We start from the raw sequence: 118,322 nt of genomic DNA, 5'->3' as shown, positions 1-118,322 counted from the left end.
AACTTTCCAATATTATGTGTATACGTATATTGTATATTCACAAATCTCACGAACTAGAATGAAATATGAAACCCATCAAACGACTTTGTAGTCGTTTGATGGGTTTTATATTGAGTTATTAATGAGAGTTTTTGAGATAGTATTTTTTATTGGTTTTATTTTGAAAGGCCGTTAGCAACTTGTGTTGCTAACGGCCTTTCATGAACCAGATAAACCCTGATTGTCCAGCACTAAGCAGGCTGACACTCTCGATCATGTCAGCTTTTAAACAAAAGAACTAGATCAAAATCGGTCCACCTGTTTTTTTTTTTATGAAATAAGGGGGCAAACGAGCAAACGGGTCACCTGATGGAAAGCAACATCCGTCGCCCATGGACACTCGCAGCATCAGAAGAGCTGCAAGTGCGTTGCCAGCCTTTTAAGAGGGAATAGGGTAATAGGAGAGGGAAGGGAAGGGAATAGGGGAGGACAGGGAAGGGAATAGGGTAGGGGATTGGGCCTCCGGTAAACTCACTCACTCGGCGAAATACAGCGTTTGGATGCTACGATGCCACGGACAGATACACACACAGACAAACAGACAGACACGTCAAACTTATAACACCCCTCTTTTTTGTCGGGGGTTAAAAACAAAATAAAGTTACTATTTAAGGGGGGCTCCCATACAACAAACATGATTTTTTTTGGCTTTTTTTGCTCGTAATCTATAATGGCAACAGGTAGGTAAGTACTTGAAATATTCACAAAATCCTTAATTATAAATGTAATTTACCGACTCGTATATTTTAAAAAATCGGCAGAATTATAAGTATTAAATTAAGTATTTTATTACAGTATTTTATATATGTCTGTATGAATGTACTTATATATAAGTATAATAATACTAGATGTCCCGCGCGGCTTCGCCCGCGTAAATTAGAAATTTTACAGAATCCGTAGGTACATTTTCCCATAAAAAATATTTCCCCCGTTTTTCCCACATTTTCCTGAGTTTCTTCTGTCGTATTAGTCTTAGAGTAATAATATAATATAACCTTCTCGATAAATGATGAGTCTTACTCGATAAATGATCTATCTAACACTGAGATAAGTTTTTAAATCGGACCTGTAGTTTCTGAGATTGACGCGTTCAAGCAAACATACTCTTCAGGTTTATAATATTAGGTAGATATAGATTTTTTTTAATTATCGCTTGACAAACTCGAGTCTCGATCTAAAAGACTATGAAATGGTATAATATGGTAGTGATGATGATGATGATGATGATGATGAAGAATGTAATTTGCATAGTAGCATATGCTTTCTGTTCTTAAAACAACGCCGAAACTCCCAAACTTGTATCTATAAAGAATCAGGAATTCTCTCAGCACCTTCCGAACCACGGTATACCAGGTATATCTCGGTGCAAAATCTTACTTGTTGGTAGCATATGCTTAGAATACTTCTCACGAAACCGAAGTCACCATATGTTTCCCTATAAGTTTTGAGGAGTTCCCTCGATTACTTATGGATCCTTCATCAGATCACCACTTTTCTGAATATAATACCAAATTGGGATGATACCCTATATACCAAAAGAAAAATTTTGAAAATCGGTTAACAAACGGCGAAGTAATCGTTGAATATAAGAAAACGAACATAACACCTCCCCCATTTTGAAAGTCGGTTAAAATTGTAGCCTATGTGTTATTTATTTAATATTTTAATCAGCACATGAATTGAATAACAAATTTTTTTTCAAATTAATCGTAGCACCATCTGTCAGGACAAACTAAAATTGAAATAGAATAATATTGAATGCGATGATAGCGCCGTCCGCCGGATCTAATGTAAAACATTCCAAAATCAACAACTCCTTATAAATAAGAAATTAATTGAAAAAACATTTTCCAGTAGACCAAACTGTAAATCTAAACCATTCTCGAATCTCCACGAACACACACAAAAAATTTCATCAAAATTGGTCCAGTCGTTTAGGAGGAGTTCAGTCACATACACACGCACACAAGAAATATATATATTAAGATTATTATGTATATGTATAAGTTATATATTATATTATGACAATATATATTGTACAATTATAGTATATGTAAGGTCTAGTATTTATTATTTTATTTATAAGTGTATAAAGTATATTTTATCATGTTTTATCTGAATGTTTTCATTTTTTTTCTACACAGAAAGCACCTGTGATGTTAGTTTTGTCTCTGTTACCACCCAATGGTTGACTGGTAGAAAATGCCATATGGCATTAAGTCCGCCATTGTACAATGTGCAAGAAGTGTAATAAATAAATAAATAAATAATTTAATATGTAATAATAAAATCCCACCAAAAACATGAAATGTAAAAGGAGCCAAGCAAAATATTGCATAGCTTGAATAGCTAGGCAATAATTTGCTTTTCCTTACTTTCCTTTCCTTTATTTTATAAATACTAGATATTTGACGATAAAACACGAATAAAATGACATTTTCTAAAAATGATTCCTAGCTAGATCGATTTACCGCCCACGAAACCCATAGGGGGTTTCGGCCCATAGGGGGTTTCGGGGGCGATAAATCGATCTAGCTAGCGACACTAAATTTTATGAAAATCGTTGGAGCCGATTCCGAGATTACAATTATATCCGTCATGATGATGATTTTATCGAAACCGGTCGTGTAAAACATAATTGTTTAATAATAAAAGTGGAAAAAGTACATGAAATATTATTACTGTTATTTTTTTGGCCTTTTTTGCTCGATATCAATAATGGCAACCGGTAGGCACGTTGATATTTTCGCAAATGACTTGATTATATTATGTTAACTTCAATAATTAGGTAATAATAATAATAAAAAATAATTTAAAAGGGGCTTCCATACAAAAACACAATTTTAGGTCTAATTTTGTTCTATAACGGTACGGAACCCTCCATGTCCGACTCACACTTGGCCAACTATTTTGTTAATAATATGCTTACATGTTTTGTCAATCGTAGTGATTTATTTAGACAGATATATCGCATTAATTTGCTCACAAGGATTTGGTGATCATTTACTATAATATTTGGTGATCATTTACTATATTTAGTGATCATTTACTTTATTTGGTGATCATTTACTTTATTTGGTGGTCATTTACTATATTTGGTGATCATTTACTTTATTTGGTGATCATTTACTATATTTGGTGTTCGATTACAATTTGAAGTCTTGTCATGACTAAAATAGCTGGTAGTATTGCAATTTTAGACTTTATTTTTTTGGTGTTAATTATCTTTTTTTGGTAAACAAGTGTAGGGTATCAGTGCATTTTTTGGTGGTCATTATATTTGTTCCCTTTTTTCTTTGAGGCTTTGTTAGTTCTAAAGGTGGACAACGTAACGTAAATACTTCTGAGTTCTGAGTCAATTATTATGCACCCTTACCGTAAGATAAAGGGGGTGTGAAATAGCCGCTAACCGCTTCGCGAAAAGTATGGTACGGCCGTGCCTTTGCTAAAAAGCTTGGCTGGGGCATTGCCGTGCCCCCAGATTAAAATAAATTAAATAATTAAAGGGGGATGTCGTACAAAAAAACACTATTTTGTCGCTTTATAACGGTACGGAACCTTACGTGCGCGAGTCCGACTCGCACTTGACCTATTTTTTGTCTACTTTCGCTCTATACCGGTACGGAACCCTTCGTACGCGAGTCCGACTCGCACTTGGCCAATTTTTTGTTACACCCTGTATATCTCTTTTATGGTTGTGATTTTATGTGTCAAGGTCATACTAATACCTAGAGAGTAGTGGTGTTAGTTACTTCTATATCACTGATGTGGTGTTACTTTATTGTTGTGAGGTTTATTCAAGCGTAACGCTGAGTATAAAGGTTGTCCATAGTCTACAATATAATATCTTTTTAACCCCCGACAAAAAAGAGGGGTGTTACAAGTTTGACGTGTCTGTCTGTCGGTCTGTCTGTCTGTCTGTCTGTCTGTCTGTCTGTCTGTCTGTCTGTCTGTCTGTCTGTGGCATCGACGGGTGGACCGATTTCGATCTAGTTTTTTTTGTTTGAAAGCTGACTTCATTGAGAGTGTTCTTAGCTATCGTTCATCATCATCAGCCTGCTCCGTGCTGAAAAATCGCGGTTCATCTGGTTCGTGAAGGGCCGATTAGCAACTTGCAGTCGTTTGATGGGCTTTATTGCATTCTAGTTCGTGAATTTATGTGTAAATATTTATGAATATTCACACATTAATGGAAAGTTGACATGGTGCTGCAGCATCACCTGGTAATCAATAGGACTCCTCCCCAACTTAGAGCAACGGTTTCGTGTTTGGCTCATTTGAATTGCGACAGCTAATAAGACGTAGATAACCAATAAATTTTTGCATGTTGCTGCTGCAGCATCATCTGGATTCTATAGGAGCCGAGCTCCATATGAACCCAAAGTGTGGAGGTTTCATGTTTGGACTCATATTGACGGCCTCATCCAAAAGGACATTCCTAGATGGTATTCATTGGGATATAATATGATCCTGTTGATAGGAATTATTCTGCACTACACCAACACAAGTTTAAAAAGCATGAAATAAAATTAAATTAAGAAATTTAAAAAACCCCCGTCAAACAACTTTAAAAAGTAATGAAATAATATATTTTACTGACTTTAAGTTTAAATAATTCCTAAGTGTAAAGTGATATTTTAGTCCATAATCGTTGTCACCGTGTGTCGGGGGACCGCTAATGTAGAGGTTTGATTTCACATAACATTATAGTTTAAGGGTCAGTTCACAGCGAACCGAATCGAGACAATTAGTGACATGGCGATACAAAATGCTAAATAATGAAAATGCAAAACTGTTGGCGGTCCCCCGACACACCGTGACAACAATTATGGACTAAAATATCACTTTACACTTAGGAATTATTTAAACTTAAAGTCAGTAAAATATATTATTTCATTGCTTTTTAAAGTTGTTTGACGGGGGTTTTTTAAATTTCTTAATTTAATTTTATTAGTAGTGGTTTTATAATATTTTTGACTAAAGGGAATGGGTTAAAAAATGATGAAAGAAAATAAACAAAGCATGTTAAATTTTTTTCCAAAAAACTTTCTATTGACAGGTAAACATACTGTCAGCAAAAATAAGAACAGAATTATTCAGCTTCTTAACTTTAACCTGTATATGTATATCCCACCAAAACATAAAATGTAAATGTAGCCAAGCAAAATATTGCATAGCTATTCAATACTTCTGTCGTAAAAAGTATTCAGATCACATTCAAGCCAAGCCTTCCACTTATTTTGTAATTTAAATCAATATACAGTAACTGTATCAATAGATTACTTTATTTTATAATTATTACAGTGGCTTGGCAATGAGCACAAGAGAAACAAATATAAAACTTTTGAGGAGTTCATACTTACACAGACGGCAAGCGTAAAGTGTTTTAGCATGCAACGACGCATGTGGCCGATGGTACCCAATAAATCCAATTAGTCGCTGGTTATTTCTCTAGTGCTCATTGCCAAGCCACTATAATAATTATAAAATTAAGAAATAATTATATTGATACAGTACAAAAAATTAAAACCGACTTCCAAGGTAAAAACAAGAATATCATCCTTATAATATGAACTAAAATGTATTAAATAATTTTTCTTATGTAATAGTGCCTTTTTCCGAACTCGGCTAAACCTCAACTATTTCTGTACTCAATCTTCATCATTTTGAAGTCGGTACCAAATTGCTGAATCTTCAGTTCTATGACAGAATATTTGAAACTTTTGGAAATGGCACCGACTTCAAAATTATGAAGATTGAGTACAGAAATAGTTGAGGTTTAGCCGATTTCGGAAAAAGGTAGTGCCTTTTTCCGTATATGTAATATTCTACGAATTTGTTAAGAGTCACACGTGCTCACAAATATCAGGTAGATAATTTTAAAGAATTTAGAATACATAAAAAAAAATCGAAGTGAACAGTAAACACGTGCGAGCCGCTAGGCAATTATTGTACCTATAAACTTGCATAGGAATTCGATCTGTATATTTATGTATCAAAATCGTGTAAATATAAACCGTATAAACGAAGTATTTTTTTATACTAATTGCGATTGTGTTTCTTATTCCTATTACGATGTAGATTAGCTATGTATGTCCACACTGTGCACTTTCATTTTCAATTTTCGTCATCTTCTTTCATTCAACTTTCCTATTGGCGCATTCAATAATTGAATGCGTCAAAGAACGCAACGCCAACATTGTAATTTTTTTGTTCAGTTGAAAAGTCTGTCATTTGTCAGCTTTAATTGTAACATGTGCGACAAGAACATTTTACATTTTTTAATGTCAAATGTGTGCCTTACGCTCTGGAGTTAAGGTTGAATTTGTTACTTATGTTCAATTTTGTGGTAAGTACTTGAAATATGTATTTTAAAACAACATTAAGTATATATTTTTTTCATTAAAATCGCTATGAAATGTACCAAATAAATAAGGACATAACGTGATGACTGATGCTATAATTATGGTGTTGTGTGTATATTGTATCCATATACAACCATGTGAGTTGTGACATTGGTGACCCTGACATGGTAGTGATGATGATGATGATGCTGAATGTAATTTGCATAGTAGCATATGCTTTCAGTTCTTAAAACAACGCCTAAGCCCCCAAACTTGTATCTATAAGGAATACGGAGTTCTCTTAGTATCTTCGGAACCATAATATACCTCGGTGCAAAATCTTGCGTTTTGGTAGCATATGCTTAGGATGCTTCTCATAAAACCAAAATCACCATATGTTTCCATATAAATTTTGAGGAGTTCCCTCGATTACTCATAGATCCCATCATCAGATCACCACTTTTGTGAAAATGGGACCAAATTGGAGTAAAACTTAATATAACAAAATAAAAATGTTGAAAATCGGTTCACAAACGGCGGAGTAGTGGTCAAACATACAAAAAAAAAAATATCCACATCTGAAAAAAAACGAGGAGGTTATATACCTCCTCGTTTTTTGGGTCGGTTAAAAAATGGCGTATTTTTAAAAATGCAAATACGATTATTAGATAACAATTACGATGCCTAATTTATTCATTGACGTTATAATCTAATTACAGTACCCCGATTCTAATATTTCAGTGTAACATTGATGCAGCGTCGTCGTTGTTCGACACAGTAGATTTTCCATCGAAGTATAAAAATATGTTTTTCTCATGAAATGTCAAACATACATTACATATTTTGTTTTAATTATATTTGGAATTTCATAAGAATAACGTATTTTGTTTGGGTAACCATACGGACATTTAAAGTCTTATCCCTCGTACTACAGTACTTGAAATATTTAATATTATATTTCAAGTAAGTATTATCTACACTACTATTATAAAGAGGAAAGATTTGATTTTTTGTTTGTTTGTTTGTTTGAGTCGAATAGGCTCCGAAACTACTGGACCGATTTGAAAAATTCTTTTACCATTGGAATCCTGCATTATTTCTGCTGAACATAGGCTAATTTTTATTTTGGAAAAATATAAGGTTCCGTAAGATATTTGGGATTTTCGGACGCAAGGTTTAAAAAATCAACCAGAAAAGTTACTTATTTTGCGTACGCTGCCTAAACTATAAAAGATAGAGGCATAAAATATTCTAAGTAATTATAGATCTTTTAAATATCTACAAAAAAGTCCGCGACACACTATACCTATCTATGTTGAGTGAGGCACAATAACCATTTTTTTATTAAAAAATCTAGAATTTTTTTTGGACTATATTTAAATGCGTTTATTTAAATCATGCTATTGACCCTTATCAAAATAAATTATTTCATCACTAAGTACATTTAATGTAGATAATATTTGGTCTTTGAATGATTAAAATTGGACGTTTGGTTTTAATGTTATGGCGAAATTAAAATATTACGATTTCTGCTGCACGTTGCGAATTGGGCGTCAAGGCGCGATGCGCGGGTGTGCGTGCGGTAGGGGAGAGATTTAATTATCAGTGCCACAGACTCGCCCGGAGAGTCCACGTAAATATTACCTCGATCGTGGGAATCGCAGACACAATAGATTTTCAATAATTATGCGACAGCCGGGTGCTGCTTTATTGATTTGATATAGACTATCGTGCTTCATTATTATAATCCTAATTTCAAAAAAGCTTTAAAAGTTATGACTACGAAAGTAATATTTTTAGAACTTTTTAAAATAAGTTTTGAATGACTATTATTTTTGATTGCTATTATAATTCATTAATTTCTTTAACTATAAATCTCCAATAGCGGCAGCCGGCTGCCAGCATAACAATTGAAGATCTATTGTGTCTGCGATACCCACGATGCCGATGCACGATGGAAGTATTAATGCATATTTTTTAATCCACACTATTTCTGCTGAATATAGGCTATATTTAATGAGAGAAAAAAGGGAACCGTATTAAGTGTTAATAATTGTGTGAAAAATCTACCAAAATATTCCTTCTTGCTTATGCTTTATAAATTATAGACTATACTTACTTATCGCAAAGTGATGTACTATAGTCTTATAGAGGACATTAATATCAACGTAAAAGTCCGCGATATCGTATGTCTGACTACTACAATTATTATTATCTTACAATAACTACTTTTTAATCTAAAAATATGCAATAGTAACGTTGCGCTGGTACAAACCATGCCAAACTACTTATCAGCAGGTATTAGTACTTACCAGATTTAATAATCTATACTAATATTATAAATGCGAAAGTATCTCTGTCTGTCTGTCTGTCTGTCTCGCTTTCACGCCAAAACTACCGAACCGATTGTAATGAAATTTTGTATACAGATAGTCTAAAGCCTGAGAAAGGACATAGGCTACTTTTTTACTGGAAAAAAAGGTTGTAAGGGGGTGAAAATACGAAAATTTGTTCAAATTAAGTTAGTTCCAAAAATTCATACTAGATGGCGCCGTGCGTCTTTTACATCGCGCTAACGCTTGACTAACATCTTTCTATAAGAGGTGGTATCATCATACCTTCGAGTCCCGATTTTTTTTCGATTGTTATTTCTTTTCTACGTTATTTAATAAGTCAGTACTTAATATTATAATATACATTATACAGTGACGTAACCTTAAACCTATCAATGATAAATAGTTTATGGGTAAAGTTAAGGGGGCTAAATAAGCTTTAAAATTTGGCATAATATATAAAGTTTAATTTAAAAAAAATGAAATATTATGTGCACACTGCACAGCTGTTTTGATTTAAGGGGTACCAGGGTTTTTTTTTATAAAAGCTTTTGACACAAATTTTGTTGACATCGCGCGCTATAAACTGAAGTCCACGCGGACGAAGTCGCGGGCAACAGCTAGTTTCAAGTAAGTACATACTGTGGTGTATAATAAAATTTAAACAGTATAAAGAATACTGTTTAAATTTTATTATGTAAAATTTGAATCATAGATCTCTACGTCTGGAAACCATCATCGAAATGCATTTGATCGTAATAGTTATCTCGAAGGCTTCTATCTATCGAACAAACTTCGGCACGAATGTGCCGGCTCGACCGGAGAAATACCACGTTCTCACAGAAAACCGGCGTGAAACAGTGCTTGCGCTGTGTTTTGCCGAGTGAGTGAGTTTACCGGAGGTCCAATCCCCTTCCCTATTCCCTTTCCTACCCTCCCCTATTCCCTTCCCTTCCCATCCCTACCCTCCCCTATTATCTTATTCCCTCTTAAAAGGCCGGCAACGCACCTGCAGCTCTTCTGATACTGCGAGTGTCCATGGGCGACGGAAGTTGCTTTCCATCAGGTGATCCGTTTGCTCGTTTGCCCCCTTATTTCATAAAAGAAAATCATTATTCAAGTGTGAGGGTGGCGGCGCGTAGGGTTATTAGTACGAGTACAATGAATAGTGCAGAGCCGTGTCGTAACCCGAGCCCGGTTGGTCGGGTCTACCAATAATTGTTCTGGATCGTAATATTTGGACTTGGATGTAACCACTGCATAATTGAAGATGTTCGCGGATGAAGTGGATAACTAACATTTTATAACATAATAATTACAATTTTTTTAGGGTTCCGTACCCAAAGGGTAAAAAGGGGAATACTATTACTGAGACTTCGTTGTCTGTCCGTCTGTTTATCTGTCTGTCTCCAGGCTGTGTCTCAAAAACTGTGTATATCTGCTGCCGCTATAACAACCAATACTAAAAACAAAATAAGGTAATATTTAAGGGGGCTTCCACACAACAAACGTGATTTTTTTACCTAGGCTCGTAATCCATAATAACAACAGGTAGGTACTTGAAATATTCACAGAATATTTAATTATATTTGTACTTTAATATTTGTATCTAATAATAAAATTAAAATAAAATAAATAATTAAGGGGGACTCCCATACAAAACATATTAATTTTCTCTAAAACGGTACAGAACGCTTCGTGCGCGAGTCCGACTCGCACTGCCGCTAATATCAAATCTAATCATCTTAATTTCTGGTACCATAGGCCAATAATATATCGGGGTAAGTATACGTAAAATCCACATTTTTTGGATTTCAAATAATTTTTCCCGATCCTAAAGCCTGCATTTATGCAAAAAAAAAACAAAAATATTCAAATAATTAGTTACCCACTTCACGTCTTCAATTGTGTATTACGTGGCAACTAATCGGATGGAAATTTTAATTTTACTAAGAAACTAGTTATTATCATGTTAATGGAGAAAAATTGGAGCGCGGAAAGTGAAATGGGTATTAACGATCGTGTGTAGTACGTGTATTATTACCTTACATAACTATTGATCATTTACATAAACACTTCATTTCGCCTTAAGGCCGTCCCCCAAGCAAACGACCTTGACCATAAATTTGCCGCATTGCCGAGATCGTACCAAAACCCTATTTTTTTTTCTTCTTTAGTTCAAAATTGATCTAAAAACGTGGAATATGTAGTTTATGATATTGACGATATATTGGCGTAAGTTTCAAATAAAAGTATGTTTGAATTTTAATAAATTGTTTTGACTTTGGAAGCTGATATCATGAGTATAATAAACAAAAATAGAAAATTTAAAACGTGGAAAGGAATGTTGATAATTGATATCACCTGCACTGCGGCAAGTAAAATCTTAAACCGTCGTCTGGTGCGGCAGCGGGCCAAAGTGTGCCCCCAATAATTTTTCCGCCAGTGCGTGGTAGGCCTTTCTCGACCCACCAGCAAAAGGTTAGATTAAATTGCTATAACTTTGCGAAAACGTAATGTAGGTGTAGGGGAAGAGGGGCGCGAGGTAAGACGGGGTCACGCAAAATACAAGAAACTAGATTTTTGCGACCAGAAAGCAATAAGCCAATAGGTAGCCATACTCGATCAACTGTCAGCGCGACAGAAACAGGGAGTGGGAGTTCACGCGTTTTTGTTTAAGTACAAACGAAAATCACGTTGAGTGCCTCGTCGATCTAATTCTACGCAGTCAAAAACGTCCTTACTGTTATACCTAACAGTAAGGACGTTTTAAAAAAATAAGTCTTAATTACCATTAAGACTACCCAATTTATGTCTTTTCTCGTATATAAGGGTTGTTAATTTTGTTTACTTTGTTGTGGTATAGTTGGATAAAAGTTCAGTTAATATTTTTTTTTGAGAAATTATTTTTTCCTAAGTCAGCCTTTGGGGTAAGTACCCCTTGTATTTTTTCTGATATCATCCGAAGGTTTAGTAGGCTGTCAGCTTTGTGGACGTTGGGCTCACAATGGTTGTGCTGGTGTGGATGATGAAAACAACCAAGAAATCCATATTTGTATTTATTGTGATTAGATTAGCTTACCCCATCTTGCCCCATTTTCATTACCCCATCTTACCCAATGGTAAGGGGCAAGTTCCTAGTATTTTTTTATATATTTTTTTTTATATCTATGGACGCTTCACACCACGTAAGTCTGGCCCCGTGGTAAGTACCTAAAAGACTTGTGTTACAGGTACCAGACAACGGAAATATATTTAATACTTTTATACTATACATATATTTAAGATTTTTATTATATCATACACATATTTAATACACATCCAGACCCGGGAACTTTGAAAACTCTTTGTTCCGTCGGCGGGATTCGAACCCGCGATTATACTGTATTTTTGGTATGTTCCTTAGATACCCCATCATTCCTTCCCCTACAGTTTTTGAACTGTTGGAATAACTTTGAACCGAATTTTTTTTAGATATGATTCGCCTCGGGATCTGCCAAACAGGAAATGAGAAATAAACCAAGGAAAGTGGCGGGTCGATATCGACCTGAACCGCACTAGAAAGTATTTTTACTAGTGACGGGAAAAAGAAAAATGAAGGGATATCGAAAATATATTTTTATTTATATTAAATTTAAATGCCTGTCTTTAAAACACAAAGCACATAAATTTTGTTTACAAATTCTGCAGTATGTTTCTTTTTTTAATTCTTTTTTGCTTTGACACCCATGAGGTGTCAAAGCAAAAAAAAAGTTTCCCACAGTTTTTCATAGCACCCTGCACAATTTCGCCGTTTAACGCTCATCTCAAGGACATGATCTTTTGTTTCCTGCTATCGTGCGTTGTTAATTTTATGAAATAATAATTATTATATTTTAAATTATTATTTTTAACAAAAAAATTTAACCGACTTCCAGGGTAAAAACAATAATTTATAATGAACAAAAAACTATTAAATAATATTTTTTACTCTTTGAAGTGCCTTAGGCATAATTCTCCTAAACCTCAACTTCTGTACACAATATCTTCATTATTCAAAATAATTTTTTGTTAAAAATAATAATTTTACTCTTTTAGTCATTTATAAGGTTTCCTGTACAGACTAATGTGTTATGCTTAGTGACTTTGGATCCAGGCTACACTTTCATGATGTGAGAACTCATTGTATGAGATCACTACCACTTCAGAATTAACTCCAAGCATATAACCACTGTATAATATGCTTGGCGTTAGTCAAGCAATGATAAAATTAATGTTCATACGCCTATCTTTAAAGGCTCTAAAGTTCTGTTCAGTGACTTTCTTTCTATCATTACACTAATGAAAACTCATCAGCTCTACATAATATAATTATGATCAAATATAACTATTATCGTCCGTATAAATTTTAAGGAGATTAGCATACCTCAAAGATCTCTTGATCAAATTGCTAACTTGGTAATCCAAACACCAAGGTTGAATCATTTACATTGAAATAAAATTATAATTTTTTAAATCGTTCGACAAATTCGGGTTTCGATCTTAAAGACGATTAAAAGTACCAATAATAGGGTTATAATTAGATAATTCATGGTCTGGTGACTGGTGTTAGTGATGATGATGATGATGATGATGAATGTAACTTGCATAGTAGCATATGCTTTCAGTTCTTAAACCAACTCCAAAAGCCGCAAACTTGTATTTATAAGGAATCCGGAGTTCTCTTTGCACCTTCGGAACCATGGTATATTATCTAATTGCAAAATCTTGCTTTTTGGTAGCATATGCTTAGGATACTTCTCATATAATCAAATTCACTATATGTGTCCATATAAATTTTGAGGAGTTCCCTCGATTACTCATGGATGTATGGTGAAATGGTGGTGATGATGATGATGATTAATTAAATTTGCATAGTAGTATATGCTTTCAGTTCTTAAGACAACGCCGAAACCCCCAAATATGTATCTATAAGGAGTAAGGAGTTCTGTTCACCACCTTCGAACCATGGTGTATCCTGGTGCAAAATATTACTTTTTGGTAACATATTATTCCTCAAATACTTCATATGAAACAAAAAAAAACATATGTTTCCATTTGAATTTTGAGTAGTTTCCTCGATTACTCATGGATCCCATCATCAGGTCACAACTTTTGTAAAAATGGGACCAAATTGGAGTGAAACCTAATACAACAAAATAAAAATTTTGAAAATCGGTTCACAAACGGCGGAGTAATCGTTGAACATACGTAAAAAAAATATCCACAGCCGAACGTATAACCTCCTCGTTTTTGGAAGTCGGTTAAAAAATAAAACCGACGTCAAAATTGTACGTAATTGAGAATTAAAATTCCCTATCTTAAACACTACTGAACCGATTTTGATAAAACTTGCTTATACATTCACTTTAGTGACACATTTGTTCAGATGCTGATCTAGATCAGCGTCTGAACAAATTTCTTAAAAAAAAAAGGATATTATCAATTCGACCTGTATGTATGTATTATTTCTAGAACTACCCAGTTTTAGTATATACTAAAACATACCAAAACTGGGCAGTTCTGGAAATAATACATACATACAGGTCGAATTGATAACCTCCTTTTTTTGAAGTCGGTAAAAAAATGCGACGTACGTCAGTTACGATGACCCGAAACCACACTGAGCGGCGAGGCGGGCGCTCGCTGCTCAGTGCGGTATCGGGTCGCTGATTAGCGACCCCCGCCTGCTTGGACGGCGGGCCGCAATAGGCCCACTGCCGTTGATATTTGACACCGTCAGTGCGTGGTAGGCCGATAAAGACCTGCCGTGATATTTCTATAAGGAAGACCTATAATTTTGAACACAATCGCAAATATAAATACTGTGGTACCTTTACAAACACCTGAGATAATCGTTCCGCACTGAGTGAGAGAACAAAGTTTTCTTCGTCCGCACCAGCTGTTTGACCGAGCTTTGCTCGGTATTCGATAAAACACAAATAAAATGACATTTTCTAAAAATTATTCCTAGCTAGATCGATTTATCGCCCCCGAAACCCCCTATATACTAAATTTGATATATATATATATATATATATATATATATATATATATATTATTCTTTAAAATATAAATATATATATATATATATATATATATATATATATATATATATATATATATATATATAAATTAATATTTACAAGAATTGCTCGTTTAAAGATATAAGATAACTTTGTAGCTGTCAAATTATGAGTTTATAAGGCTCTAAATACGGTAAATTACGGAATCTCCGTAGGGGAATGGCCTTAAGGTTTAGTGGGAATTGTAATTGCGTGAGAAAAGTTTTATGGGACCTCCGTGGTCTAGTGGCTTAGAGATCTGATTCGGGGGTCGTGGGTTCGATTCCCGCGTTGGACACATCTTATTTCCAAGTTTGGTTAAGACTATGCAGGCTGATCACCCGATTGTCTGACAAGTAAGATGATCGGAGGGGCATGTGTCGTGTGCGGTATGACGTGTCGGTCTTCCGTCCCGCTTAGTCGGGTTATTAGAGTTTATGAATAGACATTGCTATTATGTACTGCGCGCACACTTGGGCACTATAAAATTACTCCTGTGTAACTGGCATGGTTACAATGAAACCGGCCACCGTCACCGAAAACCGGTGTGGGAGTTATTATTATGGGACATAATATCGAAGTTACTTGATTTGAACTTGGCGTTTTCTTTAATTTTAGATTTGTACAAGTTACAGCAATACAAAAGTATCTCATATATATTATGTTCTGAAAAGAGTCACAGCACAAAAGCTGAAATAAAATAAATTATATTGTTGCAATATACATATTTTATTGCTGTAGGTTCTTTATATTTACTACAGCTGGTGTCAGGAACAAAAAAACTATTGTAGGCTTTCATGGACATTCCGTAATCCCTATCTCAAACATACCTTGGGCCTCCTAAAATTTCGATGAATGAAATGAAAAATGATTCTCGAGGCTATTTACCTATTCGTGATGAAGCATGACTTTTGTATGTTCAAATTATTGTAACTAGAGATTGCCTAATGGTCGAAATTCGACTTGAAAAATTATCTTCTTCTTTTATCTTCGCGTAAAGTATTGACTATTTCAAAATTAATAAAATAATAGTGCCAGTGCGAGTCGGACTCGCGCACGAAGGGTTCCGTACTGTTATAGACGAAAAATAGGCCAAAATTGTGTTTTAGTATGTGGGCCCCCTGAAATTTTTATTTTATTTAAATATTAATTTTTAAAGTTAACATATAATTAAGGTCTTATTGACAATTTCAAGTGCCTAGCTGTGGCAACAGAAATACACATCTTTGAAAATTTCAGAAGTCTAGCTATAGCGGTTATTGAGTTACAGGCTACAGCCTGGAGACAGACAGACGGACAGACAGACGGACAAACATCGAAGTCTCAGTAATAGGGTCCCGTTTTTACCCTTTGGGTACGAAACGCTAAAACAACAATCCATTTTTAATTTGACAACAGACTTCAACCATAAACAAAAGAGTATGTATAGGTTTGTCATTCAAAAAGATGGTAGTGTGCACATTGTAGTCTGTATAATGTTTTATTTGTTAAAAAAAATATGATAAAAGCATAATTTCAAAATAATATTAGCTCGATGCACTCCTTCACCATATAAACTATAAAATAAAAGTTCACGACAATATTATGTAAAATGCTCGGTCAGTGATCATAAAATTATATCAGGTTTTTAATTTTTATCAATACATAATAATATGTGAACAGGCAGTTTGCATATTCATAAAAGCCTTAATAATTCCAGAAGATTCTGTCACAGATTAATCTATTTTTGCAAGCTGAAGATCGTTAATTTATCTCGGTTATCTTAATAATTAATTAACTGTCTCATAGAATGCATAATTTCATCCATTAACTGATTAGGATGCTACGAATTATACAATATTTAGATGATATAAATTTGCATCCAATGGAAACTGTTAATCACGACTTTCACTAGAAATTAAACATTCGGGAGTACCTAGGCAGGACGGGATCCTAGCGGGCGGTGAAAACTCAAATGTAATTAATATAATAACAGTTTGGGGGGGCGAGTATATAACCCGTCCACGGCGGCCGCGACCATTCGCCGCGCGACTACCGCGCATGACACGTCTCGCGAGTGACAAGTGACACTTGACCTACAAAATGTCCGCCAAAATTTACGTAAGTGTCGAAACGCGTAGGATTGTGGTTTCAGAACGCACCGAGGATTTTTCGGATTTTTGCTGTGATGTGATAATGTGTTCTGTCAATCTGACGTGGTTCCGTAGGTGGTTCTAAACTGCATTTCTATGTTTGCATGATATTAGCATTAAGCTCCGAGCTCTATTTAATCTAATGAGACATCTGTATGTAGGTATGAGAATGACGCGAACTTTGAAGCTAAATTAATTTTAATTTTTAAGTCGTTAAAGCTTTACGTGAAAACCTTTAAGTAACGCAAACTGTAAAAGCTTGACCTTTCAAAAAGCTCAATATGAACTCGATTTTATTAATTCTATGTTCCCTTCATCCTAAATTCTTTTTAAGCTTTTAATTTAAAGTTTTCAAGTCCTGATTCAGAGCAGAGCATAATGAGGTAGTTAAGAGTTAACAAAATCAATAATTAGGAAAGTATAATGTAGGATAGAGACCTTTTGGTTGATCCGCGGGTCAAGTAAAGCAAGTTTGTGCTATTGAAACTGTGGGAACGCATGACTACACGATTATTTTTAAAAGATTGTTTCCAACGTGAGCTGTTGCAAAACTTGTGCTTTGTTTATATAAACATGACAATGCAGTGTTATATAAATCATTGCTAATTAGCTCATTACTTGAATTAAGTTTTTCGGATGAAGGACAAACATTTTAAAAATTGTTGTTACACGTACATTGTATAAAGTATAATACTCATAATATTAAAACTTTTCTAACTTACTCTAACAGCTAACTTACAGTACTTGAATATTAAGAATAATTTTCAGATTTTTAGGCCTGTGAAAAAATTAATTAATACTTTTTTATTTAAATTTCCGGGTGGTTTTGAACTAGCGTTATCTTTCGATTTAGTCCTTGGTATTGTATAACTGTGAACGTAACAATGAATCATGAGTCCATGCAAAGAACTTTAGCTATATTTAGCAACACTAAATGTCTATCTCGTGAACGCGAAAGGCCTATGACCAATAGGCCTTTCGTCCACTGAGTCATTGAACTTTAATTCAAACGAGCTTATTAATTATTAAATGTCTTAAACGGCATTGAACGGGTTAATTTTGTCTGTATATAAACGTATTTAAAATAAATGACTATCGAGGCTAAATACTAATTCAAATGAATGTCCCTACTCATGGGTTTGTTTGGCGCAGCTTTGTTTGAAATAACGTGACGTAGATATTTTCTTACAATTTTCTTCTTTTAGATATATTTAGGTACGTTGTGCCGTATCCTGCGTTTTAAAATGTTTTCTTATATTATTATCAGATATTCCTTCATACTTCGGAACTTTACACAGATTGCCCAAAATCTATAATGCAAAGTTTTTAAATATATTTATTGCCAAATTGCGTGGAATCTTTAAATAGGTCGTTCGTTATGTTATGTTAACTACAGACAGTACATGTTTAGTAAACATTAAGAACATTTAGTGCGTACGTTTCCTCGGAAACAGTTTTCACTTTTGTTACCGCGACGGTTTGAAAGTGAAACTTATCGTGTGATAAACCAGTTCACGTCATTTAAATTATTACGAAATTGACATAATATTTGATATCCTTTCCGTATGCCACTTGTTTTCACTGTCGTGTTATTTATAAACAAACGATTACTTGCACTTTTTGGAATAAAATATATTACTGCAATGTTTCTAGGCTAGATGGAAGCACCAGCAAAGATAGAAAACAAAAGTTTTGTTCGACGTTGGACCACGTTTCTGTCAATATTCTGATGTGACGCTTACAACATGACGGATTTTCCCGGGTTACTTATTGTATGTGCTTGTAGCGCGCTCTGCTCCAATGTTTGCGTAATTTAATTTTATATATATAAAGTTTAGGCTCTGAAAAAACAATTAAAACCTCTTTTTGTCTCGAAAAAGGATTGCTCCTATTTTAGCCTTTGGTAAAGCTAGGAGTATACAAAAAATTTGCAATGTAGTAAAAAGCTTACCCTACAAGTTACAACAATTACAAAGCAAGATTATACACATTAAAGAGAAATTCGTCAACCTCCACTGCTCTTCAATAGATGGACTACGACTTTCCAATGACTAGTTTATTCTAAATATGTACCTAGACAGCCTAGACTCTATTACAAACACTTGACCACATGTCAATAGGTATATTATAATCAATTCTAGATTTAGATTTAATAGTAATAAGTGATGATGATCAGACAGACAGTTCTTTAAAATATATTACACAAGTTCATAAAATATAAACACCTATTCGCTTTTACATTGAAATAGACAGAAAAACTTGAGAGGTGTCAAGAGACACCCGAATGGAACGAAGCCATAGAATCGAAATATACAGGTTTTTTGCACAATTTCTTATGTGCAAAAAACCTGTATACATATACACTCAAAAAATATTTAAAAAACGACGCCCAGGAATACTAACAACGCGTCGCTGTATATTAAAAAAAAACGCCATATAGATGACGCACAGGAATACTTACTAATAACGCCCTCTGCCCCTAACATGCAGGTACTAATAAAAAAGTATCGAGGTCAACTCAAGGTCCAATATCGTTCTGTCTAGCCTTCAGATTTACGCCGAACGCGTGATAGGGAACTTCATTCCAAAAGGAGCTTTGGATTGCAATTTGCGAAATAACTTTTGTATTCAATGTCAATGCCTTCTCTCATATTCAACTGTTAATATGGGATTGATTTGTTTTTCTGGATTATTAATACTACATTCGTTCTTTCTACATTTTGCTCATTGAGCGTTATAAAAATATCCTCAAAATAGAGATACTGAGTCTTGAGTCAAAGTCTCTTAATCGGTTTAGTTTTGTAGTTTTACAGAATTGACTTTCCTACGATTTTATTATATATAGATGTTCCGCGCGGCTTCGCTTGCGTAATTTAGGAATTTCACGCAACCGTACATTTTGCAGCAAAAAATAGCATATGTCCCTTCACGTGGTCTATTCTTCATGTTTGCCAAATAACATAAAAATTGCTCCAGTACTTCATAATATAATAAGCAATTTTCCATATAATTTCCCCCGTTTTTTCCACATTTTCATCTATTTTTTCGCTCCTATAAGTTTTGGCGTGATAAAATATAGCCTATAGCCTATCTCGATGAATGGGCTATCTAACATTGAAAGACTTTTTCAAATCGGAGTTCCTGACATTAACGCGTTCAAATAGGCCCTTCCATATAATTTCCGCCGTTTTTTCCACATTTTCCTCTATTTCTTCGCTCCCATTATACTGACATTAGCTCATAACCTTCTATGATCAATGAGATATCTAACACTGAAAGAATTTTTCAAATCGCCTATAGCCTATCTCGATGAATGGGCTATCTAACATTGAAAGACTTTTTCAAATCGGAGTTCCTGACATTAGCGCGTTCAAATAGGCCCTTCCATATAATTTCCGCCGTTTTTTCCACATTTTCCTCTATTTCTTCGCTCCCATTATACTGACATTAGCTCATAACCTTCTATGATCAATGAGATATCTAACACTGAAAGAATTTTTCAAATCGCCTATAGCCTATCTCGATGAATGGGCTATCTAACATTGAAAGACTTTTTCAAATCGGAGTTCCTAAGATTAGCGCGTTCAAATAAGCCCTTTCAAATAATTTTCCCCCGTTTTTTTCCACATTTTCCTCTATTTCTTCGCTCTCATTATACTTAGCGTGATAAAATATAGCCTATAGCCTTCCTCGATAAATGGGCTATCCAAAAGTAAAAGAATTTTTCAAATCGGACCAGTACTTCCTGAGATTAGCGCGTTCAAACAAACAAACTCTTCCCAATTATAATACTCGTATTAGTATAGAAGAGTAAGAATTATTTAATACTTTTTTGTTTATTATAAATTATTATTGTTATTTCCCTGGAAGTCGGTTTTAATTTTTTGTTAAAAATAATATGGACGTAGTTGTGTGTGTTTAGTGTAAGCGTGTGTGCATTAAAGATGGGTCCGTGCAATTCATGTTAGTGCACCCATAACATAACATGTTATCGCTAGATTGTCTCACACTATGTTGGCATTATAGTTCGTGATGTTCGTCACGACATGTCGCGTCGTGTGCCAACTTCCTCATCCCCTGTGAAGTAGGTCACTGTGCAGACTCTAACTTTGACTCACATGTGCACTAGACTCAGACTTTGATTCACTGTAGATACCCTAGAACCTCAGTGAGTAATTTGTATTCTGTGCCGAGAACAGTCTTTCCCAAAGTGGGCGATAACGTCCCTTTGTGGGCACTGAAGGTCTAAAGGGGGTGATGTGGGACCCAGAAAAAAATAGGTGCGTTGTGTAGTGGCTTAGGGGGTGATTTATTTCATCAGATTGCATTTTAAATTAAAACAATGGGGGCGCTAAAACATAATTTGTTCTAAAAGTGGGCAGTAGACAAAATAAGTTTGGGAACCCCTGCCCTAGAATCTTACTTTGACTTGCTGTGCATAAAACTTAAACTTTGACTTACAATTTGGCTGTGAGTGTGCTGTGCTTAATACTCAGGATACAGCACGCCTATTTAATAGATTTTTAATACAATCTTAATTCTAAGTAAATGGGTGAATTGCAACAAATGACCATTTTTAATCATGTCGGTGAACTTTTTTATTTATACATATTTTATATACTTTTCAGGTTGTATGTATTCTTTAGGATACAAAATGTTCCCAAATTTAATATCATTAACGTATCGTTTAAGACTAAGGAGAAAATTCAGTTTGAATTCTGGTTTCCACTGATATGATAATTTATTTCTGTGCACCGATATGATAAGCTTAACCACCGAAATGGCATACTATTCCAGCGATATGATAATATTATCTTTATAATATTATATTTATGTATTTATTTTGATCAAGAATAGAGTACATAAAATTAAAATATTTTAAAAATGTTTTACAATATTTGAGTGGATTTCAACAACTTGCATTTTTATACAATTTTCGTGGAAATTTTTGTTTCCACCAAAATTGAAGATTAGGTGTTTACGGATAACTGGTACAACAACCACCACCTAGACGAGTTAGCTTATGACAGAATGAAGTGCATGTATTTTTTATGCTTCAAGAATCAATGGTATTTTGTAAAAATAATGTTTTACACACCCTCTTACCCACCGAAATTGGAATTTGCGAGAAAAATAATCATTAAAAGAAACTACGTGCACTAAAGTTACATCACATTAACTTAACTATAAACAAACCAAAACTCTACCGATATTCAAAATTACAACATGATATTATTGCCACAAGTAGGAAAATTTAAGTACACCAAAATTGCATAAAATCAGGGGTTTTGTGATAAAACGGTTTTCTTTCATTTCTGGCTGAAAACTGGTACGACCCAGCCCACAACCACCTCCTAAACGGGTTAGCGTGTGGCTGAATGAAGCAAATGGCGTATTTTTTATGCTTAAGGGATCAATGGTATTTTTTAGAAACAACGTTTCGTAAATCCCACCAAAATTTAAAAATTCTCCGTGACAGACCTAAAATGTGTCATAAAAACTCAACTACAGAAGTTAGCACAATAAAATTGATATAATATTATGAAGAGTCAACTATATAAAATGACTAAATAAAAATAAAAATCTAATCCAGTATCAAGTTTTCTGTTAATCGGTGTAGATATTGAGTAAAATAGTTCGGCAACAAGCCACCAAAATTGGAAATCGCCTATTTATGTTTATTTTCTTGGAAAATAATAATTATTTTTAAAAAATAAAGATAGGCCTAAATTATAAGCGTTATGTTTTACTTTTAAAATCAAAAATGAAAACGATATCTTGAAAAAATAAGATAGTTTTCAGCCTTGCCGCGCAAAAAAGCGGTTTGGGAAATCCAGTTATTTGATGTAGGGATATAGAATAAAAAAAATATAAAATTTATCATCGTTGTCTTTATTAAAATGAACTAGATGTGAAAAGAAAAATAAAGTAAAATCTTTAAATGACCCATACATCCTTACATCCATTCGTTTTTACTATCATGCGCATTTGTAATTTCTTTGTATACTTAACGAAATGCCAGTAGATCAACCGATATGATAAAACAATTCACCGATATGGTAAAATTATCAACCGATATGATAAAGCAATCCACCGATGGGACAAAACTGTGCGTTGGTCATGATTCCAAACACCGATATTAGATTTAAGACACCGATTCGTTTTTTGTTATAATTTCGGTGTAAATTATCATATCGGTAGTTAAAATGACCACCGATTACACCGATATGAGAGCAGCGACGTGAGAAAAAACGCACTTTTTAGGAAATTATAAAAATGTATTATATCTAAGATAAATTTGGTTACAGATAATGAAGCTTAATCACTTAATACATCCATTAGAACCAAACACCAATTTTAAAACTATTAATTACATTAAAAAATTCAATCACCGATATTATTAAGTAATTGCCCGAGAGCATTTTAATGGCATACTTATATTGTTGGCACGAATATGCAGTGGTTTGATGCAGATCTGTCTTGATTGCGTGGAAGCACACACTAAGGAGTAAATTAAAATTGGGGTGGTGAGACTGTCCGACTCGTCGATGAAAAGTAATGCTCAAATTTCTTTTATCCAGCGACATGAGGAAAATTCTCAGGACAAGTACATTTGTGCCTCTAAGTAACTATAATCGTTAATTATAAAATAAAATATGGTATATAATAATAGATTAACTAATATTCTACGAAATATTTAATATAAGTTTTACCCTTAAATTATTCATATTTTCTAGTATGAAAGCGTTTTTGTTTGTAAAAAAAGTAGAGGCACAGCACCGATTTGATAAAAATAGATCTTTAAGTTATTTATTTCTACCTTTGTAATAGTTCTAGGCATATTATATTTTTGCCACAATCCTATAGCTACCTATTGAATAGTAAAACAAATTATTTACAACAATATTCCCTTTTTTTAATAGTAATTTCAACGAAGACAAAAAAAAAAGCCGTTTGGGAAATTCACCCAAATGTCAGAGCTGAAGTGCGAAATGTTTTACCTCGATATCCATTGAAAAAAAACCTCACATTATCATAAATTACTTACATGAAGTTTTTGCGATTCTCACACCAATCTTATACAAGTCAATTGTTGCACATGGCCTTCTAGGTCCTTGTATCAAATGCAAATGATTTATAGCGTTCTACAGCAGTGTTTTTCAACCTGTGGGTCGAAGCTTCTGCAGCTCTACCATGAGTTTAAAGCTATATTATTTATCGATACTCGATACCGACTACGTAAATATTTAGTATAGCAAATTTTACAGCACCTCTAGCGGTCACTTGCGGAATTAAAATCGCCATATTAAATATTTACGTAGTCGGTATCGAGTATCGATAAATACTATAGCTTTAAACTCATGGTAGAGCTACTGTAGTGGGGTTGTCAGACGTCGAGAGAACTATTTTAATAAAAAAAAAGATTAAAAATATTGATAATATATTAAGTGGCAGTATTTTAGCATAATATAAGGATATAATATTCATGAGCATACATATACAGGGTGTAACAAAACAAAGTGATAATACCATATGGTTGTGTCTTTTAAATATAGAGTTCACTGCATTGAAATGCCGTCTTTTATTAGCATTTTTTTACTTTTGTATGGGGAAAATCATAGTATAATACTTTGTTTTGTTACAACCTGTATAAAAATGCAAAGAATGGGGGAGGGTCGCCAAATTTTTTCATTACAAAGGTCACATCATAAAAAAGGTTGAAAAACACTGTTCTATAGTATCGAGTAAAGTGACTACAATTTTTGAAAGGTAACTTAGAAATCGTGATCTGTGGACCCTTCGTTAGTGACTTGAGCAAGACAAAAAGTTTTTAAGAGGTACTTTTAGTTCAGAAACAATTCCTCAACTAAACTGTCTGATGAGGTAACTAATATAATTGGCTATCTGATGTTGTACAATATCGTACAATGATCGATATTCTTATGCAAGTTTCGATAATGTAAAGCCTGTTACGTTTTTAAATATGTTATTACCAACCAATATTCAATAATACCCTTGTGTTGTACATTTTAGCAATTGTCGGTAAAGATCAGCGGGGCTAAAATGGTCGCTTTGGACAATCATGATATGAATCATAATATGATTCATTTTGTTTTAAATCGCAAATTGCAACTCTGCTTGCAATTCATGTTTAGTAATTCGTACTAATTTGACATTTGTCAGTTTGACAGTTTTGACAATTCATTTACTGAATTGATTGAGAGGAATTGCTAAATGTGACCATTTTAGCCCCGCTGGTCACTTTTGAACCTGTCGTACGATGTCGTGTCGTAGTTTTTTACGAAGCGCGTCGTAGATTACCACGACATGACGTCGCATCGTGAAACGACGTCGCGTCGTGGTACGACACGACCAGGGGCGTAGCTACCGCCGTATCAGCCGTATCAATTATACGGGGCCCCCCGCCTATGGGGGCCCCCAAGGTGCGTAAAATATTGTGCGTATTAAAACTGATAGAACTTTTATGGGACAGAAACGCCTGTCAGACCTGTCACTATTGTCCATAGAGGTAGAAAATTTAGAAAAACTAAAGTCATCAATCATCAGCTATCAATGATTTAATTAATTAGTTTGCAGAAAAAAGGCAAGGAGAGTTAATAATATTTAATTTGAATTGTTTTTTAAAAAGTGACAGATAAGTAAATATTTCTTATAATTTTAAGCAAACATTTTTTTCTTTTTTGAGAAATCTTTACCCTTCCTAAGGCCCCCAAACAAATTTTATATGGGGCCCCGCCAAGGTACGCTACGACCCTGGACACGACATCATATCGTGTTTTTGTGTCCCGGCCCTAAGGAAATGTTCTTGGTAATACTCTCAGCACTTTACACCTTTTTATAAGATTCTTGTGGTCAGATGACACAGGACTAAGTAAGGCATGATTGGACTTTAAACTATATCGAATTTAGAAAGTAAACAAAAAAACATCAATGCATTGTGCTTTGTCTCATGAATCCTCGTTGCAGTATAAAACGACCCTCATTGTACATTAGGAATATTATAAAGTTACTAAACCTAAATATCAAATCGGCAAAAGTGACCTATGAAACGTGGGCGGTACATACATCATAATAAATTGTAGAAATAGGAGTAGACAGCAATAGATTACACTCATTTACACAACAGTGTAGGTGTAGTACAGTACAGTAATGTACAGTAACTAGTACAACTAGGAATACAAGAGCAATGCCATAGGTTCCCACGCCGGTATCTTGTAATCAAATGAACTATTGTGAATCATTCGACCTTAGCGTATTGCCAACTATCGGCCATTACTGATTAGTGATTAAGTTGAAGCGAGTAAATTGATAATAGCTTAACCAGTAGAGCAACATAGTCATAACCTACGAGCTACGGCCGCACTCAGCGATGATTACTTAAGAAGTTACTTAAGTTTAAAAGCTCATTCTGTTTCAGTGTTCACTAAACAACAACTTAAGTAGGTAGTACTACAGTTAGTCTACTAGTGCTCATCTTATATCTTTAAACGAGCAATTCTTGTATGAATATAATATATAATTGGAATCTCGGAATCGGCTCCAACGATTTTCATGAAATTTAGTATATAGGGGGTTTCGGGGGCTATAAATCGATCTAGCTAGGAATCATTTTTAGAAAATGTCTTTTTATTCGGGTTTATCGATAACCAATAAACTGAAAAATATGACTCTTCCTGACATCTATTGGCGAATAATAATACTATTTTGTGAGCATCTAATTGCTTTAACGACACAACAACAGCTAAAGCTATTCCAGCAGATGGCGTTGTTAAGTAACACGAAGTCAATGAGTGTTTGCTATACCGACCAAAGCTCGGTAATCCAGGTACTTAAAATTAAATGGCCGAATTTTGTCATGATACGTCTAAACTAATTATCACAGACCTATGAAGATGTTTGGACATGCGACTAACATTGTCAATTGTCAAGGGGGCGCGGACGCAAAACAGCTGTCACTCAAAATGGCACTAGATATAACGTTCTCAATAATTATTAAAGCAATACTTGGATGATTTTGTTATAGGAGAGGGAAGCAGATGTTTTTCATTTTCAAAGATGGCGTTGATTAACTAAAATTTCGGTTACGCGGCACCCTAATAGGATTGTCAATTGTGATTTTATTCTTCTTTTGAGTTACTTCTCCCTTTATTTAAATATATTCTCCAAATTTTTTTTTCGATAAGGTATTAAAATAGACACAAAATTAAAGTAAACAGCAGGCGAAAGTCCCTAAGTAATACTAGTATTATGGCAATCAGAAAGTGAACGAATGCACACTGAACTTAAACCATACTACATTACCTACTAAAACACGTTTTGGTTCTTTGTATCATCAAGGAAATTTATTCATAAACAGTTGACGGTTGGTCAGCTGTCAATTAAGAGCCAATTCAGAACGCAATGCGACGCGTAGATGCATTTCTAAATTAGTATGGATTTGACAGATTCGCAAGACGTCTGACGCAATTGAAATCTGTCAAATCCATACAAATTTAGAAATGCATCTACGCGTCGCGTTGCGGTCTGAATCAACCCTTAATGTTGGCTGTGATCGGTCGGATGCTACGTCGGATGGCTTTGACTTAACACAACTTAGGCTGCGTTTCCACCAGAGTTGAGCGGAGCTGTGTTGCGAGGAACGTGTTTTTGAGAACCAATAGCATCGCCGCGCTGAGCGATGTCATGGCAAAGTCGTGTCAATGAAGCGATTATATTGTTTTAAAAAAAAACACATTACTCGCAACACAGCTCCGCTCAGCTCTGGTGGAAAGGCAGCCTTACTAAGGTCCGCCATCTGCCTAGGAATCAACTTCTCTGATAGTACATGCCCATTATTTTCGGTATGCCCACCTGGCTCCCGGAAATCATAAGCATAATACGCGTAAAGCTAAAACAAAGGTGTTTCCCGTCACGCTGAATGTGCATCTTGTTCCTCATCACCAAGGCCCCGGAACCGCTTGTCTAGTTTCCTCATTTTAAGCGTAAAAGGTTAATTCATTCTGCCATTTTAATGATTTTTAGTTAATTATCTATATTCAAAAAACTAGTATTTTTAATTTATTATGATTAATAATTCATACAATAGTTAAAAAGCTTTGGTATTCAAGTTCATTTTGAAGAATATAAAGTTCTATACTGACATATTTTATGTTAATGTACTTTCAGAAAATTGATTTATAGGCAAATGGAGGTAGGTACCTTCGTAATTTGGGTTTTGTCAAGCTTTGCCGATAGAATATCTCGACTGTACTTGACATAGCCCGACGAAATAATCTAGATTCGTCATCAGTACGTAGAGTTGCATTCTAACTACATTTGCTAATTTATTGGGTACATTGTCTTTTGTCGAAGTACTAGAAAAAGCTTTATATGATACAGACCCTAGATTTATTTCTGTTATTGTTTGTTCCACCTTACAATCACAAGGTAAGATAAGGCCAACAAAGACCGCGGGCAGACAATGGCTCTTATCTGGCCTTTTTCACTAAGAGCTTGTATCTTTGTCTCCTTAGGACATAACTCAGCACTTACAACTCTTGCGCCGAGACCTTAAAAGGTATTTTGGATTCAGTTTGTTAATCATGATTCATAGAAGACAATTTGAGCTGTTTATTATTTCAAAATGTACAGCGAGCCTCTTCCTCGGCCGTCCGTGCGTAGACAAATGATTTTCTTCTCACTAAAAAGAGGAAGCTGTAGTAGTGCAGATAGAGAGATTTTTATTTTTAACAGCTTCTTGACATTAGGTCCATCAACGTCTGTTATTGTAAACAGCTCGTTAAAATGTCATGCCTTCTATTTCATTCTTATGAAAAACGAAAGAGGTAACGTGATACTAATTCGAATATTGAATTTAACAGTCGTTGGTGAAATTGGAACGACTCGCTTGATGACTACAGTATGTGTTCCAGACAAGTAGCATTGTCGTGCCACTGCGTAACGTCCCGTAGATGGTCGTACCCTATTTGTGTGTATACGTGACGACCACGTAACGTGTCCACGACGTAACTCGCGTGACTTAACAGAGCGATCAGATTAATTAATTACTCGTTACAATTATACACCAATGTTATCGGCTCGTAACGATTGTTCTATATTCGATTGTTAGCGATTGTCCGGCACGAGACAAGAAGTTGCCTATACTGAAAACTTGCCTTTATATATAAATAGCACAATAAAGCCCGGCACAGACTTAGCTATAATATATATTATTATAGTAGCTACCAGTATTATATTATAGCTGAGTGTGCGGTCACGCAAAAATTAGTATAGAAAATATATAGTAATATGCCTAGCTATAAAAATATTAATATATACTTATTATAGCTAAGTCTGTGACGGGTTTAATAGCTACTTTTGTTGTAGATATGACAAAAGTATGAGGTCAAATAAAATTACTAATTTTGGTGCTTCAATATTATATTAATAGCATTACTTTACTACTTACCAGAAATTGGAAAGACTTTTCGTGCATAAGAACATTTAACTTGACTGAAGTGACTTGAAGGCATATAGCCTTCAAGTACGCACTTGGTAATGATTTGTATCTGGGAGCTTTTAGATCATAAATTCTACCTTCTTTTACTCTAAACTATAATCTTCATTTACTCTAAACATTTTGAAATAATCCTAACAGATTGGCACTCTCCCATCCAAAGCAATTAGACCACACCAGTCTAGATCGATAATCGTGCCATCAATCATCACCGTGCCATCGCCCATCGCCGATGACTGATCGTCGCTATTTGCAGGCTATCCACTAAAAGACAGCCTCTTATCAAGAACGATTAAGACGTCGCTTCGTCTTCATTCATCATACATTTCAGTAAGATTGATGCTTCGAGTACGGACGATTTATCTCGAGAATAGACGATTTATATCTTAGAATTCGAAGCCGTGGATTCCAATCGTCAGATTATTATCGGTGTCTTATTGAGATAATGTTTCCTCGTTGCGGAATGCTTTGTAGTCCACACAATCATATATAACGCAATGGTCGTCTGTAACTCGGTAATAACAATCATGCTCCAATCTGCGTCAACGAGAAAAGATTTCAAAACCCAAATAGCGAGGCGTTTAAGCGAAAAAATTTTCGTACAATAAAAACTAACGCACTGCAGGTCAATGTCAAATATGTATCCCAACGTGGGACGACGTTTTGCCTGGGCGAATGTAGAGAATGAGAAATGTGTAGAATAACTGTTGATAAATAATAACTCCCACACCGGTTTCGGTGACGGTGGCCGGTTTCATTGAAACCAGGCCAGTTACGCAGGAGTAATTTTATAGTGCCCGAGTGTGTGCGCAGTACACAAGAGCACTCTCTATTCCTTTACTCTCATAACCCAGTGGGACGGTAGACCGACACGACCGGCGAGAGATCAGGCGCAGGACCGACTTTTTACATGCCCATCCATGGATCATCTTACTTGTCAGACAATCAGGTGATCAGCCTGTATTGTCCTAACCAAACTTGGAAATAACATGTTTCCAACGCAGGAATCAAACCCACGACCTCCGAGTCAAGAGCCGCGCTCTATACCACTAGACCACGGAGGCGTTTTGACTGTTGATAAGTACAGGCATGGTCAACATTAAATTAAAACTACAAACATATTTTAATAAATCGTTTGTAACGTACAAAGTACGAGTATAGTTGCTTTTAGTTGGAGAGTTCACACTTGTTCTTATATAGTAGTAGAAATTAATGTGGGAAAAACTTCATCATTGGAATCGGTGAAAACATATTATAACGTAAATTTTAATTTCATTGAAATTAATTTTCTTATTGTACCCAATAATCTATAATTAATACGTTAGCCAAAAACTTTGTATCCCTTTTGACGAAAAATGGGGAAACGTAGGTGAATGAAATTTTGCACAGTAATAGTTTATATGGTGAAGGAGTGCATCGAGCTAATATTATTTTGAAATTATGCTTTTATCATACATTTTTTTAACAAATAAAATATGACACACACTACAACACACACACAAGGAAAATGACAGATTTTTGAGTGACAAGCCTATACATACGAATTAAACTCTTTTATTTATGGTTGAAGTCTGTTGACAACATTGACAACAAGGTGACAAATTGAAAATGGATTATAGTTTTTTTTTTATTGAATCTATAAGACTATAAGACAATGCCTACAGGGCCAGTCTGAGATCAGCTGAGTCCCAGAGACAAGAGTTGAAAAAAATATGATAAAGTCAAATGTTTTTTTACAAAATATAGGTAGTAGTCCTAATGTCGTTGAAATTAAGGTCGAATTTCGACCATTGGGCGATCTCTAGTAATAATTAATAGCTGTAATTGATATTTTGCCTCTGAGAAAAATGGCCTTAATTTTAATTTAATATTTCTAGTCCAAAAATATATAATTTTATAGGTTAGTGATTTTTTTATATATAAATTCGAATCAAACTAATTATTATTCCTACCAATAGATTTATTTAAATCATTTTCCTGTAAATAATACGGACATTACAGTGATAGTAACTTTGTTGACACGATGGCTTGTCGGTAAGTACTTAACACACTATCTACTCTCTTTAATAGATGTTTACAAAACAGTCAATTAATTCTTACTACAACTCACATTAAGACATAGTTTTAACTATGAGCTACTTATTAAATGAAAATTAGAAGTTTCTGTTTCACATTCTTAGCTAACAGCTAACAAGCAATAGTTGGAAAAATCTGCTAATTTTCTTCTAATATATAATAAAATAATAATCTTAGTATTCCTATTACCCAAAAAAATTCACCTACGCGTTCAATTACCACTAAAATAATTGAACGTGTTGGTAAAATTTTCATTCTGGGGAGGCCCGTGTCCCCATTACACCGAGGATGCGCAAGACATGGGGAAATCCCTATGTAAAGAAGGATGAAAATTTACATCGCTTTATCCACACTAATATTATAAAGCGGAAAGTGTGTTTGTATGTATGTCTGTTGTCTCTCCACGCCCAAACCGCTGAACCAATTTTGCTGAAATTTAGTATGGAGATACTTTGAATCCCGGGAAATCCCGGAAGAATGTACGGTGCCCGCGCGATTAACGAATTTTGGTGTAACGGAGTTGCGGGCGACATCTAGTATGTTAATCATAATTCTTGAACTTGCACGTTGGGGTCACCGAATATTAAGGTGACGCCTTGATAATTTGGCTGTATCGATATTGATTTTTCGCAGCAACGACTAAAGCTAAGAAATTAAAGTTCGTTGTCAGTATTCATCATGTCTTTGTCTTTGAATTATCCATAGCATAACACGATTGGTCAACTTTTATAACACAGAATCAATCAAAAATACCTCTGTAAAAGAGGGATGGGCTGACATGCCATATATGGCAAAAGCCCTTTATTTATATAAAGATATAAAAAAAGGGATTCTAATTTTGCCAACAGAGGAGAGTGATTTAAGCTTCCAAAATTTGTACATAGATTGGTTCAAGCATACACTTTAATTTGCCCACAGTTTATATGAAATATATTTATGGTTTTTAAATTACGCGACAAAAACTATTTTCCATTTCTTGTTTTCTATGAGAGGCCGGCCCTGCCTCTCATAGAAAACAAGCAATCTAAAACATATTCAACACAATTTTTTACTTTAACGCGGCGTCACCTTAAAAGCTGGTGTCCGAGGTCAACGGTCGCAGACGGTTGACACACATTGACACAAAGCAACCTGTGACGCGTCACGCGAGTCATGCTCTACATTCTGCCCTTCGGACCGGTTGCCGGTTGCTCTACCGTGGTTGCGTAACAGTCTCTGGTTTCTATTACACTATCGCGCCGAGAACCTGTTGTGATTAGAGAATTTTATAATTTCATAACATAACTATACCCCGGGTTTATGTTATTTATTGACACTCTAACTGTAATCGCTGAACGCTTATCTTACGAATGTACTGGGAAAATAGTTTAGATCCTTTAAATTGGGTTTTGTATGCGGCAAATATTCGTAGAGTTTCACAATTAAAAATAGTAAAAATATCTAGAGTAAATATTTTACAAGTAGTAGCAACGTACTACAAAGTACATTTTTTCTTTTCTTTCTGTTGGACTTATTCTGCGAAAAAAGTTACTTGAATTTTTTAATTAGCCTATGCTGTCCAACTGCTGGGCAAAGGTCTTCCCCAGGGTTTTCCATTTTTCACGCTCCTGCGCTCGTTGGCCAGCCGGACTGGTATGCCTCCAGCTCATCGCGCCATCTCTCTTGGCCGGCCACGGTTGCGTCGTCCGTCTTACTTGAATATTGATAATTTAACTTAATTTAAGTATTTTTTTAATTACATATTTATTTATAAAAGAAAGTTGACGCAATTAGGATCATAACATGTTAATTTATTGCATTCCTGCTGAGAAATTTGCATTTCCACTAGATAAAAGTGGATCAGTTAAGATGAGGGTTACGTAAGGGCTATTCATAATCCGCGTAATAGACTCATTAAAAACTAAGTACGTGAATAATAATAGTGTGTGGGTCTCCAAAATGGCCCGTTACATGTGCTCGAATTATTAGTTCCAACTTTCTAACCTTACTCTATCTATATATTAAAAACTTTGGATCCCTTTTGACGAAAAATGCGGAAACCTAGGTGATTGAAATTTTGCACAGTAATAGTTTATATTCACCACATAAACTATAACTGTGCAAATTTGGAGTGCATTGAGCTAATATTGTTTTGAAATTATGCTTTTATCATAATTTTTTTTAACAAATAAAACATTACACACACTGCAATGTGCACACTACGGTTTTTTAAATGACAATTGACAAGCCTATACATTTTATATTATTACTAGCTGTCCCGGCAAACGTTTCTTTGCCATATAAAGTATTTCGCCCGTATTATTTTATTGAAGTAACTAAATAAGTATGTCACCACGGCAACGTCCATACTCCATCGCTATCCCGTCGCACAAACAATGGTCGCCGTCAGTCTCGAGTTGTAATAATTTACTATTATTTATTCAACAAATGCACTTATCAATATACAAAGTACCCAGTAGCCGATTCTTAGACCTACTGAATATGCATATAAAATTTGGTTAAAATCAGCAAAGCCGTTTCGGAGGAGTACGCTATCTAACATTGTGACACGATAATTTTATATATATTATTAGAAGTACGAATAATATGAGTATGGAAGTATAGATATTGTGTATAATATTATTAAAATCGATTAACTAGTTTCACAGTCTGTACAATCTCAAAATACAAACAATAAATAAAATTTGTTTTCCATAATATTACTATTGACTATTTTAAATAAAGTAAAAAAAATTGGTAGCAAGAACCAGTGGCAGCAAATCTTTATGTAATTCAGCTTCTTACATCAATATGAATAAATATTTGTTGTTTTATTGTACATATATTATTCAATTAATGAATTATTGTGAAAGCTCGTGTAAAGGTCAAGCGCAAATAAAGAAAAAAATATTTCGTAGTAAACGTGACATGATTCATCGATTACCCATTCATAGTTCAAAGTTTTATTAAGGATATCCGTTAAAAATATTTACAGGATATAAGACAAGGTTACTTATGAATTAAATTAAATTATTATATGTAATATAAAAATATTATAATGGATTTTGCTATGATGAAAAATATAAAAACAAAGCTTTTAGCACAATTCATCAACATTGGTTTGTGCAGGTTGCTATTATAAGCAACCACTAACCAATGTTGATTGTTGATGAATTATGCTGTAAAGCATCAGTTTACCAATGAAATGTTAAATGGCGGTAGGCCTCATGTTCAGACGTTCAGACGTTCTAAAAGTGTTAAATTTGTTAACCTATTTTCAAAGAAGAAGAAAGAATAAGAATTTTCAAATGGCCTGTATGTTTTAAATAGGACTTAGCAATTGGATTTAGCGCCCGCGAGGTTATCAAGCGAAGTATAAGTCACAAGTGTCGTGCAAAAACAACCTTACCCTTTTAATCACTTCTATCCCGTTTATTTTACATCTGAATGTGAACCAAAAATTGACACTGGGCCAAACTAACGTGCCATAATAGCACTGTAGTTTACTTAATTTTAATTAGATCATTAATTTACTGAAATTAACAAAAAAATAATTTGTAGCGCAGCTAATATCATTTAAATTTGTAGCGTTATACCTACCTGGCATAAAATTTGTTTACATCAAGATGAAAAAGGAACTAAAACGTAGATAATCGGTATACCCGGAACGGAGCAAAATTTCTCATAATTAGTCATACATTTCCTTCCTATATTATGGTAACCGTTTTAGCAATGCGGAATCATAAGTCCAGTATTTAGATTATGTTCTCCGTTTGCCCTATAGGCTCGACCTTGCCTGTATCCTTTCTAAAGCCATTGCTACACAGTCGATATTCTGCGGTATATTGTCTCTGTGACTTTCATTTTTGTTGTTGACCGTTTGTAATCTGTTTTAAATTGGCGCTTAAGCTTCCTTTTCCTTATGTTTGTTATAAGTAAACGCAAGAACTCATTGCATAATGGACCGTAACGTAATTTAGTCCAATAATCTAATTGTATTAAGTGAGGATTTGGCATCAATAACATTTTAAATGCAAAAGTGTATCTGTAGTCTGTCTTCTTGTGAGTCCCAAGAAAGGACATAAACCAGTTTTGATCTTGAAAGGATTTGAACGCAGTTACGTTCAACATATCCTAGTCAATAATAAAGCTTATTATTTAATCTGAATAAAACGTACGAGAGAAATTACCGTCGGCATTATATCCATAACAGCGTAGGCGGTGTGCTTTAGCCCATAAACTAGAAGTGACATGAGTTATTAATGCTCGGTGTACCAACTTTTCTGTATAATAAAATCTTGAGCAACATCTCCCCGTGAGTAGAATTAATTGAATAATAGTATTAGCAGTCAGCTCGCGAAGGTTTTTTCAAAAGGTTGCCCACTGGGCCAGTGCCATATGCTAAAATAGAGGGTACCTACATTTAAATGCAGGCAACTTAAGTTGAGTGCAATGCAGGCTGATCACCTGATTTTCTGGCAATATGATCCATGCGTCGGATGGGCATGTAAAAGTCGGCCCTGTGCCATCTCTCGCCAGTCGTCTCGGTCATCTGTTCCATGGGTTGTGAGAGTAAAAAGAAGAGGGAGTGTTCTTGTGTACTGCGCATGCACTTGGACACTATACAACGACTCCTGCGTAACTGGCCTGGTCTCAATGATACCGGCCACGGGCCATCGTCACTGAAACCGGTGCAATAGCCATTATTATATATTGGTTGCACCTTGTAAATAAATACATGATGGTACTAATAGCAAAGGGTATCGTCCTCTAGACATAATTGACTTTCACCACACTTGACCCCGCCCGGTATAACCTGTTCTAGTGAATCCATGTTAATACTTCACATGAACTTGCTCACTTGTGAAATTGTTTTAATCGAGCACAGCTGAGGTTTCCTGCTAGTAATATTATACTTATTTTGATAATGATGATGATTAACGCCTCCGTGGTCTAGTGGTATAGAGCACGGCTCTTGACTCGGAGGTCGTGGGTTCGATTCCCGCGTTGGAAACATGTTATTTCCAAGTTTAGTTAGGACAATGCAGGCTGATCACCTGATTGTCAGACAAGTAAGATGATTTATGCGTCGGATGGGCATGTAAAAAGTCGGTCCTGCGCCTGATCTCTCGACGGTCTCAACCTCGGAGCTATTGGTATTACTGTTATCTAGCGATGTCTAGTTGTCTGTTTCTTAAACTTAGCGATCATTAACCGAGATAAGTGTAACTAAACTAATTAGATTTGTCTCACAATCTCTTGTCTTATATTTAATCAGCTGCAGGGACTATTATTAGAAACAATAAAGTTAACAACAATAGTAAATGGAAATCCAATTTCAATCATGCATCTGAAAATGGCCGCCTTAATTACAACAAAATGGCGGCCGTCTGTCAAGGTCATCTGTCAAGTGAAAGTACGGACAAGACGGATTTATTCATTCATAGATTTATGATAGCCAAAGGTCGAGGGCAATTATGTATTTTGATTAATCTCGATTGATTCCTATCGTTTTCGAATGATTGATACCGGTATCGTTAAATAGCTGTTGAGAAAGATCCATTATTGTACTTGTTTCAAAACACTTTTAATTCCGCTCCTAATTTCTAAACTGTAATCAATAATTTAAGTATGTTCTCCTACATACACAATACACACACGATCTAATACTAAGTGTGCTGTGTATGTAGGAGATCATACCTAATAGTAATTTATGTGCAAATATTTTAATGCGATAAAAACCGTTTGCGTTAAGACTGACAAATGTAGGGAACTTCCTCTATTGACAGGAGTGTTATTCAAATTTACTATTTCGTAAGTTTATCGCAAGTTTATCGTGAAAACTTTAGACATAGCCGATAAAATGTAAATTTTTAATTAGCACATCACATACATGCCAACGTTTACACTTGTTACGGTTACATGTTATAGTAGTATTGGAACCAGTAGTATGGTCATGTTTAGGACATTTTGCATGAGTTTTTGCGGAAATTCCTTTCATATCCAATTTGCAACGTCAAAAAAGCCAGCACGAAAGAAACAAAAACAAAACGCACCAGTAGGTCGGCGACATCATATATTGCACAGTGCCTTTTAAACTGCAAATTTAATACGAGTAAAATTGCTTCCAGTTTCCAAACCCCTGCATCGTTACCATATCGATTGTCACCACACGTTATGAAACGGTTGCAAAAGCGATAATGTAGATGTGCTGTGGGAGCCGTGGCGGATCGCTCGGGCCTCGGCGCAACAGACGCCTTGAACTTATTAGAAATTGCGAGAAAAACTCTCGCGCCATTGTATTGATGTGCACTTTTCATTTTGTGCCTACAGATTGAATCTGAGATTCGAAACAACGTGATATTATGTTTGTTTGCATGCTGTACATAAGTTTAATATCTGGTATTGGTCTTTTACTTTACTAAAGCTGATGTTCTTTGAATGTTATGATTCTGTTATACACCTCGCGTTCAGGCAAAACAAGAAGTGGATCAAATGCGGCCCGCACCATCTTTGTGTAGAAAGTTTTTTAGAATGATTTGCCAGCTAATGCATCCAACCAATTATTTAGACGAATCACTAGATCTGCCATTTGCTTATGAATTTCTTTAATAGTCAGTACAAATTCGCCAATCGCGATATGTTTGCCAAGTTTCGTGATAGTTTCTTGGTTCTGTACATTTCCTGGTAGTGGTCGTCCGGAGTCCACCTCATGGACAGAAATGCAACAAATCAATCAGCGGTCGTTCACTGGTGAAACGCCGGTTTCTAGAGCCGCACCGCGCATGCGTAATACGGACACAGCGAAAGTGATTCCGTTTCTATCAATCTCTATTAAATACTCATAAGTCATAAACAATAAATACTAAAAATCATCCGGAAAAGGAGGGTTTCCGCAAAATACTTTGAATGTTTTATTCTTTCTTAATCTATTACACATAAAGACGAAATATCACTCACTCCTGCACTCGACATTTAATGATGATTAAACACCACATCATCATTTAATGAAGAGTTTGACAAAATATAATATACGGGGCTAATGTCAAATTCTAATTAAACTAGCTGTTGCCCGCGACTTCGTCCGCGTTTGTATAGTAGATCACGTCCCAAGTATTATTTATTGTACAAAAATATTCAATGTACAGCATTGACTTTCCTACGATTTTATTATATATAGATGTTCCGCGCGGCTTCGCTTGCGTAATTTAGGAATTTCACGCGACCGTACATTTTTCCGCAAAAAATAGCCTATGTCCCTTAACGTGGTCTATTCTTCATGTTTGCCAAATAACATAAACATTGCTCCAGTAGTTCTTAAGAATCTTAAGATAATAAGCAATTTAATATAATTTCCCCCGTTTTTTTTTTACATTTTCCTCTATTTCTTTGCTCCTATTAGTTGTAGAATATTTAAATATAACCTATAGCCTTCCTCGATAAATAGGCTATCTAACACTGAAAGAATTTTAAAATCGGATCAGTAGTTCCTGAGATTAGCGCGTTCAAATAAGCCCTTTCAAATAATTTTCCCCGTTTTTTCCACACTTTCCTTTATTTCTTCGCTCTTATTAGTCTTAGCGTCATAAAATATAGCCTTTAACCTTCCTTGATCAATGGGCTATCTAACACTGAAAGAATTTTTCATATCGGACCAGTAATTCCTGAGATTAGCGCGTTCAAATAAGCCCTTTCAAATAGTTTCCCCCATTTTTTTCACATATTTCTGTATTTATTCGCTCCCATTAGTCTTAGCGTAATAAAATATAGCCTATAGCCTTTCTCGATCAATGGGCTATCTAACACTGAAAGAATTTTTCAAATCGGACCAGCAGTTCCTGAGATTAGCGCGTTCAAATAAGCCCTTTCAAATAATTTCCCCCCGTTTTCTCCACATTTTCCTCTATTTCTTCGTTTCTATTAGCCTTAGCGTGATAAAATATAGCTTTTAGCCTTCCTTGATAAATGGGCTATCTAACACTGAAAGAATTTTTCAAATCGGACCAGTAGTTCCTGAGATTAGCGCGTTCAAACAAACAAACTAACAAACTCTGCAGAATTATAATATTAGTATAGATTACAGTTAAGTAATAATTAATATTCGTATCTGAGTGATTTATCATGAAATCACGAAGCATTGAATTTTTAACCAGAAAATTCCAAGTTAGTAGGTGTACTAACTTGAAATTTGGTAAGGTTCGTTGTAACTTGTAAGTTGTAGGCACGCGCTATTGTAGTATATTATGTTAAATTACCAGTATTATTTTCTAAGCTCTTTATTTTAGGTCACAAGCATATTGATATATCATGACTGACCTGTCATCATATTTTGTAAAACAGAACACATGTATAGTTAATAGTTATTAAACAAATACATAATTTACAGAATTGTTATTATTTCCATAGTAATCTTTTAAAATTATTGTTAATTAAGCTGTTACTACAACAAACACATTTTTAATTATGAACAAAAATAATTCAACTCATGTTATGTTGTCACAACTCACAACACCTTTTACTCATTAGTGGTGTTATGTAAGAATGTCAGAATATACGTTGCTAAATTTTTTACCGTTACTAATAAAATTACCAATAAAATTATGCGGTACATTAACTCATTAAATACCTTAACTCATTAATGAAACATGAATGTACAGGGTGTAACAAAATAAATTGATAATACTTTAGGATTAACTCTGGAACGACCTTCAAGTAAAGCGTAGAGCAAGCAAGCAAGACGTAAACCTTCAAGAAGAGAGCGGCCGGCGCCGGCAACGCACCTGCAGCTCTTCTGATGTTGCGAGTGTCCATGGGCGACGATTGTTGTTTTCCATCAAGTTCACCGTTTGCTCGTTTGCCCCCTTATCTATAATATAAAAATGAGTCGCTGAATGTGTTGCTAAGCTCAAAACTCGAGAACGGCTGAACAAATTGGGCTAATTTTAGTCTTAAAATATTCGTAAAAGTCCAGGGAAGGTTTTTAAGTGACACGAAGTTCACCGGGACAGCTAGTTTTATATAAAAAAGGATGTAAGTATGAGTCCCCTGTATAGAGTACAATATAAAAGTAGCGGCTTTGAAAAAAAACATTTTTTTGTGATTTGTAAGGGTAAGCGCCCCAGCGTCATCAATTTGCCCATACATAAGTAAATAAATCGGCCAAGTGCGAGTCGTACTCACGCACAAAGGGTTCCGTACTGTTATAGAGCAAACATAGACCAAAAATTGTATTTTTGTATGGGAGCCCCCCTTAATTTTCTATTTAATTTTAATATTATTCTTAAATATTGAAGTAAACATATAATTAAGGCCTTTGTGAAAATATCAAGTGCCTACCTTTTGCCATTATTGATATCGAGCAAAAAAGGCCAAAAAAATCACCTTTGTTGTATGGGAGCCCCCTTTAAATATAAATTTTATTTTGTTTTTAGTATTTGTTGGTATAGCGGCAACAGATATACATAATCTGTGAAACATTCAGAACTCTAGCTATAGCGGTTCTTGAGATACAGCCTGGAGACAGACAGACGGACAGACAGACATCCGTCTCATGAATAGGGTCCCGTTTTCACCAAAGGGTGAAAACGGGACCCTAGTTCAATGTAGTAGTAGTTCAATGTGAATATAGCAGCGTACCCAAAGGGGTACGCTGCTATATTCACATTGAACTCTATATCAGAGACTTATACATACGTTATACACCCGCTAAAGTATCATCACTTTGTTTTGTCACATCCTGTATAGCTTCGTCCTTTGTTTGATACAGCCAGTTTCCTATAAGCCAAAAAATATATTTTTTATTTAGGCTTTTGATCAATCTGAGTGCCATTTGATATTTTATGAAAACACCATTTTGTAGGTTGATAGAAAACTTACTGGATCGAATAAGAAACGAGCCAGGGCCCGTATCACGAAACCGTTTTGAGACCGTACGAGAATGCCGCGTCCTACTCTAACAAACGAGAAATTACGTTGTTAGAGCGGGACGCGGCATTCTCAACCGATTATTTGAGTCTCAAAACGGTTTCGTAGTAGGCTTACTGCTGATGAGACATTAAAACATTTGAATCGAGTTTATTGTTTTAATGTGCAACTATTTTTAATTTACGTTTGACGATTATCTAATAGTTCGTTATCAGAGCGTTAAAGTTACGCTACTTTTTTCATAACATACATAATTAAACGGTTAAGACCCTGGTCTATACACGATTAAGACATACAAGTACTAATTAGTTTTTAATAATTAATTAATTACTTGTTTCACCAGTTACAGTCTTGATTTTGACGGATGCATTTCAAATCGGTGTAAGCTTCCACTAATATTTCAGTTAGTTATTACAAGGAATAATTGAAGACGTGAGTGGAAGAATCGAACAAGTAACATTTCGTAACATACGGACAATAACTCATTTTTTCCCTAATTATTTTAATAAAACTTGTGACGTATCTACTTCATAACCTAGCCAATATATCTGGCTACACATGTAATCCATGGTTTTTCTATTTCAAATAATTTTTCCGGTCCTAAAGCCTCCATTAAAACAAAAAAACGGGAAGTTTTTTCATGTTACTTACCCTATTCATCCACGCACGTCTTGAATTATGTTACGTAAAATATTGACTATTGTTTTAACATTAAACAGTTCTTTTTGGATGTAGAGAGTTGCTCAACGCGATGTTCTGCTCAGAAGTCAGAGTAATGTTAATATGAACGTTAACATAATGTGAAAAAGTGGTGGTACCACTTAGATCAACGCCTTAAACTTTGTAATAATGACCGTGAACTTAAAAGGCGTATTTCAGAGAAAGAAAATATTAATATATCTATGAGTCATTTCATATTTCTTATTATTAATTGAAGATGTGAGTGAAAGAATCGAACAAGTAACATTTCGTAGCATACGGATAATAACTAATTTTTTCCCTTATTATTTTTATTAAACTTGTAATTTATCTACTTTATAACCTAGCAAATATATCTGGCTACACATATAATCCACAGTTTTTGTATTTCAAATAATTTTTCCGGCTCTAAAGCCTCCATTTAAGCAAAAAAAAATGGAAAGTTTTTTCATGTTACTTACCTTATTCTTCCACTCGCGTCTTGAATTGAATCAATGATTTCTAAAACAACATAAGTAACTAAAAGTAAAATTTTCAGGAGACACAAAAACTTGGATAATTTTTGATAATGCAAGTAATATATAATTATGTATATTATATTTTATATTTCTGTATATATAGCTCCTAATAATGTTTTTTTATACGTCTTTTTATTTTATTTTAGTATAAATAAATGGATAATAAAGTTTTTCACTTATGTGCTTTTGACATTAAATCTGTTACTTGTGTTGTTTTGATACCCAAGAAACTACTGTAACATAAAATAATAACTCAAATACTCATATTTATTCAACTTTATTAATCTTAAAATCATAACATAATGTTATGATTTTATAGTTATGCATCATCTCCCACTTCATCTACAGTTTCTACTGTTGTGGTTGGCCACTCCAAAATTTCAGGTATAAAAAAGGTATCAGGACATAGGAAATTAACTTTTTGATATCTTAATTTTTTTTATATTTATCGGTAAGTATCAAAAGTTCGAAACGTAATGTTGGTCGAATTTATTGCTAATTTACGCCATTGAAGGTCAAACAAAGGTTAAACGTATTTGTTCAAATATATAAGTAACTAATGGGTATTTTTTTCGTTTAAATACAGAAAAACGATCACTGACCTTATTCCTCGAAATGTTTTTGTAATGAGCAAAATTAAAAAAAAAATGGACAATCCCCATTGTATGCACTTGTGTTGTTCTAACAATCACCGAAGAGAAATGTCAGTCAGTTATGTTGTTCTAACACTAAGCGGTATTTTCAGTAGTTCAATTTACATAGAAAACGCAAAGCAATTGTGTTGTTTTAATGCACAATTTATTAATGGCCATAGACTAAATCCAAAATCGCTATAAACTCGATTTCGGCAAAAATGTTAGTTATGTTGTTTTAGAAATCATCGATTCAATTATTATATTAAGTTATTCTCTAATATATAAAATTCTCGCGTCATTATGTTAGATAGCGTACTCCTCCGAAACGGCTTTACTGATTTTAACCAAATTTTATATGCATATTCAGTGGGTCTGAGAATCGGCTACTGGGTACTTTTCATATTGATAAGTGCATTTGTTAAAATAAATAATAGTAAATTATTACAACTCGAGACTGACGGCGATCATTGTTTATGCGACAGGATAGCGATGGACGTTGCCATGGTGACATACTTATTTAGTCACTTCAATAAAATAATACGGGCGAAATTTACTGCTAACACAACTTTGTATTGACAAAACGATAACATTGCCATTTCAGATACTTGTTTGTGACAACGTGACATGTTTGTATGATCTTGAATTTAAGTTAATGCAGTGACATTTCGAGGTCTAAATGTAGGACAAATAATTAATAGTTTAGTATATTATATTTTGTATATTGAATTAATAGTAGTGCACTTGAATATAATTAGTAGTCGTAATATTCAGATGCAGTGGTTATTTAAATAACTATATTTAAGCGTCTTAAGTTATAATAGTGATTAGTGATGCTTCGACACAATAATTATATTGTATGTTATATAAATAAATTTATTATTTAATTCCATAAAACTAAATTTTGAACAATCTAAAGAATATTTTCTTGTCAACGTGTATCAACTTGTAGTATGCACATTCTATCGAGAGTATTGTAATATTTTGCCCGCACACTTTTTGGTATAAATTATTTCCTCTCTCTAATTTTTTTTGTTGCTGATAGCACTATAATAGATTGAAAAATCTAGATGGTGGATCTAGAAATATGTCCTCATCAAATTCCTAACAGGGATCTAACGCGCAATATTAGTTACTCAACTCGGCGAAAGTGTACCGCGCGCGGGCAATACTAAGCAGCCCCACAGGCCACAGCAAGGCCACATACTCGAATTAGGGACATTTATTCTTTTAAGCGCCATTACACATTGCTTCAACACTACATCTTGACCTAGTGAATAAATAGAGCAACCGTAGAAATAGAGCCTACCTGAGGAGCACATGAGCGTTACCGAAATCAATTATAAAACACATTTAGAGCCTAAAGTTCTTTTAAAAGCATACAAGGGTGTCATTAAAAGATTTACTTGCTAATTTTTGGGGACTTAGAGATAACACTGCGTTAAAATTTATATCTCTTGTTCAATTTTTCGTTGAATGAATAAGATGACGAAGTGTTTAAGTCAGGGCTCATTGTAACACAGATGGGGCTTAAGGGGGCGACTAACCCAAAATTTACTTTTTTATAATTAATTTTTATACTTGAAAATAAGCCCCGAATTGTTTCATTTTCTAAAATTAGATACTGCATTATATTTTCAAGAATCTGATATGAGCAAAAACACGATATCTTAAAATTTTCTCGATAGAAAAAATCAAAAAGATGCATCTAATTTTCACGAATTTTTCATTTATTGCCATAACCGTGCATTGAACTAAGTTAATATTTTAACACATTGTATAAAATTATATCATCGAGAAAACGACCTAGCGGATTTTTAAAATGTTGTGCATTTATCGAGTTATTGAGAAAAAACTAATTTGGCGATGAATCCGCGTCGTCCTTTTTCACCGGGCATATGAAAGATAGTGAGTGTGAAGAGAGAAGGACGATGTTTTATTTTTTGGGTTAGTCGCCCTCTTAAGGAAGGTAAATTAATAATACTTATGTATGATTTTGTGCTATATCCAATCTGCAAAATACGGAAAGCTTTGGATCATCTTGTTATTTTTTTATTGTTTTTGAATTGACATTACTCTTCGCAAGCGAAATGTCATTTACTTGTGACTTAGGTCAAACCGCATAACGAATTTCGTCATCGTTTTTAACGAAAGATACTCTGTCTGAGGGGACAGAAGCAAACTTTTTAGGTTAGAAATTAGCTTTCTATACCTTTCAGTATTTTTTATGTATAGGTACCAACCAATTCCCTTATATCACCTCTTAAATAACTTACAAACAATGTAGTGCAACAATTAAACATATTATGACAACGACATTATCATACTCACTTGCCTCCAGTCACAGAGTATCCTTGCATAGTATAGCAAACATGGCTAAATTATTATGCACGTGGCAATTTACAGACTCGATGCCCAGTTTAATATTTCTTACCCTTATGTAACGGTTATCTCGGAAGTAACAATATAGAAACAATTGTTTTCTTTTTAAGGAAATCAATTGATTTTTAAACTTTCATTGTCTTTTTTCGAATAATATGATAAACGAAAATCGTTAGCTATTTGAAAGTAGCATAACAAGAGATAATTTATTTTATTTCAATTTTTTACTTAGCAACAATAAGGTTGGTTTTAAATACTTTTGTCCTAACCTTTAAACCTCAATACGAGAATCATAATATTAATACGCGAGTGAAAAACTTTGTAACCCTATTTTAATTTGAAACTTATAATTTACTTTTAGGGTTCCGTACCCGAAGGGTAAAAACGGGACCCTATTACTAAAACCTCGTTGTCTCACCGTCTGTCTGTTTCCAGGCTGTATCTCAAGAACCCGCTATAGCTATAGCTAGTCCGACTCGCACTTGGCCGATTTTTTTATCTGAGGTCGAATTTCGACCATTGGGCGATCTCTAGTTATTTTAATTGTGAATACAATAATATTTTGGCGAGTTTCTCTGTTGCACAACAAGACAATACACGTAATATACACATGAAATTATTGTCATAGAACCTCTAAAATTCGCGATAACCGAGATACGTAACACAATGAGACATTAAAAAACTTTCACGACTCAGACACGTGGTCCGTAGGCAATTGTTGACTTACTTCCGCTACACAAAACGACTAGAGATAACACGCTGGGCGAGAAATTAGGACAAACTCTTTACCTCTATAATGAGCGGCCATTTATAATGTAATTTGTAAAAAATCGGCCAAGTGCGAGTTGGACTCGCGCACGAACGGTTCCGTGCCACAATAGAGCAAAAATAGGCTGAAAATTGTATTTTTATACAAAAAATACAATTTTCAGCCTATTTTTAATCAAATAATTTAAATCAATTATATTTTTTAAAATAATTTTATAATCAAATACAAAATACAAATACAAATACAAATATTTATTGGCCAAAAAACAAAAATTAACATAATATGCGATAATGGATCCCCACACTAGGCGATGCCTGTCCTGTGGGGACGAGACGAAGTTACGATAATTACATAATTTTATGTTTTTAAAATAATTACTAATATAATTACACTAAATTAAAAGTTATATTATTGATGTTATTAGTGTGAGTGTGTGTATGCGCGAGTGCGTGTGCGTGTGTGTTGTGTGTGTGTATGTGTGTGCGTGGGTATGTGCGCGTGTGCGTGCGTGGGTGTGTGTGTGTGTGTGCGCGCGCGTGTGTGCGTGCTTGTGTGTGTGTGTGTGTGTGTGTGTGTGTGTGTGTGTGTGTGTGTGTGTGTGTGTGTGTGTGTGTGTGTGTGTGTGTGTGTGTGTGTGTGTGTGTGTGTGTTTATGTGAGCATGACTTTATTCGGTAATTTTGATCATATTTTCAGCTTCCTCATAAGAAATTCCAAGAAGAGCTTCAGAAACAACAGTCTTAGCTTTCATAAAAGATAACTTATCAATTTGGCATAATTTAATAAGGTTATTGTATGTGTAAGGCAGGAGAAACAAGCCAAATTTTTGAGCGAACGAAGTTTTGACAGCGACTGCGGGAACTCTAAAAGACCGTTGTTTCATTAGTGTTATGTAATGGGAGGAGCTAAGGATATGCTTGTGCATAGCCATTCCTGCTCTTAGTATGTAGAGTTTCCTAACACTTAATACACGAAATTCTTGATACAGAGCAGAGGTGGGATATCTTCTCCTCTTGTTCAGAGCAACTTTAAGTAAAGCACGCTGAGCTCTTTCGGCAGCGATAAGGGTGGTAGACGCTGCACCTCCCCACACAGGTATGCAGTAGTTTATGATAGACTGACAGAGTGCTAGGTATATGGTTCTTAGTAAGTGAGGGTCCGCTGCGTTGCGTAGATTTCTCAGAACTGGTATTAGTTTTCGAATACGGGAGGTTAGTAGGCAAATATGTTCCCTAAAGGACAGCTTCTCATCTAAAATTATGCCAAGATATTTCAAGTTTGGTACTCTTTGAATCTGGGGACAGTTACAGGACTCTCGCTCATTGGTAGAACAGCTATGTATACTCAAATAAAGTAAAGGTTTGCAATTTGATGCAGCTGTTTTATGAAAAAACACAAATTTTGTTTTCGAGGTATTTATTGTTAACAAATTGGTTATAAGCCAATTTGAGACAAGCGCTAATCCTTCTTCAGCAATTCGACGGACATCACTTACAGTTTTAGCGTGGAAAATGAGAGCAGTATCATCCGCGTAGCAGTAGATGTCTGCAGAGGCTAAGGGCAAGGAGGCAATTTCGTTTATGTAGAGTAAGAAAAGTGATGGGCCTAATATGCTGCCCTGAGGGACACCGTAAGTAATTGGTTTAGCATCACTTAAGTCATTACCTAGTTTAACTCGTTGAAGTCTGTCTGATAAATAGCTGGTAAACCATTTTAAGGCAATACCCCTAACGCCACAAGATTCTAGTTTTCCCAAGAGTATGGGTATTGAAACTGTGTCGAATGCCTTAGCCAGATCAAGAAATACACCAACACAGCACCGACCCTCGTCGAGGTGGGAAACTACTTTATTTACGAGAGAAGAAACAGCGTCTTCCGTGGATTTTTCCCTTTGAAATCCAAACTGTTGGCTGTTAATTATCTGATTTGAGTCTAGAAATGAAATTAATCTCCGGTGTATGATCCGTTCAAGAAGTTTGGACAGTGTACTTAAAAGAGAAATTGGTCGGTAGTTACTGGGGTCATCCCTAGGTCCGCCTTTGTGGATAGGAGTGACAACGGCGGTTTTCCAAGATTTGGGAAAAACTCCAGTTTCTATGCTCTCATTAATAATTAATGTGATTGGTGGAGCTATGATGTCCACTAAACTTTTTAATACTCTGTTATTTATGCCGTCAAGTCCATTATTATTTGATTTATTTAAAGATTATTAATTATTAAAGTACAAACACAACTGAGTATGTCGTAAATATTTGAAGTGCTTATGTATTGCTATTATTCATATCAAGCAAAAAATAGCAAAAAAATCACGTTTGTTGTATGGGAGCCCCCTTAAATATTTAATTTATTTCGTTTACAGTATTTGTATTGCTATAGCGGCAACAGATATACATAATCTGTGAAAATTTCAGAAGTCTAGCTATAGCGGTTCTTGAGTTACAGCCTGGAGACACACAGATAGACAGACGGACAGACATCGATTAAGTCTTAGTAATAGGTCCCGTTTTTACCATTTGGGTACTAAAGCCTATAAAAGATCACGACGTAGCTCTTTCTTCTGTCTTAAGGAATGTTTATTATTACCAACGACCATAATAATTTTGATTGAACTGTTTAATGTTGAAAATTGTTATTTAGAAGCACAGGGAATTCAAAATGTACAATGACAACATTTTTACGATTTCGAAACCTGAGATTTTAGGTTTCACAATAAAAATATTTGTATAAATACAATATGTACAAACGTAAACTAGGTCAAATTATAAAATCAAAAGTTATTAAACAAATACTGTTGGTACAAACATTATTGCAAGTGCAAGTGAATTACTTAATAATATGGTAATACCAGACATAAAATTGCAATATGTAAATGTTTGTTTAATTTTTCCACGTTCATTTGAAATTTCGGTTTTCATTCGAAAGACAAAAATAATGTAATTTATTGCCATTTTAAAAGATAATTAAAACATAGTTTTGATCACATTTTAATTGTAATTACAAAATAAACAGGCCATAAAACGTACAAATAGTGTGAAAAACGCAAAAATGTAATTCACACATTAGTATTTTATTTTGCAATGCAAAGTGGTTGAAATAAAAAAGGCCTGATAAGCATTTGAACGCGCTTGTATGGTATGGGCCCGGGCGTTTGCGTAAGGCGAGCTAGTTTTCGCGGGACTGTCTCACTTTTCCCTCAGGCATGGTCGCACTCGTTATGTCACAGAACAAGTAGGCCGGAATGCGTTTTGTAATTATTACACACGTAAATAATATAATTACGATCGATATAAATTGTATCGGTATATTTGTCAGCTGTTATAATGTTCGCGTTTACATAATAGCAATAATTTTGTAGCTAAAGTAAAGCAGTTAGTAAGTTGTTCAAGCGTTTATTTGTTTTCGTGAAATAATTATATAACAAGTTATTCTGCATGTATTGCATATTATATCGACAGAATTTTGTAACATTGACAACGAACCTATCGATAAGTAAAACGTATCTGGTTCAGGGGGTAAAATATTTAAAAAATCTGTTGCCTAATAAGTATGGACCACGTTTTATTTCTTCTGAGACATAAGATTCTTGAATACTCAACATAATTAATTTAACCTTTTATTCAAATTAAACGTAACATAAAACCACATCCGCCCATGAACTGTTCCCATATTTCATCAACATCGAGGACCGTGGGTAAACAATTCATCTTATATTATTTTGATAATCTTTGTAAAGTAATTCCGTTTAAATAATCACAGTTAATTGGCGTTTCTGAGCGTTAAGAATTACTCGCTTAACGCCTATGAGAAACGTTCCCATAATACTTTAATAGATTCATAAAAATAATTTCAATGTTCATTGTTTTATGATTTCATTTAGATTTTAGATACGCACTTATGCATCAGACGAGCTACTATTATTTCGATCGAAAAATATGCAAAGTAGATTATGCTACTACGAGTATAATTTTTTCAGCTCATGTAAAAAAAAAATTCATTTATATAGTTATTAATTATTATTGGTCTATTAATCATAGTAGGTGTATCTTAATATATAAAACTCAAAGGTGACTGACTGACATGGTGATCTATCAACGCACAGCCCAAACCACTAGACGGATTGGGCTGAAATTTGGCATGCAGGTAACTGTTATGACGTAGGCATCTGCTAAGAAAAGATTTTGATCAATTCTACCCCCAAGGGGTTAAAATAAGGGATGAAATTTTGTATATAATAATACTCCTTAACGCGAGCGAAGCCGCGGGCAGGAGCTCGTTTTAATATAATATTATGTTTAAGAAGAATTTCACGCCCTCGTTTAGTTTATCGATAATCTTTATCTAAAATCTTAAAGCCTTTCAAAGGTCATCTGCATTTCGTAATGTTTTGCCAAAATTGTTTTATATTTTATTTCTTTATTTTTTAATGGGCACCATTTCACACAACGAGAAGATAAGGGTGGAATAGGCTATCGCATTATTATCTTATTAAAATATAGGTTAAATTTCATCAAAACTTAATTATGTTGTTAGCTTGTGGGGTTAAATAACACCAACATTTTTAGGGGTATTCTTGAAAATTCCTAATTTAAAAATCTAGACGTTACATTTTTTTTTTGCAAACTGACAAACTTTAGCATATGTAATTTTTATCAAGCAATCAGGCTTTAGTTCTAAGCATCTACACGCGTAGGCTAATTCACAGAACACATAAGGTCAGCCCGTAAAGGTCAAGACCAGCCCAAGCGTGGTCAATCAATCTTGTATAATTACTAATGCTCCGTTTGAGCAACTCTCAAATATTAACGACTGATACCCGTCCGACAATTCAGACCTTCGTATTGTTTATGTTAGCTAATAATATGTTGTAGACAAAAATAATACCACAATTTGTAATGTTGGGCTGAAAATAACAGTTTGCAATATACACACGTTAACAACAACAGCTGTCTTCGTCACGTTACTTAATTTGTGAAAAAAATCTGTAACGTTTCCCCATGAAACGACGACTAATTTTTCAACATAATAAACCATTTCTTTTAAATTTTTCTTCATTTTAAACTTACGTGTATATTTTCAGTTTTTTACTCCCGAATAATATAATTTATCATCTATACTAGTTTTCTATAGAAAACTTTTTAATATTATAATTCTGCAGAGTTTGTTTGTTTGTTTGTTTGAACGCGCTAATCTCAGGAACTACTGGTCCGATTTGAAAAATTCTTTCAGTGTTAGGTAGCCCATTGATAAAGGAAGGCTATAGGCTATATTTTATCACGCTAAGACTAATAAGAGCTAAGAAATAGAGGAAAATGTGGAAAAAACGGGGGAAATTATTTGAAAGGGCTTATTTGAACGCGCTAATCTCAGGAACTACTGGTCCGATTTGAAAAATTCTTTCAGTGTTAGATAGCCTATTTATCGAGAAAGGCTATAGGCTATATTTTATCACGTAAGATAGAAGCTAAGAATAGAGGAAAATGTAAAAAACGGGGGAAATTATATGAAATTGCTTATTATCTTAAGAACTATTGGTGTAATTTTTATGTTATTTGGCAAACATGAAGAATAGACCACGTGATGGGACATAGGCTATTTTTTGCGGAAAATGTATGGTTGCGTGAAATCTCTAAATAACGCAAACGAAGTCGCGCGGAACATCTATATAAAAATAAAATCGTAGGAAAGTCAATTCTGTACATTGAATATTTTTGTACAATAAATAATACTTGGGATGTGATCGTCGATCGAAGTCGCGGGCAACAGCTAGTATATAAATACTTTTAATTTGCAGGTGCTATGTCTTCTGGTGGCGTCGTCGCTGGCGGCGCGCGGGCGGCCGCGACACCCGCAGCCCGCGCCCGACTACGACTATGAGCCGCAGGCGCAGGAGCCTAGGGGACAACAGGTTAGAAGCTTAAAAAATACATACCGTGAATTTGAGAAACCTCTTTTTTAGAGTCGGTTAATATTTTTTTGACCGGGTCATTTAATCGTAATGTGTTATCAACTATATTACTTTCAAATCTAGAAGTATAAAGATTGTCGAAAATCTCCAAAAAATGATCTTTGCTGTACTAATTTAAAAGAAGACGATTCGTAGCGTGCCGTAGCGTTTCGTAGCACTTCGTAGCAAAACGTAGCGCAATGAAAACCTACACCTATCTGCATTTTTCGCATTTTCTAATAATGTGCTTATTAATTTAATGACCTATTAAAACAAATTAAAAGGAAATTCGCAAAATTAAGATTTAGTAACTGAATTCCATAGTTTATTCGATATTGAATAACTTTTCCCTATTTATCTTTTCATTTGCCTTTTTGGTTGAAATAACATAATCTACTCTATTTTCAGGTGGTGCTCGTTTCGCCGGAGCAGTACGAGGGGCTCTACCGGGCGCAGGACAGGCTGGACGAGGAGTACGAGCCGCGCGCGATAGCGGCGCAGCGGGCGCCGGTCCGCAAGAACCAGATACACGAGACACCCAAACAGCCGCCCGTACAGACTATCAGGAACTACAATAAGGTGGGTACTGGGTTCAACGTGAAATGGGGTGTCTGGTAAAAGATTTCACAAAGATAAATACTTCTTTTAAAGTATACTAGCTATTTGACCGAGCTTTGCTATATATATATATATATATATATATATATATATATATATATATATATATATATATATATAAGAATTGCTCGTTTAAAGATATAAGAATTCTCCTCAATCAGCTATAGAGAAATATTATTTCACAACGATATACAAAAAATCCAATTTTTGCGTGTGCAGAAAACGAATTAAGAGTTACTAAAAAGATATTAACTATCGTTTTCAGGTCAATGATGATGGTAGCTTTACCTTCGGCTACGAAGCTGCTGATGGATCATTCAAAGAGGAAACGAGAGGCACCGACTGCGTCGTCCGCGGCAAGTACGGCTACGTCGACCCCGACGGCAACAAGAGGGAGTTCACGTATGTGTCGGGCAACCCCTGCGACCCCAACAAGCCCGACGACGAGGAGCAGGAGCCCGGCGCGCCCGACTCCTCCGAGCGGGATGACCCCGAACCCAACTACCCCGTCCGGCAGCCGCTGAGACCCACCACCACCCGACCCACCACCACCTACTTCCAGAACGACTTCAGGGACGCCGACGAGGAGGGACCCCAGGAGGAGCCCGTCCAGAACTACAGGCCCCGCATCGTTCAACGTCCTCAGCCCGCCAGACCGGCCCCGAGACAGCCCTACCAGGACCAGCAGGTCGCCATCACCCCCCGCCCGATCCCCGCCGTCCCCGCCACCACCGCCCGAGCTCTGCCTCCCGCGACCACGTTCCGGCCGCAGCTCAGCCTCCAGGCCGTCACCGCTAGGCCCCAGATTCAATACAGCCCCCAGCCCGACTACTCCCCCTCGCCCGCGCCCATCACGGCGTCGCGAACGAGTGCGGGCCAGATCGACTTCGCTGCGGAATTCGCCAAGTTCAACCGCGAAAACCAAATCGGCTCCTCGACTCCAGGTTCTCTCGGTTCGCCCACGAAGTCGGACCTCTCCGGCGCCTCCGAACCGAGCGGCAACCCCCTGTACTCGACGGAGCTGGTGTACGACCCGAGCAGCGGCCAGTACGACACGAACCTCTTCCAGTCGCTGCCTTCGACGAACGGAGAATTGAACCTCAACCAGAAACTCCAACCCTACGTCGCTCAACGGCAGCCCCAAGCCCGGCCGTTCGTTCCCTCGCCCCAGATCCCGGCCGACATCGGCTCCGGGTCTAGCCCCCTCTACAGGCAGCAGCTCCAGCAGATCCAGCCGATCAACCCGCAGGAGATATACCAGAGGCAGCAGTCCGAGAACCAATTCCAGAACTCGCAGCAGCTATTCGCCCAGCAGCAGCAGCTCCAGCAGAGCCAGCTGCAGAGGGACAGAGCGGCCGCCCGCGCCCAAGCCCAAAGACTGTCGCTGTCGCCGGCACAGAGCGCCCAAAGACCTCAACCTCAGTACTATTTCGTAGCGCCCAGGGAGCAGGGCACCGTCTCGACGGGGCAGATCGACGCGTTCCTGAGAGGCCACGGAATCCAGCTGTAAATTTTAGCATAATTAAACCCTGATATCGGTCGACTGAGTCCATAAAGCCATACTAATAAAGTTTAGTCGAATATCGATCGAGTTCTCGGTGGACTGTGGCCTAGCCGCCTGTGTATATATACTGTGTCGTATCAACATGTAAGGACTAGTTGTAAGGTTTAATATTATTTTAATACGAATAAGTCCGTGAAGATGGTCGGTGTGGACAGAATGTAATTGTAATACAATTTTATGATACGTTTTGTAATAAATTATATTTTCCAAAAACATCTTTATTCATTTTCCGCGCTGCTGAGGTGGCTTAAAGGCCAAAGAGGAAGAAAAATTCAAGGAAGTTAAAAATTTGCTTCTTAAAATTTAGCAAACTTTTTCAGAAATAAAGTACAAGCTATTTATTTCAATAAAATGCGTAGCTTAACGGGAAAGATATAATAATAAATAGAGGAGGTTTTATTATTCAATTCAATTTGACAATTAAATATTAGATAATAGGTTAGTTAAATAATATAAATCTTGCAAATAATAATATCTTTTCGGAATACGATTGCCTATAGAATACATTAATAAATTATAGTATGTTTAGAACAGTAACAGTAGCATTTGCGATTTCTTTCCGCATTGTATAGGTCAAGGTTACATTACTGGATTTTTTACATAATATATCTACTACGTGCGTCAACTTACAACTATCGAATAAATTAGTCTAATTAACACGCTATACTCCAACGTAATTAACCATTTTTTTATTGAAAATCAGAAATTTCGAGAAACTCGACCCAATGAAGTTAGAGGCAACTAGAAAATAATAATCATAAATCTTAAAATTTATTTTCTATTTACCTTGGGGTGGGTTGCACCAGAGGCGTGGTTAAAGTTATGGTCAAAGTTATGGTTATAGTTAAGGCTAACTTTAACTTTAACCTTAACTTTGACCACAGAATTTGACAGATGACAGCTGATCCGACAAGGCTTGAAATGAACGTGGGCGGGGGCGCTGCTGGTAAAAGAGAACTATCAAAAATGGCGTTTTTGTATGATGACAGCGTTAGTTCCTTTTTTCGCCACGTTCATTCAAAGCCTTGTCGAGCTCAAGGTTATGGTTAAAATGGCGTCCATTTTTGACTTTAACCAAAAATTTGACATTTTGCATTGTACTTAAAGTTATAGTTAATGTTACAGTTAAAGTAAGTTGGTGCAACCCACTCTTATTAATTATTATACATCATTTAATTTATCATGACATTATCAGTGTTACGTAAGCGGTAGAAAGTGATAGTAGGCCCAATTTTGGTTTAATGTGATTCAAGTTGAGTGTTTATAATATAGTATCATCATTTGTAAACAAAGTGGATATCTTTAATGTTATATTGACTGAACCTGATTGTAAGGTTTATGAAATAAGGGGGCAAACGAGCAAACGGGTCAATTGATGAAAAGCAACTTCCGTCGCCCATGGACACTCGCAACATCAGAAGAGCTGCAAAAGCGATGCCGGCCTTTTAAGAGGGAATAGGGTAATAGGGAAGGGAAGGGAAGGGAAGGGAATAGGGTAGGGGATTGGGCCTCCGGCAAACTCACTCACTCGGCGAAACACAGCGCAAGCGCTGTTTCACGCCAGTTTTCTCTGAGAACGATGTATTTCTCCCGTTGAGCCGGCACTTTCGTGCCGAAGCATGGCTCTCCCACGTCAATGTATTAAAGCCCTAAATAAAATGGAAAAAAAAACATTTGTAAACAAAGTGACTCAGTGGCGCCGAATTATTATAATTATAGTTGGGGATGGGAAGAGGGGATTTCGGGATAAGCTCGAGCGGCTCGATAGGCTTCCGACATGTGTCAAGTTATAATGGTATAGAAATCAGATTTCTCACATGGTGTTTTTTTTAATATTGAAATATCATCGGATCTGTCAGATTAAGATAAGGGATGTTTAGTATACCCTAAAGAAGCTTCTATATAAAGCACTGACGATTCAAAAGTTAGGTAAGCCTGTAGGGATATTTTAAAGTATAAAAAAATAAAGCTTCATATTTTCCTAACTAAGCTTCGCAGATATTTTATTTTGCACTAAACTAAACGATAAAGTCCTTGTTGTCTAAAATATATTTACTTATAATTAAACTAAATAAGCAATTTTCTGGATATATTTTCTTTTTCAAAACTTAAAATAGCTGCAGTTTCTGAACCCACCGCTAAAAGAAAAAAACGCTCTTATTATTTTTTTATCAGTTTTACCTAATGTGAAAAACCTACTAGGGGAGACCTAGTAGGTCTCGGTCATGACGCTCGAGTGACTACAAAATTAGCACCTTCCCCTCCCCTACTATAACTCCATTGAGCATTCCTTATATTCCTTATTCCTTGAGGCTTCACTTATCTTAACGATGATTCATCGTCATTCGAATTCCTATCTGCTTACTTGTAATAAGCCAATATATAATTAATACATATTATGATGGAAAAACAGCACGTAAATTGTGTTTTATAACTCGGAAGTACCTTATCGCGCGTTGCGAAAGGAGGCTAGACGGAAAAAATTAAGACCAAGAAACTTGAGAGGTGTCTAGGGACACACGAATGGAACGAAGTTTTTTTTAACATTAATTTCTACCAAGAACCTATGGTACAATCAATTACATAATAATTATGTTTAAGCCAACAATTTCATCGCCATGTAAGACAGGAATTCTATCCAGCACAGTAGAATAAGAAGCGACATCTTATCAAGAACAAGGTAAACTAGACGATAGTTAATACAGTTTGTTATACCAACTACGCATTCACTATTCACGTAAAACTTATTGTTATAGACTTACAATGTACGCACTTTACACGATAGATGGTGTTGTTGGCCACTAAAATATCACTTTACAATAAAAAAAAAACACTTTACAATAAGTAAGTGTAACGACTCTCTTGATGTTCCTGTTTCCTCCTTAACATAAATATTTGTTTTTTTTTATTTAGAAACCTTTTTTTCCTGAAAGTAGTTATGCCAATGGAGGTCTTTTACACAGATTTTAAGAATAACGTGGATCGCATTTGAGACTCTTCTGGTAAATGCCCCTAATAATACAAGGTAACCATTAAGCTATTTCTGTTGATTTTCTGTTCATGTTAAATATTCAAGTACCTATTTATTTAAGAATTAGACACGTCACTTTTATTATGCACCAGCATTTCTACATTTCGTAAAAATTTTTGGTCCAATCGGTTTAAAGTTATGATTTTAGATTAGTATTTACCTAAAATGGCTATACTCATTACAGTTTCTACGATTTAATTAACAGACGCTCATTTCTCACGTAAGTTGGTGTTTAGCACAACTAGAACATTTCAAATTTTGGTATTGCGGTAAAGTTTAATCGTGAGAAAATTGCAATTTTTGGAATATAAATTCGCTTCGTTTAATGAAACCACAAATGTAAATCAGGCAGGTTAAAAGCAAAATTATGACTAGCATGTTAACTAAATAAATTCGCGTAGTTTGGTAAAAATAATACAAGATTAAAAGAATACAGGATTAAACATACCTACTCGTAGATTTCAAGATTTTGGATATACAACTACGTTTTTTTAGCTGGAATAATTAAACAGTAGATTGTATTGAAAACACGTGTATTTTGTTGTAGAATAAAACTTATGTAAGTACAAGTTTGTTTATTGTGTCTTATGATACAAAATTATCTCAAATAAAGTATGTCAACAATGGATAATTAAACAATTGGGATCTTGCAGCACGAGTGAATACGATGAAAAAAGATTTTCCTTTTCAGATAATGAAGTGACAACAATGGCGGCGTTTGCGTAAAGTGTTCACACGGTAGGAACACTAGTGGGGCAATATTTTATATAGGGGAGTAGTGCCCGCGCTCAGCGCCGTAACATCGTCATGTGGCTGCCATTGCCTGACCGACATGTACCTCTACATACTCCTCGCATGCTTCGCCACCGCGACGGCATTGCCGACTGAAAAAACCGACAATATTACTAGTAGTACAACGACTACTACTACAGAATCTCCGAGCAACTCGACCAAAGAACTTTTGAAGGCCAGTGAGACGGGTGATCCTACGCAAGTGGAAATCGTCAAGCAGATAAGAAGATTGAACGAGGATGGATCCTACACGATCGGGTACGAAGCGACGGATGGCACCTTCAAGATCGAAAGCCGGGACGTTTTGGGCAACGTGAAAGGAACGTTCGGATACATCGACGACGATGGTGAAATCAAACGTGTCACTTATACTTCCAACGGCGAGAGCACCCCCGTTCCTGTTTCGACGAGCACGACGCCGAATACACCGATGATGATAGTGCGAGTTAACAAAACAGTGTCGTCGACCACCCGAAGACCGCTGCCGACTGTGGTTTACCCGACCAGAGGAAGTGCCACCACACGAGGTACTGTCATACAATCTATACCTAGACGCAGACCGATAACACATCCGAATAATTTGCCCGAAAGTGATATAACAACTGAGAAATCAAATTACGACGATACCACCCAAAGTAATTTCAATCGGTACAGATCGAGAGATGAAGCAAGCAAACTGCGAACAACGACAGTCAAGGACGATTTGGTCACCAAACAGACTACTGTGACGTCTACTGTGAAACCAGTGTACGAGGAAGTAACTGAGAAGGAACCAGACATGAGCAAACCCAGCGCCTTCCGACGTGAGCTGCCAGGTAGGAACACGAATCATCACATGGTTAACTTGCAACAATCGATGGGCGATGACTCCACCGACGTTTATGGAAGTCACTTGTCTCACGGCACTCTCAGGCCGCTGTTCACGACTACCACGACGAGTCGACCGAGACACGTGCCTCTCCGAAATTTGATCCCAAGACAGAACACTCAGGAACATTATCCCGATAATTTGGAAAATCAGGAGACTACAATAGAAGCGAGTACCGGACGAGTTTTTGACACAAATAATATCGCAACTTCGAGTCCGGTGCCAGTGATCCACATCCAGCCACAGAGAGTACCGGAGGACCAGAGAGTTTACCAACAGACCTTGTACAGACGACCGCAGTCGTCCATTCAGTTCCGAACTCAGGAATATTTAAGAGACAATCCCGGAGCCCCCATTCCCATCGGCAACCAGCGGCCCTTTCTCCAATACGATTACCAGCAGAACAAAGTACTGGAGCCCCAGCTACTCCGAGAGTCCCAACCGAAGGCATCCAACGATCAGTACGAAGTACGTCCAGTGACGAGGATAATTCAGGTGCCGGTCGACGAGCGCGGGGTTCCTATACCTGGCTACGAACCGAGATACGTGAACCCGTACCAGCCCCAACCGGTCTACCAACGATACGATCCGACGGCCGATATGAACTCTATATCCGCTCCCGTGAGCACTAGGGATCTGAAGCGGCTGCTGCAGATTTTGATACTCCGACAAAGTCGGCTGCAGGCGCTCATGGATCAGCTGATGCCTGGTCCCTATCAGCCATACCGGGATATGTACCGGCAGCAGATCAGACACTACGACGAGGACGACCGATACGACTACCACTACGACCAGCAGTACAGGCAGGACGCTTACGCGAACCAGGACCGATACGAGGACCAGTACGACAGTCAAAGGTACGTGCCTCGTCGGAGATACTCACGGCCCTTTGACAGCGTGGGCTCCTCGTCGAATCACATCGACGAGGCCCCGGAGTACCTGCCGGTGGAAGTCAGAGAGGCTTTGCTGCTGAAGATGCTTCTCCTAGCCATAAGTCCAGACTACACCCCGAGACCGATACCACCTACTGAGCTAACCACCGCTGCACCGACTCGAAAACAGGTGAGAAACGTTCAGATACTTGGCGAGGAGGGCGCCACAGAGAAGCCGAAAAGGCACTAATTACTTTAGTTGTAAATTATTTATTTAAGTGGCAAATTACAGGAAAATACTCAGACGATTACAAAACATAATATTTCGCCTGTACATAAACATTGTCAATTGTTAATTTTATACTTTTATGATAAACTTTTGTCTAACTACGAGTGTTTTTTTTTTTTATTATTGAGTTTCACTTATTTCCTACATTTAAAAAAAAATACATTAAATTGGAAATACGTAATTCGAGATTAAGGATTAATAAAATCGCACTATACGTAATATAAAATGCTCACTACTCATTGTTGTTGCAAAGTTATTAAAAATAATAATTTTGTATTATATTTTTTTACAAATAAAGTACCTAAAACATATCTATATATATAAAAATCAATTGCTGTTCGTTAGTCTCGCTAAAACTCGAGAACGGCTGAACGGATTTATCTTATCTTGGTCTTGAATTATTCGTGGAGGTCTAGGGAAGGTTTAAAAGGTGAGAAAAATTCGAATAATTGCCGGGAAAATCCTCAAAACAGCATTTTTCTATTTCCCATACAAACGTTTTCTAAATAAAATGGAGAGTCAATTTGTAATTTATTACCGCTGCATAAAGTTCAAATTCGCGTGCGCGTTGGAGGACCTAATATCGCGTTCTGAAACTCAACAAAAGTGAAAGTGAATCGCGAACGCGACAAAATTGCATAGTCTCAAAATACATAGTACATAAATAAACACAATTTTAGCTAACTTCAGTTGTTACTCTGTCCGATTATTTTTTTAATAAGACTATATAGAAATCGAAAGATAAATCTATATATATAAAAATCAATTGCTGTTCGTTAGTCTCGCTAAAACTCGAGAACGGCTGAACGGATTTATCTTATCTTGGCCAATTTTGATGAAATTTTTTGTGTGTGTTCGTGGAGATTCGAGAATGGTTTAGATTTACAGTTTGGTCTACTGGAAAATGTTTTTTCAATTAATTTCTTATTTATAAGGAGTTGTTGATTTTGGAATGTTTTACATTAGATCCGGCGGACGGCGCTATCATCGCATTCAATATTATTCTATTTCAATTTTAGTTTGTCCTGACAGATGGTGCTACGATTAATTTGAAAAAAATTTTGTTATTCAATTCATGTGCTGATTAAAATATTAAATAAATAACACATAGGCTACAATTTTAACCGACTTTCAAAATGGGGGAGGTGTTATGTTCGTTTTCTTATATTCAACGATTACTCCGCCGTTGGTTAACCGATTTTCAAATTTTTTCTTTTGGTATATAGGGTATCATCCCAATTTGGTATTATATTCAGAAAAGTGATGATCTGATGAAGGATCCATAAGTAATCGAGGGAACTCCTCAAAACTTATAGGGAAACATATGGTGACTTCGGTTTCGTGAGAAGTATTCTAAGCATATGCTACCAACAAGTAAGATTTTGCACCGAGATATACCTGGTATACTGTGGTTCGGAAGGTGCTGAGAGAATTCCTGATTCTTTATAGATACATGTTTGGGAGTTTCGGCGTTGTTTTAAGAACAGAAAGCATATGCTACTATGCAAATTACATTCTTCATCATCATCATCATCATCATCATCATCACTACCATATCATAGTCTTTTAGATCGAGACTCGAGTTTGTCAAGCGATAATTAAAAAAAATCTATATCTACCTAATATTATAAACCTGAAGAGTATGTTTGCTTGAACGCGTCAATCTCAGAAACTACAGGTCCGATTTAAAAACTTATCTCAGTGTTAGATAGATCATTTATCGAGTAAGACTCATCATTTATCGAGAAGGTTATATTATATTATTACTCTAAGACTAATACGACAGAAGAAACTCAGGAAAATGTGGGAAAAACGGGGGAAATATTTTTTATGGGAAAATGTACCTACGGATTCTGTAAAATTTCTAATTTACGCGGGCGAAGCCGCGCGGGACATCTAGTTTGAAAATAATTAATTAATTAACATCCGTAGCAGCTGCAGCGCGTTGAAGTCTTTTGTAGCAAACAACAAATTCGTAGCGCTGTACTCGTAGAAAATTTATACGAACCGTAGTAACTTCAAAAAGTTTGAAATTTGTTTGTACCTACAATACAAAAACACAAAAGTATGGTGTGGTTCTTTAAATCTACGATGATTATATTTAATACTAGCTGTCCCGGTGAACTTCGTGTCACTTTAAAACCTTCCCTGGACTTCTACGAATATTTTGAGACTAAAATTAGCCCAATCCGATCAGCCGTTTTCGAGTTTTAGCATTACTAACACAATTGGAAATCTATTTTTATATATAGACTAGGTGTCCCGGTGAACTTCGTGTCACTTTAAAACCTTCCCTGGACTTCTACGAATATTTTAAGACTAAAATCAGCCCAATCCGTTTAGCCGTTTTCGAGTTTTAGCGCGACTAACACATTTGGAAATCCATTTTTATATATAAGATAAAATATAATATAATGTTCACTGGATCATGTAATTGCAGTAACATGATGAATTGATGATAGCGAAGATTTCTCTTACAAAAAATAAGTGGCTGCAAATTATTACACTGTTTTAGCCACTAATCTACTATTTCATATGCTCCCAAACTATATGGACTTATATATATAATGCTTAAATATATATCTGATTTTCTCAAAGCTCTCCAGTTATTTCATATAAATTCATAAAAAGCATTATATTTCTGAAGACGCTAAAAATATTGTCACATCAAAAAACATATAAAGGTGCGTCCACGTATGCGTATCATAGTGTCGCGAGGACGCCTATTAGATCATTCTGCCGATCATGCGCGTATTTGATACGACACGTATCTGGTACGCGGTTAATAGCGATCGGGGCGTATCATGATACGCGTATCATTTTTTTTACGCGACGGAGATCTGATCGGAGATCTGATCGCGCAAATGATACAAATGTGGACGAGGCCAAATATGCTTTAAAAAACAACGCATATATTTATGAGTTACACTTATACACACTCTTAATATCAAAACCGAGGAGCATGGAAAACAATGACAAATGTAATAGCAACATGCGCCATTGTTTCGTCAGTCGTCACCGACCCACTAACACGGAGGAAGAATGTCAAACATTCGCTTTTAACATTACTTTATAATCGACATAAGTCAGGGCCGGTTTTAGCACTACCAGCGCCCTGGGCGAGATTTCTTTGGCGCCCAGGGTGCTGAATGTGCTGAAAAAATGGGTGCCCCGTTTGTTTGCCTTCAACGCCCCTTTTAATCTGGTAGGCGACCCCTCCCCCCCCCCCCCAACGCCGCTACTGCAAGTAGTTATTAATTTTTATTCCATGCTAATATAATAATTATTTTGTTATGTAGCGTTATTTTCTATTCTGCATAGCTGAAATTAAGGTTATGATTTATGAACAACAATATTTTGTTGACGATTCAGACGTTGTTCTTCAAAGTTGGTTGGTTGGTAATATTTATAGTCCTATCCTACTAATAATATAAAGGCGAAAGTTTGTTTGGATGTATGGATGTCTGGATGTTTGTTACTCTTTCACGCAAAAACTACTGAACGGATTTTAGTGAAACTTTGCAATATCATAGTTTATACATCAGAATAACACATTAGCTACATTTTTAACCAACTTTCAAAATGTGGAAGGTGTTATGTTCATTTTCTTATGTTCAACGATTACTCCGCCGTTTGTTAACCGATTTTTAAAATTTTTCTTTTGGTATATAGGGTATCATCCCAATTTGGTATTATATTCACAAAAGTGGTGATTTGATGAAGGATCCATAAGTAATCGAGGGAACTCCTCAAAATTTATATGGAAACATGTGGTGACTTCGGTTTCGTGAAAAGTATTCTAAACATATTATGCTACCAACAAGTAAGATTTTGCACCGAGGTGTACCTGGTATACCGTGGTTCGGAAGGTGCTGAGAGAACTCCTGATTCTTTATAGATAAAAAGTTGGGAGTTTCGGCGTTGTTTTAAGAACGGAAAGCATATGCTACTATGCAAATTACATTCATCATCATCATCACTACCATATTATATCATGCATTGTCCCATGGTTATGACTTATGACTTATGAGCCTATAATGACCCTGTTATTGGTACTTTTCATAGTCTTTTAGATCGAGACTCGGGTTTGTCAAGCGATAATTAAAAAAAATCTATAAGTACCTACCTAATAATATTATAATCTAAACTAAAGAGTAAGTATGTTTGCTTGTACGCGTTAATCTCAGGAACTACAGGTCCGATTTACAAACTTATTTCAGTGTTAGATAGCTCATTTATCGAGTAAGGCTATATATTATCACGCTAAGACTAATACGACCGAAGAAACTCAGGAAAATGTGGGAAAAACGGGGGAAATATTAGAAATTACCAACTGCTGGAGCAATTTTTATGGCAATATTTGGCACAGATATAGAGTAGACCAAGTGAAGGGAGTAAGGACATAAGCTATTTTTTATGGGAAAATGTACGGTTTCCGTAAAATTCCTAATTTACGCGGGAGAATTTATTAAAAGTTAAATAAACACTATATCTACTAATATTATAAGTGCGAAAATATGTCTGTCTGTCTGATTAACCTTTTCACGTCCGAATCTCTGAACCGATTATAGCGAAATATGGTATGGAGAGACTGGGCTCCGGATACTTTAATAATATTAATCCCAAAGTTCCTACATAACATAAGAAGAACCATACATATTAAAACATCTTATTTAGATCAACGTAGTAATAACAATATTTTAATTAAAATACAATTTTTGGCAAAAAATGTCACAAGAGCTCAAAATGTATCAAAACTGATACAGTAATATCGTGAACAAATCTACGGGGTCAACAAGTGTAATAACTAATAACGTAGGTACGTACAAGAGGTCGTTACAATTCAATTAACAATGGACAACCTTCAGCATGAGACAGACTTGTGCAACAGATTAGCTGTTTCAGATATTTGTACACTATTCATTAGATCCATTACTGCTTTGGCTTATAATTTAGGCCTAAAAGTAATTTATGGGTATACGAGTATTTTGTACTAAAAAGAATAATTCCTGAAATTAAACGATGTTGTATGTAAACTGAACTTTTTTTTGGTTTGTACTAAAAATAAGAGAACAAAAAATTTGCATTTATAGAGAACTAAATATTTTATTCGTTGAAAACATTCGTAACCCGGGTTTATTAATTCTAAGTATTTTCGTCTAGATTTCAACAAAATATTTTGATTGATCAATACTGTAACAAAAATCAAGCGTTTGACGTTTGGAAAAATCCTGTTTTGCAGTTCGATGAAAACGAGGAACTTGAAAATTGAACTGAAATTGGATTAAATTATTATTATTTGAGGTATATTCTAGTATTTAGACTTTAGAGTAATACTAATAGCAACACTAACACCTATAAAATATGCAAGCTTGCTGTTTAAACTTTTCATATGTACAAGCGCTACTTTTGTTATAAGACAAAACTTAGAATCGCAAACTAACTAGGTCACGCTAATTGTTGTATAATCTATGAAGTAATAGATTTTTCTATCAGACACTTATGCACATAATACATTGCACAAGGTGGGAACCACACATGTATGGCGATTGTTCCCGGCTTGGGAACCTGCAGGGAATCGCTCCCACGACCTCGCAATACTGATTTAAAACGTTCATTATATCAGTGCTTTGTTATACGTAATTGTTGTTTTAACGTTTGTAGATTAGTCTGGTAAGTAGCAAAGTTATATTCGGGTGGGAAAATGACAAATAATGTTGTACAAATGTTTAAATTAAAGTGACATTAAAATAATTCTGTCCTCAATCTATTTGTAATTGCGTTAGAAAATATTGTATGTTCTAGTACCTTTCTTTTCATAAGCTGCGTGACACAACAAGTAAGTATTTGTTTTCAAGAATGATTGACCCTCTTCCTCTATACAGTGACTTATTAATTTAAGATTTGCTTCAAAATATCTCCCCTGTCTTACGTAGGATGTTTCAAGATATTATACCGAGTAAGATTAAGTGTGTTTATTTAATGAAATTATATATTCGTTTTTAGATTACTTCTTCCGCAAGACGTGCTTAAATAGATTTATTAAACATTGAAAATATTACATTTGTCTTTTTTTTTAGCTGAAAAAAATTTTGTTTCTCGTTCTCACATAAGTTATACTAGCTATTATTCGATAAAACACGAATAAAATGACATTTTCTAAAAATGATTCCTAGCTAGATCGATTTATCGCCCCCGAAACACATTATGTTACTCGTTTAAAGATATGAATTTCATGATTGTATCTCATCTATCTATCTATATATTAATACGTGAGAGAATAACTTTGTAACCCTTTTTACGAAAAATGGTGAAACGTAGGTGCATGATATTTCGCACAGTTATAGTTTATATGGTGAAGGAGTGCATCGAGCTAATATTATTTTAAAATTATGCTTTTATCATATATATTTTTAACAAATAAAACGTTACACACACGTTACACCAACGTTATACTCTTTTATTTATTTATTTATTTATTTATTTATTTATTTATTTATTTATTTATTTATTTATTACAAATCACAACTATCATTACAGGTTAAAACCTAATACAATAGAGCGTTACTATTACTTACATAAAATTATATTCTAGCTTACTTGCTACACAGTATGTGACTTTGGTGAACTCATTCAATGAGCACGTAAACAAATCGACCGTGTTTGCGACCGTGTTCAGCGTCCGCAGCGCCCGCGTGAGCGGGGCCATCCGCAGCAGGTTGGTGCGCGCGCGCGACACCTCCAGTAGCGGCGGTCGGCGCCGCCGCTCCGCGTACCCGTCCGGCACACTCAGTCTGGCTCCTTGCAGCACAGCTGGATTGTGCGTTTCACCGCGCAAAACTTTAACTACATAAGTAGCTAAAGCTACTTTATGGTTGAAGTCTGTTGACAACAAGTTGACAAATTGAAGATGGATTATTGTTTTTTTTTATTTAATTTTAGATACTATTAGACAATGCTTTAAACAGCCAGTATGTGATCAGCTGAGTCCCAGAGACAAGAATTGAAAAAAAACTATAATTATGATGAAGTCAATATTTTTTACAAAATATAGGTTGCAGTCCTAATGTCGTTGCAAGTAAGGTCAAATTTCGACCATTGGGCGATCTCTAGTATCTTTAAACGAGCTATTCTTGTATCATCTTATATCTTTAAACGAGAATATATTACTTTATGGCCACAATTATAGAGGAGCATTATGGGTAATTCTGCTTGTGTTACAATAATTTAACTACATAAGTAGCTAAAGCTACTTTATGGTTGAAGTCTGTTGACAACAAGTTGACAAATTGAAGATGGATTATTGTTTTTTTTTATTTAATTTTAGATACTATTAGACAATGCTTTAAACAGCCAGTATGTGATCAGCTGAGTCCCAGAGACAAGAATTGAAAAAAACTATAATTATGATGAAGTCAATATTTTTTACAAAATATAGGTTGCAGTCCTAATGTCGTTGCAAGTAAGGTCAAATTTCGACCATTGGGCGATCTCTAGTATCTTTAAACGAGCTATTCTTGTATCATCTTATATCTTTAAACGAGAATATATTACTTTATGGCCACAATTAGATTTAGATACAAGAATTAGATAGAGGAGCATTATGGGTAATTCTGCTTGTGTTACAATCATTTGCTCGTTTACTGATTAAAAAAATCGAAACATAATAATTTTAAGAAAAGACGCTTAAGTAAAAAATACATTTAATAAAAAGTACACTACATAATATTTACAAGAATTTCAATTTACTATGACTAATATGACCCGAAGGTAATATCGTGGGTTGGAGCCGAGTTACCTTGGGGTAGGGAGTATTCTTTCAAGAGCTGGTCGAGCATGGAGAAGGTCTGGCCTTTGTGGGGTCGCGGCTGCGGTTCCTGGTACTGGTTGGCCTGGGTGTACCGTGGTTGCTGGTTGTAATCCTGGAACTCGGCCTGGGTGTGCTTGGGTGCGAAGTGCTGCGGCTGCGGCGCCGGTCGGAAGTCCTGCTTCGGTCGGTACTGCTTCGGTTGCGGTTCGGGGTTGAAGAAGTTGTCTTCTGGTGGCGCGGGGGCGGCTCCAGCAAAGAAGGCGGGCTGAAAATACAAAAAGTGATTAGATATATTTTATGAAAAATCCAACAGTGTGGAAAACGGGGGAAATATTAGAAATTACGAACTACTGGAGCAATTTTTATGGCAATATTTGGCACAGATATAGAGTAGACCAAGTGAAGGGAGTAGGGACATAAGAGCTATTTTTTATGGTTAATGTACGGCTTCCGTAAAATTCCTAATTTACGCGGGCGAAGCCGCGCTGGACATCTAGTAAATACTAAAAACAAAATAAAATTAATATTTAACGGGGGCTCCCATACAACAAACGTGATTTTTTCTGCTATTTTTTGCTCGATATCAATAACTGCAACACATAGGCACTTGAAATATTGACGAAATACTCAGTTATATTTGTACTTTAATAATCAATAATATTTAAATAAATTAAATAATTAAGGGTGGCTCCCATACAAAAACACAATTTTTGGCCTACTTTTCCTCTATAACGGTACGGAACCCTTCGTGCGCGAGTCCGACTTGCACTTGGCCGATTTTTTTATAAAATGTGAATCTTATAAAAATTTTGGTACTGTAGAATTTAAACCAAAACATTGTGAATGATATATTAGATGCAAGCGACTAGCACTAAATCTCACCTAGTTTGGTACTTGTGCGGACTGCAGCTGTGAAGCCACAGTGGAACTGCAGTGCCTGTACTGCTGCGGCTTAGGTGTATAATGTACTGTGATGTCAATAACAGCTCATCTTCCTTTGGGTGATATGGGTGCAGCAACTTGTGGCGGTGGCCTATGGCAGCGGTACTCGTCTGTACTGCTTAGGCTGAGTCCTGTATTGCTGTTTAGGCCTGTAGCACACAGTGGAGGTAATAACAGTTAATTTAACCTTGGGTGGTACGTGCGTGGCCTGCTGGGATGGTATCCTGTACGGTTGTAGCGCAGACCTGTACTGCTGCGGCTCAGGCCTGTACTGCTGCTGCGGTGGTGGGGGAGTGCGGTAGGCGGGCTGCGCGGGCCTCGGCCGCGGTGAAGACGTCAAGAGCAGCATTTATCTCACCTTGGGCGGTACGGGGGCGGCCTGTTGTGGCGGTGGCCTGTACTGCTGGGGGGCAGGCCTGTACTGCTGCGGCTCAGGCCTGTACTGCTGTGGCTCGGGCCTGTACTGCTGCTGCGGTGGTGGAGGAGCGCGGTAGGCGGGCTGCGCGGGCCTCGGGCGCGGCGCTGGTGCCGGCGCGGGGGCTGGGTCTTCGTAGTCGTAGTCTCTGTACTGCTTGTTACCCTGGAAATAGTTTAAGTTGAATTTTGGTATGGAAAATAAAAAACAATATACATCTATTTAGAACAAGGAAATTAAGCTTCATATATTTAGAAAGGAACACGAAAGTAATAAATGAAATTCGTATAATGTAACTATGTATTAACTGTATATTATAAAATTATTAAATTTTATTAAACTAGCTTTTACCCGCAGCTTCGCTCGTGTTAAAACGTATTATTATAATATTATAGCTGATGCCCGCGACTTTGTCCGCATTAACATAGTATAATAACGGAAATGGATAATTTTGAAATGGATTAATTTGCCGACGGAAAAGTCCCCATATGGATCAAAGGTCACTCGTAAACTGTATGTTTAGCTTAGGTTGGAATAAATTGACTTTTAAATAATAACTATATTCCTACAAAGGAGAATTAAAACTTAACACTAACGACGCTAAACCATTTTGATGTAAGCAACAATCCCAGGAGGTTGAGTTTGGGAGGGCGCAGCCCCCCCAAGTACGAGCCGAGGGCAAAGTCCCCCGCATATAGTTTATACATATAAATGAAATGACACTCGAAAACCGTATGTTTAGTGTAGGTTGGAATAAATTGAGTTTTAATTAAAAACTTGGATCCTAAAAAGGAGAATTAGAACACAAAACTAACGACGCAACATAATTTTGATGTAAGCTGATATCCCAAGTTGTGGGGGGGGGTTTGGGGGTGCGCAGCCCCCCCAAGTACGGACCGATTTTTTTTTTTTTTTTTTAAACGGGCTTTGGCCCACCACACATTCCCACCACTGTATCTCCTGTGTCGCCAGGATCGACAGCGGCATCCAACCACGAAAACCCTTTGATATGATCTCAGGGAGCCCGAGGGACATGCTAAAGCTGTCTTGGGACCCGCAACGAAATTAATCAGAAGAAAATAGGAGGAGTAGGAAGAATTCCAGATTCCCTCCCCAATATAAAGCGGGAGACAGCACAAAGTTGCAGTGACCGAAAGTCAAAGAACTGAAGGGGAGAAGCACCACGGGAATTTAACGTTAATAATAATAGTGACTACTATGCTACAGCAAAATTAATTTATTGTGTTAGACTGTTGCCAATAGTAATTGTGACAAAAACGCTTGAAGGCACGGAAGTTCCTAGCGCTGTCCACGAGATCACCGTAGTATGCGACACCAGATGTGCAGAGTAGGTTGTTTAGCATTGTAGTTCTTTCGTCCTGCCAGAGACTGCACTCCCAGAGAACATGATGAGCTGTTTGTTCAAACATGTTGCCTTCGGTCGAGCACTCGCACATGGGTGATGCTACCAGATTAAATCCGTAGAGTTTGGCCTTAAAATTTCCATGACCGGTCAGGAATTGAGAAACGCAGTGATCAATATCCATCCAATGTTTGGATAGTCGTTCACGAATATTAGGGAAAAAATTATAAAGATGTCGCCCTTTGGTGGAATAGTCCCAACGCGTCTGCCATTCGGAGATTAGGCTTTGCAAAGAGTTTTCTAAAGGTTCAAACAATCTTGCTATTTTATTTTTATCGCGAGCGCTTAAAAAGAACGGGTTGTCAATGTTTTTGTTGTGATAGTACATTGTCGCACGACGCTGAATCTCAAGGTCAACGGGTAAAACTCCGGCTAACACGGGCAAGGCTTCGGTGCTTGTGGTTCTGTAAGCTTTGCACAAGAATATAAGAGCAAGAAGTTGGCTTTGTAGCAACTTGCGACGAGCCGCGCCGATAGTTGCTCTGTCGGCCCACACGGGGGCCCCGTAGCAAATGCTACCAAGGTAAGTAGCAGTGTAAATTAATTTTAGGGTTTTGAGTGAAAGGCCCCATGTCGAAGTAGATATTTTGGTAAAGGAGTAAAAGTTGCGTTTGGCTTTCTCACCGGTTTGAATTATATGTTCTAAAAATGTAAATTTATTTTCTAAGTAAAAACCAAGATAACAGAGCGACTGTTTGCGTTTAACGTTAATATTGTCAAGTTTAATGCTAGGGGAAGATATAAGGGAACCTTTTAAAAGAATTTGGTAAGTTTTTTGCGCGGCGAATTTCAGACGATTACGCTTACCCCAGTCAGATATTAAATTAAGACTACTGTTGGCTTTAGACTCAATTTCGGAACGCGAGTTTGCTTGAACGATAAGAAACCCGTCATCGGCGTAACCAACTAGTATACAAAGCGGTGGAAGTGGAAGACTTAACAAATCGTCGAATCCGATGTTCCACAATTTAGGCGAAATTACCGATCCTTGAGGGCAGCCGCACGTTAAATCTTTGACATGTGTACAATGTCCTAGACGAAGCTTAGTTTGACCGTTAGAAAAGTAAGAATGTATTATAGAATAAATATTGCAGTAACACCCTCGATTTTTTAGTTTTAATAGCACCATCGGCCACCAGGCATGGTCGAAGGCCCCGGAAATATCTAATGAAATAGCGACCACGTATTTAGTTTCCGACAAATTAACTATTTTTCTTACTTCTAACGCCGCGTCCACAGTCGATTTCCCGGCGGTGAAACCGAACTGGTGGCTATGGAATTTAGGGCCACCGGGTAGCAGGCGAGGTACGATGAGACGTTCTAGTAATTTACCTAAGCAAGGCAGTAACGTTATCGGACGGTAAGATTTTGGGAAGGACACGCCAATTCCTAATCTGGACGTACGCGCTAGATAGCGTGACGTCAATCGACGATTCGCCCGTTGGGCTACTATAGGTAGGTGGTGCATCGGGGGTGTTGTGAATATGGAGGTTAAACTCCGCAATAAAGTCTTCTACAGCGGTACGTCGGTCGCGGTCAGTGTACCTAAGCTGGCCGTGCCATAAGGGCGAGGATGCATTGACGTCGGCGCCAATAATAATTTTATTACCCGCGAGAGATTGTAATACGCGGCGAAGTTGATGTAAATGTGGACTTACGGAGTCCGAGTACTGAAAATAGCAGCTTACAACGTAAAATCTAAACTGAGAAGACGAGACCTCGGCTACCGCACAGTGCGACGTCAAAAGGTTAGTTAAGGCCGTGACTGAAAATCTAGACTGAGGTGTGTAAATACCCGCGTGAGCTAGGTTATTAATTTGTACTATCTTCGACCGTAGCGACGCGAGTTGATATTGCTCCTGTACGAGCACCAAGTCTAAATTGTAATCGGAAACCAACTTTTCTAATTCTATCGTTGCGTGCTTATTATTGTTGAGGTTTAACTGTCCTATATTTAAACTATCCATACCGAGTCGTTAAAATAAGTTGCTCCATTTTAGACTTATACGTAGGACAATCTGGGGAGCCTGTGGGGTGGTCGGTCGGTTTTTTATATCGGAAACAACTACCGCAAACCGGCTTAAAGTCGTCTTTATCTTTTTTTGGGCAGCTATCCGAGCTATGACCTTCAGCGCAATGTTTACAGCATGGCTTTGTGTCACGACAGAATTTAGCGGTGTGCCCATACTGTTGACAGTTAGCGCAGCGCACGAGTTCGACGTCATCTACAAAGCGACACATCGCCCAGTCGATAAAAAGTTTTTCTTTTGTTTCGATGAGGTGTTGACGCACTTTAGGGTCTAGTTCGATACCTATCCATTTACGGTTATTGTATTCTTTGTTTAAAATACGACGTCTTACTATTTTTGTCGAACTCATGAATTGATCTTGTGTCACATTAATTTCGCCGTTTACGTTTTGGTTGTACAGGGATAATAGAAAATTATCGTCTGTAATGTGTTGTGGAACATCTTTGATGAGGATGCGCGGGCTACGCCCCTTGGGTGTCTCGAGACGGAGGCCGGCAGATTTTAGCGCTTCGACTGACTTTAATTTTTTAACTTGCGACTCGCTCGTGAGGCGCAGAAGCACGCCCGAACTAGCTGTTTTCTTAACGCCGTGAAATTGAAAACCGTCGGCCGGGTTTATGACCTTCATCAAAGCCTGCTTGGTCTCAGTTGCCGATTTTAATTCCGCCGATTTTTCTTGCGTGGGGTAGGCTATAACACATGGGAGTGGTTTACGTGTCTCGACGGGGGGAACCGATTACGCGAGTTTCAGTTTGAGGGCCTCGGAATAAGAGACCGGAGTCGCCGCGGGGGCCGGTTTCACGACCTGATTAAGTTTAACGGATAGTAAATCTCGCTCCAAATTCGCGACTTTGGTTTCAAGTGACGAGTTTTTAATGGCAAGAAGAGAAACTATGGTTGTCAGTTTTTGTGTTAAGTTCATTATATCGGATTTATTGGCAAAGTTATTGCGCCTCGAGACAGTGTCGTTAGCGAATTCGTTAATTTTTCCCAAGTAGGAGGACGCTTCACGGACTAACTCACAGTAATTAAACGAATCATCGACTGCGCTGCTAGTTTCTAATAATGAAATTACCGGGGACTGCGGTTCGTCCCTTATGGGTTGGTGACGTTTTTCGACTGGTGACACGGATGAAGGCGATAGTTGGGACAGCAAACGTTTGCCGGTTGAAGTTGGCGGGGAACGAGGTATGCCGTCCCTTCTTTCAAATGGGTTGGTATTTTTATCTGGCGGCATGTTATTATGGCTAGACATTATGTCTTGTTTTCAAAGTTAACAACAACAATAACACTATTTATGACCAGCTGATCGCAAGGCCGGGCGCCCGGCGCAGCGCGCGCGGTACCGACGATACAATATTTTTACCTACCTACAATTCCTTACTGTTAAAAATGAACAAAGGAAATTACTTACCGAGTTTAAATCCAATAAAATACGGGCAAATGTGTTCAAAAACTTACAGTAAACGTAGATTACACCGTTACCTAGCTTTTTACACACACTCAGCACGCAGTTAACGATTTTAACCACCGAAAACGATTTTAATTCCCGGAGCGCACGTCAGACGATGTTAACCGTACCGAGTTCGCGGAGGGAGGGAAGTACGGACCGATGTCAAATAAATTCCTACGCATATTTATCAAATGAAAAATCGGTTTAGCGGTTTGGGCGCAAATCATAAAAGTTTATTGAGCGGGAACCGTACATTTTTTCGGGATGAAAAGTATCTTATGTCCTTTCTAGGTACTTAAAGTATCTCCATACTGAATTTCATCCAAATCGATTAAATAGTTTAGGTGCAAATCATAAAAGTTTTTTGTGCGGGAACCGTACATTTTTCCGGGACAAAAAGTATCCCTTGTCCTTTCTTATGTCTTAAAATATCTCCATACCAAATTTCATCAAAATCGATCCAATAGTTTACGCGCAAATCATGAAAGTTTACTGTGCAGAAACCGTACATTTTTCCGGGACAAAAAGTATCCTATGTCCTTTCTCGGGTCTCAAAGTATCTCCATACCAAATTTCAGTGAAATCGGTTCAGCGGTTTGGGCGTGAAGAGGTAACAGACAGACAGACAGACAGATACACTTTCGCATTTATAATATTAGTATGGATGGTAAAGTTTACTTAGATAATAATTAAATACTAGAGATCGCCCAATGGTCGAAATTCGACCTTACTTGCAACGAAATTAGGACTACTACTTATATTTTGTAAAAAATATTGACTTCATCATAGTTTTTTTCAATTCTTGTCTCTGGGACTCAGCTGATCTCAGACTGGCCGTTTAAGCATTGTCTAATAGGATCTAAAATTAAATAAAAAAAAAACAATAATCCATTTTCAATTTGTCAACTTGTTGTCAGCAGACTTTAACCATAAATAAAAGAGTATAATTCGTATGTACAGGCTTGTCACTCAAAAATCTGTCATTTTTCCTAGTAGTAGTGTCGTAGTGTGTGTAACGTTTTATTTGTTAAAAATATATATGATAAAAGCATAATTTTAAAATAATATTAGCTCGATGCACTCCTTCACCATATAAACTATAACTGTACGAAATTTCATGCACCTACGTTTCCCCATTTTTCGTAAAAAGGGTTACAAAGTTTTTCTCTCACGTATTAATATATAGATATCATTCACTTGTTTTAAAATATCAAACAACTGTTATTGTTTGATATTTTAAAACAAAATTTTTTGTTGATTAAAGACTTTATGATTTTATAATTTCATGAAAACTAGATCTAGGCTACTGACAAAAACTCGCCTCAATATCAGACACCGGACAACCTTGTCATAAAATCGTAGATTGTGCTCGCTTTTGAACTAATTGTCCTTCAATTTTAATACGTTTTATGGGTTACGATAAAATAATATCCCACCAAAAACATTTTCATGTAAAAATGTTGCAAAGATGAGAACATAATGTTATAGTTCGTCGTGCCAAAAAGTAGTGAGATCTCATGTAGAGCCAAGTTTCTAACCTTACATACTCAGCCCTAAATCTAAAAACCTTAATTTTACCCTAAAGCGCGGCAAAATATTTGATAATAATATTATAATGTGTCAGCCGCACGAGGAGAATCTAAAAACTCTACACATTAGTCAAAATCGGTGGCCTGGCCATTTATCATTAGTTATTAAGTTCAAAGCCCTGGCGAATAACAAAATGGCCAAGCCACCGATTTTGACTAATGTGTAGAGTTTTTCGATTCTTCTCGTGCGGCTGACACATTATAATATTATTATCAAATATTTTGGCGCGCTTTAGGGTAAAATTAAGGTTTTTAGATTTAGGGCTGAGTATATAAGGTTAGAAACTTGGCTCTACATGAGATCTCACTACTTTTTGACACGACGAACTATAATATTATGTTCTCATCTTGGCAACATTTTTACATGAAAATGTTTTGGAGGGATTTCATTTCTTTTTATAAACTGGTTTACGTTGTTTTTTCTTTTAGTTTTTTTTAGGGTTCCGTATCCATAGGGTAAAAACGGGACCCTATTACTGAGACTTCGATGTCTGTCCGTCTGTCTGTCTCCAGGCTTTAACTTAAGAACGGTAATAGCTAGAGAGTTGAAATTTTCACAGATTATGTATATCTGTTGCCGCTGTAATAACAAATACTAAAAACAAAATGAAATTAATATTTAATCCCTCCCATACAACAAACGTGATTTTTTGGCCTTTTTTGCTCTATATCAATAATGGCAACAGGTAGGTACTTGAAAATTTCTCAAAGTCTTTATTTATATGTCTACTTTAATATTTAATAATAATATTAAAATAAAATAAAAAATTAAACCCCCATACAAAAAACACAAATTTTTGCCTAATTTTGCTCTATAATGGTACGGATATAGGGTAAGTTGGGTTTGATCATTTTTATGTTGTTTCAGTACTAATATTATGTTACATACCAAATTTCAGCTTTCTAAGACTTCAGGAAGTACCCTAACAGTTTTGATGATCGGTGAGTCAGTGACCAAATTGTGGATTTTTGGACACCTATAAAATCTAAAGTATAATAGCTACGATATTCAAAATTTGCGCATTTAATAACTATACCCATGTAATTATACAATCTTAAAAATTTCAACTATCTGGCATTATTCAAACCAAAGTTACGAGGGTTCAAAAATACGACGAACCGTTTCGAGAACAGGTAGGTAGTGCCCTTGCGCGCTTCGCTTGGCTCATCTTGGCGGGGGCACTCCCGTGCCCCCAGATTTGGTCGTTTAGCACTGATTGAAATTAAGTAGTTTCATAACTATATTACGTCCTGTAATACAATATAATATTATGTTTAAGCATCATTTTATGCCCTCATTGTTAAATTCCCTGCTTGCCATCATTACTATTTTTACTACCGTCGCCCATGGACACTCGCAATATCAGAAGAGTTGCAGGTGCGTTGCCGGCCTTTGAAGAGGAAATACGCTCCCCTCTTGGAGGTTTGCGGGTCGTATTGATCCGGAAATACTGCTGGTGACAATTACTAGGTTAAATACCTTGCCAGGTTCCCGGGTGGACTCGTCGACCAGGGTGGGGGGAGCGACGGTGATGCCCTCTCCCGCCGGCTGGAAACCGTACTTGTTGGCGCCGTACTCGATCACACGGAGCTGGAAATTTGTGAACAAATAATTATTGTTATTGCATGGTTCTTATTATTAACTAACGAATAAGTACCATCAGAGAAATTGACCGCGGTATGGATCAATCTATGGTGGGTCTACGTGTTATTTAGTTGGATTATGTCAAGTTAATATTGGTTGTGTGTCGGCTGAACTTGATGTAACCTGACCAAATTATCTAGGTGCACTATGTGTATATAAATCAATTTATTTGGTAGTACCTTTCTCACATGTTTTGTGATTCTCTATTATAAAGAGCAATTAAGCAACATAATTAATTATAAGTGATGGAATGCAGTTGCTCGAAAGAATGAAAAATGTTTCGCTAAATGCTCATATTAAAAATACTAGCTCGGTCAAATACCGAGCTTTGCTCGGTATTCGATAAAACACGAATAAAATTACATTTTCTAAAAATGATTCCTAGCTAGATCGATTTATCGCCCCCAAAACCCCCTATATACTAAATTTCATGAAAATCGTTGGAGCCAATTCCGAGATTCCAATTATATACAAGGTTTAACAAAAATAAGTGATAATACTTTAGGTTGTGTACGTGTTCCTTGTAGAGAGTTCACTTTGAAAGTAGCAGCGCTGAAAGTCGAAAATTTTTTTTCACTTTTGTATGGGCAAGGGCCCAAGCGTCACGAGATTCCCCATACAAAAGTGAAAAATAAAAATTTGGTCTTTCAGCGCTGCTACTTTCACAGTGAACTCTCTACAAGGAACACGTACACACCCTAAAGTATTATCATTCATTTTTGTTACACCCTGTATATACAAGAATTGCTCGTTTAAAGATATAAGATTAAAAAGCTTACTTTTCCCGTGTCATCCTTGTATCCGTATTTGCCCTTCACTTCACCGTTTTGTGTTTTCGTTTCTATTTTGAACGATCCATCGGCACCCTCATACCCGTACGTGTATGAACCATCTTCGTTATGCCTGAAATTCGTAAATTTAAATATAAGCTTGGTAGGCTAGGTATATTATTTAGTGTTTACCATCGATTAAGTAACGATTACTACTTTCCTAAGTCTAATGCCGCTATGGTTATATGCTACGATTTATTGGAGAGGTCTACTTATGCAGGTATGCCAGCGCAGGTAGACCGGAATGTGTGTGGGAATAGACTGCAGTTTTTTGAGCCTGCGCAGGCGACCGGCGCAAAATCGAAAATCAATTCTTTTGAGTGACATCTGCGCAGGCATAACTGCACGGGTCACCTCTCCGGTAGACCGTAGCATGTATAGCTTACATAATAACCATAAACACCAAAAGTTGACGTTGTAGGCAGTAGGTGAATTAGAATTAGAACAGGTGGCGAAAAAATTGAGTATCATATTGCATACAGTATTCCTCGCGTTACCTCCTAAGAATTATCTAACGTTTTTTTTTTTTTAATTTAAGTGTATAACGCGGGGTTTTAAAAATCGGGTACATCCCTATTGCTTCACCAGGATCCATCCCTATAACACCTCCCCTCCCGCGCCTCGAACGCCGCGGACCGCTCCGGCGCCCGCGCGGGGTCCGCTGGCCAGTGAGTGCGATTTTGACAATCAAGCGGCGCGCTGTGAAATTCGCGCCTCTCCGATCACGCGATCCTCCGCGCCTCACTCAAACGGTCATACCAGCGATGTTTATGTTCCCGCTGGCCTCTTGTGATTGCTTATTTTTAATTGTTAACGTAAATGTGCTAATCTTGGTTAATGAATAAACGATTTTTTCAGTACAGAAGCGTTAAAAGTGTAATTTTACGATTTTATAGTTGAAGGGCCTGATCTACCACTTCCTGAAAGTACCGGATAGACTATATAATATCTATCCACCACTTAACTTGACAGATAGAGTATGGTATCTGTCTAATAGTCCGGCACATTATCAGGAAGTGATGAAACAGGCCCTAAGTATAACAGTTTCAGTTATAATATTACCTGTTGATCTGCTTCAATATGGGTACGGGTGTAGGCGCCACTTTGGACTCCGAGGCGATGTACCGCGGCGCGCGCTCCTCCGCGTACTGCGCCTGCGCCGCCGCGCACACCGTCAGGATTACCTGGAAACATCATCATCATCATTTAATCATCACCAATATCCTTTTTGAAAAAGTAGAGAGAACTTTGTAGCTAGAAATGTCTAAAGCCTGCTGCAGATGATCTGTTTTTTTAAGACACCATTATTTTAATAAAAGTTCATATGAACTGTTACTCCTATCTATATTGTCTATATTTATGTTTTTGTCCATGAAAAGACAAATGGGCCCAAAGAAAGATCTTTCTACCAGGCGAGCTGATAGACTCGGTCAGGCGAAGATACAAATTTTCTTCCTAAAAATCTTTTAATGAAATAATGAAATCCATATTTTATAACGGAAACCCAGCCTAACCTCCAAATACAGCTACAATAAAACGTGGGAGAGCCATGCTTCGGCACGAATGGGCCGGCTCGACCGGAGCAATACCACGTTCTCACAGAAAACCGGCGTGAAACAGCACTTGTACTATGTTTCGCTGAGTGAGTGAGTTTACCGGAGGCCCCCTACCCTATTCCCTTCCCTACCCCCCTATTCCCTTCCCTTCCCTACCCTTTACTACCCTCCCCATTACCCTATTCCCTCTTAAAAGGCCGGCAACGCACCTGCAGCTCTTCTGCTGCTGCGAGTGTCCATGGGCGACGGATGTTGCTTTCCATCAGGTGACCCGTTTGCTCGTATGCCATAAAAAAAAATACAGCTACAATATAACGCAATGGCCCTACGATGCAATAAAGCACAAACAACCTATATACCTACTCAACGACTGTATTTTCTTATAAATTTCCGCAATATTGCAATAATGGTTTATAAAGTGTATTGGGTGTACACACGGTAAGTTTTTACAAGTAATAAGTGTTGTTGCGAATCAAATAAGTTGTTTTAGCAATAAATACTAGTTCAGTTTCGAAATATAACCTTGTCCGGAAATGGTAGGCCGACTTAGACAATGGCACGTGGCCCGTGTTTGGTGCAAGTTAAAATATAAACTGATTGTTTATAAAATACCCTTGAGAACAACTGAACCGATTTGCCTCATTTTGATCTAAAAATATATATTTTAAATCTGTATCTGTTCAAGAAAGGTTCAAACGATTATATCATTAAAAAATAGGACACTATATAAGCACTAGATATTATTTTAGTCTGCGACAGAACAACATGTGTGTTACATTTCTATAAGTTGATTTGTAATAAGCTGACCATAATAATCTTTAACTTCTTAGCTTTAATTTCATAAAACAGAGTAAATTGTTGCAGACATCAGAAACTGACTGACTTTTTCGTTAATTTTTAACTTAGTAAAGAATAAAAATACAATAAAATGAAGTTGTAACGTTTTTCGTAGTGTTAACATATTCAACGATCACAAACTCATCCATCACATAAAAGATACCGGCGTCATTTGAAATCATCAACTTCATACATTAGGTACGCTTGGAAGTGCAATACAAAATTGCTATTGCTTATTGCTATGTTTGTAACTTTAATATAAAATGTTATACATCAATAGAATGTTGCGCTAAGACAATAAAGACTTTAATAAATACATAATATACAATTATTGTTAACTTAACTTATGTGTAACGAAAAGTTTGACAAAAAATATATGGAAATTATAACAAAATTTTATTTAATTAAAGTCAAGCAAAATTAAAATTTCTCTGATTATGGTTGTATGTGGTGGCTGGTTAAATAAAGTTTGTATTTAGCGTTACTGGCAATGGTCTTTACCCTGTCTGGTTAAGAGGGCGACTAACCCAAAAAATCAAACATCGTCCTCTCTTCACACTCACGCCAGTCTTTCATAATTATATGCCAGGTGAAAAAGGACGACGCGGATTCAACGCCAAATCAGTTTTTTCTCAATAACTCGATAAATATACAACATTTTAAAAATCCGCTAGGTCTATCTCTCAATGATAGAATTTTATATTAACTTGTTCAATGCACGGTTATGGCAATAAATGAAAAATTCGTGAAAATTAGATGCATCTTTGTGATTTTTTTCTATCGAGAAATATCGTGTTTTTGCTCAGATTGAATTCTTGGAAATATAATGTAGTATCTAATTTTATAAAATGAAACAATTCAGGGCTTATTCTCAAGTATAAAAATGAATTGTAAAATCGATTATTTTGGGTTAGTCGTCCCCTTAAAGTCGAAATACACATACTTATTATCTGAGGGCATGGCGGTGCCTCAGCCAAGCCTCGAATAAACTGTATTAAGATTGTTTTAAGATATTTCGCAAAATAATAATCTGACATCGATATCTCCCCGCTCAGCTTATGTCGTGTACTGCACGTAACTGTCACGGTTAGATGAGTTTACGTGTCAACGTGACACGCCGCCACATTTTCAGCGTCAATTAAACATTATGTAAACACATCAGTTATTTTGATTGATGCACTTTGATTATTATATTTAATTGCTATAATTATATCAGCCAATAGTTATGACTCTGGTTTATATATAAGGTGTGGAAAAATGAAGTACAATATCATCTAAAACCACAGAAGCTACCATCATTTCATAAGTATCAGCAATCAAAAAAATCTTCCAAGTGCGAGTCAGACTCGCGCACGAAGGGTTCCGACTTCCGTACCGTTCTAAAGCGAAAGTAGGGAAAAATTTGTGTTTTTTGTATGGGAGCCCCCCTTATTTATTTTATTTTAATCAAATTATTAAATATTAAAATACACATATTATAATTGAGGACTTTGTAAAAATTTTAAGTATCTACAGCCATTAAGGAATACGTTCACGTTAATCACGTTTGTTGTATGGGAGCCCCCCTTCAATACTAATTTTATTTTGTTTTAATTATTTGTTGTTATAGTGGCACCAGAAATACACAATCTGTAAAAAATTCAGAAGTCTAGCTATAGCGGTTCTTGAGATACAGCCTGGAGACAGACAGACGGACAGACATCGAAGTCTCAGTAATAGAATCCCGTTTTTACCCTTTCTGTACGGAACCCTAAAAACTAGATCAAAATCGTTCAACTCGTTTGGATACTACGAATTATAGTTCTGATGGATAAACTCGTTAAACTTATAATACCTTTTTTTCGTTCGGGCTTAAGAAAGAAAGGTACAATACGGAAACAATCTCGTGTGATAAGTGATTGCAGTTCCTTGTCCACTTGATACATAATTTGTACAAAGGGCGATAAATCGGAAAGTTGAACGTTTAGAGGCCACGGTCCGGTTCCGCGGCCAGGGCGACTAAACGTTTTTATACACAGGGACAAATAGGAAACAAAAGTATGTAATACAAGTTACAGTGGACGAAAACCTGGTGTAATCAAGGTCTGACGTCAAAAGAACGAAAGTAGAAGACGCGATGCTCCTATACAAACGATTAAACCAACACAAATGAGCCATAAAAGTGATCAATCTAATCACACAAAATGATGGTAAACCTATTTGAATATAATATGGTATGAAAATACTTTGAATTCCGGAAAAGTACGGTTACCCGACGATGAACAAATATCTATGTAAACGTAGATGCAAGAAACAAATTAAAATGTAGACTCAAAATCATAAGCACAAAATTTACTGCCGGACTCAGAGACGACTATTAATAACTAAAAAAAGAAAAATGACATAATTCCCACACACTATCTGTCAAACTCTTCAATAAATAGAAGTTTAATTAACATTACATATCTCGGAGAGCGGTCGTTATTACCCACTTAGCCTAAATTTTTAAAGGAAATCGTAATTAATTTTGCAAATAATGTTATTGAATTTATGACATTACAGTGACGTAATATTTCAGCAATGCAGTTTGCCCGCAAAGCACGTGTAGTGTGGACACTCTACATATCATGTTGCCGGTAGAGCGGGGTGGAATTTCAGCTTGCGATCTGTCCGTAATACACCCACTTGATGGTTTCCGTTGCAATGACGGAATGCATTGCATTGCATTCCATATGCAAGACATTGATTGCCTGTCAAACACTGGCAATATTTGCAAACTGTGTTACTGCAAAAATGTGTATGTTTATATCGGATGTACCACACGTTTTGATCGTTAAAATAATTTTGATGAAATTTTGTATAGAGATAATATTTTGAGTCATAATAAGGACATGGAATACTTTTGACCCCAGGAAAATGTATGGTTCCCGTGCAATGTACCAATTTCGGGGTAACTTCGTGACATCCTCTAAATAACCTCATTAGTCATTTCATATTTTTTATAGTTTATGCAGCCTTGTAAGTCCTAAAATATTCTTAAAAACTAACAAAAATATTTGTCCAACAATCTACAAAAAGTATTGTCACCCAATATATATATTACTAAATAGGATTAACGCGAATAAACACTTGCAAAATCTCATAAAAATCTATAAATAGGGTAATTTGCTCCGAATTTCGAAACATTCTAACATTCAAAATGCTAATTAATTGGTACTTGACTCGCTTTTACGTAATTTCTCACACTTAAGTGTATTTGCTCCAAAAACAAATGAGCGTTGACTTCACAATGCAGTTTTTGTATGTATGCAGTTGAAATATGAGTAGAGGAATGTGCACACAGACACATCGAGGTTAATTATAGGATTTTAAACGTGCATAATAGTAAGCTATTATCATTATATTCTGATATGCGTCTTTTATATAATATGAACAATGAGATGCAAGAAATTTTTTGAAGGAAGCTTTGATGATATTATTTTTCATGGGAAAAAGGACATGGCAACACATGCATTTTATGTCTACAGAAAATTGTTCAAAAGGTAATTTTGTGTAAAATAATCGTTATCTTGATTAATGTAATAGAAATTGGGAGCAATTACACCATAACCGCCAGTTATCGCACCAATGGGTTCTGTAACGCACTGTTTCATTGCCACAAACAAAGAAACCTGTTCACTGTTACTTATCACTGTATCACTCAACTGCACTGAACTCGATCCATAAATTGAGTTATTATTGTCTCTATATTTATTGCACTTCATCAAAAATATTTAGCAAAAAAAAGCTCTGCTTTGCATTACTCTATGAAAATTACTTGTAATGAGTGCTTAAAAGGCAAACTAGCCATATTGACCATATGACAATAATTATTAATTACATTATTAACGGCCGTTCCCAATATTCAATCTATCTCTGGTTTGACATACAACCGATCGCAGCTAACATTGAATTGACATAAAATATATGTCTCTAATGTCTAATGTGAGCTATTCCTATCTCTAGTAGGGCAAAACCTGAGATAGATCAAATATTGGGAACGGCCGTAAATGAAGCAATTGAGCGTAATATCCACTCAATCAAATGATATACTTATACAAAGCAATATAAATTTTTCAAATTACTTTCTTTTCAGTTTTAACAACCACTTATTCGCAACTTGCTGTTTATTAACTTTACAATTTTTTTGTTTTTATAATATTTGTGTTTTATTTCTTTTAATTACTATAATAATTAATATTTTCTAATGGAAAAAGTTTAATTCTAAAAAGTTTTTTATATTTTTTCAATTACTTAAAAAAAGTATTTTATTAAAAAAAAAGTAATATAATATAACAATAACGTACCAATCTCAGTAGCACCGCCATGTCAGTAGGAGGCGCGGCGCGGGCGCAGGTCTCTTTATACCTTTCGGTGCCAGCCTTTCACTGAATTTCGTTTTATTGATTTTTTCCAACGCAAGGGGATGCTTCTAATATATCGTGATATTAATTTACCTAATTATTTATGTATTTTGTAATATGCAATAGAGATAGGAGGTGTACGCTTAAAATATGTTATTTCATAAGCAGACAAGCAATAATTGTAAGATTAATCCCAGAAAAGTGTTTTTATGATTGAAATTATAACAATGGAAATAAGTATCGAAAACCTTAAGAAGGAAAAATTGTTACATGTTCCTAAGTATTCCAGTGTTCTTATAATAATTTATATTATTTCTTAGATGATTCTGAGATCATCTTAGAAGCAATAATAATTATTATGTGTCGTGTAAGGAAAATTATTTTTGAAAGAGGATAACATACTTTTGTGTTTCAGACTTTAAGTGTTTCCTATTTAAAGAGAAATAAAAAAAAAAGTAAAAAATTAATATAATATTGTAATAAAACAAAACTACATATTACATAATTAAGGTGACGCCGCTTAAAGTAAAAACCGTGTTTATCTAACACGGTTTTTACTTTAATGTTTTAGATTGCTTGTTTTCTATGAGAGGCCGGCCCGACCTCTCATAGAAAACAAGCAATCTAACAATCGAACAGCAAGAAATGGAAAGGGCGTAAGCGACAAAATGGTTTTTGTCTCGTAATTTAAAAATCATTAATATTTTTCAAATAAGTTATAGGCCAAATTAAAGTGTATGCTTGAACCAATCTATGTTAAAATTTTGGAAGCTTAAATCACTCTCCTCTGTTGGAAAAATTAGAATCCCTTTTGTTACAGAGGTATTTTCGATTGACTATTCTGTGTTATAAAAGTTGACCAATCGTGTTATGCTATGTATAATTCAAAGACAAAAACATGATGAATACTGACACTGAACTTTAATTTCTTAGCTTTAGGGCGTTTGTGCACTACACGGAATTTTACCGTCCGGCGTTCATAACTTTCACGTTTGCCATATAAATAAGGTAGAAAATCGAGATGCCGCGCCGCACTGGATGGTAAAATTCCGTGTAGTGCACAAACGCCCTAAGTCATTGCTGAGAAAAACCGATATCGCTACAGTCAAATTATCAAGGCGTCGCCTTAAACTGCCTACTTTTCGGCTTATAAAATCTCTATTTTACTTGGTACATCAAATTATCGCCACACTCAGAGACAACAAAATATGATAAAATCGCTCTTGCAATTATCAGGTGATTGCTCGTAAACCCGTGAGAAATTGATAATAATGTTTACATATTTGAAAAGTGCTAATAAAGCTCTTTCTTTTGATACCCCACACGAAATTGTCACGAAAAATATTTTTTTTGTTCTTTACTTTCAGTCCCCTAGATGGTGCTACAGTCAATTTAACGTGATGTCATGTAGCCTATAACCAGCGGACGGTCAAGAGGCTTCTAACGACATCTCATTTGTCCAAATGCGTTAAGTAGTCTTAAAGTTACGAGGGAACAGATGAACATCCATATCCACATACATACATACATGCAGGCCAAAATCATAACCCTCCTTTTTGCTTCGCCGTAGTCGGGTACAGGCCAAAATCATAACCCTCCTTTTTGCTTAGTCGTAGTCGGGTAAAAAAATATATTAACAGTTTATCTTAGTTGTTTTAATCTTCACTTGCTACGTACCTATGCTGTGCGCATCCGCTGCGTAGCAGACGTATGACGTCACCCGTCGTAGAGGCTACACCGTAGACAGCAATTAGCTGCTTTTTCATCTCCCCGTGTACTAATAAGTGGCTTCATTCACACAATAATGTGTAACGCATTTCACATTTAAGTAACATCAAGTCGATAATGATTAATTAGAATATGCTTGTATGAAAAATTTATAATTTAATAGGTACCGTATTTATATTTACGTATTATAAAGTACTAGAGATCTCCCAATGGTCGAAATTCGACCGTACTTGTAACGACATTAGGACTACTACCTATATTTCGTAAAAAATATTGACTTCATCATAGTTTTTTTAAATTTTTGTCTCTGGGACTCAGCTGATCTCAGACTGGCCTTTTAAGCATTGTCTAATAGTATCTTAAATTAAATTAAAAAAAAACAATAATCCATTTTCAATTTGTCAACTTGTTGTCAACAGACTTCAACCATAAATAAAAGAGTATAATTCGTATGTATAGGCTTGTCACTCAAAAATCTGTCATTTTTCCTAGTGGTGTCGTAGTGTGTGTAACGTTTTATTTGTTAAAAATATATATGACAAAAGCATCATTTAAAAAAAATATTAGCTCGATGCACTCCTTCACCATATAAACTATAACTGTGCGAAATTTCATGCACCTACGTTTCCCCATTTTTCGTAAAAAGGGTTACAAAGTTTTTCTCTCACGTATTAATATATAGATTTTATAGTAGGTAATTTATAATGCGTAAAAATACCTATTACATTAGTTATATAAAAGCATACAGTATAAAGTTAGCGAGTAAAGGATATCATATATTTTATTTATACACCTTAAGGAGTCATAGAAATGAGTGAAATGACCTTAATCCCTTTATGTCGATTATGTTAAACTTGATGACGTCCGAAACTCTGTTGCGCCAAAATTTGTTTATCGTGCGGGAAGCGTACATTTTTCAGGGATAAAAGTTATTTATATATTAATATGCAAGCGAAAAACTTTGTAACCCTTTTTACGAAAAATGGGGAAACGTACTTGCATGAAATTTTGCACAGTTATAGTTTATATGGTGAAGGAGTGCATCGAAATAATATTATTTTGAAATTATGCTTTTATCATTTTTTTAACAAATAAAACATTACACATACTACAACACACACACATGAGAAATGATAGATTTTTGAGTGACAAGCCTATACATACGAATTATACTCTTTTAATTATGGTTGAAGTCTGTTGACAACAAGTTGACAAATTTAAAATGGATTATAGTTTTTTTTTATTGAATCCAAGATACTAAGACAATGCTTACACGGCCAGTCTGAGATCAGCTAAGTCCCAGAGACAAGAGTTGAAAAAAAAAATGATAAAGTCAATATTTTTTACAAAATATAGGTAGTAGTCCTAATGTCGTTGAAACCAAGGTCGAATTTCGACCATTGGACGATCTCTAGTCTTATATATTTTGTCGGGAATCAAAATATCTCCATACCAAATTTTAGCAAAATCGGTTCTGTGATTTTGACGTCAAGAGGTAACAGACATACTACAACTACATAATAATTATTATGAATGGGAAAGTGTCTGTACCATAATGTCTGTACACACTTTCGCATTCATAATATTAATATGTAGTTGTAGTAGTATGTCAAAATATGTTTACATTTTATTTTAAACTTTTGACATTTTTAAACTTAAGTTTTAAATCATAGTTTTATAACGGGTGACCTTCTAAGTACTCAGCACTTAGTACCCAAGTACTTACAGGTATAAAAACTAAAAATCTGGATTCCACGAGCGTCGTGTCTCACTTGCAGCTGACTGCTGACCTCGAGGCTCGACACTACGGAATACATAAACTTATCACACAATCTTACGTGTCGACACCCGATGCGTTTTGTTGCATTTTATTTGGAGAGTTTTAATGTGTGGAGTGGCTATAGTTTAATAGTTTTATTGTTATTTTTGTTTGTTGAATCACACGCCTTATAAAAGCTTTGGCCTCTGGGCGTTTCTTCGAGACGATCTACAGATTAAATAACATAGTAAATATTATGTTTATGTTTGAAAAGAATCACAATTGTTTTTGAGTGTTTGTTTATAACATATTAATTATTTTCTTTGGCTCGCTCGCGTTTATTAGGTATATACTCTTGACGACATGACGAATTAAAGGCTGAGAGAATCTGTTGTTCTCATAATGAGAGGCTGGAGATAGTTGTTTGTTTTTTTTCTTTTTAAATAAATTTATATGTTACGTTCACATCATAGACAATATAATAAATTTCTAAAATCTTAGTTCACTGAGCTCGACCTTTGCTACGGAGCTCAGAGAATGTAGAGCCGAGGCAAACAAGTAAACTCTTTCATTCTCAGGGCTAAAGTAAACTACTCTACATATTTGTGTATGAACTTTTCAAGATTGCCCGCGATGATTTCGTTTCCTACTCACATCTTACGTATATGGAAAAGGTCAATTAATACTTGCCGGAAACAATGATTAAAATAAAAAGTTTTTAATGTTTATTTCGAGCGGCCAACATTATTTTTTACCAGGTGTGGTTCGAAACTTCTTAGCGCAGTAATTAATTAAAGAGCCGTACAATATCAAATTTTAATACATAGATCCTATGTCCATTCCCGGGACCCAAAATATACAGGGTGTAACAAAAATAAGTGATAATAATTTAAAGGAACACGTACATAACGTGTTCCTTGTAGAGAGTTCACTGTAAAAGTAGCAGCGCTGAAAGACCAAAATTTTTTTTCACTTTTGTATGGGGGAACTCGTGACGCTCGGGCCCTTGCCCATACAAAAGTGAAAAAAAAATCGTCATACATTTTGGATAATGTAATATATGTTAGAAAAAATATAAGTAAATTTAAAGTTAAAAGTGACATTCACTCTAGGAATACTAGAAATAAGCACAAGCTAGATATGCCGGTGATCAGACTTAGTAAAGTCAGTAAATCTTTTAAAGGTCAATGTATACGCCTTTATAACAAAATCCCAGAAAATGTTCAAAATCTTTCCATTAATAAATTTAAAAAAGTAGTTAAAGAACGTTTGTGTGCCAAAGCCTATTAAAAGGTCAATGATTTCATAAACGATGGCACACCTTGGGAGTAGGATGGCTTCTTGCAAGGCTACTTCTTCATTATTATAGGACTTACAATTATGTATGTGGATATTGTATATAATATTTAGTTACACAATTGTAAACTTTATTTTAAAAGATTAATTTTTTTCTCACTTTTTTTGGTAAAAAAGTGGGCCCCGTGCGAGTTTCTTACGCCCGTTCTTCTCGCCGGGTTAGTTCCCGAACCGGTGGTAGGCATCATGTAGGACATTCTGAAAACATTTATTTTAAATTTATTCAGAAATAAAACAATTTTGATTTTGATTTTGATTTTCTTTCAGCGCTGCTACTTTCCCAGTGAACTCACTACAAGGAACACGTACACACCCTAAAGTATAATCACTTATTTTTATTACACGCTGTATGTATTTAACGTAGTATAGAGGTTCGACGGCTTAACAGACAGACAATAGACATACATTCCGCACATACCCACCCTAGCCGTTACATACTTGTTAAAGAATAAATGTCACAATCGTGATGGTCACTGTGATTCTTACTCGTGTGGTCTACGGGGTACATTACCGACAAGGAAATGGCATTTATAAATGCGCACATAAAATTTCACAGAGTAATTCAGTAAGGTCCACAAATTACGTGAGGTGGGGGTCAAGTCAAATCTCATCTAATCTCACGTTGGGGAGTTGGGGAGGGTCTCGGAAAATCTCACGTAATTTCAAAAACACATTTTTTCTCAACAAAATTCATATATTTTGGTACATTTCATCCAGATTGTATGTAATATAATTTTGTTAGTAATATAATTAGTAGTATTGGTCTTCAGTCTAGAAGATACAGAGCTAAATAAAACCAAAACTTTATAAGATATTTGGTAGAATAACGATATTATCAACTCCTGAAGAAAGCGGAAGATGATAGGTAAAGCTCCAAAACTTTAATGGCCTTTAAAAAGTTTAATTGCCCTCTTAATTTGTTAATCTCTACATTTAGTTAATCTATAACAGTCGTGAAGGCGTGGTCTGTCGTCTGTACTCGGAGATTAATCAAGTACTCAACCGAATCCGAGGTCCCAAAACAATGACCTTAACATACAAGAAATGTTATCGCACGCTAATGCCAAATGTCTACGACTTTAATTGATACGTAAAATGGTATTTAAAATATTTAAATGATATCATTGGTGGCTTAAACTCTGTATTTTGTAATATAGCAGATAATAGTGTTACCTAAAACTTCATGACACGTTGAAATTCGATTATCGCACGAGTTCCGTAAAATTTTCTGGAATAAAAACCTTTTAATGTTGTATATTATATTTTGATGAAGTTTATTTCATTGGCTTACGCGTGAAGAGGTAACAGACAGACAGACAGAAGTATTTGTATATGTATATAAACTTTCACATTAATAATGTTAATATTATTACCGACTTCCAAAAAGGAGGAGGTTATACTTTCGGTTATATCTTTTTTTTTTTTTTGTATGTTCAACAATAACTCAGCCGTTTGTAATCCGATTTTCAAAATTCTTTTTGTGTTGTATAGGGTTTAACTCTAATTTGGTACCATGTTCACAAAAGTGGTGATCTGATGATGAGATCCTGGTCGGAGGAATCGAGGGGACTCCTTGAAATTTGTATGGAAACATATAGTGATTTTGATTTTTTCTGAAGCATGTGAGGTAAATGCTACCAAAAAGTAAGATTTCGCACCAGGTTATATCCTGGATCCGAAGGTACCCAACAGAACTTTTGAATCCTTATAGATACAGATTCGGGGATTTTGGCGTTGTTTAAAAAACTGAAAGCATAAGCCAACACATCAATTTAATTAATCATCATCATCACAATCATAATTATGCCATGGGTCATCACATTATGACCCAATTATTGATGCTTTTCGTGATATTTTGCATCGAAGCAGATGTTTTTGATGATTATTTCGCTGTTTGTGGACCGATTTTCAAAATTCTTGTGTTGTTGTATAGGATATAATCTTGATTTTGTATAATAATTACGAAAGCGGTGCACTGATGATGGGATCTATGAGCAATCGAGGGGTATCCTTGAAATTTATCAAAAGACTCATAGTGGTTGAAATGTTGTTTCTAGTAACTTAAACATATGTTACGAATAAGAGAAAGTTCATACGAAGGTGTCTCTTGGTCCAAAAGCACTGAACAGAACTCCTGAACCTTTAAAGATAAATGTGTTTAAATTGCAGCATCGCTTAGATAACTGCAAGCATTTACCACAATTTCACTTACAGTAACATAATGTGAATAGTTAACTTTCGTAGTGGTTATTTACGCATAAAGCCTTATCTTGTAGATAACTAAAAAGAGTGAAATTATTATTTTTAACAAAAAATTAAAACCGACTTCCAAGGTAAAAACAATAATAATATGAACTAAAAAGTATTAAATAACTCTTACTCTATAATAGTGCCTTTTTCAGAATTCGTCTAAATCTCAACTATTTCTGTACATACAACAGTCTTCATTACTATGAAGTCGGTACCAGTCCCAAAAGCTTCAGATATTCTGACATTGACTGAACTCACAATAAAATTAGCTGGTACCGACTTCAAAGTAATGAAGACTGTTGTATGTACAGAAATAGTTGAGATTTAGACGAATTCTGAAAAAGGCACTATTATAGAGCAAGAGTTATTTAATACTTTTTAGTTCATATTATTATTGTTTTTACCTTGGAAGTCGGTTTTAATTTTTTGTTAAAAATAATAATGGATTTATATCGACTAGAGATCGCCCAATGGTCGAAATTCGACCTTTAAGTTTCAACGACATTAGGACTACTACCTATATTTTGTAAAAAAATATATTGACTTTATGATATTTTTTTCAACTCTTGTCTCTGGGACTCAGCTGATCTCAGACTGGCCGTGTAAGCATTGTCTAATAGTATCTAAGATTCAATAAAAAAAAACTATTATCCATTTTCAATCTGTCATTTTTCCTAGTAGTAGTGTCGTAGTATGTGTAACGTTATATTTGTTAAAAATATATTGATAAAAGCATAATTTTAAAATAATATTAGCTCGATGTACTCCTTCACCATATAAACCATGGGCCTCTTGGATATCTCTAGTGGCGCGGCGAGTGGCAGATTCACGCAACACGTGGGTGTCAGAGTGCGATCAGCTGTGAAATACTGTTTACTAGTTAAAAATGAAATAAAAAGTGCTCTGAATAAGGAAAATATGGGCGGTACGAGGTACTGTTGTGTTGTAGAGTGCAAAAATTCCCAATCTCGGATTCGTGAATTAACGTTTTATTCGTTTCTGAGACGGAATTGGGAAACGTATCGAAATCAACATGCCGATTATTAATCATGCTTCAATCTAAATCTCACATTGATATTTATAAAATATCACGTGCAAGTTATTTTTAATATCATTGTTTTATGTATAATGATATATTTTAATTGAAAAAACGATATAAATAAAATTATTGCCGGTTCAATATTTATAACTAATTCCTTCAATATTCACTTTCGCATTTATAATATTATCATACTAATATACTAATTACTGATATTACTAATTTACCAATAATATTATAAGTGCGAAAGTGTGTCTGTCTGTTACCTCTTAACGCCTAAACAGCTAAACAGATTTTGCTGAAATTTGGCATGGATAACTCTATAATTTATTCTTAAGAGTCCCGAAAAAGGACATAGACAGTGGCGTAACTATAAGATCCGGGACCCGTGGCAAATTGATGGGGCTTTATCAGTAAAAATCGTCACGTTTATAATAAACAATATTATGTACTTAAAAATGTTTGCCCATTTAGGTCGGGGGCCCGTAGCATTTTGCCAGCCCTAAATTTACGCCACTGGACATAGGATACTTTTTGTCTCGGGAAAATGCGAATCCCGCGCGGTTACTCCGTTGTGCAAGAGTTATGGCACAACGGAGTTGTGGGCGTCATCTAGTAAATTTGTTATATTGCATGTTAATCATAAAATTCAAAGAAAAATTTCTTTGATAATGAAATACATCTGCATTTACCATTTTTTTTTGCATGTATGGTTGAAAAGTTGCTGAAAATATATTTGTTTAGATTATTCGATACATAGCTCCACTCTTCACGCCGTACAGTCGATTACCTACTCTGGTATATGGTATTACTTTTACACGGATGATTCGTTCTCCATCATCATGGATTTCGAAAACTTCATGAACATGATTGCTTTAGAATTAGTTTGTGCTCTATATCATTTCCAGCTCCGGCATCGTGAAAGGTGGATCGTCGTCAGACAGGCCTTCAATTTTCTCCGGATCTGACTTGACCATGATGTTTCTGAGCCTTTTATGGTGTTCTTGGTCGGTTTCCACAGAGTCCTCAGGGTAAAATGTGCTTGCGAGAAGGTCCGCTGATTGCTGCGGGTTGAGCGTATTTCCTACGCTGTCCCTAAGCAGCGTCGGTTCTTGCCTCAGTACTCTAGTAAACAACCTGTTTTTATTAATAAGTAATAACTAAGAAGATGATCTTACAAATAAATAAATACAAAGTAAAAAATCATATTCAATGAATTTGAAAGAATATTTCATGATCGTGTATATTTAAGTAAATATAGCTTTCGATAAGTACTGATTTTCCGCGGAAAAAGTCTGCGGAAATATTTTGAAGTCCACAATCAATAATAATTTGGCTCATTACTTTTTATTGTGCTAAAAAGTATAAACAATTACCAAAAAAGTGCAGTGACTTGTATGAGAATCATATGAGAAAGGCGCCCGTGAGTTTCCGCCGTCAACCGACCCGCGGCGTTGCCGTAGCTTAGCAACGATATCCAAGAGGCCTATTTAAACTGTGCGAAATTTCATGCACCTACGTTTCCCCATTTTTCGTAAAAAGGGTTACAAAGTTTTTTTCTCACGTATTAATATATAGATTACAACTATGTCCGTAAAGCTAAAACTTGTAAAAGGTCACTGAAATCTATCAAAATGGCCGGTGTGGTACCCTGAATATTATAACAATCAACGAGTGTAATATTTCTTTCTTTAGTACTTGTTCCCACTTTCAATAAGATCAAACGATATAAACGTAATACGTTTATTACGTTGTCTATAAAATATATAATTCAAGATGTAAGTGATAATCAGTTCAGCACCATATCTTACGCCTGCAAGCTTTAAAGTAGGAGGTTCATATTCAGTTGATGGCATCATAATGTACTTTCACCATCGTAGGTATTAAAAGATTTAAGATTACCATTTTCTAGTACAGATAAATAATAATTTACCTTGATATATTTTTATTCTCAACAAAATGTTTGCTCTACTATCTTCTTAGTGCACGAACGCGTTTGTTGCTTGTTACGTTCTAAAGCAAATATACAACTCGACGATTTGCTATTAAATGTTTAATAAAATTAAAACAACTAGATATCGCCCAATGGTCGAAATTCGACCTTAGTTTCAACGACATTTTAGGACTACTACCTATATTTCGTAAAAAAAAGACGGGTTGCACTCCGGGAGTGCCGGCAGAAGTAAAAAAAAAAAGTAATGGTTTCCATTAAATTTTTAACCCATGTTTTATGAAAATCGATTTTTAAAAAATCGACTTTTTTAATTAATCGAAACCCTTACAATCGATTAAAAAATATCGACAATCGAAAAAAACAATCGATTGTTCGATTAATCGATTTCGATGTTACAACACTACTCTCCAACCGTCTTACGGTTTTTCGATCAGCACGAGAATCTAACGCGAGTTTCACAGTTTTTACCCATCCCACAAAAGTGCTCAACGCCGCTAAAGAAGTTTTCACTTCAAAAATATTGACTTTATCATAATATTTTCTTTCAACTCCTGTCTCTGGGACTCAGCTGATCTCAGACTGGCCGTGTACGCCATGTGTAAGCATTGTCTAAGCCCGGGCGCGCACTAGCGGCCAAGCCGCGGCGGTCAGGTCGCGGCGGCCATCGAGATACATACCTTCGTCATAGACGACGCGCACTTGGCAACAACGCGACCTGCGGCCACACCATACTTTTGATGGCCGCCGCGGCCTGGCCTCTGCGGCCTGGTCGCTAGTGCGCGTCCTGGGTAATAGCATCTCGTATCTCAGATTCAATAAAAAAACTATAATGCATTTTTCAATTTGTCACCTTGTTGTCAAAGTCAACAGACTTCAACCATAAATAAATTCGTATGTATGGGGCTTGTCACTCAAAAATCTGTCATCTTTCCTAGTGTATGTGTAATAATATAACTGTGCAAAATTTCATTCATCTACGTTTCCCCATTTTTCGTCAAAAGGGATACAAAGTTTTTCTCTCGCGTATTAATTTATGGATGCTAGTAACCATAATACAACTATTTTCATTTTTAAGGCAAGATATTATAATTATCTAATAATTATAACAGAAATAGGTAACAATCATAAGTTTAATTTTTAACTCTAAGAAACTTGTTGTTTTAGTATCTTTCCATTTATATATTTGAGAAATCATTATTTTTTAGTCTTTTTAGTAAGTACTTATAATAATTTCTATTAAAAGGGTAATAAAATTTTATTATTTTGCTATTCTTTATTACAGTTATTGTAACAAATAAAAAAATCATAGTTACAAAAATCCTAGAATTACATTGTACATCTTGGGACTTATCATAGTAAACTCGACATTACCTACCCTTTATGGAGTATAGATCAATAAAAATTACTTAGATATTGAATACAATTTCATATACTTACTTTAAAATAAAATAATACTATATAATATATATTATTATTATACTATATAAAAAAATAGTAATAAGACACCACTACTTCCTAAAATTCTCTTTAGTTGTATAAGAAATATGCAGACTAATTTTCAAGTTTTTTATAATTATTATACGTGCCATATTGATAATAATTAATTTATAATGTTAAAATTATCTTAACTTCAACGAAAATGTAATGAAATCGAATTATTTCCATATTTTGCGAGAGAATTAGTAATATACATATACCTACCTAAGCGCAGAAACAAAGAAAGTAAATTATAATGTTTAAAGTCAAGTAGATTACAGTTTTTAAAATAAATAGTGTGTAGAATAGAGAAGATACGATTTAATCATATACTTGTAAATAAAAAATCTGTCTATCATGACGATATTAAGTACCTATATAGAAATTGTAGTGTTTAGTAAAATATACTATAATTATTTGATTTATTGTACCCGCTGGAAAATAAAACTTAATATAAACACGTAAAAATATTAAAACTAAATTACACAAAATAATTTAAATAAAGCTACAAAATTACATTATGTTGAATATTCTGACTAGTTATATTTACAGAATGTATATTGTATACGGTATACCTTACATAACAAATGCTACGAAAATTATACTTTTGCAATTATTGCTTGTATTTACATTACAGATTTATTTCATTTAATATGTTGCAGACAGTGTGAAATACATATTTGTTGTTTCCTCATTTTTCCTAACAATTTGACCTCCGCCAAACATTGAAATTTTAACAGAAATAACCTTACTTCATGAGCAATTTACAACTGTAGTGCACGAAACTGCTTACGAAATATGCTGAGATAAGATTATAATTAAGTTACAATAATTAATAACCTAACCGGTGAAGTTGATAGAGTAGGAGCCGGTGCTAGGATCGAAGTTCTGAGCGGGGTGACCAGCGAAGGGGTTGAAGTCCAGGTTGTTCTGGTAAGTCTGGGGCTGGGGCTGGTAGTTTTGGTACTGCTGCTGCGGCGTGTACGACTGGTAGGAGAACTGCGGCTGCTGGTGGTAGATCTGGCTCTGGGGTCTGAAGTCCTGGTTGAATCGCGGCTGCTGGGGCTGGCTGAACTGCTGGGGAGCCTGGTCGAACAGGTTGCTCTGAGTGAACAGGGACTTCTGCGGGGCGGGCTGGTAAGTCTGCTGGTATTGAGGTCTGGGCTGGTAAGCGGGCGCCTGCGGTTGGTAGTCCTGGGTCTGGAAGTCGGAGGACTGGAACTGCTGTCTGGCTGCAGGCTGCTTGAAGTTGAAGGAGCTGGAGGGTCGAGCGCCGGTTCTGCCGTTGTATTTGGAGTCCTCGTATATCCTGGGATCCTCTCTGTACTGTCCGTCGTCCTCTTGGCCGTCGGTGAGAGCGTTCGTCTTGGGATCGTTGAGGGTGGGTGGTGGCACCATTATTCCGGTTCCTGAAAAACACGAAGAATTTGTAAGCACATAAGTGAAAGAAGCATAACTAATAGGTATTTGGGCATGAGTGCATTATAGTCTAGGAGTGGATTTTTATTACTTGTTCAAAGATACGTAACATTAGCTCTAGTCATAGTGAATCAGGCCCAAACAAATTTTTTTGAATTCGTATCCTGTAAGTTTATGTAATAAAAAATCTACGTAAATCTTGAATCTATTTGACGTATAATCAATAAGAATTTCATTCACATAGTAGGTATAGTCGTTGCATACAACTAGACCGTGAAGGTTGTCATCGAATGTGTTACGTCACGCCCCTACATGACCACCCACCGGAACTCTGCACTCTGACTATGAGTACTAACGCTTAAGAAATATTAACTTCATGATTCATATCTTGCTAGTTATTGCAGGGTATTTTACATACTTCACAGTATAGTGAACGTTTTAACTGCCCTTAAATGACTTTATCTGTATTTTGTACCTGATTATTAGTAATTAGCTGTTCTGTTTAATTTATTAAAAACTATAACAAATCTACGTAAATTTTACAGTTTATAATATTTTATGTTAGTTTTATCGTTATTACAAAATCTTCTGGCATCTGACTTATTGAAACTAGATTTTAACTTGATTAAAACTAGAGTTTTAAAACACCTGATAAACCGCCATGAAGCTATCATAGGCATTCCTTCAAGCTTTGCCATAGTCTGTTTACTATTACAAACATGATTAGATTCGTCAGCATTTTCTTTCCAATACTTGTCAAGGATTCAGTTCGTTACCATTTACCATGAAACATGATACCGTATACAAAAGAGTACTAACAAAAGTCATGGCAATTAGAGCAAATCAGATGTTCTGTATTGGGTATTGACTATGTTAAATGGTTGTTGTAACCCGACCTGGTTGTTACTTGTTAACACGCCTCGGTCAAGATCGTTCACTAAAGGAGTGAGCACACTGAGACGGGCCGTGCCGGGGCTCAGCGTACCGGGGCTCATCGCAAAAATCCGCCTCCATACAATTTGTATGGAAGCGGAAATCCGCTGCGCCCCGACACAGTGTGCGATGCGCGCATCCGCTTCCATACAAATTGTATAGAGGCGGATTTTTGCGATGAGCCCCGGCACGCTGAGCCCCGGCACGGCCCGTCTCAGTGTGCTCACTCCTTAAACACATGGCTTTGAGTATTTATAACTTACGTTTTTTGTGAGGAATGTTTAGATTTAGATTTTTTTCGTTAACTACAGCGGAAACTGAGTAATCATTAAGCAAATGCCACTCTCCAGTACTAGATCTAGTCAAGGACAATAATATATTAAAAGCACAAATTGGCTTGCAAACGAGTATAATATCGTTTACTAAAAGTTTTATTATTCAAAAATAATGTGATAGCAAATATTTGTAGCATTTATAAGGTTCGTCAAAGTTCTTTCTTAGAATTAAAGTCATATATAATTATAACGATAGAACAAGTTTGAGTAATTAGGAATTAGAGCGTAATGACTACAAACTTTCTAAAAATATGTTTAGACAGCTATTAGGTCACAATCTCTATAACTTTAGTACCTTGTGGCTCAAATCCTCGCTGGCTGCTCGCGCCGTAGGACACCTCTCGCACTTTGCCGTCGGCGTCAACGTATCCGTATTTGCCGGCGACGTCCCCGTTCGGGTACTTGGTCTCGATCTTGAAGGAGCCGTCGGCGGCCTCGTAGCCGAAGCTGTAGGAGCCGTCGTCGTTTTGCTTGTTGATCTGCTTGAGGATGGGCACCGGGGTAGTGTTGGGTCTGTCGTACCCCTGAGAGTAAACGCAGGCGCACACAGCGCTGAGCACCAACGCCTGGAAATAGAAATTAATAATTGAGAGGGAGTCGTCACCTGATCACTGTCGAACCATTTAGCCAGGACTTTTTCGTTACCGCTTCGTTGTAGAATCGCCAATGAAAATGTAATATGGCATTATCATAATCGATCGTTAATAATATGACTTTGTATCGGCGATTCGTAAGCGCAGAGCAAACCGTGCTAGATCTGTGGGCGATTCTATAAAGAAACGATAAATAAAAGATCTTGGGCTCACCCCCTGGCTCACAGAAGTTAAGGGAGTGACAGGCCAATGAGTAAAAATGTGATAGCTTAACTTTCAAGGTTTCGGTTGCCAAAGGCGTCGCCAAGGGGGGGCAAAGAGGGGCAGCTGCCCCCCCCTAGAGATTCTAAAAAAGTTGCCAAATATAAGTAATGCCAACTATTATCTATTCTGTGGTAACAACGACCACTATAAATTAAAATCTGATAATTAAAAAAATACAATGTTATTATAACTTATTTAAGTACAAGTTTTTTATTGTACTAAGATACTGTTTTTACAATCGCTGTAGATGTAAGGCTCGTAGTACAAGTGAAAACCTTCATATCTGTATGTCGACTTTACCTACAATTCATATCTACTTTTCTCATTCGTAGAGAATGAGAAAAGTATGAATTGTAGTAGGTAAAGTCAATTTGCCCTGCGCCATCGGCTGGCGATGCCCAGCCCCTCTAGACAAGTGGCAAAACGCTAACGCTAACGCTAGCGCTAACGCTACAAAATGTATGCGATTTGACATAAGTCATCGCTTCGCTAGCGAATACTAATGTCAAATCCATACATTTTGTAGCGTTAGCGTTAGCGCTAGCGTTAGCGTTTTGCCACTTGTCTAGGCGGGCTTGTCGGTTGCTCCCGTAAAAGACAGAATATATAGAAAGTGGTACCCAAGTGCACTACTCGTTAGAGAACTTGTTTAATAAGACCCTTAATAATATTTTGAGTCATACCAAATATTGACCAACTGTATATTCAGTATCGAATCGCCTTAAAGTTTTGGCTCAAATGCCTCCAGAAAGGTCAAGTAAACGGAAAATTTCGACCCAGTTTAATAAACAGTCGATTTATCCTGTACCCAAATAGCACTAATTTAATGCAACATTATGAAAGCTAGTTTGATTCGACCCGTCTCTTATCAGTCACACATACTACAAAATCGTGTTCTCATATAATTTACAAGTCGTTATAGCGGGCGGGCGAAGCTGCGCGGAACGTTATATTTCGCGTGGGCACGACATCACTCGTAAACGGCTGGACCCATTTTGCTGAAATTTGGTATTTTTTTGGAAATTTCACTCTCGGGAAAGGACAAGGGATACTTTTATCCCGGAAAATATACGGTTCCCGCACAATAAACTTTTATGATTCGCCTAAACTATTTTAACTATTTTGATGAAATTTGGCATGGAGATTGGAGATACTAATTTGAATCTGGGACAAGGAATGTTTTTTGTCCCGGAACAATGTGCGGTTCCCACACAATATTATACCTTTCTGATTTGCGCTTAAGCGACTCAATCGATGTACGGGAACAACTATAAACTGAAGTCCACGCAGACGAAGTCGCGGGCAACAGCTAGTAATATAATTTTAAAAAAATATCCATAGCCGAACATATTATAACCTCCTCGTTTTTGGGAAGTCGGTTAAAAAGAGACCTCACGGTAAGGCATATAGCATTCTATATCATATTATATAGCAATCAGCAAATTACTCAAGACGTCCCAAAAAGTTTAAACTATATACCGTAAAAATTAAAATCAATTAATTCATGTTATTAATAAATTTTTTAAGAAGCCAAAGAATATTGCATATTGTAAAAACCAGGGGGGTGAGCCAAAATCTTTTCGTTTTCGCTTCGCTAAAAATCGCCGATGAAAGTGTATGGAATTGACATAAGCGTTCGTTAATATGACATTGACGTTCGACTCGTCTTAAGTCAATTCCATACATTTTGATCGGCGATTCTATAACGAAACGAAAACGAAAAAGTTTCGGCTAAATACCCTGTGCATTTTATATTTTTTACTTTGCTGTTGCAACTATCGAATGCATTTTGACCAAAGGCTCTGGATCCGTTTATATTATCCGGTTATCGAAATGCCTAAAGCGCTCACTTTTCTAGTGTTAGATCTTGCAATAGTAAATTGTACAAGGCAGTTAGAATTTCCACAATATGATTTTATGATTGCAAGATCTTGAAGTATTTATTGTCAGCCAACAAAGCTACTAAGAGCTTTCAGATAGAATAATATAATAGTGTTACTTTGATTTAATCTTTAAAATCCTTAATATTTTAGTGTACACCAGGGCTTCCCAAACTGTGCATCGCGACGCCCCGGGGCGTCGCGACACTGTCCCAGGGGCGTCGCATTTCAACACAACCAAATCCAGTGATATGTGAAATGATACATCCCGGGATTCCCGGGCAGTCTAAATCCCCGGTTTCAGAAGCTATGCTCAGAAAAGCAAGCGCAGCCTTCACCTTAGCCAGCCTTGCTGGCTTTAATATCTTTCATAAATATCTCTTCAAATTTTTATGCTTATGTTTTGATTTGGTCATAATTTCCTAATAAAAATATAAATATCCAAATAGTGTTTATAAGTATGATAACCTATGTCGGCTGGTTCTAAAATTAAAGTATTTCTGGGGGCTGGGTTGAGGGGCGTCCTAAAGAAATGGCAAAGTCCCAAGGGCGTCACAGTACAAATAAGTTTGAAAAGCCCTGGTGTACACTGTACAGGTATTTGTTTTGTGCCTAATTACGAAAGAAAGTGAATGGAATATGAATGTATATTTCTTTCGCACCCAAGAGCCTAAGATGGCTTTTCAAATAAAAAATTCCGAGGTAGGTACTGCATCATGAATTAAAATGACGCACACACTCTGATTGCATGGTTCCTTACGCAAAACATGGTGCATGGTTCCTTTCGCAAAACATGGTGCATGGTTCCTTTCGCAAAATTAAATCGGTTAACCGATTTATTGAAATGAGAAGATAAATAATTTTCTCTATCTCTATAATAGAGGTCTTCTAATTAATTTTAAAATTTAATTAAATAATATAGACTTCCTGGTTATAATGAATGTATGATATGCGGCCTTGGGCGGCAGTCGAATCCAGGTCGAAAGCTAAACTTGAACTTGGACCGAAAGCGTGTATGAAACCTGTTCACAATCACACATCGTAGTAGCCATACAATGGAATATAATCGTGTTTACGACTGATTTTAGACTAGACTAGTATAATTGCAATACCTAAGCATATTATAGCTGCGTACTTCGTAGTTATCACGGAGCTCATTTCGTGGTAGTTATGGTCCATTTTAAGTAATGCACAAATTTTAGTAACATACCAATGGTTAAAGTGTCATTGTATCTCTATAGCGCGGACGTGACATTTAAATTGGTATCTATATATTAATACGTGAGCGAAAAACTTTGTATCCCTTTTGACGAAAAATGGGGAAACGTAGGTGAATAAAATTTTGCACAGTTATAGTTTATATGGTGAAGGAGTGCATCGAGCTAATATTATTTTGAAATTATGCTTTTATCATACATTTTTTTAACAAATAAAACATTACTCACACTACAACACACACACTAGGAAAAATGACAGATTTTTGAGTGACAAGCCTATACATACGAATTATACTCTTTTATTTATGGTTGAAGTCTGTTGACAACAAAGTGACAAATTTTGAAAATGGATTAAGTATTGTTTTTTATTGAAAGATACTATTAGACAATGCTTACGCGGCCAGTCCGAGATCAGCAGCTGAGTCCCAGAGACAAGAGTTGAAAAAAAGTATGATAAAGTCAACATTTTTTTACAAAATATAGACCGTAGTAGTCCTAATGTCGTTGCAAGTAAGGTCGAATTTCAACCACTGGGCGATCTCTAGTATTTATAATAGCCCATATTGAGTTTTATTAACATTATCATCAAAATTAATTGAAACCTATAATAGAAGTTATAAAAATATACTTGAAGATAGTCCCATTTAAAGTTTACATTCTATACCTAGTGTCATTTAATATGAATGAAAATACTCGTGGGTTTGGCTTTGTTTGGCCTCTTTATGTTTAATTGAGATTAACAACACTAATTAATCACACTTAATTTTAACAAAGTGAAAAGGTTTATTGCTATCATTAAATGACATAACGTAACGTAACATAATATTTTTATTGATGTAACTTGCTCATCTAGTTTACTGAGCACAATAAGGTCAAATTACCGGGAAATGACTTTATCGGAAGTACATAAGTACAAGTATGTACGCTATTATAATTTTAACCGAGCCATTTAGACTATTAATATTTTATGGAGGGCATTATGTTTGCGATCGTCGTATCAAATTGAAGTTGTGGACACAGCCTTATGAATACTAACAGGAGTGAAATTGATCTTTATAAGTTGTATACTTACTGAATGATGTGATGTAATTGTCCAAGAGTTATATAATACGAATAATATGTACTTTATCTGTATTTAGTTCAAACCTACGAATAATAAAAACTAAGGAAGAGTAACTCCGTCAAAAAATTCCACCAAGAGGCTACAAAATGTGACACAATTTTGTGTCTTAATACAAGTAACAATTATTGTCAACGGTTTTATTTAATATTTCGTGATTGTGTTTCGTAGATTTTTTTTTTTTATGAAATAAGGGGGCAAACGAGCAAACGGGTCACCTGATGGAAAGCAACTTCCGTCGCCCATGGACACCCGCAGCATCAGAAGAGCTGCAAGTGCGTTGCCGGCCTTTTAAGAGGGAATAGGGTAATAGGGGAGGGTAGGGAAGGGAATAGGGTAGGGGTTAGGGGATTGGGCCTCCGGTAAACTCACTCACTCGGCGAAACACAGCGCAAGCGCTGTTTCACGCCGGCTTTCTGTGAGAACATGGTATTTATCCGGTCGAGACGGCCCATTCGTGCCGAAGCATGGCTCTCCCACGTATAAATATATTGTAGTGTGCGAAAAGGAACCAAGTATGGGAGTTACGTTTCCTTAGTTTTTTTTTATTCGTAGGTTCAAACTAAATTACGGTAAACCATATAAAAAACTGTGTTAAAAATATTAACTTGCAGCGGCCAGCGGCTCCACCCATTGCATTGGTACGACAGATTGAATGCGTCGAGTTAAAGAACTCAAAGTTAATATTTCATAATTGTATCTCGCGATAAACCGATCATAATATTGATATTTCCAAATTAGAGGTAAAAGTGTACGTCCTTGAAAAGAAAACTCAGTCCAAACCTATCATAAAATCGATTACAAAATTCTTCAAACTGATGACTTCATAGAGTTTATTTCAACAGCGGATGTTCGTCTTGTTTAATATCAGATATACTCGTATATATATCCTCAATAACGCAGTCAAATTACAGTTGTGGTTACTTAATAATCACATATTTAAACTTTGATGAGATCAAATGACACTCTTTTAATGATTTGTAACTTTATGGACATAATTACTAGAAATAGTATGACCTGTTTCTCATAATAATAATACTAGCTGTGATGTACTTAACAATAAACGCAACGGTCCCGAACCACCCGCCGCCCGCGCACTCCCTCCCGAGACTCCGCGGCGACGGGTGTGTCGAGGGCGCTGCAAAATAACCTATTATTTTATTTACTGACTATCCCATAATATATACGGGCACACTAGCCTGCAGCTGTAGTAGACAACAGCACAAACTGGCGACGAGGAAAAGAACGTAAGTGAATTTTTATATTATACGACTACAAAATATCCCGAAGCTATCAGACAAAGGGTTACACAATACTATCACACATTTCATTTTCAAAAGGGGGAAAACATATGACCTAATTACGGGGACATTAATTACTTAGTTCAGTACCATAATTTTGTTTACAATACATATTTTGATTCATTTTAACGGAATCGTAAACAAAATCGTTCTGATAGCTAAGGGTTCATGAGTTAACGTAGTCGCAAATGTGTTGCTAATATATACCTAGTAAAGGGGTTCCATATGCATGGTCATGGTAACAATTTATTAACTACGTAGTACCTACTTACTTACTGCGCTGGCTCAGTGACCCGAAGTGAGTCTTGGCCTGATATCGTAGTAAATGTTTACAATATCGCATTGTTGTGGATCAGATTCCCGCGAAGGACAAACACTGTGTTGTTCTGCGTCCAAGTATACGTATTATAATGTGGCGTTCATGTCGCTAATACGTATAATAATTACTTCTTATTAGTAATATGAATTTCTTATTATTACCCGTTACTTGTTAATTGTGTACTTGCATCTTTAAATTTATGCATATAAAAATAGATTTTCAATTGTGTTAGTAACGCTATAACTCGATAACGACTGGACCGATTTGGCTAGTTTTAGTCTTAAAATGATCGTGGAAGACCAGGGGAGGTTTATAAGTGACACGAAATTCACCGGGAAATCTAGTCTTCTTATAATTATTGTGAAAATACCTGACCATGCATACAATAAAGTCGTGCCTGTATATATTAGCCTAGTCGGGTTGTAATATTTTGGCAACCCGGCCGAGTAAAGTACACCGTACAATTGTCTAATGAGTAAAATCTCATCAAGTTTACATAGACGTACATTTTAATGTGATAATGCATTTAAAATGTGATTTCTATGCAATTAGGTAGTCCCAATTTTTATAATTAGTTTGCTTCCACTTTAAAGATTCAGAATCAGCGATAAATATTCAAAATAAACGTTTAATTGTTTAGTTACCTTTCGTACTAGAACAAGTTTTCTATACTTACAGATCGTACGCGTACTGATATGTCCCAACTACCGGTTTTAGAACAATTTGATTGCGACGGCGATTCAAGCTCGCTAGGTCACAGATGGGAAAAGTGGAAACGCGCTTTAGACATTTACTTATTGGCTACTGGAATAGATGATCCAAAGAAAAAACGAGCGATCCTTTTACATACCGGCGGACTCGCATTACAAGAAATATATTATAACATTCCCGGGGCGCACGTTGAAGAGTCGGAGGAGACATCAGTTGACGTTTTTAAAATCGCGATCGAAAAATTAAATGGATATTTCGCGCCAAAACAAAGTTTTTTATACGAAAGGCATATATTTAGACTTATGAAGCAAGAGCCTGACGAAAAGTTTGAGAGGTTTTTAGTTCGTTTGCGTAATCAAAGCTCCAAATGTAACTTCGCGCGAAAAGACGACGACTTGATCGACCAGATAGTTGAGAAATGTAGCTCTTCTGATCTTAGAAAAAAAATTCTAACTCTAGGGGATACGGTCACAATAGACAAAATTATAGTGGAAGCAAACTCAATCGAGACTGTCGAAAGACAGTTGAAAGGATTTCAAGGAAATCAAAATATTGCTGTCAATAAAATTGGGACTAAGACAAGCAACAATAATATGCGGTGTACTAGATGTGGGAGTGTCTATCACGATAGTGACTATGATAAATGTGTTGCGAAAGACAAAATTTGCACAAAGTGTGGTTTTAAAGGACACTTTAAAATCCAATGTCGTACAAGGTATGATAAACGAAAAGCAACTCTAAATACGAGCAAACAAAATAATGCAAAAAAGTTTAAACCAAATGTTGAGCAACCACATACACAATCAAAATCTCAACAGGCCCATGATGCCAATAAGTCAGCTCAACCAAGCATCAACTACATATTTCACATTGACGATGATGCAGAAATAGCATGTCAAGTTGGTGGGGTTAACGTCAACATGCTTATCGACTCGGGCAGTAAGACTAACATAATAGATGAAAAGACGTGGCAATATTTAAAATCAAACTCAATTGTTACTACCAATCAAGAAAAAGGTTCAGACCAAGTTTTCATGGCATATGGATCCAAGGATCCTCTTGAGGTACTAGGCTCATTTGAAGCATCAATCACTGTAGGACCGGAGCAGCAATCTGCCAAGTTCTACGTGATCAAAAATGGTACTCGCAATCTGCTGGGCAAAGTGACGGCAATGAAGCTTAACGTCCTTAAATTAGGAGTGAGTATGAATTCTTTAAATTCCTTAGGCACAAAATCAAATATTTTCCCCAAATTCAAAGACGTTCAATTAGAAATTGCGATAGATAAATCTGTGACTCCTATTTGCCAACCATATAGAAGGGTTCCCATCCCGCTCGAAGACAAGATTAACAACAAAATTGATCAGTTAGTAAAAAACGATATAATTGAACCGGTTGATAAAGCTGCAAGCTGGGTTTCCCCGCTTGTACCGATATTAAAAGGTGACGGCGATGTAAGAATTTGCGTCGACATGAGGTGTGCAAACAAATCTATTATGCGGGAGAACCATCCTTTACCTACTATGACACAATTGCTACCGAAGCTGAGAAAAGCGCGTGTCTACTCTAAACTAGATATTAAGGAGGCATTCCACCAAGTGGAAATTAGAGAAGATTGTCGAGACATTACGACATTCATTACTAGCAAAGGGTTATTTCGTTATAAACGGTTGATGTTCGGAATTTCATGCGCGCCCGAACATTTTCAAAAGATACTGGAAAGGATGCTTCTCCCGTGTGAAGGCGTCATAAATTTTATCGACGATATCGTCGTGTTTGGAAGCAGTAAAACCGAACATAATTCTAGATTAAAAAAGGTTTTACAAATTTTAAAAGAACACAATGTATTACTTAATGACAAGAAATGCATTTTTAATCAGTCTAAAATAGAATTTCTCGGTCATGAACTGTCTTGCGAAGGCATAAAACCCCTAGATAAATATGTAAAAGCCATAGAGTCTTTCAGGGAACCAAAATCTGTAGAGGAGATCCAAAGCTTCCTTGGACTTGTGAATTATATAGGTAAGTGGATCCCTAATTTGGCGACACTAACAGACCCAATTCGTGAAATTTTAAGACAAAAGCTCTCCAAACACGCCGATATTACGGAATATTGGAAAGAAAAGCAAATAATTGCATTTACTGAGTTAAAAAGAAGTCTAACCAATCTTCTGACTTTAGGTTTTTATGACCCTCATGACAGAACGCAAGTTATTGCAGACGCCAGCCCTGTTGGACTTGGAGCGGTTTTAATTCAATATGACACACGTGGACCTAGAGTGATCGCTTATGGCCATAAAAGTTTAACAGATGTTGAAAAACGATACTGCCAGACGGAGAAGGAGGCTTTGGCTTTGGTCTGGGCTATCGAGCATTTCAACATGTACCTTTATGGTCTAAAAGAATTTGAGCTGGTCACTGACCATAAACCTCTTGAGGTAATATTTGGCCCACGGTCTAAACCCTGCGCTAGAATAGAACGCTGGGTGTTGCGCTTGCAATCGTACAACTATAAAGTTGTCTACTGTTCTGGCAAGAACAACATAGCCGATCCCTTATCTAGATTATGCTCGATTCAAAATTCATGCCCTTTTGATGATGACTATCATGTCAATCAAATTGTACAGCTGGCCCGTCCACTGGCAGTGTCGATGGAAAGTATAATTTGCGAATCTCAAAAAGATAACGAAATCCAATTGGTGAAGTTCGGTCTTATGGATAAAACTTGGGATTCAAAGGTCAACAATTATAAACTTTTCGAGCATGAACTCTGGATCAATGATGACGTTTTATTGCGGGGAAATAAAATCGTTATACCCTTGGAATTACGTAAACAAGTTCTTGCATCGGCACATGAGGGTCACCCAGGCATTGTTGCTATGAAAGGGAGACTGCGGACTAAGGTGTGGTGGCCTAAAATAGACAAAGATGCCGAAAATATGGTTAAAAGTTGCAAAAGCTGTACGTTAGTCTCGGGCCCAAACCCCCCTGTCCCTATGAAGAGGCGGGAACTACCATCTCAACCGTGGGTAGACATAGCTGTGGATTTTCTAGGCCCTCTTCCAAGTGGACACTATTTATTTGTGGCTATAGATTACTATAGCCGTTACAAAGAAGTCAAGATCATGAAGTCTATAACATCACAGGAAACAATCAGCGTTTTAAAAGAAATATTTTCGAGACTAGGTATTCCTGTTAGTTTGACTTCAGATAACGGTCGACAATTTGCAAGCGAAGAGTTCAGGTCCTTCTGCTCAGAATTTGGCATTAAACTTTATCATTCTATACCATATTGGCCACAGCAGAATGGTGAAGTCGAACGGCAAAACCGTGACATAGTGAAGCGGTTAAAAATAAGCCAATGCCAAAAGACTGACTGGAAGCAGGATCTGTTGCAATACATCATGATGTACAATAGCACACCGCACAGCACGACGGGCAGGACTCCAGCCGAATTGTTTTTTAATCGACAATTTAGAGATAAAATTCCTTCTGTTGTAGACGTTGAAAGCCGGCATCTAGATTTCGAGACACACGACAGAGACAAAATGATGAAAGAAAAGGGGAAAATCAGAGAGGACCGGAAAAGAAAAGCAAAATATTATGACATTGATGTAGGTGAGAAGGTCTATGTAAAAAATATGATTAAAGAAAACAAATTGACACCAAACTTTAGTCCAACACCGCACACAGTGATCAGTGCCAATGGAGGAGACATTAAGGTGAGGAATGATGAGACTGGACAGGAATTAAGAAGGAATGTTATCCACCTTAAAAAGACCGAAGGAACGTGGAAAATTCAAAATGAGAAGGAAAGTGGAAATAATTTAGAAGATATGGACGATGATAATAGCAACTGTTCAGGAATTAATGAGTCATTGATTAATTAGGATTAAATAATTGCATTATTAATTAAGTTCATACTTTTGTGTTCATGTATTGACTAGATTGTGATTTGATTGCTTTGGTAAACTGACGTTTTGGTAAAATCATATTTTGTTGCATAACGCTATATTTCATTACATAAAATCAAATTAGCTTGTATACCTACATTACAATTTAAGATTAGTTGGTTAAGGTTAGATGTTTTAAAATGTTTTCAAAATTAGTTGAAAAGGAGAGATGTGATGTACTTAACAATAAACGCAACGGTCCCGAACCACCCGCCGCCCGCGCACTCCCTCCCGAGACTCCGCGGCGACGGGTGTGTCGAGGGCGCTGCAAAATAACCTATTATTTTATTTACTGACTATCCCATAATATATACGGGCACACTAGCCTGCAGCTGTAGTAGACAACAGCACACTAGCTGTTTGACCGAGCTTTGCTCGGTATCCGATGAAAATGACATTTTCTAGAAATGATTCCTAGCTAGATCGATTTATCGCCCCCGAAACCCCCTATATACTAAATTTCATGAAAATCGTTGGAGCCGATTCCGAGATTCCAATTATATATATATATATATATATATATATATATATATATATATATATATATATATATATATATATATATATATATATATATATATATATATATATATATATATATATATATATATATATATATATATATATATATATATATACAAGAATTGCTCGTTTAAAGATATAAGATTATAAGTGCGTACTAATCTTAGTAATCTTAGTAATTTACATAGGTTACTAAATAATTATGTAGTCAGTATTAAGGAGATTTTAATAAGTATCAATACGCTCAGCATTTTTGGTAAAAATGAGCAAACAAGCAGTTTTAGGTTTAGCTTTGATTGCGAATACTAAAGTATTACATCAGAAAATCATTGAACAAACTAAACCATATCTATTTAGACCGACTCATATGCCATTTCGTAATTTCCTCCGCAATTGACCATAGACAATAATTAGAGCTAATTATAATGTATGGCGTCAGCACGTGGTTGTCTCTGGTAAAAGCTTTCGCGAGTAATCGGCCTTGTTGTCATTGCAACATGGCGCAGGTTGACTAGGACGTGTTAGGAATGCGGCACCGGTATGTAGGCTGCTACGTAATAGGGAAATTATTGTATATTAATCTATCGAAATAGTGACACTTTCAGATATTTCATAAAGCGTTGTACGCGGCTTTTAGCGATATTAATTAAATGAACCAGTCTGAAACTTTGTACTTGCATTAGGAGTTTAGGACGTTTAAAATACTACGAGTATTTACAAAATATACAAAGTAATCTAATACAGAGAAAGTGACAGCAACAATAATTACAAATTTCGTATTTATTTTGTAATTTATAAAGTATGGAATTGTACGTGTGCGATACCAATGGCACTGTTGCCTGCGACTTTAGCCCGGCCGCACATTGTCCGAATTCTGATCAGAAACAGTTGAATTTCGTCGGACCGCCACCCCGCACACTATCCGAAATATCCTTCCGGCGAGTTCGAGCTCACTCGGCTCAGTACAAAATGTAAGAGAAAGCGCGGACGTTCAACTGTTTGATCTGAAATTTCGGACAATGTGCGGCCGGGCTTAATGTTGTGCCAGGGAGCGAGTAGCGACCCCTTTTGTCGCCAATACCAAACAACTTAATCTATAACGACCTAAGTGTAAAGCCGTATGATAACAAATATGCATAAATAATAATTTCTCCAGCTCGATAAACATAGTCTTTCTACAGATGCACTCGAGTGAAAACTTGCATGACTGTCGTTAAGGAAGTTGAATGAAAGCAATACTATGATTGTCGTATTCAAAATCATTGTTTTGTAACATCACCCCCAGCTTCAAGTAACAAATGTATGTCAGAGTAATTGATATGTAATATATTATGTACGCGTCTTGTTATTGTATTGTCAACATTAGTATGCCAATCAAAGCGGTTCGGGCAACATGTAGTTTGGTAGTTAGCATTGAGTAACCTGTACTGTTATGTAGGTACCTAAGCATTACACCTGTGACACTTGAAGGCTGTGACTAAACAAAGACATGTCTTCCCTGAAAGCCTGCCTTCAAGCATGTTCGACACGGTCATCGCTATGTTTAGCCAGTAGCGGCGTTAGGGGACGCCGACGCTAGGCGATTGCCCAGGGCGCCGAATGCAAACAAAAATCGGCCAAGTGCAAGTCGAACTCGCGCACGAAAGTTCCGTACCATAATAGAGCTAAATTAGACCAAAAATTGTGTTTGTTGTATGGGAGCCCCCCTTGAATATTTATTTTATTTTATTTTTAGTATTTGTTGTTATAGCGGTAACAGATATGTAACACAATCTGTGAAAATTTCAGAAGTCTAGCTATAGTAGTTCTTGAGATACAGCCTGAAGACAGACATACAGACAGACGGACAGACATCGAAGTCTCGGTTATAGGGTCCCGTTTTTACCCTTTGGGTGCGGAACCCTAAAAGAAGGGGCGCGAAAAATTCGCCCAGGGCGCTGGTGTGCTAAGTCCGGCAGTGTGTGTAGCTACAAATATTTAAGGTTAGATCGAAACGGGATCGACGTCATTGATTTGACGAGTTCCCAAAATAGCTTGTTATGTTTAATTTGGAATTAATTAATAAATAATTTTATTACACTTTTCATAGCGCTTGTCGCGTCTTAGTAGAACTTGTAGTCAAACCTTTTCATTGCAATGTAAATAAGACAATGCGCTATTATTGAGCTTACTTAAGAAGTTTTAAGCCATGTTAAATTATTACGTATTATGTATTGTTACGTGTAATCACTTCCGAAAATGTATGGTAACTAGTTAAAAGTAATTTTTGGAACGAAGTTCCTTATTTTAATTAAGTATCATAATTATTGTCCTATTTATCCTGAGATTTTCCTGATTTGGATCTTTAAATAATTTTATCAGTTGAAGAAAGCTATAAACGGTAAAAAGTTTTAAAAATGGTCAGTATGTTAACGTAATATTTTCATTTTTATGTGATTTTTTTAAACTTTTATCTCTTCAAACATTTCAACTGATGCGATTAGCTTTAGCCTAAAGAAAAAGCCCTTAAAATATTTAGCTATTTGTACAGGGACTAAATAAGCAGCATTTTTTTGTATACGTACTTATTTATTTTCCTTAGTTTAGTGTATTTAGCTATAATGGTACCTAATCAAACCCCATTTTTTTTTAATCTTTTGCGATTATTGTGATGGTTAAAACGTATTTATGTGAAAAATTTGTATGCGGCTATAATTTTTTTATGGTGTAGACGTGGAGATGAATATATTATCTTTCATTTGAAACCAAAATATCCTCGCAGTGTGACTCCTAATTCTTTAAAATGGTACCTGAAAATCGCTGATATTAGTGAAAAAATGTGATAGCGTCCTTAAGTTAGGTTGAGTTTCAGCTAAACAACATCATAGAAAGCCCTGTGCAGTTAGCACGTATACACTGTACAGTACTAAGAGCTTAGATTAATGCTATGAACAACCTGTATTGTGCTAATGTTTAGTTAATGCGAACTAGTTTATGTTTGCGACATTTGTGTAGCATTGAATCACCTAGTAATAGTACGAAATGCCCACGCAAAGATACCTAGTTACAACTAGAAACAACTTGATTCTTGACCAATATTCGTTGAGTAGTTTCTACTAGGTATATCTTTATCTATATACTAGCTGTTGCCCGCGACTTCGTCCGCGTTAGCTTAGTAGATCACATCCCAAGTATTATTTATTGTACAAAAATATTCAATACTAGCTGTTGCCCGCGACTTCGTCCGCGTGGGCTTCAGTAATTCAAACTCTTCCGCTTTATAATATTAAGTATAAATACAGAATTGACTTTCCTACGACTTTATTATATATACCTAGATGGTCCGCGCGGCTTCGCTTGCGTAATTTAGGAATTTCACGCAACCGTACATTTTGCAGCAGAAAATAGCCTATGTCCCTTCACGTGGTCTATTCTTCATGTTTGCCAAATAACATAAAAATTTCTCCTGTAGTTTATAAGATAATAAGCAATTCCATATAATTTCCCCCGTTTTTTTCACATTTTCATCTATTTCTTCGCTCTTATTAGTCTTAGCGTAATAAAATATAGCCTATAGCCTTTCTCGATAAATGAACTATCTAACACTGAAAGAATTTTTTAAATCAGACCAGTAGTTCCTAAGATTAGCGTGTTCAAATAAGCCCTTTCATATAATTTCCCACGTTTTTTCCACATTTTTTCTCTATTTCTTAGTCCCTATTAGTCTTAGCGTGATAAAATATAGTTTATACCCTACCTCGATGATTGAGCTATCTAACATTGAAAGAATTTTTCAAATCGTATAAGTAGTTCCTGAGATTAGCGCGTTCAAATAAGCCCTTTCATATAATTTCCCCCATTTTTTTCATTTTCCTCTATTTCTTCGCTCCTATTAGTTTTAGTGTGATAAAATATCGCCTATAGCCTACCTCGATAAATGGACTATCTAATATTGAAAGAATTTTTCAAATCGGATAAGTAGTTCCTGAGATTAGCGCGTTCAAATTGGCCCTTTCAAATAATTTTCCCCCGTTTTTTTCACATTTTCCTCTATTTCTTCGCTCCTTTTATACTTAGCGTGATAAAATATAGCCTATAGCCTACCTCAATAAATGGGCTATCCAACAGTAAAAGAATTTTTCAAATCGGACTAGTAGTTCCTGAGATTAGCGCGTTTAAACAAACAAACAAACTCTTCCCAATTATAATATTAGTATAGATTAAGAGGAGTCCACACCGCCCTTTTTTCCATACAAACGTTGTCCCCTGTTTCCTCCCTGGATAATGCTAGTAAAGTTATAATTTTTTTCTTGAATATCTACGGCCACTAATACAATGTCCCTATGTTTTCTTTTTTTTCATCATTTAATTATTAAATAAGATATGAACGTTCAAAAACCCAAAAAAATGGCCAGATTTTCCGCTGTGTTCAAACGTCCAAAAAACAGATTTGGCTAGATTATACAAAAAAAGCAAAACATAGGAACACAGCTCAAGCCTTTCTTTAATCTTTAGTGAAAAAAGTACTTAAATCGGTTAAGTTTTGGAGCAGGAATCAGGGGACAACGAATCGTTGATTTTCTGGATTTTCTGCAGTTGTCTCTATCGCGTTCTGCGGTATAGGCTTGAGGTAAGCGAGACAGCTATAGATATTACACGTACTTTTTATTCATTTCTCTAGCCCCTGGTGTATCCTCTTAATACGTGAGCCAAAGACTTTGTATCCCTTTTGACGAAAAATGGGGAAACGTAGGTGAATGAAATTTTGCACAGTTATAGTTTATATGGTGAAGGAGTGCATCGAGCTAATATTATTTTGAAATTATGCTTTTATCATACATTTTTTTAACAAATAAAACATAACATACACTATAACACACACACCAGGAAAATGACAGATTTTTGAGTGACAAGCCTATACATACGAATTACGAATACTCTTTTATTTATGGTTGAAGTCTGTTGACAACAAGGTGACAAATTAAAAATGGATTATAGTTTTTTTTTTATTGAATCTTAGATACTATTAGACAATGCTTACACGGCCAGTCTGAGATCAGCTAAGTCCCAGAGACAAGAGTTGAAAAAAAAATATGATAAAGTCAATATTTTTTTATAAAATATAGGCAGTAGTCTTAATGTCGTTGAAACAGAGGTCGAATTTCGACCATTGGGCGATCTCTAGTTTATTTAAATTATGTAACTTGTCCCTACAGTAAGCAACAGTAACTATTTAAAACAGATAATTTAAAAAAAAACTATTAATGGCAAAGAAGTCAATTGACTTAACCGTTTTTGTGGGAGTAGCGAGTGTAGTAACACAGTAAAAGAAAATAAGTGTAATGTATTACTTGATAAAAATCATACAGGCTGACCTTAAAGAAAAATTACAAAACGTTCAAACATGATAATCGTAATAGTAAAACACGCTTAGTATTTAGTTTACAATACCATAACTAGATCCAATAAACAACGCACTATTTTATAAAATTATTGGAACGGTTGCCAATAAAGGTTAATAGCTATTTGATAGCTGACCTAAATCACATTCTACCACGCCAGCCACAGCTCTTGCTGTACCCAATCACATCATTACACACTATGGCAAAAAGCTCATCTTGTTACGTTACATAATGTCATTTAATTATAGGCATTATCCGTGAAATATCCATATTTAATATTAGTTTTTGTCTATTATCTTTTAACGCTTAAATTGTTTAGTAAATCAATTGCGATTTTTGGTTTGAGAATCGTTCGTTAAACGAATTTCAGAGTAACGAAGTTAAAATGACAATTGAAATTGTATTAACGACATTTATTTAATTAATGAAAACGAGCAAATAATAAACATGATCTAAATTACAGAAAATATTTTAAAACGTGAGATTTTCAGAAAGAACATTTTTCAGGAAATTCTTTGATGCTTTTCTGAAATCTCTGAAAGTATAATAAGACTGAATATTTTAATGGATATTCTTGAACAGTAGCGTAAAAGTAAATCGTAAACTTTCAGTCTATTAAATTAAATATTAAAGTTGATTTTTCGAGGAAAAACACAAAGTAAAATACTTTATCCGAGGCAAAAACAAAGTTATAATCAAATTTTTTATAATCTCCTGAAATTATTATTTTCTTTTACTTTTTTACTACAGGCACCCTTTGTGTAGACGTTTATTCATAAAAGCTACCTTTTATCGTTCGTTATATTTATATACATGCAGGTAAAGTGACACATTGTTCTTAAAAAAATTTCGATCTTCTTGAGCCATTATTAATAATTAAACTAATCAAAAAAATATCATCCATGCTCTTTAACTGTTAAGACTTAACACACCATTCCAAATTTAAAAAGCACTGACCTTCAAAACGAACATGTCTAGAATTTTCCGAACGTATTTTCCCGCGCAAACTCAATGGCGGCCGAACGCGCACTTACGCCCCGCCTTGCCGCCACTTGTATTTATAATGTGCGCTGTTACAACAGCCGCATATTGTTATGCGGCACGGACCCCATGTTGCAACCCCCACAGCCTGGACGCTGTTATGTCAACGCATACGAAGGGTTGCAATAAATATGCGCAATTATCAAATATGCAATATGTGAAATGGTTGTAGACTAGTGAGTGATTGCTAGTTGTGTTCAAGAGCTCAGAGCTCCTATTGAGATAGTTGTATATATAAATTATAAGATGTAGATTTTCAGGATACTTAAACAAGTTACAAGACCGTTACGAGTGAATTTTATAGGGCTGTTAGAAGAAACCCGTAAGCTAAGACTATGTATGTCAGCAGTCGATGAAAACAGGTTAATGATTATATAAATGTAATTTTAAGAAGTTCAGAGTGATTCGTCTTATTCTAACCGTGTTAAAACTAATGTAGATGAAAGCTAATAACT

At 36.0% G+C, this 118,322-nt stretch overlaps 4 protein-coding genes across 4 annotated transcripts; 2 read left to right on the top strand and 2 right to left on the bottom strand.

The window, feature by feature from the left end:
• Positions 1–16,831: 16,831 nt before the first annotated feature.
• On the top strand, positions 16,832–54,759 carry LOC121736924 (protein PRRC2A-like). The gene is made up of 4 exons (XM_042128396.1): positions 16,832–16,899; positions 52,218–52,331; positions 52,779–52,949; positions 53,254–54,759. The coding sequence occupies exons 1-4, from the start codon at positions 16,882–16,884 to the stop codon at positions 54,496–54,498; spliced, it is 1,548 nt and encodes a 515-aa protein (XP_041984330.1). The 5' UTR covers positions 16,832–16,881; the 3' UTR covers positions 54,499–54,759.
• Positions 54,760–58,415: 3,656 nt separating this feature from the next.
• LOC121737153 lies at positions 58,416–60,365 on the top strand. Its single transcript, XM_042128726.1, has one exon. It carries the CDS (start codon positions 58,416–58,418, stop codon positions 60,363–60,365), a length of 1,950 nt encoding a protein of 649 aa, XP_041984660.1.
• Positions 60,366–68,093: 7,728 nt separating this feature from the next.
• LOC121737008 (extensin-like) lies at positions 68,094–85,321 on the bottom strand. Its single transcript, XM_042128517.1, has 6 exons — positions 85,260–85,321; positions 79,604–79,725; positions 78,491–78,614; positions 77,547–77,657; positions 69,515–69,736; positions 68,094–68,479 (listed from the first exon to the last, which is right to left on the bottom strand). Exons 1-6 carry the CDS (start codon positions 85,278–85,280, stop codon positions 68,159–68,161), a joined length of 921 nt encoding a protein of 306 aa, XP_041984451.1. The 5' UTR covers positions 85,281–85,321; the 3' UTR covers positions 68,094–68,158.
• Positions 85,322–97,384: 12,063 nt separating this feature from the next.
• Positions 97,385–117,869, bottom strand: LOC121737027 (mushroom body large-type Kenyon cell-specific protein 1-like). The gene is made up of 3 exons (XM_042128551.1): positions 117,784–117,869; positions 99,861–100,131; positions 97,385–98,287 (listed from the first exon to the last, which is right to left on the bottom strand). The coding sequence occupies exons 1-3, from the start codon at positions 117,796–117,798 to the stop codon at positions 97,719–97,721; spliced, it is 855 nt and encodes a 284-aa protein (XP_041984485.1). The 5' UTR covers positions 117,799–117,869; the 3' UTR covers positions 97,385–97,718.
• Positions 117,870–118,322: the final 453 nt, after the last annotated feature.

The sequence above is a fragment of the Aricia agestis genome, chromosome 2 (assembly GCF_905147365.1).
Source record: "Aricia agestis chromosome 2, ilAriAges1.1, whole genome shotgun sequence".
Classification (NCBI taxonomy): Eukaryota; Metazoa; Arthropoda; class Insecta; order Lepidoptera; family Lycaenidae; genus Aricia; species Aricia agestis.
This window is presented reverse-complemented; position numbering and strand designations above follow the sequence as displayed.

What these genes read in the sequence shown, in the direction of transcription:
- LOC121737008 (XM_042128517.1), bottom strand. Translation starts at nt 85,280, where the DNA reads ATGGCGGTGCTACTGAGATTG. An exon ending in TGGCGGTGCTACTGAGATTG is followed by an intron (nt 79,726 to 85,259) that starts GTACGTTATTGT and finishes TGATGTTTCCAG; the next exon opens with GTAATCCTGACGGTGTGCGC. An exon ending in CCACCCGGGAACCTGGCAAG is followed by an intron (nt 69,737 to 77,546) that starts GTATTTAACCTA and finishes AACTATTTCCAG; the next exon opens with GGTAACAAGCAGTACAGAGA.
- LOC121736924 (XM_042128396.1), top strand. An exon ending in AGGAGCCTAGGGGACAACAG is followed by an intron (nt 52,332 to 52,778) that starts GTTAGAAGCTTA and finishes CTCTATTTTCAG; the next exon opens with GTGGTGCTCGTTTCGCCGGA. An exon ending in CTATCAGGAACTACAATAAG is followed by an intron (nt 52,950 to 53,253) that starts GTGGGTACTGGG and finishes TATCGTTTTCAG; the next exon opens with GTCAATGATGATGGTAGCTT.
- LOC121737153 (XM_042128726.1), top strand. Translation starts at nt 58,416, where the DNA reads ATGTACCTCTACATACTCCTCGCATGCTTCGCCACCGCGACGGCATTG.
- LOC121737027 (XM_042128551.1), bottom strand. An exon ending in GCGAGGATTTGAGCCACAAG is followed by an intron (nt 98,288 to 99,860) that starts GTACTAAAGTTA and finishes CGTGTTTTTCAG; the next exon opens with GAACCGGAATAATGGTGCCA.